This window comes from Lycorma delicatula, chromosome 4, assembly GCF_047948215.1.
Source record: "Lycorma delicatula isolate Av1 chromosome 4, ASM4794821v1, whole genome shotgun sequence".
Taxonomy (NCBI): Eukaryota; Metazoa; Arthropoda; class Insecta; order Hemiptera; family Fulgoridae; genus Lycorma; species Lycorma delicatula.
In genome coordinates, this window is record NC_134458.1 from 21,470,062 (window position 1) to 21,604,175 (window position 134,114).

The 134,114-nt window shown below is 34.8% G+C and overlaps 1 protein-coding gene across 3 annotated transcripts; it reads left to right on the forward strand.

The window, feature by feature from the left end:
• Nucleotides 1-19,538: 19,538 nt before the first annotated feature.
• Nucleotides 19,539-105,356, forward strand: LOC142323181 (FYVE, RhoGEF and PH domain-containing protein 2-like). Of its 3 annotated transcripts, none has more exons than XM_075362487.1 (14): nt 19,539-19,667; nt 28,249-28,709; nt 34,657-34,912; nt 46,196-46,364; nt 53,760-53,896; nt 61,723-61,861; nt 63,323-63,528; nt 70,477-70,661; nt 76,952-77,174; nt 81,475-81,672; nt 83,231-83,413; nt 89,282-89,391; nt 94,469-94,587; nt 105,211-105,356. In XM_075362487.1, exons 2-13 carry the CDS (start codon nt 28,270-28,272, stop codon nt 94,536-94,538), a joined length of 2,316 nt encoding a protein of 771 aa, XP_075218602.1. In that variant the 5' UTR covers nt 19,539-19,667; nt 28,249-28,269; the 3' UTR covers nt 94,539-94,587; nt 105,211-105,356. The 3 variants fall into 3 exon arrangements, with proteins under 3 accessions (XP_075218602.1, XP_075218603.1, XP_075218601.1); XM_075362488.1 differs by lacking the exon at nt 105,211-105,356 and adding an exon at nt 96,813-99,212; XM_075362486.1 differs by lacking the exon at nt 105,211-105,356 and having other exon boundaries at nt 94,469-96,668.
• The last annotated feature ends 28,758 nt before the right edge of the window (nt 105,357-134,114 follow it).

A 134,114-nucleotide genomic window follows, 5' to 3' on the forward strand; every position in this document is an offset into this window, starting at 1 on the left:
AATATGAAATTAAATAATACATTTGATGTTTATCGCTTTGATTCGGATAGTATTCGTATTAGCCGACTTTACTATGTTAGTAAACGTAACTTTCATGTTTTTCGATTACGTAGAGATTTTTATATATTACATGTAAAATTTAAATGTTACGGTTAATATATTTTTACGGCCATTTTATTCTTATGAAGTGTTTTACAAATTTGATTCTGTCGTTGAGCATACGGATTACATGTATTCTTTATTTCTGCGAATGAATCTGGATTCGAACTCACATTTTGAACAGTCACTGCAGTTTAATTTGCGTACTCGTAAGTCGTCGGGTTTATTAGTGTAAGTCTTGATAGTTTACTATATGACTGTGTATTTTTAGAGATTTTGAAACGGACACGATCACCCTCTTTCTTGGAAATATAAATAATTTTGAACGATTCATAATTAATATAAACTACTATTATGTATTTTGTGTAACGTGTAGTCTATATCTATAACCTTCGACGGGTAAGTATTAACTGCGACGGATATTTTATCGTATTAAGTTTTCCGATGTACTTTATCGGCCTAGACGTTTGTTTATCAGGTGTTATTGATATATAAGAAAGCTGGATGTTTCCTGCATAGGAGGATCAAATGTATTGCAATAAGCGTCGGTTACAATGAATTTTCTGAATATTTAAAAATATGCTCGTCGTCTATTTTCGAAAACTGAAATCAAGAAATTTAAACTACGTTCGTATTCTACAGGAAACTAACTTTGAGTTTAATTTGTTGATAACTGAAAGAAATTTACGATAGAATTTTGTTATTTTTTTACAGAAGTATGCCTGTGACAGAATGTAGTCAATATAGTACTTAAGTTTATGTGTTGCTCATTTTGGAAGCGATGTAATGATATTTCAATCTGAAGGCTGAAATTAGTGAACCGATTAGTAAATCTGGTATTTACTGCTGAAAGTGAAATAGTTATGTTTCATTACGCGTCGTTTCAAGACGATGATTTTGTTTTGCGATAAATAAAACTACCACAATATTGCAGGAATCATTACAGTAGCTAATGTAAAAATCGTTCCGCTGATCCAAGCGTAGAATCATGTTGTATACATAGTTAATCGTGTCGATAACTTGTTTTACCTTAATGTGTGATTTATTTCCAATTAGATATAACCTAAACGGTTCTGTCCATATGTCTGGCTAATTTGTTTGTTAGAGTGCGATGTGAATCTAACCGACACGTTTTATATCTAGTTTTTAATTGTTCTTTTAATCTAGATAACAGGGGATGTATTTGAGATGACACTTGTTTTGGAAATTACGGACAGGTACCTGAACCTTCGATTTTGTATTATAGCGGACTGGAAGAATGCGGTTCACAGCCGGTCGGCTACACGTCAGCGTTATGAAAAATGCACATTCATTTCGATCTTTACATCGACAAGAATCAAAACTTATCTTTTTCACGTCAAACGTTTAACTTTTTTCGTGAATTAACTTTTTAGTGACATATATTGTCCGCATTTGCTTACAGATATCCAAAAATAAGCACCGTTTTCATGCGGTCTAATTTTTCTAATTTAGGTTATATTTTTTAACGGCAAAGTTAAGACAAATTTTATATGAAAGGACAATTTTCTATTTTTCCAGAAAAGCAGTACCAGAACGGTGTTCCGACACCAGAGTACCTCTAAGGGTATGTTATATTCATTAACTACTTTATTTTTGTTTGAAAAATCGATTTTAGATCGGATTTTAGTTCAAGTATGTTATTTAAAAAAAAATATATTCTACGGTTTTGATGCATCGTGTACCGTTACGTAAAATTACTTTTGATTTTCTTTTATCGGCTTCGATATAAGTTAGATTATGAAAAACCTTTACTATAGATTAAGTTAATTTATTTTTACTAGTTAAATAGCGATTATTAATTCATAATACTAGTAACATCGCTTGTGATGTTACAATATTTTATGTTGTAGATTCATTTGCTGTCAAAACCGGCCTATGTGAAATATTCACTAGCAAACCCAGTAACGTTTTTCTTTTTTAACGGCTTTAAGGTTTCCTTATATCTTTTGTGGAGCATATCGTGCACGACTAATTCCAAAAAAAAGAAAACAATTTAAAACTCGCCACGAATAAATATTTAAGAATTTGCACTGATGAAGTAGTCGGATGATTCTAAATGCAGACTTTATCTTTTCTCGTACGGAGCGTAGCGCTACGGTCCTGCAAGTACTAGGTTCAGTGAATTCTGGTTAATAAGAACATCGGTTCGGGCAGTCGTTTAATCGGGGCGGTTTTGTAAAAACAGAAACATATTCAAATAGTTCATGAAAAAATTACGCACGTATAATTCCCAAAATGCCGCTTAAAGGCCCACTAGTTCGTATGGTTTTTTATTAGGTAGATTTCATAAGAAAGCTACCTATTGTAATGGGTACCATGATTCGACTTGCGGAAAATTCAACTTATCTTCGCGTTACACATCCCCAAGACCCCAAAACCACCGTCAGTTCAAACGTTTATATATATATATTTATGATAACTGCCGTAATTTTGCGCCAATCACCTTCAAATTTTTTCCTAAAAAAATCGACCCAAAATCTCGGTCGTTTGTTAACAGCAGAAATCGGACCATGGGGGTGGAATGAGGTGGTTTTTTTTTAGAGAAAAACAAAATATTGCTATAACGTTTTTATTAAGTAAAATATCGAATTCACTTTGGATAAAGGCCTAAAACTTATATAAGTAAAGTTTTTTGATATCACCAACCATTGGCTCAGGGGGGTGGAAAAAATGGGGTTTCAAAGACATAAAAAAATCATATCTCCCTTAATAGGAACGGTATTGTATCGATTTAAAGTGGTCGTTAGTCCTCCAAATATTACCTACAACCTTTGTCTGAAACAATTTTTGATATAACCAACCCTTACAGCAAGGGATCACCAAAATGTTGCTGGACTCGTAAGATGGGGCATGTCGTACGCTAAAGATGTGAAACTTTTTTACACGTGCAACCGTTGTCGACTTCAGTAAATTTGAAGTTTTTCTTAACGTTAAGGTGGAATTTTTTTTATCCCCTCCTTAGCACCGGCAAAATCTTTTTTTTAAATTTAATTACATTCATTTTTTATAATTATTAACCTCTGATTGTAAAAAAAGTTTTACGATAAAGAATAATTCAATAATAGCAATAAAAAAATGTATAAAAATCAGAAGTTATTAATGAAAAAAAATTTATGTACTTTTCATTTTAAAAAAAAAGGGAAATGAAGTCGGATTCGAACCGATGTACCTTCCCCTTGTAAGAACCAAATATTTCATTATTAAAAATTTTATTCGGCTATAACTCTGGAACCGATGAAAATAAGTACCGCTTATGTATATCGTTGAAAAGCTCTCCATGAGAGCTTGTTACATAGGTTAAAATAATCTCAAAAATCCAAACGTTTTGGATTTTGGGCTTTTTGGACACGTTTGGTCAAGTCGATTGCAATCAAAAGGGGAGGTGCACAATTAGATGTTACAACAGTCCTAAATCCAAAATTTCAACGTTCTACGCCTAATCGCTTTTAAGTTATGCGAGATACATACGCGCATTCGTATGTACAGACATCACACCGAAAATAGTCAAAATGGATTCAGAGATGATCAAATGGAAATTTCCGTTGATATCTGAAAACCTAAATATTTGTGATCGCAATACTTCCTTTACTTTGTACAAGGATGTAAAAATCGGGATTTACAAATAACAGTTAATTATTTTAATCGGTCGCAAAACTATTTTTATTGTAATCGGTTCCTGGTTATTGAATTTACTGCTGTAACGATTCGATTTCACAGATCTTGAAGAGTAGCAGGCTTAATTAGTAAACCCACCGGGTCGATCAAGCGGTTAACTCGTCATCGCAAATCGGCTGATTTCGAAGTCGAGAGTTCTAAAGTTCAAATCCTAGCAAAGGCAAGAATAATTTTTTTACGGATTTTAATATTAGATAGTGGATACCAGTGTTGTTTGGTGGTTGGGATTCGATTAACCACACATCTCAGGAATGGTCGACCTGAGACTGTACAAGACTACACTTCATTTACATTCATACATATCATCCTCATTCATCCTCTAGAGGTAATATCTTATTGTAGTTCCGGGGCTAAACAGAAAAAAAGATAATAACCCTTAAGTAAAATGTTACACATATATATATATATTTGTTGTTTATATTCTAATGTCAACGTATATTACAAAATAGAATTATTAATGATTGTTCCGGTCTAAGTTATTAAAAAATATTATTACATTTACTATTTAAAAATTAAATTATCTCTTTAAAAATTAGAGATAAAAAATTTCATTTAATAGAACGTAATATTTAAAAATGCCTATCTTATAAAAACAAAATTTATAAAAAAAGTACAATTAATACAAATTTAATGACACGCTTTTAATAAATAATAATATGAAAAACAAGTTTAAATTTAATATTATATTATAATTCAATACGAATAGGATAGGGCAGCTTTTTTTCTTTCTTTTTCCTGTTTAGCCTCCGGTAACTACCGTTTAGATAATACTTCAGAACCCACCGGGTTGGTCTAGTGGTGAACGCGTCTTCCCAAATCAGCTGATTTGGAAGTCGAGAGTTCCAGCGTTCAAGTCCTAGTATACATTTTACATGGATTTGAATACTAGATCGTGGATACCGATGTTCTTTGGTGGTTGGGTTTCAATTAACCACTCATCTCAGGAACGGTCAAACTGAGAATGTACAAGACTACACTTCATTTACACTCATTACATATCATCCTCATTCATCCTCTGAAGAATTATCTTAACGGTAGTTACCGGAGGCTAAACAGGAAAAGAGAGAGAGATAATACTTCAGAGGATGAATGAGGATGATATGTATGAGTGTGAATGAAGTGTAGTCTTGTACATTCTCAGTTCGACCATAGCTGAGATGTGTGGTTAATTGAAACCCAACCACCAAAGAATACTGGTAACCACGATCTAGTATTCAAGTCCGTGTAAAAATAGCTGGCTTTACTAGGACTTGAACGCTGGAACTCTCGACTTCCAAATCTGCTGATTTGGGAAGACCCGTTCACTACTAGACCAACCCGGTGGCTTTAGGATAGGGCAGCTTACACTTTAATATAAACGTATCATTCTATATTTAAATGACTTGAAAATAATAACGTGATATTTAATAATTAAAGGTCGGATGTTTAATATAAATGAGGTCATGGTTTTAAATAGACTTTTATTCAAAATCAATAAAAAGTCTTTAGTAATTAAAAATAAATTATCGTTTATATTTTTATGTAAAATATTTTTTTTTCAAACCGAATGAATTATCCGATTTTAAGGAGCTGTAAATGGGTTAAAAAAGTCCAAATTACAAAATAGTTTATTTCATTATATTTTTGGACAATCTAATTTTTAGGTAGATTTCATAAGAAAACTACCTATTGTAATGAGTACCATGAACTCACTTTCGACTTCCCGAAAATTTCTACATATCTTCGCGTTTCACAGTCCCCAGACCCCAAAACCATCGCCAGCTCAAAAGTTTATATAAATATGTTTATTTCACTTTCTTTTGAACACGATAAGTGCAGTAATTTTGCGCCAATCACTTTCAAATTTTTCCTTAAAAAAACTCGTCCGAAAATCTCGGTCGAGTTCGTCAACAGCCAAAATTGAACCATGGGAATGGAAATGGGGGGGCTTTTTCGAAAAAAACAAAATATCGCTATAACTTTCTTATTAAGTAAAGTATCGAATTCACTTAAAGTTCCTACTATTTTTTTGGATAAAAGCTTAAAACATATATAAGTAAGGTTTTTTGATATCATTAGCCATTGGCCCAGGGGGTGGGAAAAATGGGGTTTTGAAGACAAAAAATCATACCCTCCTTGATAGGCACAGTATCGAATCGGTTTAAAGTGGTCGTTAGTCCTCTAAACATTACCTAAAACCTTTGTCTGAAGCAATTTATGATATGACCAACCCTTACAGTAAGGGATGACCAAAAAGTTTCTGGAATTGTAAGAAGATGGACTTGTCGTATTCTAAATATGTGAAACTTTGTTTTCATGCAACCATTGCCGTATTGAGATTGAGTAAATTTGAAGTTTTTTCTTAATTTTAAGGTGGAAATCTTTTTTATCCCTTACTTACTTGTACTTTTTTAAATTTTTTTACTTGTAAAATAGCACAATTTTATTAATGATGTATGTCGTTTAAGCGTTGTTTAAATGCAATAGGAAGGGAGTAACTTCCCCTTAACCGCTAAGAGAAAAGTTAGGTACTTACTGGTTTGTGCAGTACGTAATTCTTTCAAGCACTGCGGGAGTGATGACGTAATAATCAAAAGGATTAGTCAAATAACTGGACGAAGTTTAAGACGATGAAAAAGAACCCGAAGTCAAACGCGTATCTACGCAAGATGTATGAAATTCATCGACGGACTTCGGCAGTACTTTATGCAATAAGGCGGTGAAGAAAGCTCGCTAGTAGAACTGAGAGTCTGTACCAAATTTGTAGAACACCAAATAATGAAAGGGAGACGACAAAGCAATTATTATTTAATACTGTAATAAGACGTTAAATTTTGTTTAATAATTAGTATGTACCATATTGCATTTGTTTGTGTATATCTCTTCATTTTTCGTTTATATCGCTTAATAGGACCAGCCGTTTAATAGGTCGCATGACCCCGGCCCTGAAGCGGTCTGATTAACCAAAATGAACTGTATAACGTTGGGAAATCACAATTATTGAATTTTTGATTAAAAATTATAAAAGGAAACATTTGGTGTCGGGACTTGATCTTATTCGATATACTTTTGATCATATTTTACACGTTTCAAAACTGTTCAGAAAAAGGTAAACTTCTTTAGTTTTATTTTTTTTATTTTTTCAAGACAAATTTAATTAATGAAGTGAAATGATATTAGAAAAGTTTTTCGGGTATAAAAAAATTAAATTTGAAAAGGTATCTTTTTTAAAAGTCTAATACATTAAAAAAATATATTAAAAAAAATACAAAAAAAATTACAAAAATATATTTGATTACATATAAAAAATTATTTTTTAAAAAGGCTTTTATTTAACTAATATTAATATTAACATTAATAAAAAAAGGAAAGAAATTAGAAAAACCCTCTAAAAAGTAAAAAATAAATTATATAAATATCTAATAAATAACCAATAAATAAATGTAATAATTATTTAATTTTAAAATTAAAAGTAATGAAAATATTTAGTTAAATAAAAGCGTGGCGTAGTTTTTATAATTTATTTAAAACAACACAACATTTATTTTTACAACAATTTTGAAACAAGAAAAAAACGATATCGTTATGGCGAAGGTTTCAGCTATGGATGTTAATATTGAGCGCATTTAAAACGGGCTCAATTACAGTTGGAGTAATTTTAGCGGTATTATTGGGCGACTTTTCACAGCAGCAACCGTGTCCGAAGATGATGCCGTTTAGATGTAGAGTTGTTTTTTCTTCGTCACCACCAGTTAAAATTCCATCAGTATGGTGTAAATCAACATCATCAGTGATGGATACGGTGACAAGTTTTTACACTTCATCCAACACTACTACACCATCTTCAATCAACACAACCGCTACCGCTGCTGTTATCAGATCACACAGTTTACTTTAAAAGGTAATGTCGTCGCGTCATCGTTGTCGACAACAACAATGAAAGTGATGCTTGCACTGAAGACAACCATCATGAATATCACGTCAACGGTGTTACCAATAATTAACACTACCACTAATTCAATCAACGTCAGAAGCACACCGTATAAAAAGCCCTCGTTACCTAACCTAACCTATGATTATGAACAAATAGAAGAGGAAAAGGTGGAGGAGGTTACCCACACCACTTTTACTTTAAAAGTATAAAAAGGCTTAATCCGATTGCGCACACAAATCAGTAGTTGTTGAGCATCCGTCATAGAAGGAGGAGGTGTTTATTCGCCAGACAACACTCAATCGTTTCTATTCATGGAAGAAACTTTACATAACATCGAAAACCAACCTGAAATTATGAAACCGACGACAACAACGACGGTGGAGAAATCAAAACCAACGAAGAACCGAAAAAAGAAACAACCACGTAATAAATTTTATGATAAACCTTCTTTAGTTGAAAATACGAACACAAAGACCAAGAGAAGAAGAAGGTGTGTGGGGGAGGAGAAGAACAAGGGGATATCCCTCACCACCAACAACATTGTGATTTCGTAGACATCGACGCGGTTATACATAGCAGACTTCATACACGGATGAGCGTTCGTCATGGAAGGAGTTATCGAGTATCACGGCTTTCTCGGCAAACGAGTTGAGTTTATAATTAAGGAACTTGAAGTTATCGGTAATGAATGCTATATGGTTCTTCATTTTCGTTCGCCGTACCCAAAGTCCGAGATGACATCTAAATACAAACGGATGGTCGGATGGTTGGAGAGGAATTTTCACAAAGTCGATTGGAATTACGGCGAAGCCGTATACAACGACGATATGATGAAGGTGTTATGTTTGCAATCGCTACGATACACACAAAGGGCTGGAGAAAGCGGAATTTTTGCATCGCTTTCATAACGATGTTCGTCAGATACCAGACGACGCACCGAAACTGAAATTAAATTATATCGTAAGTTGTCCGTACCACACGCACAAGGCTAGTGGAAAATATGCGTTACAAACCGGTAGTTTCTACATGGAGTGGTTGAAGTTGCGTAAAAAGCCGTTTGATCTGATGAGTGAAGCTGATCGATTGCGTTCGTTTGAGAACACAAACGCGGAAAACAAAGAAGAATTGGCCAAAAACGGTTATTACTATTCCTTTAACGAATTGTGTGTAAAATGTTGTCGGTGTAAGGATGGATATGCATCACCACTCAACGCGTTGTCAAAACTGCATCAAGGAAAACGTTCCACTTTCGTTTGAACGTGTTGTTCCACGTCGAGCACCGCTGTAGAGCTCAGTCTGCTGCAAGATGTTGATGAATTAACATCTTCGGTTAGAGATCTCAAATATAGTTGTAGCCTTCCATCTGGGTTTAATGCCGGGATATTATTTATGCTTGCATTGAATCACTTGCAAGGAAAAAAAAATATATAAAAAAAGATTCGAGTGTTTTACAGTAGGCCGATTGGGGAGATATTTCACTCATGTAAAAAAAATCTCAAAGCACCACGGTTGCTACCTCATGGATGCTGTGGAAACGTAGCCATTGTTCTTATTTAATTGTGTAAAAATAGCAATTGGAAAATAACAAGAAGTATAGAGTCGATATCAACCGCTTTGATACGGTATATATATATCTGTCACTCTACTCGCTACAACATTCATTTCACAACACTGCTGTAGATAAACGAACATGGGAGAGAGAGCATCATTCGAACTTGCTAAATCATGAGTGGTTACTAATATTAGGAACTTAGTGCGTTCTATCGCTAGTATGAAGGGCGTGAACACACCCTTTTTAGAATCATTTAGCGAGGTATTAAGGAATCTAAAATTCACAGTAGAACGAGGTATTATACGGGATGAAGATTTGGCCTGTACGCTGCGATATGTAATGTCTGAGCGCACGTGTAGGAGCAGCCATACTACCATGCGGTTACACTCTGTCTAGAATGTACCCGTAATTTAATTCAATCCAACCATCCATGTGGGTTGTGTAGACAAGAAGTGACTGGATATATAAAAATTTATTTCAACTAGTCACCTCTCCGTTTTTCACAAACTGTCCTTTTCAGGACAACAACACATTACACAAACAAGAAATTACGCACACACACACACACACACACACACACACACAAAAAAAAAACAAAAAAACACTTTAAACCCCTATACAATAATGTAAATAACTACTGTTTTTTAAAACTATATTTATTTACATTTATTGAATGCAGTGGTTCCAAGGCCCGTGACACGATACGATATTGGATTTATCCACTATCAATTGTGTTAAAAATGGTGAGTAGAGTGTTTTTCAGTAGACCTATTGTATTTTTTCCCCTTAAAAGACCTCCCGATATGTAATTCCATCCGCAGGTTAGCGATGGATGTTGATATAGCCGCGTCGATGTGGACGATTTGATTTTTTCCGAATCATCGCGTAAGTACGTTGCGTCATCTTATGAAACTTACAATCGCTGCGTTTCCTCACGCAACAAGTATAACCGCAGACGTACACCGTTTCAATACGGTTAGAGTGGTTTTCAATTACGACACCACTTACGCTGAACTTCACAACGGATTACAAGAATATTTAGACAGTTTAAAAATCGATACTGTAGACGGTTTGTGTAGACATTATATTCATTATAGTAGGGAGGGGTAAGGTATAATGATGATGGAGAGCACTTTTACCGATTCGGTTAACGAATTAGGGTTTATTGCGTCGTATATTTGCAAATATTGTTTTATGATGCTTGTCACTCACTCTGTTCACTGTGATGATGATGAAACACATGCTATCGATTGCGGGCAATTCGACTGTTGCGGACGTGGACTACCAGAATAGTCGTGTTCGTGCGAATTGACTATTGAAAACGTGAAAAGACTGCACGCTATGGTACGTGCAAATAAATACGAAGTGTTATGGGAAAATCCTTTCGCCTGTACAGTTATCGAAGGTAACGAACTCTACCAGTTATTTTGCAAAAATACCGAGGGAAGAGGGGTAAGGAGGCAAATCACACTCGCAATCACCATTCGAGTGTGAGCACTGCGAGCGTGAAGATGGAAACCATAGCATTTATTAATATTTTCAACGATGAACATTGTTTTCTAAAGAAGATACCGTTCAAGAGGTTGACCGATCTTGATATCGGTGTGAGCTTCATACTCTTGGAAATGAGAAAAATATTTACTGAATACGGCGAGTCCCGTATTTGCGTAATATTGTACGACAGCGATCCGGATGAACTGGGTTGCTTTCAAATCTTATTACTAAAGTTGTATACAAATAGATTTACCGACGATGAATTGACCGTTGTAAAAAATCGTTCGATGAAATTAACTTATTACCGATAGAAAAAAAAGACAACGGTGATATCGACGATTTCAATGAGGATATAAAAATAAGTTTGTAAAATCTTGCATGAGTAGGCCTATTGGGGAGAGATTTCACTCACATAAAAAATATCTCAGCGCACCGCAGTGGCACCTCCTGGGTGGTGTGGAAATGGAACACAAATGTATTTTTTTTTGTGGTGGTAAAGGTTCTTAAAAGACTTATAAAACTTCTCTCATCCTCTCACAACGCGAATGTACCTTTACCTGAGAGGCATTAAATCGATTAAATTCTTAAACGTTCATAACTATAATTGGGTGTAATGGATTTTTTCCTTATTCTTTTTTTTTAAAAAGTCTTCTGTTTATAACATTATTATTAGTATTTCTTAAAGTTTCCAAATAGTGAAAAATTTCACCAATATTTAGATCAATATTTTCTTTATTATCGCACTCTATGTCGTACAATATAAATTTCTTGTCGGTAGCGAGATCCATTGTGCATAGCGATCAGTGTACCGTTTCTCCTTTAAATACTTGCTAACAGAACCCGATAAAAAAAATAACGAGTTCGTGGTTGATTTGTGATTACTGTTTTATAACAGTAGTTATAAAACAATAACACGTGGTGATGGTAGGTGGGGGGCTTATAATTATAGTGAAACTGAGTGAAGTACTTTATTCGTTGAGAAACGTTCGAAGTGTATAGATTATGAATAAGTTTAGTGGACCGCGACCGCATGTTCACGCCGGATGAAACACAACAGATGCTAACGGTAAGTGTGGATGACTGGAAGGCTGTGGAGGATTTTGCAAGTAAGATGATGGCAAAACAACATGCAGCAGGACGTCATGCGTGTGAAGGAGACGCCAGTGGATGCCGGTTCGGACAGGCCGGCGGCTAAGTGCCTAGGAGTCTCCCGAGTATGTGGAGATCGCCTTGGTGCGATGTAGCCGTACGTACTCCATTCCCTGTATCTAATGGCATCATCTTCCTTCCTGAAGTAATGCTACATAAACAGTTCCAAGAGGGTTGGACAAACAGAGGCGGAAGTTTAGTCGATAGGGCACAGGCGCACATATGCATTTAATAACATCTTGCAGTACCTATTAGCGAGTCTGACACTTTGTATGTAAATGGTATCCCTTCTTTCTATAAAAAAAAAGTGTTGGGGAAAAGTGAGAACCAAAGTGGAAATACCTGAGTGGTTCAGTATTAAAACTGGGACTAAGACTAAGGAGTACACTGTCATCACTTCTATTTTCAATAGTCATGGATGAGGTTCACGAGAAAGTACTGAGGGAAATGGGTAAAAAGAGAAAGTGTGGTTGTTTTCAGATGATATTGTAGTGTTGGGGGAAAGGGAACAAGAAGTCCAAGAAGAAATAAATGGGTGCAACACAGAGATTGAAAAGAGGGAAATGAAGTTAAATAAGTAGAAAAGTAAGACCATGGCTATGAGCCAAGTGGAGAATGTGGGAAGAGGCATTATTGAAGTGGATGGAGAAAATTTGAAGTAGTTAAAAGTTTTGTGTATTTGGGAAGTCAGATGGAGACTGGATGACTGGAGTTGGAAGTGAGCAGGAGAATAATACAAGGTATTGGGTTTTTCTAAGCAGTAAGATGCTTGATAAGCTTGGGTAATGAGCTTGGGGACATGAAGACATCCCCAAGAAATGTAAAATAGTAATGTCAAAATATATTATGAATCAATCCTAACATATGAAGCAAACACATGGGTGTTGACAATTAGGGAGAAATCTAGAATCGAGGCTGCAGAGATGAAATTCTTGCAAATTATGATTAAAATATACAGAAGGATAGACTGAGAAATGAAGTAGTTAGGATAATTGACCAGGATGGGTAAGGTGTCTGAAAGGATTGAAAGAAATCGATTGAGTTGATTTGGACATGTAATGAGAATGGAAAATCAGAGAGTGGAAAAGAGAGAGTGCGTGGAACTGCAGCAGGGTAAAGTGGCAGAGAGGAACACTACGGAAAAGATGGATGGATAAAGGAAAGGAAGATATAAAGAAGAGAGTAGAAGAGGAAGTATCGAAGGATAGAGAAAACTGGAGGTTGTTCCTGAGAAGCCCTATTGTACTTGGAGTTGGATAAAGGGAGGAAAAAGAAAAAGAATTTACTCATATACTCACTCATTTATGTCCAAAATTTTCAGTTTACTTTTTACTTTTAAACTACTTGTAAGCTTACTTAAAAACAACTTTTTACTTTTAAACTATTTGTAAGCTTACTTAAAAACAACTTTTTTTAAACTATTTGTAAGCTTACTTAAAAACAACTTTTTACTTTTAAACTATTTGTAAGCTTAAATCTTAGCGAGGCGGATTACCGGGCGGTGCAGAGTTTTCTGCACTCGAAGGGAATCGCCTTTCACTCCTTTCAGCTCCCGAAGGACAGGGAGCTGAAGGTGGTTATACGGGGATCCCCTATGGGGCTGCCCCGGAGGAAGTAAGGGAGGAACTGACCTCCCTTGGCTATGAGGTGGTTTCGGTTAAGAAGCTCCTCACAAGGGACGGTCGGGAAACCCCGACCTGCCTAGTGGCCCTTAAGAGGACCCCTTTGGCCCGGGCCATTTATGACCTTGGCAGTATTTTTTACTGCAAGGTCGCAGTGACTGCATTTATGTCACGAGGGGGGCCACCCCAGTGCCACAGATGCCAGAAATTTGGACACTCGTCCAATTACTGCCAGAGGGCCCAGCAATGCGTAAAGTGTGGTGGAAACCACGACACTTCTGCCTGCGTCAAGCCGCGTGAGGAACCATCCTCATGCGTCTGTAAGGGGCCACATCCGGCCAATTACAGGGGCTGCCCCTATTATAAGGAGCAGACAAACAAAGTCAAGGGACTTAAAAAGCCCGCGACTTTGGACGGCCGCAGCTGGGCCCGTGTTGCCGGTGGGGGAAAAACAGTCCCCAAACCGGAGGTGCCGGCACCCGTGGCCAAAGCGGTCGTGAAAAAAGGGGAGGTACCCTCCCCAACACCCGCCAAGCCAAAACCGGCGGCAACCACCAAGAAGGTGGTGAAACAAAAGGCGGCGACAAAGCCGGCCCCGGCGAAGAAGGCCAAGCCTTCCTCGACGGGAAAGGCAAAGCCTGCTCCGGCTGGGAAGGCCAAGCAGGCTGTTAAAAACACCGCGGCCCCTGTGGCCCCGCGCCCCACCAAAAGGGCGGCCGCGCCAAAAGGCACCCCCAGCGGCAATCCGAAACCGGCTACCCCGTTGGAGACCACTGGCATGGACTTCCTGTCGCAGATGACAGTGAAGGATATCCTGCCAGATATCATGATGGTTTTGCCACGCCTGCTCCAGGCAAAATCTCTCAAGGACTGTATTCAGTCCTTAATAGAGTGCCTCATGGCTGTACTGTCCAGGTATGGTTAGGCCCACCCTCAGACTCTTGCAGTGGAACGCCAACTCAGTAGTAGGCCGGACGGAGGAACTATGCCGTCTGGCCGAGGATCTACTGATAGACGTGATACTGTTGTCTGAGACGTGCTTGAACCCAAACAAGCAACTGACCCTTCGGAACTATTTTACATATAGGACGGATAGGCCAGTTCGACCCGGATCTCGCACCTCTGGTGGAACTGCGGTTTTAGTCCACAGACGCCACATGCATACGCGCGTTGTTCTTCATACAAACGTGATGGAGCAAACGTGTGTGCATGTGGAGCATCTGGGCACGGTGTATCGGCTGGTTTCGGCTTATAGCAAGCCGAACGACGCGGTAACCGGCGCAGATCTGGATGCCGTGCTGGAAAATTGGGATGGGCCCGTGATACTCATGGGCGACCTCAATGCCAAACACGTGTCATGGAACAGCATTCTGACAAATCCGAATGGCAGATTGCTGTACGAAAGGGCGAGAGCCCGCCGCTTGGTCGTCGTAGGCCCTGAGGTGCCCACGTTCGTGCATCGCTCAGGCAGATCTAGGCCTGACGTGCTGGATATCGCAGTCATGAAGGGGGGTACCCTCCCATTCATGATTGAAACGATAGAAGACCTCAGCTCGGACCATTCCCCTGTCCTGTTGGAACTAGGTCAGGCAGGGGGTGGCCGAGATCCCCCGCCTATACCCCGAAGGTCAGTCAACTGGAAAAGGTTCTACGAGACCCTCCAGCGGGAGTACAGGCCGGTAAATCCTGAGCTCCTGAACACCCCGGAGGAAATCGACGACACTGTCGGGCGCGTCACGTCGTCAATGACCGAGGCCCTGGCAGGCAGCTCATCGGCCAAAACTCGAGCAGTTGTTCGAAACGACCTCCCTCCTCATATCTCCGAAGCCATAACGGAGAAACGACGACTGAGGAGGAGATATCGAATCACCCTGTCCCCCGCTGATAAGCGGGCCTTTTATAATCAAACGGACAGGGTAAAACAACTGCTGACAAGCCATCGAGAGGATTCGTGGAACGAATACCTCGCCTCGGTCTCTGACGACATCTCCTCGGTGTTCAGGTTGAACAGAAGACTGCGAGAAGGGAAGAAGCCTCGCCATCCGGTTGTGGGGCAGCGAGGTTTTCTTGCATACTCGGAGGCGGAGAGGGCCGAGGTATTCGCCGATACCTTGGAGGAGCAGTTCACTCCAAACCCCCCTCCCTCACCGAACGACGAGCACACAACCGAGGTGGAATCCTTTCTTGTAGATTATTTCTCACAGGTGGAGGACGCCCCTCTAGAGATTGACCAAGTCACTGAAGCGGAAGTTTCCGCAGCCATTAAGGCCACAAGCCCCGACAAGGCCCCGGGTGTCGACGGGATCAGCGCCCGTGCATTCCGGAACATACCGGCCTCCGTGATTACAGCAATTTCGGTGATATTCACGTCCATTTTGTACGTTGGATATTTCCCGAATTGTTGGAAAACGGCCAAAGTCGTATGTTTACCCAAACCGGGGAAAAGTTTACTTTTCCCACGGAATTATAGGCCAATCTCCCTGTTACCGGTATTGTCTAAGTTGTTCGAGAGGATTTTTCTCGAAAAACTGAGGCGATACATGGAGGGAGAAGTGCGGCCCGAGCAATTTGGGTTCAGGGAGGGTCACTCAACCACCCTCCAACTGGTAAAAATAATAGACGACCTTGTCGGAGGCCTGAACAGGAAACGGGTGACTGCAGCCGTTTTTCTGGATGTGGCCAAGGCCTTTGACAAAGTTTGGCATAGCGGGCTGCTTTATAAGCTAGCGCGATCGGCGATCCCGTACCGCTATGTCAGACTGATGCGGTCATATCTGCTAGACCGACATTTTGTCGTGCGCGTAGGGGAAACGATTTCCTCTACCAGAGAAATAGCCGCTGGGGTTCCCCAAGGAGCAGTTCTTTCCCCGTTCTTGTACACTTTGTACGTGAACGATATGCCGCTGTCGGAAGGGGTCAAAACGGCCCTTTACGCAGACGACACGGCATATTTCTACGAATCCGCAAATGTGGATTACGCGGTCCGGAGGCTCCAAAGGCAGCTGGACTTAGTGGAACCGTGGCTCGACATGTGGAGAATCAGGGTCAACGGTGAAAAATCGGTGGCCGTGATGTTCACATGCAAGACACGAAAACCGACCAGAGAGCTGGAAATCTCAGGGGAGAAAATCCCTTTTGAGAAAACAGTTAAGTACCTGGGGGTGGTGTTGGACAGGCGGCTTACCTTCGGCGAACATGTAAATTATGCGACCCGGAGGGCTAAGGCCGCCAGAGCCTCGCTATACCCAGTGCTGAACAGTGCCAGCCCGTACCCACTGGCAACTAAGCTCCTCATTTTTCGCCTGTACGTACTGCCGATTCTAACATATGCTTACCCGGCATGGGGGGCAGTGTTGAGCTCCTCGCTTCAAAAGAAGATCGAGGCCGTCCAAAACATCGCGTTGCGGACGATCTTTGGAGCTCCGTGGTTCGTCAGGAACGTCACTCTCCGATCTGATGCGAGATTTCAATCCGTGTCCGAGGTGGGGGTGGCGCAGGCGCGCAGACTGTTCGGGAGAGCGGCTGTGTCCGAACACAGTCATCTTCGGGACATCTGCCGAGAGGACCCAACTCCGACAGTTGTAAGGAAGCGGCCTCACGCCGTACTGGACGAACCACCGTGATGGTGCGGTGCGGTAGCCGAAAATCGACAAACCAGGCTTATGGGCCTCCATATCGCATGAGCCATAAACGGAATAGTGCGTCAGACGCGTTTCCGGGGTCGCGAGTGAAAAGTTTTCGCGAGTTATATAGTTTGAAGACGTCAAACACGGTAAGTCGCGCATAAAACAAAAACGCGGTCTAAATTTAAAAAAAACTTACAGTAAGACAAAATATCCCAGCAATTGCGACTCCTCCGGAAAAGGGGACGCATTGCTCCCTCCTTATAGCTAGTGCCCCGTTGTGGCGTATTCCTGCTAGCCTATTAAAGAGTTAGCACCGAAAGGACTTCAGTGGACGGTCTGAAGGGGAATTACGTCGGGAGGACAGGCTTTATAAGCCTAGCCTTCCGCGGTCGGCCCATGAAATGGGTTCGATAACGCTGGTTTAACAACGGATTGGAATGCAATTAAATCCGTCTTAAATTCACTAAAATAATAATAGACAAAACTTGAAAAATTAGATCCGAGATTAAAAAATAACCCTTTTAAAAACAAGCCCGATTAGAATGATCCAGCAGCAAGGGACTCTGTCCAGGTTCTGCGATAAAGTAGGGAGTAATAGACTCCTGCCAACTTTGCATTCCATTCCATTCCATAAATCTTATATTCATAGCAAAAGGATATTTGTGGCCATTAGTTGATGTACGTTAATGTTATATAATCTCTGGTGCTAGATGAGTTTCAGATTTTGTTTGTATTTTATGCATCTCACATAAGTGTGATTTGTGTGATTGGGACATCTGACATTTGCCAGATTTTTTGCTATACTTTGTTCCTCAATTTTGTTGTTAACTGACAAATAGTGCACATATTATGTAATGTAAAAATTCATAAGAAAACTGCATTTTTATGCTGTGTGAAGGGGTTAGATGTGTTGTGGATAAATGTAATGGTAGTGTGTTTTTATATTTTTTAAAACTGTATTCATTATATATTTTGGATTTGGTAGAACAAGGAAACTATGATTTGTTTAGGCCAAATTATGCAGTAAAAAATAAACTGGGATGTAATTTTTTAATTAATGTTAGGAATGTATGATTTTGCCATTTGTTTCTGTGGGATAGAAGTATGGTGACATCAAGTTAGTAATTCTAGTAAATAAGAAAATAGCTATTTATCATGATTGATATTATTATAAAATTTTGTCTACATTTCCTGTTGTGTAGTGTCTGAAACTTGTATCTTTACATGGTGTTATGTGAAATGTAACACCATTAATTTTTTTGGTAAGTTTTGTGTTCTAATAAGCTGTTTTAGAAAATTAAGTGTGATCTAATGCTACTATTCATATGTTTAGTTAGTTTATGTTCAGGATGTATACAAGACCTAATTGAACATTAATTGGTGTGTCTGGTTTGTGTCTTGAGTTATGATTATGTAGGTAATAAGGAAGGTATTTTCTTCAGAAAAAAATTGAGTTGTTAATTATGTGTTTTGTATCATTTATTGTATTTTCTTTTGTTTGAAAATTTGATATAAGATAAATTTTATACCTTGATTTTATTGAACTTTGTTTTGTCAACTGTGTGTCCTGAGCATTTGTCTCTTAATTACAATATTTCAAGTTCTGCTCAGCTTTCAGTAAATAGAATCAGCCATAGTGTTCACAATTGTAACTATACATATTACTATGCTCTCAGAAGAAGATAATGGAATCATTATATTCAATAGATATTGTTAAAAGAGTGTGGCTGTAAACATTCTAAATGCAAGTTTAGTACTTCAGTTCAAATAGATTGCAGAGTTCTTTGCAAGTCACAATGTTGTGTGCAAGAGATAAGAATAAGAGGACTAGACACTTTAAAAGGAAATGCATAAGGAGTAGGGAATCTTATATTTTTCTCAGACCAGAATGTGTATAATCTATAATGATGCTATTTCTGATTTCTAATGAGATATGAAGATTGACAGTCTAAGTTAGAGGTACCTTTTACAATCCTTTATTATAAAAATATTTAAATTATTTTAGTTTATTTCTTTCAAAGTAAAAGTTAGGATTTTGGTAAATTACTGAACAGAAATTTAAAAATTATTTTATTTTCAGTTTTGGAAATTAGAATACCATTTCATAGTAATTATTTAAGGAACTAATACAAACATAAAAATAGCTATTCTTGTTTGGTATTCTCAAATAGAAAGTCAGGTGGGTTAATTCTACATTTGTTAGAAATAATATAGTTTCCTAGCAAAGGCAGTTTTACTTTTATACGGATTTGAATCAGGAAAAAAGAAAGGAAGGAACAATATAGTTAGTTCATTGACTGAACTATGAAAGGTATCAGTGAACTATTCACTTCATAGGAAACTGCTTACTTTTTAATTTTTTTACTGGGTTTAGTCAACCTCATGCCCACAATTCGTTGTAGTTCAAGATGGCCGTATACTTATTATTGTTGTGGTCTTGTGTATGACAGTTGAACTTTTAAAGTAAATTATAAAAAATTAATGATTTCCTCATGGCTCATTCAGATCTATTTGTTGTAAGTACCAGTTTACTGTATTAGTTGTCAAGTGTGATTCATTTAGGTAAAATGCATTAGGTGGCTAAAAGAAGTACTTGAAATCGGAAATTACGTCTGTTTAAATGAATTTGTTTGTGGTGGCCCTTGTTTATTAAAATTGAATTATTTACTGAACCATTGATAAATTATGAGGACATTTTTGCTTGTTAAGATTTACAGTTTTATCTCTTGATATGAATTTTAATGATTTCGTAAGCTAAGAAAGTTAAGGCGTTGGTTTTTCGAAGTTCCATCTTCGCTGTTATTTAATTATATTTTAGATATAGCTTTTTAATTTGTGCCTTTGGTTGTAATAATAGTAGATATCAGGTTGTGTTGTTGCCTAATTAAAATCCAGTTTTTCTTTAAAAAAAAAAATTTATTCGTCTGCAGTTGAACCATTCATTATCAATCCTTATATTCTGTTCAGAGTTGAATTAATTAATATTTGTGGGTATCACATGTATTTTTATTTATTTTAGGTTACTAGCTTGGTTTATTTTACATGAAAGTTGAAGTATTTACTTTTTTTTTTTTTGATAATGAACCATTCATTATCAATCCTTATATTCTGTTCAGAGTTGAATTAATTAATATTTGTGGGTATCACATGTATTTTTATTTATTTTAGGTTACTAGCTTGGTTTATTTTACATGAAAGTTGAAGTATTTACTTTTAGAAGTTACATCAGTCATTTTACAATATTGGCCAGTGATGTACAAAATTTGTATGTTTTTTTTTTGAGAACTGACTGTTATGCCATTACAGTTAGATTATCAATCCTTTTAATGTGTTAATTTCAGTCACCATTCAATTTCAATGTAACTGTCTGAAAACATTGATCTTGCTTTTTGTTGTACTACACTTTCTTTTTATGTTCATCTAGCATGAACTCTTAGATATTTAGCTTTAACTTTTGAGATATTTAGTACTGGGTGGGCCAGAGTTGGTGTAGTAGTTTGATATTGGCTTCTTGAGCAGTTGGTTTGAGATTTGATTACTGGTAAGTGTCAAGACCTCTTACCTCCCTTACTTTTCACTTATTACTTTTTTCTTGTTAAAATATGTGTGTAGCATGTCACTCAATACTGAAAACACATAAAATGTTGGCCTGAAAGATTATAATTTATTAAATTATAATTAGATTTTCATGTCTGTTGTAGACATGAAATCTAAGTATTGCAAAAACTCACAACCCATATAGTAATAAATGGTGTATTATTGTCACACGGGTTTTTGTTTAGCCAATTCACCATGTTGGAAAATTTAATTCATAAATTTAATAATTTACTTCTATTTAGTATATGTATACTTGTTTTGTTCACAAAAATATGAAACTTCTATTATGTAAAATTAATTCATGCAATTTAGTTATATACCTTAATGTATTTCCAAAATCCTGATTCATAACATTCATTATTAGAAGTAATCTTATTAAAATAAGTACAGTGTCACGCAGGAATTGTTTTATATTTGTTAAATAAGCTATAAAAAATGACATAATTTACTAGAATGTTGCATAAATTCAAGTAAACTAAAGCAATTAGTGTGCAATTTTTATGATAGAAGCTTGTATGGATTGGATGGTTATCCCGTGTAAGAAACTGAGATTTTAATATATATTAAAATAAGAACAAATTTATGTATAACTTAATAAAATTATATTTTATATGTTTTTAAATATTTGACTGAAATGTCTACTTTTTAAAACTGTAAAACGATTAAGTAAAAATATCAAATTGAAATAAAAAATATAGTTACAAATGTACTCTCTCATTATGACTTTTTTTTTGACTAAATAAGAATGGGTATTATTTTTCAATAGAAAACATTTTCCATTTGTTCTGATTTTCTTTTTAATGCACAGTTATCAAACCCTAAGATATATATATATATTAAATTAAAATTTGAAAAAAAGACATAAGAATATAGAAATCAATATAAATCGGCCACTACTAAATTTGGGCTCATTGCAGGGATTCCTATTGCATACTGAGCATCCTTTCCTAGTAAGGGTTGTAATTTAACCTATTATATAACTGTACCTGTTATTAATAGTTTTATTTTAATATAATAAAATAATAATATGTGTGTGTGTGTATATATATATTTATATATATATATATATAGAGGGTAAGTCAATTATTATCCCCAATGTAGTTATAAATTGTATTGCAATACAAATAGGAAACTTACATGTACATCATTTTTCAACATAGTCTCCTTGCATTTCAGTGCACTTGGTCCATCGTTGCACAAGCTTCCTGATGCCCTCATAAAAGAAGGTTTTCCGTTGAACTGCGAGCCAGGAATGCACCGCTTCTTTCACTGTTTCGTCCGAGGTAAATCAACTTGCCCCTTAATGCCTCTTTGAGTGAACCAAACAAGTGGTAGTCAGAAGGGGCAAGATCAGGACTATACGGAGAATGAGCCAGTACTTCAAAGTTGAGTTTCTGGAGCGTTTTAGCAATGTGGGCAGCAGTATGTGGACGGGCATTGTCGTGTAACAACACAACACCTTTCGACAGCAGTCCTTGGCGTTTGCTTTGAATTGCAGGCTTCAATTTGGCAGTAAGCATCTCACTGTAACACGCGCTGTTTATTGTTGCGCCCCTTTCCTCATAACGTTCCAGTGCTGGGCCTTGTGAGTTCCAAAAAACTGTAAGCATCAGTTTTCCCGATGCTTACGGTTGGGTCTTGAACATTTTTTTGCAGGGCGAATTTGGATTTTTCCATTCCATACTCTGCCATTTACTCTCCGGCTTGTAATGATGGATCCAGTGATGATTGATGAGTGATGATGGATCACTGGTGATGGTCACCAGTGATGATTCTGTCTAAAAAGATGTCCCGTTTGTTACCATAGCGATCCAAATGTTTTTGGCAGATGTCCAAGCCCATTTCTTAATGCAACTGTGTGAGTTGTTTTGGGACCCATCTTGCACAGACTATGAAACTGGAGTCTTTTGTGGATTATTTATAGGCGGGACCCATCTTGCACAGACTATAAAACTGGAGTCTGTTGTGGATGATTTCATAGGCAGAACTGTGACTAATTTGCAAACGATGTGCCACTTCATCAATAGTCTAAGAAAACCGTCTGTCTAAGAAACTCGTCTGTCTAAGAAAACCATGTCATGTGCACGCTCAATGTTTTCCTCATTTGTGGCGGTAAATGGTCGTCTGGCTCCTTCATCGTGCGTAACACTTGTGCTACCATTTTTGAATTTTTCTATCCAGTCATAGACACTCTGTTGCGGCAACAGACTTTTCCCGTACTGTACCGTAAGTCTTCGATGAATTTCAACACCTGATTCACCTTCCGACCACAAAAAAGGATCACTGAACGTTGCTCATCTTTGGTGCAAACAGAAATGGAGCAGCCATGGTTAACGGCAGGACAGCGATAATGGAACTAACCTAGCAGCATCAAACCTGCAGAGACATAACAACAATTAAACCATGCATGCGTCATCTACGCAACACAACAGTACTACCAACATAAACAAAAATATAACTAAATTACAGATAATAATTGACTTACCCTTGTATATATATATCATTTTTGCCTTTGGTTGTAATAAATAAATAACAAATAATATTATAAATAACAGCTAATATCATTTGTTTATATATATAATTAATATTATTTTACTATTTCTATAATTAGCTATCTTAAAATTTACATATTGTTTTGACATCACTACTTACTCTCACCTCCTCTATGAATCATGAGACCTTGCCGTCGGTGAGGGAACTTGAGTGCTCAGGGATACAGAGTAGCTGGACCGAAGGTGCAACCATATCGGAGAGGTATCTGTTGAGAGCCAGACTAAGGAATAATTCCTGAAAGAGGGCAGCAGCTCTTTCAGTAGTTGTTAGGGGCGTGAGTCACAATGACTTAAACGGCTATATCAACATCACTCAGACCACTGAGTACTGCGCAGCTGAAAGCAATGGAAAACTACAGCTGTTTTTTTTTTTCCAAGAAACTGTGGCTCTCTGCATTTTCACATATACAATAATGGAGGCGCCTTCCTTGGTAAAATATTCTGGAGGTAAAATAGTCCCCCGTTCGGATCTCCGGGTGGGGACTACTAAGGAAGGGGTCACCAGAAAATTAAAAAATAACATTCTACGAGTCGGAGCGTGGAATGTTAGAAGCTTAAATAAGGTTGGTAGGCTAGAAAATTTAAAAAGGGAAATGGATAGGGTGAATGTGGATATAGTAGGAATTAGTGAGGTTCGGTGGGAAGAGGAAGGCGACTTTTGGTCAGGTGACTTTAGAGTAATTAATTCAGCATCAAATAATGGGCAGGCAGGAGTAGGTTTCGTGATGAACAAGAAGATAGGGAGGAGAGTGGAGTATTTCAAAACGCATAGCGATAGAATCATTGTAATAAGGATAAAATCAAAACCTAAACCAACAACGATTATTTACGTCTATATGCCTACAAACGCCCATGATGATGATGAGGTAGAGTGTGTATACGAAGAGATTGATGAAGCAATTAAACACGTAAAAGGAGATGAAAATTTAATAATAGTTGGAGGTTGGAATGCAAGCATTGGAAAAGTCAAGGAAGGAAATATAGTGGGTGAGTACGGGCTGGGCAAAAGGAATGAAAGAGGGGACCGACTTATAGAATTTTGCACGAAGTATAATTTAGTAATTTCCAACACCCAATCTAAAAATCATAATAGAAGAATATACACCTGGAAAAAGCCAGGCGATACTGCAAGGTATCAGATAGATTATATCACGGTTAAGCAAAGATTTAGAAATCAACTCGTTGACTGCAATACTTACCCTGGAGCAGACATTGATAGCGACCATAATTTGGTGATAATGAAATGTAGATTGGGGTTTAAAAACCTGAAGAAAAGGTGTCAGATGAATCGGTGGAATTTAGAGAAGCTTGAGGAAGAGGAGGTAAAGAAGATTTTTGAGGAGGACATCGCAAGAGGTCTGAGTAAAAAAGATAAAGTAGAAGATGTAGAAGAAAAATGGGAGAATGTTAAATGGAAATTCTTAAACCAGCAGAAGCGAACTTAGGCGGAATAAAGAGAACTGGTAGAAAACCTTGGATTTCAGACGATATATTGCAGCTGATGGATGTACGTAGAAAATATAAGAATGCTAGTGATGAAGAAAGTAAAAGGAACTATCGGCAATTAAGAAATGCTATAAACAGGAAGTGCAAACTGGCGAAAGAAGAGTGGATTAAAGAAAAGTGTTCAGAAGTGGAAAGTGAAATGAACATTGGTAAAATAGACGAAGCATACAGGAAAGTTAAGGAAAATTTTCTGGTACATAAATTAAAATCTAATAATGTGTTAAACAAAGATGGTACACCAATATATAATACGATAGGTAAAGTCGATAGATGGGTGGAATATATTGAAGAGTTATACGGAGGAAATTAATTAGAAAATGGTGTTATAGAGGAAGAAGAGGAATTTGAGGAGGATGAAATGGGAAAAACAATAATGAGATCTGAATTTAAGAGAGCATTAAAAGTTTTAAATGGCAGGAAGGCTCCTGGAATAGACGGAATACCTGTAGAATTACTGCGCAGTGCAGGTGAGGAAGCGATTGATAGATTATACAAACTGATGTGTAATATTTATGAAAAAGGGGAATTTCCGTCAGACTTCGAAAAAAGTGTTAGTCATGATACCAAAGAAAGCAGGGGCAGATAAATGTGAAGAATACAGAACAATTAGTTTTAACTAGTCACGCATCAAAAATCTTAACTAGAATTCTATTCAGAAGAATTGAGAGGAGAGTGGAAGAAGTGTTAGGAGAAGACCAACTTGGTTTTAAGAAAAGCATAGGGACAAGGGAAGCAATTTTAGGCCTCAGATTAATAGTAGAAGGAAGATTAAAGAAAAACAAACCAACATACTTGGCGTTTATAGACCTAGAAAAGGCATTTGATAACGTAGACTGGAATAAAATGTTCAGCATTTAAAAAAAATTAGGGTTCAAATACAGAGATCGAAGAACCATTGCTAACATCTACAGGAACCAAACAGCCACAGTAATAATTGAAGAACATAAGAAAGAAGCCGTAATAAGAAAGGGAGTCCAACAAGGATGATCCCTATATCCGTTACTTTTTAATCTTTACATGGAACTAGCAGTTAATGATGTTAAAGAACAATTTAGATTCGGAGTAACAGTACAAGGTGAAAAGATAAAGATGCTACGATTTGCTGATGATATAGTAATTCTAGCCGAGAGTAAAAAGGATTTAGAAGAAACAATGAATGGCATAGATGAAGTCCTACGCAAGAACTATGGCATGAAAATAAACAAGAACGAAACAAAAGTAATGAGATGTAGTAGAAATAACAAAGATGGACCACTGAATGTGAAAATAGGAGGAGAAAAGATTATGGAGGTAGAAGAATTTTGTTATTTGGGAAGTAGAATTACTAAAGATGGATGAAGCTGGAGCGATATAAAATGCAGAATAGCACAAGCGAAATGAGCCTTCAGTAAGAAATATAATTTGTTTACATCAAAAATTAATTTTAATGTCAGGAAAAGATATTTGAAAGTATATGTTTGGAGTGTCGCTTTATATGGAAGTGAAACTTGGACGATCGGAGTACCTGAGAAGAGAAGAGTAGAAGCTTTCGAAATGTGGTGCTATAGGAGAATGTTAAAAATCAGATGGGTGGATAAAGTGATAAATGAAGAGGTATTGTGCCAAATATATGAAGAAAGAAGCATTTGGAAAAATATAGGTTAAAAGAAGAGACAGACTTATAGGCCACATACTAAGGCATCCTGGAGTAGTCGCTTTAATATTGGAAGGACAGGTAGAAGGGAAAAATTGTGTAGGCAGGCCATGTTTGGAATATGTAAAACAAATTGTGAGGGATGTAGGATGTAGAGGGTATACTGAAATGAAACGACCAGCACTAGATAGGGATTCTTGGAGAGCTGCATCAAACCAGTCAAATGACTGAAGACAAAAAAAAAACTTACTCTCAATAAACTGCTTTTGTTAATACTGACAGTTCATTCATAATGTGGTTAGTTATGATAATTTTTCAGTTTAAGTAACAGTATAATTAAATACTAGAAAAAACCACTTCCAATACATGCTTGATGAAGTTATACAAAGATCTTTCTGATCTATGGTTACTGCAATGTGAAGACAATTCCAAATTTGTATTGTTTCCACTGCCAGCTACTGTGAATATATTGGGATCCAGTTACTGTTGAACCTACCTTAACACAAAAGAAGAAAATAGTGTGTGCTATATACCTGTCTCATTTTCACCACATGATGACAGCATTTTATTTTACTTTACTGCTTTTCTATCAGTATGGAGTGCTACCATTCTAATATATACAATGTTAAATGATTAATTAAGAAATGAAATAATGTTTATTCTAATTAAAGTGTGTCCACTATTGTTATTAGAGTTATGTAAAACTTTAATTTTATTTTTAATAAAAAATCTCAGAAGCACAAATGTACAAGTGGTTTATAATAATATATTTTTGACAAGTTTATGATTATAGTGTTAACTTCATTCAGTTTCTCTTTGTCATTCTGGGTTGTCAGATTTTGGAAGTTAATTTAGTGCCTTCTTGGTATAAATGAACTATTTTTGATCATAGGTTCAGCGTAGAATAGCCTGCTTTATGAAGACGTTTTTGTGCATTAAAATACAGAATAAAGTTTTCAACTCTATACAAATATAAGTGTTTGTGGTGTTGCAATAATGCTATTTTTTGTGATACCATTAAACTTTCTGAAAAAACTTGGCTTTACATTATATTTTCCATCTGTAGCTTAATATCAGTTATCGGGAAAGTAAAATTTGATAAAATAATAAATATGTATCTTTCATACAGTAATGATTTATTTTGACAATTTATTACAAAAATTAAAAAATCTACTTCGTTAATCGTAAGTTAAAACACCTCTCTTTGAACTGTTTATTCTATATTATGTGTTAAAATTTAATATATATTTTCAATTAATAATTTAAGTTGAGAAGACTGGTACCATAATAAAAATTTCTTAATTTGTTGGAATCAGTTAGCCATAATTATTAAAATTAAGTTTATGCTTGTATTTATTTCAGAACAGCATATGTTTTTTTATTGTGTTTTCACTATGCTGAGTTTGTCACATAAAATAAGTTTTTATTTTTCCGTTTCCATTCATATTTAATATTTTCTTTTCTTACTGAAATTCATTTCTGTTAATATAGTGTTTGAGATTTTGTAGGGTTATTACAAATAATTATTGTAGGGTTGTTAAATTTGATTGTCTGTTCTCAGCAGCACATTTTTAAGTAAAAATTTAAAATAACTGATAATTATTTGTATAAAAAGATACGGGTATTAATAATTATTATTTGTAAGTGTTGAGCAGATCTGTTATGCCCATTATATTACATTAAAGAATTATAGTAATTAATAATATATTTAATGGAATTGGTATTTATTTGTTGTAGGGAGAATTGTTGTGTGGTGCTTGCCAATGAATACTTTCTGTATATTTATATTGTTATGTTTACTGGTTTCAGATATCTAACATCATTTGAAAAATGGAAAAAAAAGAAATGACATTTGATTCTGTTCGTTTACAAATGACTACCATGTCAAATGAAGAAACTCATAAATTTTTTCAGAAATCATTTGATGACTTTAATTCAAATACACAAGATGTTAAGGGTAGGAGCAGTTTGTTGCCAGTGCAAGAAAATAACAGTGTAATGTCAGATAGCCAAGAATTTGTAAGAAGCTTCTCTTCTAGTGGTGGTTGGGAAAAGTCTCTTGGTTCACTAAATACAATCAGAAAAACCCAGAATTCGTCATTTGTTGAGTCAAGAGCTTCATTTCCTTGTTTTGCTAGTTTTGTTGGTTTTTCCGGTTTAAAGTTGCCATCTATTTCAGGTGAAATAAAGGAAAATGAAAATTGTACCATCAGACAAGTTAGCGTCACAAGAAGTGTTTTTGAATACTATTCTAGTTCTACATCATATTGGTGAGTCTTAATCTATTAAAAATATTTCTGTAGTAATAATTTTTATCAAACTATATAATTTAGAAATTGTCCGTAGTATTATGAACTTTATACCTTGTCAGATAACGAAAAAAACTTGTTTTAGAATTTTTAAGCATACCTATAAAATCTTGATGATGAAAGAATGATAATGGAAATGGTCCTTATTGTAATGCTGGTGTAAGTTTAAGATGCCTAAGTTAAATCCATATAATACACTTTCACAGTGACTATTTTCCTTTAGTTCTTAAAAAAAAAAAATTCAAGTAATCAAATGTACTTCATTTAGGTCTGATATCTATTTACATCATTTGTAGCAGCTTTAGTTTATATTTAGTTCATACAAAAAAAGGTAGAAGAAATAATTATTCTGATTATGATGACTTCACCGTTTGAAGTTTGAAACTTCTCAGATTTCTTTCATCATCCTATGGGGTTTGTTATTAGTTAGGGTTCTGATATTAGTCAGGCTTGATATTGTTTTTACAAATTTCTATACCACATTCTTAAAGAGTTTTCACATTTTTTTTGGTGAATTGTTAATTAGGTCTTTTCTGTTATGCTTCTGCATCCTGTTTTTTGTTATTTCTTGGCTATTTATATAAAATTATGATCGAACATCATTGAAATCATCCTATTAAATAATTTTGTAAAACTGTTACTTGTGTTGGCCTGTACAGCTTACATATAAGTTAGTGATCTGATATTTGTCTAAGTATACATAATATCTTGTTCTGTGCTGAAATTTTTGTTATTGTGTTTCTTTATTGACAAGATAATGATTTTCATCATTAACTTTTTGTGTGTATTGTGGGGTTAGGCCAAAAGGAGAAGTGCGGTACAAGCAGACGCTACTGTACTCCAATATGTGTGAATTTTTTATGAGACATTAGTTGTGACAAAATGATGCATTTCAGCAAATCTTTTTTACAGGATGTACCCTTTTGGCTGCCTGCACAATAATATTATCCTATTCTACGTATGTTTAAGCTAGTTAAGTATGTAGTATAGTTTTTAAAACTATTTTATAGGTTACTTTTCTTCATATGGCAAGTCTGCTTTTGGATGATCTAGTTACAAAATTGTAAGTGAAAGTTTGCATTTTGTTAATATTCTATTATTCTTTATTTCTTTATGAAGTTAAGGTGATGTTTCATTTGTTGTGTAATAGTATGCTGTAAAACCGTTGTTATGGGTGACAGGATAATATGAGCTAAAAATTCTCTTGCTTTACTGTAAACTTGCAGTGTCTGACTAAAAACATCCTAGTTTGGGTGATTGAAGGTTATAAACTCAGCAAATACTTGGAAAATACAACAATTCATGAACTGGGTAGGCGCACTCCATCAACTACTAAAAATATATATGACATCCATGAATTAAAATTTACTTTCTTTAGACAGCAATTTGCTGCAACCCCTAAATCGCTAAATGCAAGCAAATACCTGTCCACCATATTAAAGTGCTTGGACCCTTAATTGGTTAATGTTAGCCATATCTCTAGGTTAGCTTCCCACAGCAGTGCGGTAAGATTCTTTCTCTTAAGTAAACTACTGATGTCGGTTGAATAAAGCAAGAGCATCAAGGAACTCCCACATGGTCTGACAATGCGACACTTGCCACATTGATTCCCTGCTTGTGAGTGGCCAACATTCCCCTTGACCTCTAAGTTCCAGGGTGGCCCAGTCTCTGGCCTCCCTCAAGAGCAGGGCAGTCAAACATCAGGTGTCCATTTTACTGGATCTCCCTGCTCATCAGCTTTCAGGTGGAACAAAACAGATATTGGTTCAAATTAACATGGTTGGTGAGCACCTGGGTGCCCGTTGCCCTGAAAAACGAACTCGAGGCATACCATCCTCCCCAGATCCCCTATAAACTTGTACAGGTATCTTCCCTTAGTCATGGTGTCCCATTCCAGCTGCCATGCTTCCATCAAAAGGCTCTGCAGCTTCTTCTGCAGGCAGGAGATGAGCAACTGAATGAAATTTATATTCAGTGCATTGTGATCACCATTCTGTTCGGTACTGGCCCTGCTCAAAACCGAATCCCAAATATCTCAGTCTCCTGGCCTCTTTGCAATCAACACATGGTTGCCCGAACTTTCACCACTAAATCGGTTGGGAGACCCTTTCCCAATACGGTAGTAGCCTTATAGGATGTTGTTTTAAAATCACCAGTGCATAAAATTAAGGCTTTGCGCTGGATACTCCTTAAATTTTGAACAAGTGCTTTATTCAAGTCCATCCTATGCGCCCAAACAGGCGTAATAGGTGATGCTTTCGAAGACACCTCAGTACACCATGTATATTTGATGGCCAGACAACCCATAGTCCTTCTGAGCAATCCTCCTAAGTTTGTCCATTACTTTGTGGCGTCCGGCTCTACTTGCGTAATGTGGTTGCTAAACAGCAACTTCTCATCAAACAAAACACCTAGGTAGTTATGTACTCTCACTCGGCTGATTACACAGCCTTTGTACTTAATCTGGTGGTTTTGACTGAACGATAATTTTTCTGCACCCCTGAGAAGCGTAAACTTCGTCTTGGGTACAGAAATTAATAAATTTTGAATGTCCATCTAGCCCTCTGTGGTTGACAAGGTTGCTTTTGCTTGAACTTCTACCCGCGGTCGTGAATTACCACGAACTAAAAGGAGACAGTCATAGGTGAAAACCTGGGGCATGACTCCTTTTGCAAATGTCAATCCCAGAAACCCGTCCAATACCACAGCAGGGGACTGAGAACAGAACCCTGCGGGCTTCCCCTGGTGATGAATTTTCCACAGCTAGGTACGCATCTTTAAACAGAGCTGTGCGAATAGACAAATAATCATGTACTATGGCCTGCAGGGCTACGGGAACATTGCGGCAGTCCAACTCATAGAGGACAGAACCCCAACACAAGGAAGGAAATGCTCCCTCTATGTCTATAAAAATTGCAAAAACATATTTACAGTTGGCACTTTCCACTTCAGCAAGAGCATTTAAGATGCAATCCTCGGTGCCAACCCCTTTCATGAAGCCTTAGTGGCCACAATTAAGAAAACCGTTCACGTCAATGTTTTCTGAGAGTCGTTCCACAACCAGCCTTTCAAGCAACTTCCCAATTATTGGCATGAGGCTGATAGGTCGATAACTGCCGACCTCACTAGCATCTTTTTTTGGTTTTAAGAGCACTCGCCTAAGCCTCTTTCCAACAAGTCTGGAAGCAGTCCCAGTTAAGGCACCCTGTGAACAGCCTGCCAAGCGGCTCTTATGACAGGCAGCAGATGGTAGAATATATCCGGGTCAAGTTGGTCAATTCCTGGTACATTTTTCAGTGCCATTTGAGAAACCACTCGGTCTATATCTATGGGATTTACAGCCCGTATGCCAGGGAAGGGCGTAGCCTCCTCCCTAATGCCGACCTCTGCTTCACCCTCTGGCGCATCTGTAAACAAAGTATCTAGGAATGCCTGGTAAGTCACTACATATGTTAAAGTGTGGTCATGACTATCAAATTTGCATTGAACACTGGACTGCATGTTTAGTGGCTTTGGCCGGTAACATGATTTTGCAAGCTGCTAGGGACTGCGCTGCAACTCGCATATGGGATGTTACCATAACTTGAATCTGGCTTCCTTGATGGCATGAACAGACTCATTACGGGTATGCCAATAGTGCCAGTAGACGCTCAGCGAGCACGTCATCAATGATAATCCTCTTTAAGGGGTGACTCTGGTATCTTCTCCTAGCGGACCTTTTTCCTTTCTTTTTCCTGTTTAGCCTCCGGTAACTACTGTTTAGATAATTCTTCAGAGGATGAATTAGGTTGATATGTATGAGTGTAAATGAAGTGTAGTCTCGTACATTCTCAGTTCGACCATTCCTGAGATGTGTGGTTAATTGAAACCCAACCACCAAAGAACACCGGTATCCACGATCTAGTATTCAAATCCGTGTAAAAATAACTGGCTTTACTAGGACTTGAACGCTGTAACTCTCGACTTCCAAATCAGCTGATTTGGGAAGACGCGTTAACCACTAGACCAACCCGGTGGGTTCTCCTAAGTATTAAGTAATATTATCTAATGCCACAATTACAATAGGATATGGGCACAGAATTCATTCTCCAGCGAGTTGGTGCGCCACCACATTATTATCATACAGTTGTCGCATATTGCAATAGCAAAGTGCCAACTTAGATTGGACATTGTGGAACAATTTGCTTGCTACCACAATGACCTCATTTAACTCCAGTGGATTCCTCTGTATGGGGTTATGGTAAAGACAGAGTGTTTGTTCCTACACTTCCAGAAAATGTTGATGAACTGTGGCACCAAGTAACACAAACAGTTGACATTATAGATCAAGACATGCTTCATAAGATTTGGCAGGAAATTTATTGCCAATGGGACATTTGCCTTGTTACAAAAGGTAGCTGTTACCCACCAAAAGGTAGGTGTTAACCTACCTTTTAACGTTACCAAAAGGTAACATTGAGCATTATTAAATGAAACTTGAAGATATAGTGTGTTCAGTGATGTATAAAAAATTTCTGTAAGTTATTTACTTTTTTCATTATTAGAAGTTACTAGTGTGTAACTAATTTAGAAATACTCTAAATAAAAAAAACTTTTTTTCTGTACACAGACCAGCTGTAATATTTATGATACTCTGTACAAATAAGTATTTATGCCGGTCTAGTGTCCCATAACAGAGATGAGGTTTGTAATATTTATTTAGTGTCAAAAATAAGTATTACAAACCTCATCTCTGTTACGGGACACTAGACCTTGAAGAACTACAGACCTGATTGAAAACATCATATGAATAGAACAGCAAATATAAATCAATATTAATAAAAATTTATACATTTTAAATGATTAGTGTAGATTTGAAGATGACTGGAAAAATATGATTGTAGAAATAAATCCTAGTGACTTCTCAGAAGAAGAAGCAGAAACTTTGAACTATTTCATCAGATGGTAAATAAAGAAATTCCCTCCATTATCTTAAATCAAAGTTCTAAATTTTAATATAAATGAAATCACTTAACTGTAATCTAGGAAGTGATAAGACAGTTAATGTACTTTGAGAAATGAAAGTATTTTAGAAAAAAAAGTGATAACCACAAGATAAAATAAGTATTTAGACTTTTCCTCATAAATGCTGTATTATTTTAATAGACAGATGTTTAGAGTTTTTCTTTGTAATGTTTATTTTTTTAATTTATAGCATTTTATTTTCAATTTATAAAATTTTATTCTTTCACAGTATTTCATGTTGCTGGTTTTTTGGATTATTACATTATCTATCCCCAGTTAGCATATTTTTTATAATTTATCTGTACACTATGATTGCTACTTTAGTAAACCAAAATGTTTCTAGTTGTATATTTTTTCTTTTACACTCCTTAAAAACTAGGAATAATAGGTCTTTTCTAAAATCAAATGTCACTATCACCAGTAGTCATGTTCTCAAAGGCACCTCTTCAGCAGACTTAAGTCATCTGCAACTGTAATTGTAAAAATTTTAGATGATATTATTGCTAGTGGTTTTTTAATTAGACAGACATTTGTTTTGTATGAGGCTGAAAAGTGTGTTGTTGGATTTGCGTAGTGTGTTAATTTTGGTGTATTATGGGTTTGCGTATTTTATTATGTTCAAGTCTGTTAAGGTATGGTTCTTTGCTGTGTGTGTGTAGAATTTTTTGATTTTCTTTGTAGTTTGAAAGTACATTTTTGCAATGGGCATATAAGAAAATCTATTTGCTATCCTGTTCATATTTGGATGGAAAGTTAATTGTGTAATGTATTTTGTTTGTGTATGCTAATAGTTCACATTGTCTTGCATCACCTTGGTTCAGATAAGATGCTAGCATCAACTTATCTTCGCCTGGATATTATTTTGTGAACAAAAAAAATAAACTGTAATTGTTTATTTTCTTAGGTCATCAGATGAACAGACATACCAAAGCACATTTGATGTTTCTGAATCTGAAAGTGAGGATGATGATGACATACAGTCTGTGATAAAATCATTAGATACATGTAGAGTGTATAGTGAATCAGAGCCCAAACCTGTTGACTGTTCTCTTGCAATTGAAGGGCCCCCTGACCCATTTGAACAAAGATCTTATAAAATAGCTTATGAATTATTAACTACTGAAAGAAGTTATGTTACCGTTCTCAATTTAATTGATCAGGTCAGTATTATTTTTTTATTGTTTAGTATTTTGTTATGCAAAGTTTATACTTTATAGTATTAAACATTTATTTTATGACCTGATGTTTTATATTTGGTGCGTCAAAAACTATATGTAAATAATTTGGTATATTTCTGATACATGTTACAAATTAATTGCGTGTGCAAAGTCTTGATTAATAAGTACAGTAAGTTAGACTTAACTCATCGTGGCTTTAGCCCATGATATTGTCTGATGTGCCAATAACACACTAATGCTTCCTGCTCATTCAGAATTTATATTATAACAATTCTAAACTACTGAAATACAAGTTTACAGTCTTAGGATTTTGTAATTACTTCGGATCATATTTTATTATATAGTTGATGTTGTATTTATATAGTTTTTATTAACATGTCAAATTGAAGTGTTAAAATGTTTTATAATACTCATAATTAAGATTATGCATATCATCTCAGCATTTTGTTAATGTTGCCAACAGAATGTATAAAATGCATATGGATGTTACTTTATTTGTTGTTTTTCACAATGTTTCTTAAATATCATTTATTTTCACTTAAATTTCTTTGCCTATAAAAATTATCTGTTGATAATAACTGTTATTAAATTGTTAGTATCTATGCATATGATTTAAATGCAATAAGGATCTCAAAAATGTAAAAAATAAAAAAAGTGTGGTTTAAGATATGAAATTAGTATTTTGTGATATTTAACTAAAATGCCAGCAATCCAGGGATTTTTTTTTTAATGTGATAATAGAACTATATTACTGATTTGTGTATTTGTCCAATTACTGCTGTTCAGTAGTTGGCTTCTGAAGACTATCTGTAAGGAGTAAAATAAACTTCTGTGATTTAAAATTATATGTATATACAGGTGATTCAAAGAAACGGGAAATTTAAAAAATTAAATAACGTTGATGAAAAATTTTTTTTAGAAAATGAATTTTATTTCATGTAATTGTTGCCATTTTAGGATACATACATTTTAGTTTATTTTTTAAAGATGACATCTTGCAGGTGACCTCCTCTTCTACGTAAACACTCACGAAGTCTCTTCGTTAAACTGTTCATGGTTTGACGTAACATCTCAACTGGAATTTCCGCAACTGCTTCTCGGATCTTTGCCTTCTGTTCTTCCATTGTAGAAGGTCTACTGTGAAACACTTTGCTTTTAAGGTGACCCCACAAAAAGTAATCGCAAGCTGAGAGATCAGGCGATCTGGGAAGCTATCTAATGTCACCATTTTGTGAAATGACACGTTGTCCATACAATCGGCGTACAGCTGCCATCGATATTCGTGCAGTATGTGATGTTGCTCCGTCTTGTTGAAACCAGGCTGTGTTAAGAATCGGTGGAAATCTCTTTTGTTGTTCCACAATAAAGGTTTCAAGCACGGCTACGTAACGAGCCGACGTCACTGTAATCGCAAGACCGTTGTCATCCTCAAAAAAATAAGGGCCTATAACACCGTAAGATGACATAGCACACCACACGGTCACTTTCTGGCTGTGCAACGGACGCTGGTGTAGCTGCGTAGGATTTTCTTGTGCCGAGTATCTGAAATTTTGCTTGTTAACAAATCCACTGAGGTGGAAATCGTGTTTCCTCTGACATCCACAGTTCGTGAACAAACTCTTCGTTATCATTTATCTTCTGAAACATTACATTACAGAATTCCGCTCGCACAACTGCATCGTTCGGTTTCAGTTCCTGGACGATCTGCAACTTGAATGGATGGTATTGCAAGCCCTTCACTAACATTCTTCAAACACTTGAACTATGCTCTTGTAAAGATGCTGAGAGACGACGGATTGACCGATGTGGACTTCGTGTGACAGCATCTTGTAAAGCTTGAACATTCTGTGGTGTACGGACCGTTCGCTCACGGCCTGGAGGTTTCTTTTTCATTGCCGAACCAGTTTCCTCAAAATTAGATATCCATGTTTTAATTGCACGTGCTGATGGAACACGGTCGTGCCGTTCCAGATTAAAATGACAGCAAAATTCTCTACGTGCTCCCTCCACACTGTCATTGTTTTTGTAAAACGCTTTGATAGCAAATGCACGTTGCACACCACTCCAAGGATCCATGGCAGGTTAGGTTAGAGAGGCTGGCGCCACTTATGAAGTGGTACCAATCGCCCACGGCTACCAACACAACTTTCAAAATTTCCCGTTTCTTTGAATCACTCTGTATAGCACTGTATCATATGTTTAGCTTCATACATGAAGACTCGTCAACCGATTTGTGTGCAAGAAGTAAAATTCATTTGAGTGGGAGGAAGAAAAGTAAATATCCTTTATCCTTGTATGCAATAATTCCGTTCTTTATGTTTAGATTAGAATTTATTATTTCAGGATTGTTTATTATTTATAAATAAATATGGTAATCTCTGATCAATATATCATTTAATAATATGGTGATAATAATAGAATAATTTCATACAAATAATTTTACTTGAGGTGCATATATGAATTAGAGAAAATTGGAAATGACAGAATAAGGTAAATATTATAATAGTTATAACTTAAAAAAAGTATGATTTGCTCATTGTCTACAAATATCCTTCATTGTTTATACCTTAGTTGTTTATTTAGAGATTGTAAATGTATTTATGGTCACTTAACAACAAGTACAATAATTAATTCCTGGGTTAATCCTGCTCCATAATTTCTGGGTTCGAATCCTCTCTGGCATGACATTTTTTATACATTACAAATTTCATTCTACAAGTTTCTGTGATGAATTAATTCATCAGATAAAAAAAAAATCCTTAAGGTTATAGTCATAAAAAATAAAATTATTCTATGTATTTAGTTCCGTGAGGCCAAAAATAGACAGGGTTCATCTTCCTAGTGTATGCATACACCACTTTAAACAAGTTTTTTCATGATTTTTAAAACTTATGACTATAAAAAAAACACTCAAAAACTGTTTATAATGATTTTTTTTAAAATCTAATACCCATAGATATGTTGTTTAACCGTTAATATTTACCATTTAAATTATGATTAAGTTTCATTATACTTTAGTAGTGTCTTTTTTGGAACATATGTCTTACTTTATCTTTAGTACATGAGATATATGAATAGTGGTTAAATATCAAGGCAATAAATAAAGTTTTCTTTTCAGTTATAAGTGTAATTGAATTTTGTGATGAGTAATTCTTTTAAGTTACTTGAGCCATAGATTGAAAAATTTAAGAGGAGTGTTTATTTTAACAATTTATGATCAAATACATTGTTGATTTTGTTACTGTATGAGTAAACTAACAGCAGCAATTAGTATATGTTAATGGTATCTGTCTGTAGATGAATCTAGTTTCAAGAATCTTAAATAAAGTAATTTAAACTGTGAATTTGTACTACTAAATGTAAATTGCAAATTAAAACTAAAATTATGATTGTATGAGTTTTTACAATTGATGAATAAATTATTTAACTATGTTGTGTTTGTAACTGAACAAATGACAATTATAGTTTATTTTAGAAATACTTAACGTACATAAACCATATCCCTATGTATCTAAAACATTTAATCTTTTTTATTAAAAATATTATTTTTTTGTTGAATCATTTAAAAGTATAGTATGGATGAGAAAAAAGTTAAAGCAGCTGGATTAGATTACAGATAAATAATTTGTGTTAATTAACGAATTATGTATTGCCTGATGTTTTTAATCTGTGATATTACTTAAGTAAAACGCAGGGTTCTGGGTATTCATAGAAATTTTCGTCTGTACTAATTCTTTAAAACAAAAAAAAATATTTAAAAGTTTGATACATTTTGGGTTGAACCAATAGTTACTAATTATTTTTCTCCCTAACACAGCGTTTCTCAATCTGTCAGTATTTGCGACCCAAATTTTCAGTCATAAATTTCATTGGACACCCCTTCACACAATAATAATGTATTTTGAGAATTGTGATGCTAAAACTACACTACGGCCTTAATTACAAACGTTAAAAATTACCAAGAGTAAGTAAATTTATTAATATTTGGCAACACCGATCCACTGCATTGACAAAACCAGATCGATGCCTCTATTACTCTCTGTCTTACCTTCCACCATATTGGACAAGAAGTTCTAGCTTCGCAAGAGGTTCCGATTTGCCTCAAACAGACGGGAAAGTCTGCGCAAACATGTATAAATGCTGCATTTCATTCGATTCCAACCAGTCGCAGTTGAGTTGATTCTTCTATCGCTATCGAATCTATTGTAAATGTGTATGTTGCAATTCATGGTATTAGATATTCATGGCAGTAGATTGATACAGAATCATGGATAAATTTTTAAGTGGGCATAAGGGAGCATTAGACGATAGTGAAGCATAAACATGTGCATAGATGAGCATGGTTCTGAAAATAAAATCAAGAAAATATTCTCAAGATACCTAAATTTTGAGTTTACCAGTACTGAAGTAACTGAAGAAGAAAGGCCCCTGTGTGTCATTTGCTCAAAATTTTTGGCAGAATGAAATCTAATAAACTTAAACGACATTTGGAAACACTTCATAGTGAGCTTGTTAACAAACCCTGAGAATTCTTCAAATTAAAATTAAAATCATATGAAAAGCAAATATAATTTTTAAAAACTTTCTTTGTGATTCAATGGCTTTATATAAAAGCCTCTTACAAAGTTTCATATAAAATAGCCAGATGTAAAAAGCTTCACACCATTGGTGAAGATCTTATTTTGCCAAACAATTGCGGGTCCATACCTCTATCAAATTATACTGTTGCCTGTCGAATTGGTGATGTAGTTGAAAATGTACAGCATCAGCTTTTTGGGAAGTTGCATGACAAATTGCTTTCAGTTCAGCTTGATGAGGCAACAGATAGCAATAAAGATGCTCATTTCATTGCCTATGTTCAATTTTGTGATTGTACGAAGTGCGACAATAAAGTAATGAGACTGATTTTTCTTTGCAAGATGTGGCAACCCTGCAGCTTGCGTAGGCACACCATCTTTGACCTTGATCTATAAGCTACTTGTAGTCCAAGCGGCACATTGATGCAACTGCTCAGTCGTGAGTTGTGCTGTAATAAGTGAACACGTGTTTGTGTCTCTCGTCACAGAAATGAAACCGCAAAATATTGTGCAACGGTATGCCATTTCTTTTTGCGTTAAATTGGGTGAAAACGCGACGACAACTTACGGTAAGCTTCAGAAGGCTTTTGGAGAGGAGGTTATGTCAAGAGCTCGAGTTTTTCGGTGGCATAAAATTTTTAGTGAAGGCAGAACGAATGTTGAAGATGAAGACCGCAGTGGACGACCATCAACCTTACGGACAGATGTCAAGACCAGGGTGCGTGAAATCGTACGATCTGATCAAAGATTATCCGTGAAAATGATGGCAGAAGAACTCAACATCAATCGAGAAACAGTTCGTCTAATATTAACTGAAGATCTTGGTACGAGAAAGATTTGTGCAAAAATGGTCTCCAAAAATCTCACACAGCAACAGCGAGAAACACGGAAAAATGTGGCAGCCGATCTGTTAGAGCAAACGGAAATCAATCCAGATTTGTTAAGCCGTGTTATCTCTGGTGATGAAGGTTGGTTTTTTCAATACGATCCAGACAAAACACCAAAGTTCGCAAGGTGCTCAAAGGGATCACCCAGACCAAAAAAAGCTCGCATGTTAAAGTCAAAAGTGAAATGCATGCTTGTGTGCTTCTTCGATTCCAAGGGAATTGTTCATAAAGAGTGGGTGCCTCCTGGACAAACAGTTAACCAATATTTCTACAAAGAAATTTTAGAAAGACTTTTAAAATGTACAGTTGATGCTGTACATTTTCAACTACATCACCAATTCGACAGGCAACAGTATAATTTGATAGAGGTATGGACCCGCAATTGTTTGGCAAAATAAGATCTTCACCAATGGTGTGAAGCTTTTTACATCTGGCTATTTTATATGAAACTTTGTAAGAGGCTTTTATATAAAGCCATTGAATCACAAAGAAAGTTTTTAAAAATTATATTTGCTTTTCATATGATTTTAATTTTAATTTGAAGAATTCTCAGGGTTTGTTAACAAGCTCACTATGAAGTGTTTCCAAATGTCGTTTAAGTTTATTAGATTTCATTCTGCCAAAAATTTTGAGCAAATGACACACAGGGGCCTTTCTTCTTCAGTTACTTCAGTACTGGTAAACTCAAAATTTAGGTATCTTGAGAATATTTTCTTGATTTTATTTTCAGAACCATGCTCATCTATGCACTTGTTTATGCTTCACTATCGTCTAATGCTCCCTTATGCCCACTTAAAAATTTATCCATGATTCTGTATCAATCTACTGCCATGAATATCTAATACCATGAATTGCAACATACACATTTACAATAGATTCGATAGCGATAGAAGGATCAACTCAACTGAGACTGGTTGGAATCGAATGAGATGAAGCATTTATACATGTTTGCTCAGACTTTCCAGAATGTCTGAGGCAAATCGGAACTTCTTGCGAAACTGTGGGAATGTCCGTTATAATGGAAGGTAAGACAGAGACCAATAGAGAGGGATCGATTGTGGTTTTCTCAGTGCAGTAGATCAATGTTACCAAATATCAATAAATTTACTTATTCTTGGTCATTTGTGAGGTTTGTAATCAAGGTTGTAGTGTAGCTTTAGAATCAAAATACATTATTATTGTACGGGAAGGGGGGCACGATAAAAATTATGATTGAAAATTGGATCGCAAATACTGAAAGGTTGAGAAAGACTGCTTTAGTTCATTGTGCTTTCTTACTTATCATAAAGACCACACCAACTAGTCTGTCTATATATCACACTTTACATAAAAGTTAACATTATTAAAATCAGCAAGCTGCAACTGTTTTGAAAACATTTTCCCTTTGCTGTACTAGCTGAAAAAAGTTAATAGTTGAAATATTATGCAGATTAAATTAATAATAATAATAATAATTATTATTATTATTATTATTATTATTATTATTATTATTATTATTATTATTATTATTGAAACTAGAAGTTAAGTAATTTTTTAAACAGGCATTTTAATTCAAATCATATGAATTATAATGGTTTTGTCATTGTTATTAATAAGTTCCAACTTGTGCAGAAGTTGGTGATGGTCTTATAAAACTGTTTTAAATTAAAAAAATTGCTGATCGTCTTTTAATATCAATGTTTTATCTATTAGCAATAATTTAACTCTAATGTATTGTCTGTACGAAAGTTATATGATATTAACTTAATAACTACAGATTTTTACTAAAAGTAGTGAAGGCAAATCATTTTGTTGTCCATAATAATCAGCAGAACTATTAATTTTTTTACAACAAACCAAACCACATTTATTTTAAATGAGGTCTTTAACCACACTTGGACTTTGCTTACAGACAATATTAGTTTTATTATTAATGATTTTATTATATAATTTCTATTAGTTTTACACATTTGTTTCACCTGAAGTTTTTTTTTTATTAAGAATATAATTGAAAAATATGTTATATTTCAATTCTCTTTGTTCATTTAATTTGTTTTGTTATGTATTTGTACTTTCATAAAGTGCATTGAGCTGTCATTACTTTGTGTATGTATGGATGTGCATGTGTACATGCACATGGAGTATCTTAACTTAATGCTGGTGCATTTGTGATTTTTTTTATGATTGGCGAATATTGATTGTACTGGAGTGCTTTTGATTGAGTATCTTTGCTTGAAGTTGTGTCCATGCATTTTTGAGTATAGAACTTGGGTGTAGTCCACCATGCAATTGGAACAATGTGTTTTTTTTTACTGGTTGATTGAAAAGTAAATCCCTATTTTAAAATATTTATAAATTATTTATTTATTTATGATAATTTTTGAGTTTGATCTTTAATGTATGAGAACTACTGCTAATTACTCTCTGCAAGAGTGACATTCACATGGAGTTTAAGGAGAGTATGCTGTCTTGATATGAAGATTAGTCATCTCTTTAAAATATCCTCTGGCATGATAAAGTAGCATGTCAAGGTGGATTTGTGAACCATCATTACTGCCGCTATTGGGCAGGAGAAATCCTGTTGTTATCTTTGAAAAAATGCAGAATTGGCCCAAAGATGTGGTGTGGGATGACTTAGGACAGGATTGTAGATTCATTCATTCTTCGCTGTACTGTGAATGCTCTAAGGTACTGTACCATGCTGCAAGGTACAGTCTGGCCAGATATCAGTGTTTGGGAGATTGTTAAAGGTTTGATTTTCATGCAAGGTGGCACATTTGCTATCCACATTTTGGTATTGTTGTTCATGAATGGCTGAATGCCCACTTTCCCGGAAGATGGATAGGTCATTGTGATCCATATGAGTGACCAGTCAGGCCATTCATATGGATCCTAACGTAACACTCTGTGAGATTTTTCTTTGCGGTTGGTTAAAGGCTTTGGTCTTCTAAACCAGATCATAGACTTTGGAAGAACTTGAAGAACAAATACAAGAAGTTATGTCTTCCATTCCACAAGAGTTCTTGGTGAAATCAGTTGACATGATTCCTGGACGGCTTGAGAAGCTGGTAGTGAAATCTGGTGCCCATATCGAATTTTAAATAAAACCTCTAGTTAAACGCTTCCTCTTATATTTATTTCTTGAAAAAATTATAGTTAATAAATAAAGTATTAGTATTTAATATTAGTATAAATTAGTATAAATATCTTTTCCCTCAGTCTTAGTTTGCATGCGTGAACACACACACACACACACACACACACACACACACACACACACTCACAAAACAAGATTTGATCAAAAAGTAATGAAAATGTTTAATATTCCTCGAATTTATTCAATCTTCAATGTTTATACTGTCCCTTTCAAAGTAATCCCTCCGTGATATTAAATACTTATACCAACGTAGCTTCCAGTTTGAAAAACCCTGGGAAACGCTTCTCTGTGGGTGTCACTTTGAGCTTGATTTGCAGTTTTCCCTTTAACTCATCTATTGTTGAAAAGCATGTCTCTTGAGTGTCCTTTTATGTTAAGGAAATAAGGAAAAGCCACAGGGAGCCATGTCAGGAGAATAGAGTGGTTGTGGCATCACAACGGTGTTATGTTTTCCCAAGAATTGTTGGAAAGCGCCAGTGCATTGTCTTGTCATGGTCCAAAAGGGCTTGGTATTTCATACAATTCAATTATAGCCTTTTGTATTTCATAATCAGTAAGCACAATATTACTAAATAATCATTGTATTCAAATGTAACATTAGTTGAAGCAAGATCATTATTAGAATACACAATATTCACTATTTATCAGCAAATTAACAGTGTCCTGCCCATTATTAGCTTCATTATTGTTATAATGCATACTCGCAGGATAAGATTTATTATTATCTACACAATTCACATAGTTGAAAAAATTCTTTGAATTTTTATTTGCTTTTCTTTAATTCACAATGTTTTTTTTTATGTTTGTCCTCTAATCTGACATTCTTAATTTAACATACTTCCTGACATTGCCTGTTGATGAAATTTTGCACAGTTACTAAGGTCGGGTGACAATACAATATTCCACCATTACTTTTGCAAACATTCCCCTGTACGGGAGTAAATTGAGGGTACAGGTGTAATAGTTTAACTTCCTGACATTGTTGATGAAATTTTGCACAGTTACTAAGGTCGGGTGACAATACAATATTCCACCATTACTTTTACAAACATATCTCCATATGGGGGTAAATTAAGGGTGGAAATTTAGGGTGGGGTGTAAAAAATTGCAAAATCTTCAAAACAGTTATGCAGGGTTTTGGGGTCACAGAGGACAAATCCAATAGCCGTTTGACTTAAAAAAATTACAAAAACTTAGTACATGAGTTTTTATAGTTTCGAATTTGACAACTTCATCATCAATCATATATATATATATATGAGTGATGATATATATACAGATAATTTTTGGCAGGCAGTATGTTGAGACACAGCTCCTGACAATTCACTCTGCTCCATACCATTCACACAGCTCGGCAGTTCACTTGGCTCGGTATGATTTACATAGTTGCTGACAATTCACTTGACTCAGTTCACACACTTAATTTAATTAAAGTATGACTAAAAAGTATAAAGCAAGTTTTTAAAAATGTTTGTAATATTATTCTTTAATGTATTTTCAACTTTGCTAATATAGTTTACCATATAACGTCTATTAAAAATTTATATACTGAGCATTATTTTTTTAATAAATTGTAATAATAAGATTTGTAAAACCTATGATATATTTTTATGTTTATAGCTGGTTTTCTTAGTTCAGCTGAAAATGATTTTTAAAACTTATCCTCACTAATTGATATTTTTTGATCGTGTTTTTTTATCACAGAATTAAAGATGTCATAAACTAGATTAATGTATATATAAAAATCATTGTGACAAACATTTAACATCTTTAATGATAACATTGATCATCAAGAATATTTTCAAAATTTGCATTTTAACATCATATTTGATATTTACTTGAGTAAGTTTGGAGTAATTAACAAAAGGTAAGATAATGTCTAATAAATAATGAAAAGCATCACATTCAAATATTTCATCAATAGATAAATCAGTGGTCTTCTTGGCCTTCCTGAAAACATTTGTGCCACTCATAAACTGGTGGTTGTGACATAGCATTGTTGCCAAAGGCCTTCTTTATTATTTTAAATACTTCACTGCACTTAATTTTTTCTTTAATGCAAAATTTCAGACAAACTTTCTGATCCAACATTTCACCACACAAAAAATTGCAGAACACAGAAATTGCCTATTCATTCATCAAACACAAACTAATTGTTACAACTGGCTAAAAATTAATACGTATGTCCCTGACAGTTCTACCAATATGCTGAAAAAAGATCAACTCATTTAACAAGGTACAGTGAGTGCAGTTAAAACATTCTCGTTACTTTTTTCTGATCAGACCCTTGTATATTGATTATATAGTTTATAATTTTATTTCTTTTGTATAGGAATATGTTATTTTGATTTGTGCATTCTAGATATTTTGTAGCTTTAAACTCTATCTTATTTGGTGTGATAAGTGAGTTGAGTGTAGTCATTTAAAGAGAATTTAGTAATTTTGTTATTGAAAATGAATAGTTTTCTATGAAATAATAATTACACCAATGTAAAAGAAATTGTAGAAAATGAATAAAAATTAATTAATCTGTGTAATCTTTAAGTGTCATTTATTTATTTTTATGTTGACAAAAAAATGTATGTATATCTCTAATTTTTAATATAATGAATCATTAGTTATTGAAGCAGATTAAAAATATAGGATGTCAAAATATTTGTTTTAGATATTCTATTTTCGAATAGATCAGGAAAATCGTGCTCACAATATGTTTCCTCAAGAAATGGTTTCACAAATGTTTTCAAATATTAAGTCTCTATATAAATTTCATAATGAATTTCTCTTACCTCAACTTGAGCAAAGGATGCAGAATTGGGCAAACGAACAAAAGATTGGTTAGTATATTTACATATGTCTTGTTTAAAATATGTATTGAACTTGTTATGAATCTTAAAGAAAATATTACTGAATATTTCAGATGTTTTTACCTCAATTGGAATCATGTATTTGATTGAAAACATTCTGTAGTTTATTAGTTAATTATTTTAATATTATGAGCCTGTAATCAAATCAGGCTTAGTTAATTAAATTAAGTATTGTCACAGTGTCTTTTGAAAACCTTTGTGGTATACCTTGCCAATTTTTTAAAAATTTGGTACGGTGTTAAACATTAAACAGTTATATTAGTTTTATATAAATTATTTTAGGGGATGAAATTAATATCTATAAAAGGAGAATTCTGTAATATACTTTCCATATTAATTATGTTCAGTCTGAATAGTTCACTTTTGGTTTTCGTATAGAAACAGTTTCTTAAAAGTGAAACTATTAAGAGAGTTTTTTTAATTATTTTGATTAAACCCATCTTTTTTTAGTAATTATGTACATTGATAATACACATCTTTAAGTAGATAAACTGAGTTGTCCATTAAAAATTATGAACATTCTTAATGCATTCATTTTGAATTCTTACTCAGCAGGTTTGTTATATATATATTTTTTGTCCTGTTGTTTTTGTCATGTCAGCACCACTGAATATTATAAGAATTGTATGTGCTGCCCAGGTTTTTTTATTATATTGTGTAAGATGCTAATAAAATGATTTAATGTTTACATTCTTTCTTTTTTTGTATAATCTATGTAAACTAAAGGCTGACTTATTTATCAAACTAAAGCATAAAACTGCAAAAGTGTGGAATTTCCACCCTATAATGACTGAGCATTTAGTAGTTCCTTCTTGGAATTACCAAACTACTGCATCTTGTGCTTTGTGTTTTCACCGAAAATGTAATTTTAGCGCACTGTTGGTTTTTATGCCACCTTTCTTTCTACATTTTCCTCCTGTCCAAAAAAAAGTAAAAATTACACCCGTTTTATGAAACATGTGTTGTGACTTCATGCCAGTTTTATTGCAATTAGGTAGTTAAAGTTTTAAGATCCTTTTAAGTATAAACAAAATTATGCTTTTATAACAGAAAATTTGACTTGCCGTTACATTTCTACAATATTTTTTTTTTTTACCTAAAATAAAAATCAAAATCATGTAAAATGATATGTAATGCAATTCCCGGTGTAGTTTTATTTTTAAAAAAACACAATTTGTTAAGTTTGTCTAAATTTAAAAAAAGCATATTTTCTTTTGTTGAAACGCACTTTTTATTTCTTTTATAATATTGTTAAAACTTAAATTACAGCATTAAAATGCACCTTCCCATGCATGCTATATGTATTTTTTTATAAAGAATTAAAGAGAAGCTGTCTTTACTAGTGAATGAGATTGTAAATTACTACATGTGTAATAGTGTAACAGTTCCCTATAGAGTAAACATTGAGATGTATCAGAACTAATTCTTTTTAAATGTGAGACTCAAGTTTGACATTCCTATTAAATAGCTGTAATTTTGTGAATTTTATTAATTTCTGATTTTTATTAGTGAGTTTAAACTTAAAAGAATTGTAACTATATACAGTAATAAGTCGTTATAATATAATAATTGTAACTAACTACATTTATCAAGATTATGACGATATTTCAGTGACTTAATTTTGATTGTTGATATATAATTTGTGTATTAGTTTATTTTGTGAATGCTTCATTTGGGAAGATTAAGGGTATGTAAAATTATTTTTTACTGATATTTTCAACAAAATTAACATTTATTTTGTAATTGAAATAATGTGGCATTTTTTCATTTTAAGAATCTTTAAAATTTTATAATTATTGTTTTAGTAATAATTTTAATGTTTTCATATTGTAAATTTCAGTTCTTGTTTTAAATATAATGACTTTCAGTCGATATATACAGAGTGGCCAGAAAGTCACCTCTGTACCCAATAAAGTTAGAACCAAAAGTTTGTAATGAGTTATAAATGAAAAATTTGATATAATAAAGAATATTTTTATTCATTTGACATACTATTAATTTTAATATTCCAGTGGGTCTGTGTGTTCGCCCTTATGTTAAACGCACGATTCTACAAGTCACCATATCCTCTGTGACAGGCCCTTCTGGTGTTATGTTACGGAAGGCATCCCTCAACAGTGTCGCACAATTCTTCATTTGTGGTGTAGCAACTTGCAGATACGTGTGCCTTGATAATTCGTCTTAATGAAATGTCTGCAATGTGGTGAGATCAGGACTTGTGGTGGCCATGATAATGAAGCTGGTGACACTGGAGTACCGCGGCCAATCTGACGTCCTGGAAATGTTTTATTCAGAAATGCACGGACTGATAGAGCAAAATGTGCAGGTGCTCTATTCTTCTGCAACCATACTTATTCTATGAGATCCTTCTCTTGAGGCTGTGTTAACCATGCCTCCAACATCTCCAAATAAGTTTTTGCATTCATTGGCCCATCAAAAATATAAGGACCAAACAAATTAAGAGCTGTCATTCCAGTCCATATAATGGCATAAGATGGATTTCTGTACGACTCTGTCATGTAATAAGGATTTCCTTTTGCCCAAAATAACACATTTTTGGCACACAAACTGCGATAGATTGCACATTTGTCAATAAAAAGCACCTTTCCATGGAGTAATGCAGCGGGGAATTTTTCTAATGCTCAGCAGGACACAGCGCGACCTTTCGTGTCTGCATCGGACAGTTCATTGATGAACATCATTCAAAATGGCCTAACTTTCAAGTCCTTTTTCATATGGTCTTGCATTGTCATCTGCAGTATATGAAGTTCATTGTTTAAGAGTCGATTTTATCGGGGATTGTTCAATGGAAACCACAACAGCAGCGCATATTTTCCACTCTGTGGCCTATCTTTAACACTGCCTAATTCAAACGCACATTTTGTTGCTTTTCATGGTGGCGGCTTATTAAAGCATTGCTGAAACATATCACTAATTAACCTCATTGTTTGATTTGTAGGTTTTCGTTGATGAACCCATATGCTTGTCACTGACTGCTCCTTGATGCTGTAACTACTTATGTCACCCGTTTTAGCATGACTGCATTTACTCAGTGTGTGATGTAAAAAACTGTTACCAAATGATCCCAATGTAAATACTGTATGTTCTAAACACATATCCTAACTCATATTTTTTGTTAACTTTAGGGTACGATAACTTCCCGGCCACACTGTACAATTGTTGCTTGTTCATGGTTTCGATTGATTTTTTTTTATAGATATTTAGAAGATAGGTTACTTTTGGGAGCAATTTCTAATACTGTTCCAGTTCGATGTGAATATATTTAAATATTCATCAAGTGAGTTGATAGGTATGGATATGTTGTATGGGGAATACAGTTTATAAGTATTTGCTGTTATGTCAGTATCGAGTGATTCACTCGGGAATTTTTTATCTCATTATTCACCATACATGTGGTTATCGTATTATGTATGTGACTTGTATTTTGGGCAGCTCTTATTTAGTATTTCTAAGTTTTATTGGAGCAATATGTTCAAGTGAAAAGGTTGATTATTGACATGAATGTTCAATTGAAGATTTTATTATTTTGGTAACACTCATGTCGAGTAGTAGCAATACATCCGACTGAACATGTGGACAAGTGGTAAGTAGCATTTGGACAAGTAACTAATATATACATTTGTCTGAATGTTAGATTCAGTTTGCCGCCAAGACTAATTATATTACCTTATGCTAGTTAACAGACATTTTTTACTTTTTATTAAATAAAATTGAAAATTTAATTTATGGATTCCACAGAAAGAACAAACCTTTTTACCTTCAGTATTTTCTGTATTAATTGAAAATTTATAAGGAATGAAATTGTGTTTTTTCAACATTCTGAAAAATATTTTATCTGCATAATTATTCTGCTGCTACAATATAGTGCATTAATACAGTGTAATAGTTTTTTTAGGCGTTTTGTAGTCATTATGTTTACTACTGGACTAGAATAAACTAAACCCACTTATTCAATGATTTTCTGTTTGTTATATAGAAGATACGTACATTAGGTTTTAACCAATTTGAGTTTAAAATTTTCAATATTGTTTAATGCATTACCATATGAATTACTGGCTTATTATGCTTGTAGTACTTATGGGTACCGTACCTTGTTCAAATGATGCCCATGTCCCATACAAGCTTACATTTTCTCAATTCTCATAACTTTAGGAATATATATTGTTGCCTAATGGCTTCAATAGATTGTAATTGCTAACCTTATGGTAGCCCTGAGAAGGGCTGTTGTCGTTGATTGGCTTCAACGATTCATAATTCATAACCTTGTGGTGGCTCCTGAAAAGGGCTGTTTTTTTTCATTAGCTCTGAGAAGAGCTGTTGGATCCGGAAGCTGGTCTCCAGCGAAGTTGTGAAGTTGCAGCTTGTCCATTAAAGTCACCGGGCTTCCCCTCAGTGGCAGTTGGGTCCCCACTACAGCATGGCAATGGTGGCCCCCAGAGCCCCGCAGTGTCTGGTCGGCGTTGGTCATCCTTCACTGGCACAGCTGAGGTGTTTCTTTCCGAGCAATTTCACGCTGGGCCAGCTATTGCTACTGAGTCCACCGGCCAGGGCGATTGAAGCCCGGCGAGTTGGAGCAGGAAGGTAGTATTCACATCCAGCGGCTCCCTCAGCAGATCGGCCAGGCCTCTGCTCCGTTGGGGATGTTGGCATTTGTCAGAAGGTCTCACGTTGAGCCAGCTACGGAACTTGTCTTCTTCCATCTTCTTCTTGGTGTTCTCCAGGTGGTGGTCAACGAAGAGCATGCACGAGAGCGAATTTTCAATTCGCTCTCGTGCATGCTCTTTTATTGAAGCCTGAGATTGGTGGGGTTGCAGTGCCGCTATGGTGGGAGAACTACACGGTGTATCAGCACGTCTGTATACTGTGCGCCAGTTCACATCTGAGTTGCTATACGCATTCAGTTGCTGATATTAAATTAGGCATATGTGTGGTAACAATATGAAGTAATTGATTAAACTTTTTATAGTTCATATTTCACAAACACTTTTTTTTTAATATTTACTTATATAATGTAATAGAACAGGTCATTGTTTATTGCTGCCATGAATCGTGGCTTTGTGTAATTTAATAAGGGTTAATACAAGTACTATTACATTATTTATCTATTAAATTATTATATATACTGTTTTATAAACATTTTTCATTTGATTGCAGTATGTTGGTGTAAATTAATTTTGGACATTTATATTGTAATTATAAAATAAAAAATAATTATTAATTTTAGATAAATTAGAAAAGTTTTAGATTTGCTATTATTTTATCTTAAGCAGCATTATTTTAAGTTAAAGTATTTTATTATTTAGGTTAAGTGAATTGTTTTAGGGAAAAAAAATTACGTTTTTACGTGATATAAATTGTTACCACGTTAAAGATGTTTATGAATCTTTCAAAGTAAAAAAAACTCAGTATTTTGTGGGCAGACAAATAAAAATGGTTAGTATAAAAAGTGGCAATGATTTAAAGTTAATTTTTTCTGTTTATAGCTTAAAATTTTATGTAACTAGTATAACAGAAAGTGTCACCTAGCATACAGCAAGGGTTATAATAGAATAATTTGATAAATAAATATGGCATTATTAAAACATGTACCTTTTGGATTATTTTAATTTAAAAAAGTTACAGTGTGTTTATAATGAATGCTTTGTTAATAGTGTATGCAAAACATGAGAAGGAACAGTTTTTTTTTTTCAGTTGAAACAGGTTAATCAAAATTTTAGAATGAACATTTTTTTTATTAAAAATATATTCTTACTATGTATATTGTAATGAAAAGTTTTCCCTGTATACATATCCTTTCAACAGTATAATTTAATTTTTATCGTTTTGGTTGTGTTGTGTTTTTGTACATTAAATCATGAAAATAAAAATTTATTTATAACTATAGAGCTGTCAACTCACTCTGGGCAAAGAAAAAAAAATTTACTTTTTATCAAGTAACTAGCTAAAATGGCAATGCTTTGCCATTACTAGATTTGAGTATATACGTATATAGATTAAGGGAACACAAATGAAATTTTAATAAAACATTAAAAAACTTAACATTACAGAATTTCACAAAATTTAACCTTTTCCTGTTTCCCATCTCCCCTTTTTCACATCTTCCCTTTTTTCAATTTTCCCTTCTTTTCTTCCCCTTTTCACAAAAATATTACTTTTCACGTAACTAATACGTGCGTTCAAAAAGTAACAAGAATTTTTGTTTTTTTTGGAAAGAATTTTATGAGGATATGTCAATTATTATCCGCAATTTAGTTATATTTTTGTTTATGTTGGTAATTCTGTCGTGTTGCGTAGATGACGCGTGCGTGGTTTAATTGTTGTTATAAATATCTTGACCCCAGCACCTCCTCGAGAGTCCATTTTTGCAAAAATACTTCTTTTCATGTAACTAATGTGTATACTGAATATGAGCCAAATTGCACCATAAATACAATTTTTTGAAATATCTCAACCTCAGCGCCACCTAGCGGGTTCAAACTAATTCAGAAATCTTCATGGGCGTGAGAACATCTATTCACCAAAGTTTCATCGCAATCTGATGAATGGTATAGGAACGCATACAGGACAACAAACAAACATTCATTTTTATATATACATTAGATAAGATTAATAATTAAGTTACTGCTACAATTAATGAACATATAATAAAACACATGTCACTTTTAACATTTAAATACTGGAAAATTACTTTAAACCATAATATAATTTTAAAAATAGTTACTAGCCAACACACATGTGTTCCACTATATGATTTTGGCTAGTGCATCTGTGTGACAGGCAGTTTAAAAGTGTTAATTTGTAGTGAAGTAGTCTGAAAATTCAACTTTATTATTCAGGGTTAACATGTTAAGATTTATTAAATTTATTTATTTTTAAACAACTTGCTTTCAAAGTGTGTAGAATGCTAAAAAAGTTTTTTTAGAAAATATATCTAAATTATAGCTCTGAAAAGATCTGGGAAAAACAATTCCATGAATTTAGAAGTGAGTTTGTTTTTAGGCTAATCTTTAAAAAAAATTTGTTTGTATATTAGGTAAATTGTAGATGATTATTAGTTATGATGTTATTTTTAGTATGAAAATTAATGGGGCTGTATTTTTCCCCTTTTTTCTGAATTTCTGTTTTTGTATGTAATTGTAAAAAGGGCTTTAGGAACTAAAAGGACTTTGTTTTCAGAAAGGTGTAATGACTTTCCAAAAGGAAAGGTGTGAAACCATTAACATAGCAAACTGTTATTACACATTTGTTATCATATTTATGTTAATTTTTAAATATACATAATAAATATTTGTTATCAGTAAGTTAGTGTATGCAAGTTATGTTATTTCAAATCATTTGTTATAGGTGATATAATGAAGAACTTTGCACCTTTCTTAAAACTTTATACAGAATATGTAAAGAACTTTGATAATGCTATGAATATCATTAATGTACTGTATGCAAAGAATAGGAAATTTGCAGCACTGTTGGATGAATTACATGTAATTTATTTATTTTTTTATCATGATCTTAATTAACTGTTTTATTACCTTGAAAAGGTTATTGTAGTTAGATCAATACGATGGCTAGCTTATATATTTATAGTATATATCTATAGTATCTATATCTTATATAGCTATAGTATTTATAGTATATATTATAGCTTGTTTAACCATTTGGTTAAATTTCTGAAGATATTTCTGGCTGTTATTTGTTCTTTGTTATGTAACATTCAAATAAAAGGAACTAAATATTTTTGTACTTTTAAGATATTTTTTATTATTTCTTAGACGGCTTTAGTTGAACTATTATATTGCAATTAAAACAGTAAATAGTGAAACTTATTTCATTTATTATACATGATCAGTTTTCATGATAATTTTGAAAATTTCTAACATAAGGATGACTATTATTGTAAGCTGTGTTAAGGTTGTTTCAAGTATTATCGTAACATATAATAGCCATTATTATTATTATTATTATTATTATTATTATTATTATTATTATTATTATTATTATTATTGTTCCTTTTTTTCCGTTTTGAGGTTTTTAGGGGCATCTACTACTCTGGTCATTAGCCCCATCCCACTTCAAAAAAATAAATTTAAAAAATAATAAATGGTTCGTTAATTCATATTTTCATGAAAAAAATGTTCAAAATTTCACATTCTTCTAATTTCAAATCCAATAAATTACCGCCTAGGCTTTCCTTTCGGCCATCCTTTCTTGCATTTTTCCATTCTGCGAATGGCCTCAACTTCGGACAAGGCATCGTCTTCTCTTTCTGATGCCAATGACGTTCGCCGGCTTACATCAGGTGATGAAAGCTTCAATGGTGCTGTGAGCATCGTTGTAATTGAATGTAAACTCGCGAGCGATGCACTTTCGGCGGCTGATGAACTTGATTCAATGTCTAAGGCTGTGCTTGGGCCGGCTGATACAGATGCTCTCGCCACAGTTGTTCTCTGAGCTTTTGGAGCCTCTGTACGTACAGTCTTATTATCGTCTGTGTCTGGTGCTTTTTCGATAATTACTTGCACCTCCATTTTGGTTGACTCAGATTTTTCCTGTACTCTTGTCTCAGTATCTTTAGCTTTATGACTCGTCATCGGAGTGATCTTTTGGTCTTTGTCAGATAAATCAGGACTTTTCTTCATTACGTCTATTGATGATGTTATAATAGAAGGTTTTGCTGGTTTTTTAAACTGCGCTGGTACGAGTCTTATGTCAACGACGTCAGTCCAGAAATGAGCCTTCTCATGTTCACTTAGTTGTGTCTGATGAATCGACTCGATCTTGGAATCAATGATTCTTTCTATCATTGTCGCAAGACTTGGTGCCATCGTATTAAGCAACTGCTCCACATTGATTTTAGATGTGGGGGGAGCAGCAGCTGGTTCTGCGTATGTAGTCGATGGTCTAGGTATACGTACATTGACAATCTTCTTCGCTTCAGGATATTTAACTTTTTGAAGCGTTTTAACTTCCTGAATGGCTGTTTCTAATTTGTATACTGGGCAGTTTCTAGATCGACAGTTGTGCCCTTTACAATTAATGCAGACTGGAGGGTCTTTACATGGATCACCCTCATGTATCTTCATTCCGCATATGCAAATTTCCTGCGCTTCACATCTAGCTGCAGTGTGTCCGAAACATTGACACTTAAAACATCTCATCGGCTGCAGAATAAATGCCTGTACATCAAGCCGATGGATGCCAGCTCGCACCTTTTCAGGAAGATTTGGCCTATTGAATGTCAAAACATGCGAGGCCGAAGGAAGAATCTCACCATTTCGTCTTATAGTAAGTCTGCAACAATGTGTCACTCCCTGACTAGACATTTCCTGCACTATTTCTTCTTCAATACAGTTAAGAAGATCACGGCAAACAACACTCCTCTAAATGTATTAAGTGTACTGTACGGTTGGACAGTAACCGCAAATTCACCGATCTTCTTCAACACCTGGACTTTCTGGCTTTGCATGTAGTTGATAGTTTCGACATGTAATCCATTGAACGTCTTACAGATTTCCTTGACAGGACCACCAGCACAATTAGTAATCTCTCTAGCAATTAAGAATGGACTTACCTTTTGGAAGTTACCATTCTCTTTCGTAATGACCAAAAATCTTGGTTTGGGAACATTGTTTCCAAACAAAGCTCTTCTTAAATCTTTACTGATTTTATCAGCATCTTTTCCCATCTTATCACCCTCCATACTTTTTTCCTCTTCGCTTGTGGCGAATCGGCAGTTTCTAAATGAGGGTGTTTATGTGCACCCTCTGCCATGTTAGTTTGTTCAGGAATATTCATGAACATTTATCCCTTCTGTAGCAAGGCTACCCGCCGGGGTACACCCCCACTCCAGGGCTACTAACCTTGGAGGTCGGATCCGGTGGAACCGGCATATGTCCTGGCAGAGAGCGGATGCGCAGTCTCTGCACTGACTTCAGGCTCCTACTCACCGAAGCTTTCAGAGCTCCCATGCACCGACATACATGGGCACCATTGCTACATGCTTGCCATCGCAGGGGGCATGTGAACAACGGAAGGGTCTCCGTTACACCTGCAATAACATTGACCCTGGCTGCCACATCGCCAGCTCTAAGTTTGGTATGTGTCCACTTCCTAATCATTAAATTGTTGTAACCGAAAAATCCAATCCTTGTGAGGACCTGAAGGTGGAAACAGGTCAAAAAGAGTAATATATCTGAGGAATTTACTTGGAGCCCCGTTAGCCAGCTATAAGTATTGTACATAAGTACAGCTGTTACCTCCCTGGATGTGGAACATAGATGTTGTGTTCCGGATGTGGGGATTACCTACCTCAGGGCATTATTTATTTTTTTTTGTGTATTTTTACGGGCATTGACTACTAAGGTCATTAGCCCTCATCACGTTCTTAGAAAGAAGTTAGTATCACCATCAGGATCGTCATATGTAAGGGTGTAAAGGGCCCTTACATTTTATTTAAAAGCACAAACAAAACAAACAACAAAGACAAACACAAACACAACACTTACGAGGTGTAAAGGGCCCCGATATTAAAATTTGAGATAAGGTTCTCAAAAGACCATGAAATTAAAAATACAACTTATCAGTACCATTTCCTTCTACCTGTCTCATTTATAGTTTGTTTAAGCACCCTCAGGGCGACCAGAACCGCCATTGAGCAGTATATCAGTTGCGCCAGGGCCCCGTTGCAGTTGACTCCTCCTTATAAATAGGCTATAGGCATGCACCACACCCACCCACAGCCTCGCACCCTCAGTTTACCCTTGAGGATCCCCCATGCCATCATTGGAAACACCCCGACTCGCTGCTCTTAAATGCAGACGAGCCAGGATGGCCTAGGCAAGAGTGCTACCTCCTGTCACTACACGTGCCACGCTTCGAGAATTCCACATTTAAATGAAACTACCTCTTAGAGATTCTTTAACACAGCTTTGAAATTTTTTACGTTTATAGACTTCTAAGAAGTCCACTGGCGTGTAAAAATGCAACTATCTTTTCTTCATTTCTATTATCCAGATCAGCAGTAATATCATTTCTAAGACGGAACCTCTTTCTGAGGTGCTCATATATGGTACACTCTTCTATTAGATGCTTGACTGTCAGTGTTTTATTACAAACACCGCACATTGGTCTCTCTTCGCCGGTTAACAAATATGAATTTGTTAATCGCGTGTGACCAATTCTAAGTCTGGTCACAGCTACTTGTTCTCGGCGAGTCAACTTCACGTCGCTTTTCCATTTATATGAACAAGTTTTAACTGAGTTTAATTTTGTATTTAAACTCCTCAATTCAGTATTCCACTTGTTTTTAACTACATTAGTTAGACTGTTTTTAACATCTGCCACTCTTACAGGAAATGCATCCAAATCATCGCAGACTGTTGGTCTTTCTGGCAGCTTAGTCTGCGCTCTCATTACCTGTAATACCAGCATGCCCGGAGTCCATACAAATACGCATCGCTGTCTTCGTTGTTTTAGAACGTATAAAATGGACAAGATGTTTGAAATTAGGACATCCTTAATGTTTTTGTTCCGAATTGTAACAAGTGCACTTAGAGAATCGGAACAAATTAGCACTCTCTCTTCGCAATAATGTTCTATGAAGCGAAGAGCTTGCTGAATGGCAGTAAGTTCTATCGTATAAACACTGGCCATATCTGGCAGTTTCCAACAATGTGCTTCTCCATTTACATATATGGAGCATCCAACACCATGTTCGGTTTTAGAACCGTCAGTATAAATTCTAATATGTTCTTCGTAACTACTGACGGTTGCCAAAAATTCCTGTTGGATGATCACTGCTGGCTTCTTTTTTATTTCTCCCTGAGAGAGATCCAACCTTGTATTTACTGCTGGCAAAAGCCATGGCGGTATTTCTCTTGTGGAAATTGCTATTGTATCTGGAATAGCAATTTTGTATTTTCTTCTTAATTCGTGGTACCTAATTCCGGCTGGTCTGGAATAGGTAGCATGACGTTCATATACTGCAGCCATTGGATGATTCATGAAAAGTTTATTATTTATGTGGGCAGGAAAAGCCCATACGTTTGCTGCATATCTTAACAAAAGGATCTCTCTTGTATAATGTAGTGGCATTATTCCGGCTTCGGACATTAGACTTGTCGCCGGACTTGTGCGTAGAGCGCCTGTCGTATATCTAATTCCGCTATATTGAATTACGTCTAACTTTCTTAAATGCGACTTCCTAGCGGATGAATATACAATATATCCGTAATCTAGTTTCGATTGAACCAATGCCTTATACAGTCTCAATAATATCTCTTTATCTGAGCCCCAATTAATATTCTATAAAGTCCTGTATGTGTAATCCCCATGTAAGGTATTTATCCAATACTAATCCTAAAAATCTCACGTTGTCTTTATATTGTATTGGATCATTGCCGATTGTCAACGTAGGACTTTGATGAGGAATTCTCTTCCTACAGAAGTGTACACAGCACGTTTTTTCTGGTGAAAATTGGAATCCATTATTCCTCGCAACCCCTTTGGGAATGTCAATCCCAGAAATCTGTTAAATACCAGATTTTACAGAAAGGATTCGAGAACAGACCCTGCAGGATTCCCCTGGTGATGGATTTTTTCACAACTGGGTGCGCATCCTTAAACAGAGCATAGACCTTACACGCTGGTTTGCTTGGCATTTCTCCCGCCACCACCCCTTTTAGTCGCCCAAAAGCGTAAGACTAAATGTTTGTGCCACAAACATGAGCCTCGAAACAGTTTAGCACCAGTGTCCTAACTAGCTCCTAGAGCTAACCCAAAAGGGTGAGCGGAATAAGCATGGTACCATACTCCATTCACTTGTGAGTCCCATCGCCCACTCTTCATGTATCACTAAAATGGGTAGGTGCACCCCATCGACTACTAAAACATATATGACGTATCAATAATTAAATTTATCTCTTCAAAGACAGCAATTCGCTGTCACACCTAGGCCGCTGAATGCCAGCAAGTACCTGTCCACCATTAAAGCACTTGGAGCCTTAATCCAGCTGGTAGCCAGCCATATCTCTCGGTTAGCTTCCTGCAGCAGTGTGGTAGGAGTCTGTTTCCTTAGGCAGACTACTGATGTCGGTTGAACAAAGCAACCGCTTCAAGAAACTCCCACATGGTCCAATAATCCGGCTCTCGCCACACTGACTCGCCGCTTGTGAGTGGCCAGTTTTCCTCGACCTTTAAGTTCCAAGGTGGCCTGAGTTGTGGCTCCCCAAAGAGCTGGGCATTCAAACATCATGTGTTCGTTCGACTGGACCTCCCCGCAGAGACACAGCTCATCAGCTGCCAGGTGGAACCGAAACAAATATTGGTTTAAATTTACATGGTTGAAGAGCTCGGGCTCTTGTTGCCCTTAAAAACGATGGAGAGGCATTCCATCTCCCCATATCCTGTATAAATCTATACAAGGACCTTCCCTTAGTTGTGGTGTGCCAATCTTGCTCCGGGGTTAGACTTTACACATATTCAACATTTGCAGATAACCTCATAGAAACAGAACATCTATGCAAAACATTAAACACAATATTGAAATTTTAAGTACAGCATACAAAAATCACGATCTCCGCACATTTGATAACATAAATTTTACAAACCACAACATATTTAATGAACAGACACAACATCAAATGATAATATTATTTGACTATATAATAAAGGAGTTTCCTAACCTTTTCAAGAAGGAACTGTTAACAACATGCTACCAATCATTTCACTGTAGAAACAGTTACATAATTACTGGAAAATACAAATATAGGCATAGACCGATATGAAATTTGTGAATTGAATTGTTGACAAATATCATGTAGCCCTTTGTTATCCAACCACAACGAAGGGCTATTTAGTAGTTTCATTATTAATTTTAGAATAACATGAAAAGTAGAAAAATTTAACTTTTTTCTATTATGATAATTTAGGATTAAAAATAGTGACTTTAAATGCTGTAGCATATACTATTTTGCATTATTACTAGAAAACTTTTTTTTTTATATTTAGTGAAATAATTTGTTGTTAGTATAGAATTAATACCAATAGACTGCATATAAACTATCTATACAAATTATGTTAATTCATGTTTTGTTGTGTCGTGACTTATTGTTGAAAACATAAGCCCATTAAATTTTACTGGAAGTTTCTTCTCAACAAAGACTGAGAGAAATTATTCAAAATAATTGCCGTATTAATGCGTCCTCTCAATAATAAATAAAGAAAAACAAATTTGTACAGTAACATTATTAATTTTATCAACTGCTAGTAACTTTTACAAAACATTTTTCCTATCTCTGTTGTATAACTCGATTGCTTATTAGCTAGTGTACATCGGTATCTTCTGTTTTCATAATTTATTTATTTAAAAGAAGTTTTATTTCTTCCTTTATGTTATTTCTGTTTAGTTATGTTGACATTTGGTTTTAATATCATTAATGGCACAATAACAATATATTATTTTCATAACATTAGTCATAAGCAGATATAAATAAAATAGAATTACAATAATAACAGTTGACATAACAAAAATAAAATTAAACTATTAAATGTTTTCATCAATTTAATTTTATTTAAACTTTCACAAAAATAAATAAAAATTTTTAACTCTGACAACTGTTGCATACAATATTTGAACCATATAGTATTTATTGTACTGTAATAACAGATGGATTAAGAGAGGATAAATTGTTATTTGTAGTGCTTTGATAATTATAAATAAGACTGATGAGACAGTTGCATACTTATGCACATTAATTGGAAATGTCAGACTGTACTGTTTGGTGCACATTCACAACTGAGTTACTAATACGGCTCCAAAAGATTCTCTGGAAGAACTATTTTCATATAATTTGAAAATTAGTTTTTTTTTATTTTTAATTATTTTTTACTTATATATAAAGAGTATAAGGTCCTGGGTAGACGGTAATCTTATCTCCATTCAACTTGAAGGTTTGCAAACACTTGGAATATATCAAGGAGTAGCATCCTGAAGACTGAAAAGTGTAAAATGCCAGTGGCCAAGATTTATTCCTATTGATCAGCAAAATTAAAACAATAAGGAATGCATTTTCTCTGTTATTGGCATTTGTTAGTGTTAATGATCAAAGTAGTTAAACCTTTTAAAGAAAAGAAAAGAAAACATGAACACTGTTATCCTAATGGAAGATGTATCAAGTGTGTATGCATTTTCTATCTGGACACATACTCTACATACACTGTGCTGTGTGTTCCCATGTGAAAGTATATTTAGTTTATTGTGAATGCAGTTAACTTACCTTATATTTCATTATATGTTATTTAATTATTCCAGAGGCTTCCGGAATGTGGTAATCTTACATTAACGCATCATATGCTAAGTCCTGTACAAAGGTTACCCAGATATCAGCTCTTGTTGAATGATTATTTAAAAAAACTGCCTTCAGATTCATGTGATAGAACTGATTCTCAGAGTAAGTAATTATGCTATTATTTAATTATTACAGTTTTTTAAAGCTGCCTGATTTGAATACATCCAGTATGTGATCTTGCGTATGTTTTGAAGTTAAGAGATAAGTAATGAAAAACGTTTACCTGTAGCTTTTTATCTATTTTTACAAAGTTAAAAAATTGGAATAATTATAAGTAGTTGTGTATAAATTAGATAGCTGTAATAAAATTAGTCTATCTGTAAAAGTGTGTAATATATGTTTAACAATTATTTTCCCAGAAAACCTTATTATAGTAATTTTTTTGTGTGGGGGAAATGCTTTTGTGTTATCATATTTCTGTAGTGATCTAAAATTATTTATTCGTGATGGGGATGTTGATAAAAATTAAACATGTATAACATTTCTCTCCATGAATCTGTTTATATTTCTATACTGATAAAAATGAACTTCACATCATCAAAAATTCTTTTCTGGATGAGATAACATATAAAACTTAATGCCTAAAATTGACCTATCTATCCATTTACATTTTTATTTTGATTAACAGACTTGTTCTAAAATTAAATGCCATCGATACCATTATTGAAGAAATTGAAGCGGTTAAATTTCTAGTTATATTTGTTATATTAGATTTACATTTACATTTGTCTTGAATCCAACGTACTGTTCATTTCTGTAGTAAACTGTGTTTCTGATTTTTTCTTCTTAGAAGTACTATTTAACTATTTACCCACAGAAGTAGTACCACTAAGCTACCTAAATATCAGTTATTGTGACTATCGGTTATAATGACCTAAAATCAACGGTTCCTTGGAGGTCACTGTAAATAGTATTTACAGTATATATATATACATATTACAGTGTATATATATATATATATATATATATATAACTATATATATATATAACTTTTTAATTAAATTAATTACAAGGGATTTGATTCCATTTTGTGAGAAGCATCTAACTTACTGAAGTTAGTCACGAAGCATAAACCTTTATCTCATTAAACCAGGTCTGCTGGGAATGAATTTTTATTAATTTTCATACTCATCAGTTAACAAAGGTAGGCCTTATTATCATAGGCAGTTATGCTGATTAATGTACCATTGACCTGACTTTCTTACATAGTATTGATCAATACACTTCCTCTTTGCTGTCTCTATTCTCAATAATGAAAACAGATTTTACAGGAAGTAATGTTTGAAAAATTAAACGCATCTTTATAGATTGTTTTTCCTCAGCTCGTTAGTTTCAACAGTATTTATTTTTGTGGTTATGATGAGCATTACTTAAAATGAAAAAAATATATTTTCTTTTTTCTTACTTGGTAAGTTGTAATTAATTATTTACTTAGTTTTGTTATAGAATTACAAAAATCCTTTTTTTTTAAGAAAAATTGTCTTTTTTCACTTAAAATACTTATTTTTATATACACTGAACTATTTGCAGTTCAATTAATAATGCATTTTATTATTGTTGCAGAAGCCTTAGAACTTGTCACATTAGCAGCAAACCATTCTAATGAAGCCATGAGGAAAATAGATAAATTTAAAAAGTTGTTAGAAGTTGAAGAAAGCATAAGCGGTGTTGTTGATTTAGTCAGCCCTACACGTGAAGTTCTTAAGCATGGGAAAGTTTTTAAAATATCTGCAAGAACTGGTGATCACCAAGAAAGGTATTTGTTTTTGGTAAGTGTACATATATATATATATATATATATATATATATTATTTATTATTATAGTAATATGTATTTTTCTTTTTTTGTCTTATTGTTTTGATACAGCTTTCCAAAATTCCCTATGTAGTGCCAATCGTTTCATTTTGGTATAGCACTACATCCTACATCCCTAACACTTTAACATATTCCAAATGTTGCCTGCCAGCGCAACTTTTCCCATCTACCTGACTCCAGGATGCCTTAATATGTGGCCTATAAGTCTGTCTCTTCTTTTAACTATATTTTTCCAAATGCTTCTTTCTTCATCAATTTGCCGCAACACCTCTTCATTTGTCACTTTATCCATCCATCTGATTTTTAACATTCTCCTATAGCACCACATTTCAAAAGCTTCTAATCTTTTCTTCTCAGGTACTCTGATCGTCTGAGTTTCACTTCCATATAAAGCTACGCTCCAAACATATACTTTCAAAAATATTTTCATGATGTATAAGTAATTATTGATGTAAGTAAATTATATTTCTGACTGAAAGTTCGTTTTGCCTGTGCTATTCGGTATTTTATATTGCTCCTGCTTCGTTCATCTTTAGTAATTCTGCTTCCCAAATAACAAAATTCTTCTACCTCCATAGTTTTTTCTCATCCTATTTTTATATTCAGCTATTTTTATATCTACTTTATTTTTACTACATTTCATTACTTTCAGTTTGTTTTTGTTTATTTTCATGCAGTAGTTCTTGCATAGGACTACATCCATGCCATTAATTGTTTCTTCTAATTCTTTTTTACTCTTGGCTAGAATTAATATATCGTAAGCAAATTGTAGCATATCTTTATCTTTTCACATTGCACTATTACTCTGGATCTAAACTGTTCTTTAACATCATTAACTGCTGGTTCTATGTAAATATTAAAAAGTAACGGGGATAGGGAACATCCTTGTTAGATTCCCTTTTTTTATTACTGCTTCTTATGCTCTTCGATTATTACTGTTGCAGTTTGGTTTCTGTAAATATTAGTGATTGTTCTTCTATCTCTACTTGAACCCTGAATTTTTTAAAATGCTGAACATTTTTTTCCCAATCTGCATTATCAAATGGCTCTTTTAAGTCTAAATGCTGTGTATGTGGGTTTGTTTTTCTTTAATCTTCCTTCTACTATTAGTCATAACACTAAAATTGCTTCCCTTGTCCCTATACTTTTCCTGAAACCAAATTGGTTTTCTCCTAACACTTCTTTCACTCCCTTCTGAATTCTTCTGTACAGAATTCTAGTTAAAATTTCTGATGCATGATTAGTTAAGCTAATTGTTCTATATTCTTCACATTTATCTGCTCCTGTTTTCATGACAGTAACAATCTTTTTGAAGTCTGAACTTCCTCTTTTTTGTAAATATTACACATCAGTTTGTATTATCTATCTATCACTTCCTCACCTGCACTGCACAGTAATTCTGCAGGTATCCTGTCTATCCCAGGAGCCTTTCTGTTATTCAGATCCTTTAATGCTCTATTGAATTCAGATCTCAGTATTGTTATGTAATTATAATTTCTACGTTCATCCATCAGCTGCAATATATCCTCTGTTATCCAAGGTTTTCTACCAGTTCTCTTTGTTCCGCCGAAGTTCACTTCTGCTAATTTAAGAATTTCCTTTTTAACATTCTCCCATTCTTCTTCTACATTTTCTACCTTATCGTTTTTACTCAGACCTCTTGCGATGTCCTCCTCAAAAATCTGTACCTCCTCTTCATCAATCTTTTCTAAATTCCACTGATTCATCTGACACATTTTCTTCAGGTTTTTAAACCCCAATCTACATTTCATTATCACTAAATTATGGTCGCTATCAATATCTGCTCCAGGGTAAGTTTTGCAGTCGACGAGTTGATTTCTAAATCTTTGCTTAACCATGATATAATCTATCTGATACCTTGCAGTATCGCCCGGCTTTTTCCTTGTGTATATTCTTCTATTATGATTTTTAAAGTGGGTATTGGCAGTTACTAAATTATACTTCATACAAGACTCAATAAGTCGACCCCCTCTTTCATTTGTTTGCCCAGCCTTATACACCCATATTATTTCCTTCCTTGCCTTTTCTGATGCTTGCATTCCAATCTCCAACTGTTATTAAATTTTCATCCCCTTTTGCATGTTTAATTGCTTATAATCACTTTCTTTGTATACACACTGTACCTCCACATCATCATGGCCACTTGCAGGCATATATACGTTAACAGTCGTTGTCGGCTTAGGTTTTGATTTTATTCTGTTTACAATGATTCTATTTCTAAATTTTTTGAACTATTCTACTCTCTTCCCTATCTTCTTGTTCATTACGAATCCTGCTCCTGCCTGTCCTTTACTTGATGTTGAGTTAATTCTAAAATCACTTGACCAAAAGTCGTTTTCTTCTTTCCACCGAACCTTGCTTATTCCTACTACATGTACATTTAACCTACCCATTTCCCTCTTAAAATTTTCTAAACTACCAACCTTTTTCAGACTTATAACATTCCACACTTTGACTATTATTTATTTTTTAATTTTCTTGTGAACTCTTCCTTAGTAATTAGTCCCCACCTAGAGATCCGAAATATAACAACCACTTAAAGAGCTGCTACCCTCTTTCAGGAATCATTGTTTAGTCTGGCTCTCGACAGATACCACTCTGATATGGTTGCATTTTTGGTCAGCTGCTCTGTTTCGGTGAATACTCAAGCCCCTTCACCATCGGCAAGGTCTCATGATTCAGAGAGAGGGAGTATATATATTTATATATCTTGGTGTGTGTGTTTGTGCATGCACCTGTATACATGTATATCTGCCTGTCTATACGTGTATGCATATGTATGTGCGTGCATGCACACATGCACATGTTCACGCATACGTGTCAGCCTTCTGTCTGTCTGTCAGTACGCATGTGTGTGTGTTTATATGGTTGTGTGTGTATTTTATTTTTAATCAAATAATTCAGTAACATTTTGACCACTCTGCTAATAAAATGTAATATTATGTGAAATATAAACCACTAAAACACAGTAATTAAGTAAGTTAAACTTAACTTATTAATTTCTAATAACCAGTTTTTGCAGTATTTCGCACCTTCAGTTATTAAATTCTCTTTTAATTACATTAAAACTTATTCTCTTTAATGATTTGTCTTTTTTTTTATCAGAAATTATAATATTGTGTATTGTCAAATTTTAAATGATGTTTAAAAATAAAATTTCAGTTACTGTTTTCATTTCAATGTGATATGTAGTATTGTTGCTAGTGTTAATACTGTGGATAGGTAATATACACTTGTTTATAAAGTAATCTTATTAGCAGTGAACTTCAATAAACTTTAAGTTTATTTACAAGCAGCTGGAGCATTCAAAAAATTCAAAATTAATTTAGTGTTACTCATTATTTAGCTCATCATTCCAAACAATTAGTTAAAACAAATAGAATTTTTCCACAAATCAGCAAAAAGAAACCCAGTCATGTAAGTGATGAAAATGTTGTTAAATGTGTCCCAAGATTTTTACCAGAATAATGAGCACAGCTGAATGATGCCAGGCAAGAAGGATTGTGTCTGTGTAAGACAAGCTGACGGGAAGAAAATTAATATTCAAAAAATACTTATCTTATATAACTTAAAAGAATTGTATACAGCCTTCACAGAAAAACATAATTTAAAAATTGGTTTTTCAAAATTTCCTGATTTAAGACGTCAATTTTTTGTTCTGGTTGGTCAGGTATTCACTCTGTGTGTGTGTCACCCACCAGAATATAAAACTCATGTAATCTGCTCTAAAAATGAAATTTGATTATAAAATTCTCCTTTCAATCATGGTATGTGTTGTAGAAAATGAAATGTGCATGCTGTCACAGTGTCAAAAATGTTCAGGCACTAATGAAGTGCTCAGATTACTGCAAGAGAGCTGGGATGATTTTGATTATCTTCAAATACTGGGTTTCTGCTGACTGTTGTGAACTAACTACTCATATCCTGTTCCATTTCAAAAGTACTTAGATAAACTTACTGAAAATTTAAGTAATCTAAAAAGGGATCATTTTGTTGCAAAGAAACAAGCTAATTTCCTCAACATTAAAAAGGAATATTTGTTGGAGGGCGAATGTATTGTAATGGAAGACTTCTCTAAAAATTTTCTTTTTGTGGTACAGGATAAAGTCATCATATTACTGGTCAAAAACTTATGCCACATTACATCCATTTCTCATATATTTTAAAAAAGAAGAAAATTTCAAAGCCAAAGCTACTGTGTGATTAGTGAGTATTTGAAGCACAATACTTAGTTGTTCTTCTACTTTCAAAGCAGGTTATAAATAAAGTAAGAACACTGTTACCACAAGTTAAACAATTTTTTTTATTTTTCTGATGACTTCTGAGTTCAGTATAAAAAAAATTCATAAATTTGTGCTACTGTCAAGAAGATTTTCAAATCGCATCTGAATGGCATTTTTTTGCTTCATATCATGGAAAAGGACCATGTGATGGTATTGGTGGAATTGTAAAAAGGACTGTGACTAAAGCAAGCTATCAAAGAACAGTCAACAATCAAATTGTTACACCTTCTGAAATGTACAATTATTGCAGGCAGTTCAAAAATATAACATTTATTTTCTGCTCTAATAAAGAGTTCAAGAGGCATTAGAATACCTCAGTTCTCATTATCAGGTAATCACGAACAGTCTCAGAAACAAGAACCTTTCACAGTTACGTTCCAACAAGTCAGAAATGTATTCTGAAAGTCCAGGTGACCTCTGAATCAGAAATATTTACATTAGTATCAGTGCACAAGACATTAGTGTTTCTGATTGCTTTACTGGTTTACCAAAGCCAAAATGTAAAAATGATGTCTGCTCCGTATACAATGGCAAGTGGTGCTTAGGCGAAGTCATTGAAGTCAAAATACATGAAAATGAAGAGGAATATTGAAAACACTTTTTCCATCCACAGGGTCCTGGTACTCCATTCAAGAAATCATTGAGGGATTATCAAACAAGGGTTCAACTGGAAAATATTTTAAAGATCCTCACACCTTCAGAGATTTTTCTGTCGACTACTGGAAGAGGACACAACATTACACCAAAGATGAATGAGGACTTATCAGTTCTACTCTGTAAAAAAATGGCAGGAGCACTAAGTTATGTTAAGTTTATTATCAAAAAAGTGCAAGATTTATTCATAACTTCCATTAGCAGGAGTAAAATAAGGTAAAAGTGAATTGAACAACTTGTTAATGTAGTTGAATTGTTTATCAGTTTGTAATTATTATTTATCATTCTGTAATTGACTATTTATCATTTTGTAATTGAATATTTATTAATTATAAATTTATTCATTCTTATGAGTTTAATTGTAATTTTTTAAAAAAAATACATAACATCAGTATTTTTGGAAACGTTGTTTACAGTTAGAAGGAATAGTGTTTCTAGCAGTTTTGTTGGCTTCATTACAAGTCAACTCCTTTGAGTAACAAAATAAATTTTATACAGTTTTAAGGTACATAAAATGTACTTACTGCTGTAAACATTTCAGATTTTTGCCACCTGTCCCACATGTGGTTTTTGGGTCCAAAAATGAGATATTTTCAAAATCTTATGATTTGGTGACCATTTTTTTTTAATGAAGGAAACTCTGTAACAGTCCAGTTTTTATTTTATAAGTACTAATGTTACCTAAGAGAAAAGGTAAAAAACAGGACTGTTACCCTAATCCTTTTCATTTTATGTTTTTGGCCCAAAATTAGAAAAAAAAATTAATTAAATTAAACATAACTTCAGTTAGCATTACAAGATTTGGTTATGTAGCAGAATGAATTTTGAGTACACCAAGATAAAGTTCCATCTTTTGCTCTTTCCAAAAAGCCCAGTTTGATGGGCTCTGTATGATGTAAATTAAGAATGCTACAGCTCTTGGTAAAACAGATGAAAATGGCAGTTTTTACCTGCTGGCAAGTTAGAAAATACACCTCAAGAAAAAGATTTTTTTTAAATATAAAAAAATATTTTTTTGCCACTATAATGTAAATTCAAGTAATAGGACATTTAACTGGCTGTACTAAGTTAACTGTGTATTACCAGCCTTTAAGTTCTTGTAGATATCTTGTTACTGTGTGTAATTGAAAACTAATATTTTCCAGTATATAACGAACTACAAAAAATAACTACTTTTCAACATTTTCTAAACTGTTGAAATTAATCATCCTGAAAAAATTTTATCAGTAATTTATTTAATTGTTTTTATGACCTCAAAATCCCGTTGGTAAATTTGGAAAACTCATAAAGAGATTTTGACCTACTTTCTGTTGAATTCTAAGTTTGAAACCATTCTGCCTTGTAAATTTATCTCCATTCAAATGAAGTCAGTGGCATGAAGGCACAGAGTCATTCAAATTATACCAAATCTGTCCTGCATAAACCCAGATAAAAATCAGATGTAATCTACATTAAAAAAAAATCAAGTCGCTGTTTGGTGTGTTAAGTCATAGCACATGCAGGTATGTAAACAAGCTGAGTAAATGATTGATGTTGTTTAAATTTCTTAGTTGTCATCTGACAAAATGCAACGGAGGTGATGAGTTACATGGTATTAGTTAGAATGTATTTTTTATATAAATATTAGTAATTATACTTAAAGTGAGATGTACATAGTATCCTTGTTTACTGTTTGAACCTACTCTTAATTGTATTTTGCATAAAAATATTTAATTGTATTTTAATTTTATTTAAGTTTCTGTTATAGTTGCTTGAAGTAGTTTTTTTTTTTAAACTAGACTTAAGAATAAACTTTAATCCACCAACAGATTCTTTCCAAAGTAACAATGTGCAAAATTTTCAGAACTAGTGAGTTAATATAAAGTTATAACATTTTTGAAAACTTTTAATTATTAGATGTGATATTACTATAGTATTAACTTCTTTGCTGAATGTACTTTACAGTTGAGTGATATATTACTACTTTGTTCTTCCCGAGCTATCGCTAATAGAGTCATATCAGGACCTCCTTATAGATTGCGAGCTAACTTCCATGTTGATACCATGCAAGTATTAGAAGGTGATAATTTAGAAACTGCAAATACATTTTATGTTCGGGACAATAAAAAGAATGTTGAATTCTATACACAGTAAGTGATTTTTATAAAATTTTTATTATGTATAATTTATGTTTAACTTATCCTTAGAAATTATAGACAACTCTTAAAGTGATTGTTAGAAGAGCGTAGCTTGGGACGCCTGAAAACGTTTTAGTAAATTTTTACATTTCGTGCAGATTTACCAAAAATATCCCGCTCTTGAAATGATAATGTAGTGTTCTGAATTATTTGAAAAGATATATAATGATTTATATACTTATAAGAAGTATAATATAAAAATAGAAAATTTTTTATAATGTGTTTTTATATTCTTTATCAAAATCTGAGTGTCCAGAAATATCATCCTACTGCAGTCATTGTAATTTAGCTTTTGGTTTGTCTGGCATTTCTCCCACCACCACCACCCCATTCAGTCACCTTAAAGCATAAAACCGGATGTCGGTACCACAAACAGCTACTGTTCCTCAAAATGGTATAGCAACAAATATCCTAATTAGCTCCTAGAGCTCACCTAACTGTGTGAGTGGAATAAGCGTGGTGTCCTACACCACTCGCTTGCGTGTCCCCCCACTCACTTGTCATATATTTCTAAAATGGGTAGGCGCACCCCGTCTACATACTAAAATATATGACTTGTCAATAAATTAAAATTTATTTCTTCAAGGACAGCAATTTGCTGCCACACCTAGATCGCTGAATGCCAGCAAGTACCTGTCCACCATATTATACTGCTTGGACCAATATTTGACCGATGCCAGCCATTTCTTGAGGGTAGCATCCTACAGCATGTGGGGGAGTCTTATATCCCTTAAGCTACTGATGCCAGTTAAACAAAGTAACGGCATCAAAGAACTCCCACACGGTCCAACAATGCGGCACAAGCCACATTGACTTGCTGCTTATTAGTGGCCAATTTTCTCCTTGACATCTAAGTTCCAGGATGGCCTGGGTTCTACTCCCTCAAGAGATGCGCAGTCGAACATCATGTGTTCGTTTGACTAGACCTCCCTGCAGATGCACAGCTCATCAGCTGCCAGGTGGAACCGAAACAAATACTGGTTCAAATTCACATGGTTGGAGAGCACTTCGGTTCATGTTGCCCTTAAAAACAAACTTGAGGCGTACCATTCCCCCAAGTTCTGTATAAACCTATATAAGGAACTACCCTTAGTTGTGGTGTGCCATTCTTGCTGCCATGCTTCCATCACGAGGCTGTAAAGCCTTCTCTGCAGGCAGGAGACGGGCAATTGTTTGAAATTAGAACTGGTGCATTGCAATTACCATTCTGCTACGGTACAGCCCCGGCTCAATACCACATTCCAAATACCTCGGCCTCCCTACCTCTTCACTATTTCCACATGGCTGCCTGAACATTCACCACTAAATCGATTGGGAGAGCCTTTCCCAATATGGTGGTAGCCTCATAGGAGGTTGTTTTAAACACACCAGTGCATACGATTAACGCTCTGCGCTAGGCACTCTAAATTTTGAGTAAGTGCTTGATTTCTTTCTAACCTATGTGCCAAAATGGATGCAGCATAAGAGGTCGTCATACTTTTGAAGATACCTCGGTACACCATGTACATATGATGGCCTGACGGCTGTAATCTTTCTGAGCAATCATCTTAAGCTTGTGCATCACAGAGACGGCATCTGCTGCTACTTGCCTAATGTGCTTGCTAAACAGCAACATCTCATCAAACAAAACACCTAGGTACTTATGAACTCTAACTCGGCTGATTACACAGCCTTAATACTTAATATCGGGGTTACGACTGTAGGATAATTTGTCTGCACCCTTAACAAGCATACGCTTCATCTTGTTCACAGAAATGTTTAAATTTTGAATGTCCATCCAGCCCTCTGGTTGACAAAGCTGCTTGCGCCCGGTCTTCTAGCTGTAATCGTAAATTACCACGAATTAACAGGAGACAGTCATCAGCGAAAGCCTGGACCGTTCTGGGATTGACATTCCCAGAAGGGGAATGTCAATCCCAGAAATCTGTAGAAAACCAAGTTCCACAGCAAGTGACTGGGAATGGAAACCCCTAGTCACTTGTTTTGCACAAACCTTTCGCATGTCCAAATCGTCTGTCAAAATTTGATGTATGGTGGAAGTGTTTAAATTTAACTGTTCACTCATCATCCTTATTGTTAAATGACGGTCTGATCTCAAAAGAACCCCCACTTGCTCAACGTTTTCATCAGATTTTGAAGTTGAAGGTCTCTCTGAGCGAGGTTGATCCTCAACGTGTTCTCACCCTTCCAAAAATGATTTGTGCCAGCAGAAAACTTGTCTCTTGATAAGCAATGTTCCCCATAGGCCTGTTTCAACTTTTCAAAAGTCACACTCGCGGATTTCTCAAGTTTAACACAAAACTTGATTGCACAATGTTGCTGTAAATTCCGATGCTCCATTTTTGTAACACACAACTTCACTGATGGTGCTGTCAGAAATAATGTGTTGGCTGAACGGAGTTGAAACTTGTACTGAGCATGTGGAAGGGATGAGCAAACCGGTCTAGCACAGACTGGTAGACACAGCATTGCCAGATCGTTCGCAGTGTTACCAATCTCATTACTTTTCTCACATACCTCGTAGATTGAGTGGTTTTTCGAATGGCATGAAGAAAGACACCGGGGATTGACCAGCTTGACCCAGATATATTCTATCATCTGCTGCCTTTCATAAGAGAGCTGCTTGGCAGGCAGTTCTCAGGGTGCCTTCCAACTCATTGGAAGGTGGCTTTGTTGAGGGTGCTCTTAAAATCAAGAAAGGATCCAAGTGAGGACAGCAGTTATTGACCCATCAACTTCTTGCCGGTAATTGGCAAGTTACTTGAAAGGCTGCTTGTGGAACGGCTCTGGGAAAACATCGATATGAACTCATTTCTAATTCGAGGCAAGTATGGCTTCATGAAAGGGATGACACCAAGGATTGGATCTTAAATGCTCTTTCCGAGGTGGAAAGCCCCGACTGTAAATATGCTTTGGTAATTTTTATTTACATGTAGGCAGCATTTCCTTCCTTGTGTTGGAGTTCTGTCCTCTATGAGTTGGAACGCCGGAATGTTCCCGTAGCCCTGCAGGCCGTAGTGCATGCTTATTTGTCAGATCGTACAGCTCTGTTTAGGGATGTGCACCTAGTTGTAGAAAAATCTGTCAGTAGAGGAAGCTCGCAAGGCTCTGTTCTCGGTCCCTTGCTGTGGAACCTGGTATTCAATGAATTTTTCAGACTGATATTCCCAGAAGGGATGACGGCCCAGGCTTTCGCTGATGACTGTCTCCTGTTAATTCGTGGTAATTCACAACCATAACTAGAAGACCGAGCGCAGGCGGCTTTGTCAACTACAGAGGGCTGGATTGACATTCAAAATTTAAGGATTACTGTGCCCAAGATGAAGTTTATGTTTCTCAAGGGTGCAGACAAATTATCATACAGTTATAACCCCTGTATTAAGTATAAAGGAGTCGAGTTCGAGTTCATAAGTACTTATGTGTTTGTTTGATGAGAAGTTGCTGTTTAGTAACCACATTAAGGAAGTAGCGGCAGATGCCATCTCTGTGATGCACAAGCTTAGGAAGATTGTTCGAAAGGATTACGGACTGTCGGGGTGTCATTTGTACATGGTATACCAAGGTGTCTTTGAAAGTATGACCTCTTACATGGCGTCTGGGCGCATAGGTTTGATAGATCTTGAGCACTTATTCAAAATTGAAGGAGTGCCCAGCGCAGAGCCTTAATTGTATATACTGGTGCTTTTAAAACAACCTCCTACAAGGCTACTACTGTATTTGGAAAGGCTCTCTCAATTGATTTAGTGGTGAATGTTCGGGCAGCTATGTGGAGATTGCGAAGAAGCCGTGAGGCCGAGGTATTTGGGATGCGGTTTTCGAGCCGGGCCTGTACCGTAGCAGAATGGTAATTGCAATGCACTGGTTCTAATTTCAAACAATTGCCCATTCCTGCCTGCAGAGAAGGCTTTACAGCCTTGTGATGGAAGCATGGCAGCAAGAATGGCACACCACAACTAAGGGTAGTTCCTTATATAGGTTTATACAGAACTTGGGGATGATACGGTGATCTCAATGTACCAGTTCTAAATTTCGAACAGTTGCACTTCTCCCGCCTTCGGAGGAGGCTTTTCAGCCTCACAATGGAAGCATGGCAGCAAGAATGGCACGCCACGACTAAGGGAAAGTCCTTATATAGATTTATACAGGGTCTGGAGGGTATGCCTCTCTTTTGTTTCTAAGGACAACGGGAGCCCGAGTGCTCTCCAATAATGTAAATTTAAACCAATATTTGTTTCGGTTCCACCTGGCAGCTGATGAGCTGTGTGTCTGCGGGGAGGTACAGTCAAATGAGCATATGATGTTTTACTGCCCTGGAAGCTATTAGATTATTGGTCGCTAAACTGTTTATGAGGCAAAGTAACTGTTTTTGGCACAGACATTTGGTCATATGCTCCAGGGCGACCGAATGGGGTGGTGGCAGGAGAAATGCCAGTTAACCAATAACCTTCTCCTTCACCCATTTAATAGTTTTGTGAAGTTTGCCAAGAACTTCACCCTTCACTGGCTGAAACCCCTGACTCCCCCTCCACCACCCGGTCAACCTTGCTCAAGACCCTTGTCATAACTGTTTCAAGGGCCTGGTTGGTGCCCTGGAGGCTTTCACACTTTAAAGCCGGCTCAGCAACCATCAAACTACACTCAGACAGGTAAGAGTCGACTAACAGTCGAGCGTACACCAAAATCCGAGACTCCTTTGAGGAGAATTTAGTCCATGTGGACCGTATCTCCTCTATCATCCCCAAACCAGCAGCCCTATAGCCAAACCTCCCTGTAGAAGGCTTCGCTCCCAAGACCTGTGGCTTAGGGTCGACCACCACATCATTGTCCTTCACCACCCTCGACTTCGTGAGGAAACGTCCCTTGGACTGGTTTCACCCTCCACAGGCTTGCTCTCCCTGCATGGTTTCAACTACTGTTTTCCCTGCACATCTTGACGCAGAGGTTTTGGCAGGATTTTTAGTGCAATCTGCTGGTGCACAAGGATGCTCCACTACCGTCATGGAGACCTCCTTTGGAGACCGATTGGCCTTCTTAGCTGGAAGGGGTCACCGGCTACCAGGTCCTTTGCCCAACTGACCAAATCATCCAAGCAACCAACTCCAGATTTCTCCATAGCAGTTTTAAATAAAATAGCACCAACTGAGATGCCAGGCACTACATTTTCAGCCTGAATGAAACTATCACCTATCTCAAGCCCTGGTGAGCATTCACAATCTCTTTCCTGAACAAGGCCGTCCATTCTCACACAACTGCTCAAGAAGTCAAAAGCTAAAAGCTCCTAAGTCAGACCACCAGTGAGGTCGGAGTGAATCGCTTCCCAAACCTGCCAGATGATGTAGAAAATTCTTGGCCTCATGAACCTATGAAATGGGGGACACGATTTAACAAAGGAAACGTCCTTACTTAGCCGACAGTGACACTCCTGCAACACACTACACGGCTGTGTAGCCTAAACTCCACAGCAGCGCAGGTTGACTGACAGCCACTGATCGTTGTCAGCCCTGATGACATGAACATAGGCATGCTGTACTTGTAGAAAGCAATTTAACGCTACTGGTAGCAGTAAACACAAGTTTTACAGCATGGACCAGAGGCCGAGACGCAATGTAATTTAGCTTGTGCATATTGGAAATAATTACATGCATAAGCTGAAAAATTGTAAATTGTAGTGACTGCAAAATAAGGAAAGTTAGTTTTTCTGTGGCATAAAAATACAAATATTTACATGAGAAACGTGGGCTACGCAGCAACAAGTGTTTGTTCCAAAACTCATTCATTAATTCTGTGTATGTATGTCGTATGTGAATTTTCTGTTGTGTATTCATTAGTTAGTTAAACAATAATGAGGTAGCTTTGTTTAGATAGCAAGTTATATTATAGTTAGCTGTCTAACCCATTAAGTCATTACTTAAGAGATGTTATATTCTTAGCTATCATTTGGTAGGCCCACAGTCATCAGTGCGAGCAATCTAGAATGAACTTCATTCATTCTTCTAGATGCAAAGGAAGGTAAAAAGTAAATGTAAGATTACATTTTATGGTGTATTAAATCAAAAAGTAGTTAATATAATTTTACATTTTTCACATCATTTTACTGCATTTATTTTTTCTCCATTCCTGTGAAATATTACATAGTTATATTGCTGTTAGAAGTAGTTAAAGTACATAGAAATAATTATGAGTTAAAATTAGGTGATAAGTACTTATGAAAAATAACAGTTTTTTTCCATTTAAATTATTAGATCAAAAGAGGAGAAAGCAGATTGGATTGATACATTACTAAGAGCAATGGAGGAATTGTATGAACGAAAGTCATCATTGAAAACTGTTAGGGATGAAGAGGATTCTGAAATTGGTAGAAAGGCACCTAATTTTATTAAAGTTGATTCGATTTTAAAGTGTATGGATTGTGGTACCAATTTTGGTGTAATCAGGAGAAAACATCATTGTCATGCTTGTGGAGTGGTAATTTTCATTATTAAATTTTTATGTTTTACGATGTATTTTCAATTTTAGAGCAGGTCAGTTTTATTTTTGTAAAAGAGTAGTATTGAATGATCAAGTTATACGAGGTGCGACAATAAAGTAATGACACTGATTTTTTTTTGCACGATGTGGCAACCCTGCAGCTTGCGTAGGCACACCATCTTTGACCTTGGTCTATAAGCTACTTCTAGTCCAAGCGGCACATTGATGCAACTGCTCAGTCATGAGTTGTGCTGTAATAAGTGAACACATGTTTGTGTCTCTCATCACAGAAATGAAATCGCAAAATATTGCACAACGGTATGCCATTTCTTTTTGCGTTAAATTGGGTGTAAACGCGACGACAACTTATGGTAAGCTTCAGAAGGCTTTTGGAGAGGAGGTTATGTCAAGAGCTCAAGTTTTTCGGTGGCATAAAATTTTTAATGAAGGCAGAACGAATGTTGAAGATGAAGACCACAGTGGACGACCATCAACCTCATGGACAGATGTCAACTTGACCAGGGTGCGTGAAATCGTACGATCTGATCGAAGATTATCCGTGAAAATGAAGAACTCAACATCGATCGAGAAACGGTTCGTCTAATATTAACTGAAGATCTTGGTACGAGAAAGATTTGTGCAAAAATGGTCCCCAAAAATCTCACACAAAAATTGCGAGAAACACGGAAAAATGTGGCAGCCGATCTGTTAGAGCAAACTGAAATCAATCCAGATTTGTTGAGCCGTGTTATCACTGGTGATGAAGGTTGGTTTTTTCAATACGATCGAGCGGCAAAACGCCAAAGTTCGAAATGGTGCTCAAAGGGATCACCCAGACCACAAAAAGCTTGCATGTCAAAGTCAAAAGTGAACTGCATGCTTGTGTGCTTCTTCGATTCCAAGGGAATTGTTCATAAAGAGCGAGTGCCTCCTGGACAAACAGTTAACCGATATTTCTACAAAGAAATTTTAGAAAGACTTCGTAAACGAGTTCTTCGTGTCCGTGCCAACATTGCTGATAATTGGATTCTGCATCACAATAATGCACCATCCCATACTGCTCTGTCAGTACAGCAATTTTTAACCTCAAAACAAATTTCAGTACTACCACAGCCACCTTTTCACCAGATATCGCTCCGTGCGACTTTTTTCTATTTCCAAGAGTCAAAATGGCGGTCAAGGGATACCATTTTCAAACAACACAAGATGTCCAAAAAGCTGTGATGAGGGTCTTGGAGGATATTACAGAAGATGAGTTTCAGAAATGTTACCATCAATGGCAGAAGCGCTGGAATAAGTGTGTGCAATCAGAGGGGAACTACTGTGAAGGAGACAATACTAGAATGACTAAAACGGTAAGCAACATTTTTTTTCACATCAGTATCATTACTTTATTGTCGCACCTCATATATGTTTTTGAAAAAATATTTTATATTATTGTGAAAAAAAATTCCAACAAAAAATAATTTTACATAGGGTTATTTAAATAGTGAAGAATACTTATTTTCTTTTTTTTTGTTTTTAATTGAAAAATGAATTCAATACAACTATTATAAAATTGTAGTTATCTTTTTATGCAATTATGGTTGAGTTTTAAGCAGTTTTGAGAATTGTAGAGGATCCAAAAAAGACAAAGGCTTTTATTTATTAAAGTTGATGCAGTTACAAATTGTATGGATTATGGTAAAATGTATGATATTGGTGTGACCAGGAAAATAGTCTTTTTGGTTATAGGTTAACTAGGTTTGTGTAAGATATCTGCTTATCTAGATTACTTCTTCATATAGTCCCTCCCTACATTCAGCCACTTATCGTCAATGATACCAACTTTTACAGATTATTCAAAGAACTCCATCCCGAGGGTACCCAACTGGTTCATAACCTTATCCAAGATCTCCTCATCATTATTAAAACCTTGGTAAAGAGATGGTGGTCATTTGGCAAAAAGTCCATGTTGTTCAAAAATTTTCTATTTGAAATATTCAAGTAAAATCTTCTTGCAACCTGCAGAGTGAGACTGCACAGAATAACAGTATCCTTTGTGAGCATACTGTGCCATTTATTTTGGATATATCTTTGAAGCTTCTTCAATTGCACTATAAATTTCTGATATTGTGGTCCCAGGTATCATGCTATGGTTGAAAAACAGTTTACTTATTGTAGAAGGCATGTTTCTCAGTGTTCTGTTACAAAAGAGGTCACTTCAAATTGTAAAAAACTTAAAACCCATAGATTCCTGCAGACCTGAATTTAAAAAATTAAAAATGTTGACATTAACTTCAGTAAGTATCTATAAATGTGTTATAAATATTTTGAAAAATTTCTGAGAAAAAGGTGGAATGTACTGTTCTTAACACTGGCTCTGCATTTGATCGAAGTCAGCAGCCTTTATGATTAAAACTAGCTTCCACATAATGTAGGAACAGCTTTTTATTTTAAAAAAATAATAATAAATAAAAAATTTCCTTGATTATAAAAAATGAATCGGTTTTAAAGAAGTACTTTCAAGTTCTTCTATTGTAAAAGTTATCACCCTGTGGCAAAACTTTTTAAAGCTTAGCCATCAACTGAGAATATTTTTTTTATATACTTTTATAATTATTTTATGAATATATATATATATATATATATATATATACACACCCACAGTGTTTTCAACTTAAAAAAGGCCCATCACTCATTAGTTTATACTATATGCATTTTTTTTTTTAAATGCATATATTGATATGAGATATGGAAGATGTTGGTATGACCAGAGCTGGAATGGGGCACACTGTTTATTTCCTGCACATTTGATTATTGCCAATCTGTGTCGAGCATTGGCTTTTTAACTTAGGTTACATAACCATATATTGTTGTTTGTTAGAATGCAGTTAATTACTGAAGGATGTGTACTTATGATGGAAACTATACTACTAATAGTAGAACTACTGAATCTGGGGTACTAAAAACTTGCACAATTTCTTTGAATCTCCTGTACATCCAAAAACATAGGTGTATAGTGTGTGGTTTCACAACGAATAATAGGACCCTTGTTTTTTTTAAAAACTGTAGATGCTGCCGTCAACCAAGAAATTATCCAACAGTTCATAGCTTTACTACAAGAGGATGAGCGTGATTGCATTGCAGGTTGCAACAGGACATCGCCACTTGCCGTATAGCTCGCTCTGCTATGAAGATGCTACAGGATTTTATTTTTGGTGGAAAGATCATTTCTAAAGGATTGTGGCCACTAAGATCCCCTGATCTGACTAGATCATACTTTTTGGGATTACTTTAAAGAAATCATTTGTAGGAGTGATCCACACACCTTATAGGAATTGAAGACAAACATTACTGATGCCATTGAAGAAATAGACAAGTACAGCTAATAAAAGTATCCAGGAACATAGTCAAACATGTTGACAAATGTATAGAAGTGGATGGACATCATTTTCAACACATTCTGCAAATTATTATGCAAATGTTTGCCAATAAAGTATTATTTGTTGACTAAACTAAGCGGGAGCCTCTTTTGACGCTAATACCTTGTAATTGTTGTAAATAATTTTATTAATTCATTAACTTTGTAATTGACTTTACAAGCAATAAAAATTTCTTGAGTAAAATAAATAGAAGTTGATTCTATGAATTCTGTTGGGACTACATAGGAATTTTACTAATTCCTATGTAGTCCCAAAACGGTGTGGCCCTTTCCCCTTCTTGTAATGCACATTGCGAATCTCTCTGAATTTTTGACATTAATCTCATCCCTTCTACAAAACATTACTATAAATACTGCACTGTATTACTATAAATGACTATGGATCTTGGTGGCACAGTGTTGTGTCATTTTCCTGCTTCCAGTAATCTAATCACACTACATATCTCAGCTGATAAGACCAATAATAAAAGGTTCTGTGTTTCATCAATGCTGCTTTATAGGAATTACTGCAAACAGGGATCTGTAACAAGGTGTTATTTGCTGGTAGCTATTGTTACAAGCAAGGTCTATGTTACTATGACAATAATTTTTTTTATTTTCAACAATCAGTGAGAGTCAGTTTTGGAGTAGCCTTCTTAGGTAAAATTAAATTAAGTATTAATATAATTGTTATAACTTGTGTTTTGGATACTTATTAGCATTTTACCACACTTTTGTGGATTTCCATTAGAGATACCATTTTGGGTTTCTTGTATAACTAATTTTAACAGTAAAGGAAATAATAATTTTAACAGTGTTGATAGTAATATTATGTTCATTGCTTTTGTATTTTAAAAAAACTTTTAGTATAACACATGCTACTGTTATTTTCAGGTTGTTTGTAGCAAGTGTTCAAACCAGAAAATTCCTTTATTACATGAAGATAATAAGAGTTGTAGAGTGTGTCGACATTGCCATGAGATGCTTAGTAAATCTGTGCCTTCTAGTCCGGTTGACAGTGAAAAGTGCTTTAATATAGATTCACCTGCATCTGCTGGTTCACCTGGTACTAGAGGAAAGGGAGTTTTGGAGGTGAGAATTGTTTTAATTGTTATCTAATTACTTATTTTATCTTGCTCCGATTTAGATTTTTAAAAAACCAGAGGCCTTATTATACAGTTAATACAGAAAGACCCATCAGCTGCTTTGGACTTTTTTTTATATCCTGTCTCAATAGGAAACAGAGTTGCATCCTGCTAACCGCAATAAAGATGTGACTGTTATGCTGGTTGCTAATCGGTGCAGGTTGATGGATGCTATAACTCCCATGGTTTCATCGATATAAGAGATGAATGATAAGGAAAATGATATTATAAAAGGGAAATTTAGTCGACAGACTGACTGCATTTGGTTGGGTTAGATGAGGTAATTTACTATATGGATCAGGGCCTCTTCTTTTCTTAATATTATTTTCTCATACTTTTATGTGTTATTTTTTATTTTATATACTTTCCAAAAATTGTAGCTTAATGAAAACTTTCTGCATTGTCAGTTAGTTTCATATAGTATAATGTTATATTTTGAGTAAACAAAAAGAAAGCAACAGTATAATAGTAGGAATAACAAATCTGTTTTTAAAATTTCTGTAGGTAAAATAAGTCCCTAAGAATCAGTTTGCTGTAAGTTTGCGTTTCTGAGATCCCAGCTGATGGAAAGGAATATACCATGTCTGTTTTGACTTTCATTACTTTCATTATCACTAATGGGAATTCTATCAGTGCGATTAGCAATTTTGTATCTGCCTGAGCTACATTAGAAGCATGATGCAGTGGTCTTATCCATATTTAAAGTTAGATGGCCATAACCCATCCATTGAATAATTCTTTTAATTATATCTAATTTATAACTTGTATATAATAAATTAATGTAAAGCTTCACTGCATTATTAAATTGTATTGTAATATTTGTAACTAATAGTATAAAACATATATTATAGTAATAATATAGAAAGTCATTTTCTTAAAACGATAGTTAGATGTAAAAATTTTATTTAATTTATAATCTTATCAAGGCCATACTCAGTTTCACATAATGCATTCACAAGAAGCACACATAAACATCATAGCAATTGTGTTGATGTTGTAGAATTCTAGCATTGTGTTTGTATTAGAAACTTTCTTTTAAATAGAATCAGTGTACCATTAAAAATACTGCATAATTTTTTGAAGGTATTGTATTTTTCATCTTTGATCTAGTGAAAGACAGAAAATAATTATTTAATCAAAGACCACCGACAAATTAAACAGTATTCTCAAAAGACAGTTGTGTTTTGAATAGTTTATTTCTTATACCATTATCATGAGTTGACAATTGACATCACATTTTGAAAACCTACTGCTAACAAAAAGTAGTAATAAAAAAAAAATATAAATACAAGTGGAGGAAAATTTTTATTTTTTAACAATAGTTTACATTATTCAGGTAATTTTTTTCTGCTACATAACTAATAATATGTTTTGTATTCAAAATATTGGTTGGTGTTAGAAGAATTACCTTAAAATGTCACATCGTAACTAATGTTTGAACATATGTGTGTGTAACAAATCATTTTATTTTATTAAGCAGTAAAATTTGTTTGCTCTTTATTAAGGTCTCAGCAAATCAAAATTGTGTATTAAATGGCTATATGCATTTGAAAATTTCTGGCAAACACAAATCTTGGGAGAAACGGTGGTTTGCACTTCATTCCGATTTTGTCCTGTATTCATTCCGAACGTGTACAGATCAGTGTGCTATGACAGCAACTCCAGTTCCTGGTTATAAAATTGTTAAGGTGAGTATGTATTAACTGGGTAATCTTTTTTCCCCAGTTATATAAATTCACAGGTATTTTGCATAATTAATAAACTAATAAGTTTTTATTTTTGGTTCAGATAAGAACGATAATATACACACGCACATGCAAATGTGCACTTTTTTCAAAAGAAATTTATTTTGACCAAAAAAGTACATATCTGTTCCTAGTGTGGTTAACACTCATTCTAAAATTGTATCTTTAATTATACTTAAATTTCTTAAACATGGTTTCTGTTGATATATTTTAATTAAAAAATAATTAAAAAGTTTTTTTTAACCCCCTTACCAGCAAAAAAGATGTATTTTCTCAAGATCTTTCAGTTTTTTCATCAGGAGATTAAAAAAGCTTTAAAGTAATGTCAAAAATTAAAGTAATACAGTCAAGACTGTATTATCATTTTAATTTTTGATATATAATGTTTTTTCATCTCCTGATGGTGGTTTGTAAAACTGAAAGATCTTGAGAAAATCCTTTTTTTTTGCTGGTAAGGTGGTTAAAAACATTTTTTTTTATTAATTATACTTTGATGAAAAAACTAAAAAAACTTTTGCATGTTTTTTTTTTCAGAGGTTACTGTTTTTCAATATATAAACAGAAATCATGTATGTATGTGTGACCATAATACAGTGGTCTCATGAAGAGATGGAAATTATTTCAGGCTATGTCCTACAAGTGAAAATAAAGAAAAAAGTTCTTGTTAACATAGGTCTAGAGATTATTAGTTTTCAAGTTATGGCTAGAGAAAAATGTTTTCCTGATTTCTGCTCCAATAAGTTACATTGAAATTTCTGGGGCACAAACTATGGATCAAAACTGATGGTTTCTTCTTTTTTTTTGATCTGAAGAATAAAAACACAAGTTTCAAAATTGTATTTTGTGTAATTTTTAAGAAAATTGTTATAAAGCTCAAAAAATTAGAGCCTGAAAACACACAATTTTTTAGTTTTCTGACAAATTTACTTTATATTTATAAATTGCTAATCGACCATTAAAACTTTATAACAGAATTTATAGAGAATTTAATTTTTAAGAAAATTAATGCAAGTTAACTGAAAACAAATAAAAGTTAAAGAAATTTGACACCAAACATGGCAGAAATGATAAAAATTTTAAATTAAAGCAAACATAAAACATAAATACAAAAATATTGTAGAAAAGTTTAACAATTCAAACAAAACAATGAAATCAGATAAATGAGCAGTTTTACCAGCAGTCTTTAGAGTGAATTAAGTTACATTAAAAAAAAAAAAATTATAAAATTGGGTTCATTGAAAAAGGTTATAGCAATAAAAAACTATATATCATACCTACCTATGTAATTGAGATAAAGTATTAATTGGAACTGTGAAATAATTGGGATATCATCAAGTTTTTTTTAGACATAGACTTTAGCCAGTGTGCACAATGGCACAACGCCACTGTCAGTCAGTGCAATGGTGACTGTTCAGCAGAAACCACATCCCAACCCCATAGGGGAAGACACCCCTTGTGATGTTACCAGTCGCCACACCACCTCCTCCATTCTGGGCCCTGAGGGGCTTTACCGGAGGTTGTCTTAAGACCCTATAACTGATAACATATCACAGTCATCAGCCAGGCCTCGGTTAGAATACAGCAAAAACCACAATGCGTTTTGAAGTCAGCAGAGTATAAATCAGTTATAACAGTTCAACAGACTTTCCGGCATGTTTATCTGGCAATTATCACCCTTATGCAAACAGCATTGGACAGTGGTACGAGCAGTTTAAGGAATCTGGCAACATGGAAGTGAGAAAGTCCCCTAGATGGCCCAAAGTGAGTAATGAAGGAGTTGAGTGATTATGCCAAAGTTGTTTAAGAAGAAGCTTTACATTTCTGCGCTTACAAAATTCAGCTTAAACATCAAATTAAACTTATGGATTATCCTAAACATGTTTTTGCAAGTAAAATGCTTAATAACATTGACAATGACAAAACATTTTTAAAACGTGTTACATTTATATATGAAGCGACTTTCCATGTCGGTGGTTGTATACCAGCATAATTGTAGAATATGGGGATCTCAGCAACCCAATGAAATTGTTGCATATGTCAGAGACTCCCCAGAAATAAACTTGTGGTGGTTTGATATCCGATCATGTGATGGCTCATTCTTTTTTCATGATTCTACTATCACAGGGAAAGTTTATTTAGATATGTTACAACTGTATGTTTTCCTACAAGTTTACCAAATTGAACAAGAATGTAACATTGTTGGAATGTTTCAACAAGATAGTGCACCCCCACACTTTAGCCTAGGCATTTGGTGCACTCACAATGAAAGATTCTCTAATCATTGGATCGGGGCTGGTACTGTGCTTTAGCCTGAGATGCTCAGATTTGACACCTCTGGATGTTTTTCTACGGGGATACATTAAAAACACTGTCTACAGTGAAAAAATCAGGGATGTACATTTGAGATAACAGATCACTACAGTTACAGCTGCGATAATCCAGCAGACCTGGGCTCAGTGTTTTTAACAGAACCAACAGAACTCATATTGAAACATTCTAACGTATGTAAAAACACTTTGAGTTGGTGAATTTGTAATTGAAAAAAAAATACTAGTTTGATTATCTCTAGTAATTTCTGAGGTATGATTTTTTTAAATTGCTGCGACTATTTTTGATGACCTTGTACAGAAATAGATTTTTCAACATTGAAGTTTTCAGAAATCAATTGTTCAAGATTTTTATATGTTTGAAAGAAATATTTGAAAGTGTAAAATTTCTGTGGTATGTATTTTATTTACTATAATTATGCATGGAAAATTTTTTCTCTTGCTTTGAATATTTCTTACTTTATGCATAATTCTACAATTTATTATTTTTTAGTACATCATTATTTTGTTTACAGAGTTAATTTTCTCTTTCATATAGTATATTTTATTAAAGTTTTGAAAAAGCAACATACAAAAATTTTGAAATTCTAGCAGGATATCTAGGCATCCTTGAAACTTCAAACTTGATACCAGACATGTTCATAACTTTAAGAACCCTAGAACGTACAAAAATTCCCAAAAACCTACCAGGGGGATAAAAAAGGGCTCAGAAGCAACTGCAAAGAACTGATGCTGGGCACTTTCAGTTAATATTCCTGATTGAATTTTCCTGATTGATTGAGTTCTTTGATTTTAATGAAGAAAAAACCAAAATAAAATTTGGAGTTTCTCTAAATGTCATTTTTTTGCACTATATGTACCTATTGCAACGTCAACGGGATGCCCTTGGTTAACAGCATTGCAGTAGATTTTAGAGTGAAGGTGGACTGTATGTGTTCATAGGTGATGAATGAAGACAACACCTTGTTGATTACTGAAGGATTGTTTAATTATACGCCCTCTTGGCGGTTTAAAATAATTTTCTAACATAACACTTGTAACTTATAATTTAACGTTAAAAATAGCAAACAAACTAAATAAAACTTAGAGTAATGTTCATCCAAACAAGAATTGATTAAGTCCAGACGTGACCGCCTTGGGACTGGTTTGAGTGAAGACTGATAGAAGATGCTATGTACAGTGCTCGAGGGAGCAGCTTGTGACGTAGAGTGGTGTGAGATGGTCTGGCGACCATAGTTTTCCGTGGGCACCCTAGCCACCGCTAGGTTTCAGCACTTGATGGCAGGAGGGGGTGAAAAAGTAACAGTACCCATTTATAATGTACATCAAAAAAATCTGGCGCAATGCCAAAAATTTCATCTGCCAATATGTTTCATATAAAATTACAGTGTAAATAAAAAACATGATTAAATTTCAAATTATTTAAATCGAATGTAAGAAATTTAGTTTAAAATAACATAAACTTATCTCAGTTTTGAATATGTATTATTGATATTTGATTAGTTGTAATATGAACTTAAAATGAACGTATGCAAGACTTAGCTGTTGTGAGTTGGGTAAACAGATATATGACAGGAGCTGATTCTTTTCTGAGAGTACTCGCCTACTTTCGGTTTCTCCATGTATTTTTGTAACAAGAAAATTTTAATAGCTGTTTCTCTTTATTATTTATTGCTTTGTAACATTTCTAAACAGTTAGTAAATTATCTTCATATCTTGTCTACAAAATGAATTTTTGTTTGTAATCTAATTTTTGTGCATATATATATATATATATATATATATAGACCATATTTTGATAATCATTTATAAATAATTAGTGTTAAAATATTATTAGAAATATGTTTATCAAGTCACTTGTTTATGAGAAAGGATTGCAGCTATTGTAACAAGATCGGTATAGCGAACCTGAGTTACAGATTCCTGCCAATTAAGAAGAAAGTTGTAGAAAATATAATAATGTGAGAAATCCAGGAAGGGGCTAAAAGAAACCCTTTTAATAAAGGTAACAGGTCCGTTTAAAAATTGTCTTTTGTAATTCTACCCACTGACACACCTATACAGTTTTCCATGAGAAGAGTTACCAGACCGGGATAGGAGTTTCATGGGAATGTGTGGGCGGACAGTCATTTAAACACTTCAAGTTGTCTCCGGTCTGGCAGATAAAGAAGATAGGAGTGTAAATACTTCGGGGAAGACGAGTTGAAATTAGTTTTGCAAATCAGTATAAGCAAGACTTTATGATGTGAGTCTGCGAGGAGAGTTCTGCGAGATGTCAATCAGCGTAATCTGCGAGGAGAATGAGAAATTTTTATACGTTTAACTGATGTTATAATTCTGTGTTTACTGGTACATTTCTTCAATGCTGGAAAAACCTAAAACTCATATTTTTAACCAGTATGAGTGATTTCAGACCTAATGCTTTGGGTCAGTAACACTGTATTCCAACATAATCTAAAAAAACACATTTTTAATCTGAACTTCAATACCAGTGAACAAATTTTTATTTTATTTGTATGAAATTACTTGTCAATCAAAGGGCCTTCCAATGAGGTGTTGCAAGCTACATAATCTCATTAAAAAAAAAATAAGTTTTCAACCTTTGAAAATTTAGAAAACATTTAAGGACAAAATTTTGTGCTGGTAATTTAAAAAGTAATTTTCACAGTTTTAATGCACAGGTTATGATTATTTCAAATGGTTTAAGAAGTAATTTCATACAATTTTATAGCTATTTTTGTTGGACTGAAATTTAAAAAAAGTATTACCCAAATAAATGGTTTTTTGCACCTACCAAGCGAACGGGGTGGGCGGATTTTTATTTTCTTTTCACCAAAATTCATTATTCTATTCGGGTTGTCAATTAATGTAATTAAATGTTATAATTACCATTTAAGATTTTTGAATTGGCGTAGGTAAAGCGGGGTGGGTGGGTTCCACCCCTTTGAAAATAATTACAAAAAGGTTCCCCCCCAAGAATGGTATACATGTCTCCAAACAGAAATACAATGGGACTGATAGTTGTTGAACAAGAAATGTGGTGACTTTTCAAATGATCACCTATTATAAACATTTTCAATTGTCAATCTCAATATCCTTATCAAGCCATGAACACGCAACACTATTTTACGTTTTGCAGTGACATGTTTTATTTTTCAAAGAACTATATGAAATGATTTCGATTCTACAGAAGTAATTATTAAAATTAGGCCCATTGGGTCATTATAATGGATAAACATAAAATAAAATTATCCTAGATCAATAAAAAACCTGACTCTTAATAATAATTTCAGGTGGGTTATTGATTTAAACAATTTTTAATCTTCAGTGTGATTAGTGAATGTAACAACAGGCGACAGCATTCATCTCATCAATGCATCCTTTTCTCTTAATCCAGAAAAAATATAGTTATATGCTTTTTGTGTTATTGTACATTATTTTAATGAAATAAAAGGGACATGTCGTGTTTTTATTTGTTTGATAGGTATCTGAATTGAAAGGAGAACCATTCAGTGAAAAAGAGAAAATTTTTAAAATGTTCCATGCCAAGAAAGTTTATTATTTCCAGTGTTTTTCAGTTCAGGAGACTAATCAGTAAGTGGTGGTATTAATCTCTCGGTGATAGTTTTAAGATAAATAATATGTGCTTGGACAGTTTTGCTCAATTGAGATTAAAATATGTGAATCTGTTCATTTAAGAAAATTGTATGAAAGAATTTTATTTTTACTTTATTGTCATTGTTCATGTACTCACATGACAGTTTATCTCATGAAAATTGATTATAACTACTTTTTATAAAAAAAATTAATAATGGCACTTCTATTTTTGCTTGTTTTTCCAGTTAATTGGTGTAACTTGTTAATTAAATTATTGAGCTAATTTTTAATGTCAGGGCCAGTGTATTTTATTTCTGGTTTTAATAATAGTATTATTTCTATTCTATTATATAAAGAGGAAGAGGGTTTTTGTTTATTTGGAATAAACAAAAAGAAACTACTCTATCAATTGCAACCAAATTTTTACCCATGCTTCTTGGCATACCTGAGAAGGTTTTTATACATATTTTATGTCGAGAAAAAAAATATTGTTGCTGAATGGCTTTAATGACCTGTTGTAATTTAAAACCTTGTGGTAGCCTTGAAAAGGGTTGTTTGAGGTTTCTGGAGTGGTGGCCCTGAAAAGGGCCATTTTTGCGTAAAGAGTTGTTGGGTCTGGAAGTTTTTCTCCGATGAAGTCGACTCGGCTGTAGCCAGCAAGATATGGTTTGTCCATTGAAATCAGACCGGGCTTCCCCTCAGTGGCAGTTGGATCCCCACTACATCGTGGCAGTGATGGCCCCCAGAGCCTACAGTGTCTGGTCGGCATTGGTCGTCTTCCACTGGCGTGGCTAAGGTGGTTCTCCCCAAGCGATCCCACGCTGGGCCGGCTCCTGCTGCTGAGTCTGCCAGCCAGGGCGATTGAAGCCTGGCGAGCTGGAGCAGGTAGTAGCATTCGCTCCCAACAGGCCAGCCAGGGAAGTACTGTCTTCCATCATCTTGGTCTTCTCCAGGTGATGGTCAACAAATTGAAAATTTACTCTTATGTATGCTCCTTTACTGGAGCCTGCAAGTGGTGGGACTACAGCACCGCTATAGTGGGAGATCTGCATGGTGTGAGTGATGCTTGTGCAAGTGCGTACATATACTGTACTCCTGCAAAAAAGGGAAGTTTGTCATAAAATCAAAGGCTGACTTTTAGGATCATTCATTAGTAATTAATTACTGACAGGTAAGTAATGCATTCAAGAAAAAAAAAACATGAAACAGGAAACCTGCACAATCTGCACTAGAAATGAACACGTTATTTTCAACTATAAAATTTGTCAATAAAATTCCTGGATTAATGGCATTTTCAGTAATGGGACGCTACAAAAAGAAAGATGTAACTGATTTAGTAATATTCTCCATTTTTGAAATTTCTGTATGCATTTTGGAAACAAAATGTTGCTAATGCCAGATAACCATTAAGAAGTGAACAACAGAATATACATTTGTGTAACAGATTGCTGGATGATATTTTTTTAATTTTGTTTGTCTTTTCTTCAAACAGTTTACTATAAACATTACTGAAAATGCAATATCCATAAAAAGTAGAGCTAAAGATACTCCTAATTTATACAAAAATCTGTAGTAATTATGGATGATCCATAATAGCTGCCTACAATATGCGATTGCTACAGTACATAAAGTCAAATATGAAAGAGCTGTGATCTACTTTTTAATCTAGTTGATGCAAGGCCTATGATGTGTGCTGTCCAGTCTAGAAACTGTGTTAATCTGAGATAAACTGAAACTGAACGTCATATCTAATTAATTACTCTATGACTCTGAGTACATCCGGGGAATATAATTTTAGAATGTTATGAAACCAAAATATAGGCATGCATGACTCAATACAACCATACGTAAAGATCAGATGTACAACCTTTCTAAACAAAATGAAAATTATTTGTATGTAGCTTAGATCACTGATAACAAATCCTAATACCACAAGTCAAAGTAAGGAACAAGTGCCCTATAATAAACAGTTAGAATCTGTGGGTAAGTAGTTAAATAGTACTTCTAAGAAGAAAAAATCAGAAACACAGTTTACTACAGAAATGAACAGTACGTTGGATTTTAGACAAATGTAAATGTAAATCTAATATAACAAATATAACTAGAAATTTAACCGCTTCAATTTCTTCAATAATGGTATCGATGGCATTTAATTTTAGAACAAGTCTGTTAATCAAAATTAAAATGTAAATGGATAGATAGGTCAATTTTAGGCATTAAGTTTTATATGTTATCTCATCCAGAAAAGAATTTTTGATGATGTGAAGTTCATTTTTATCAGTATAGAAATATAAACAGATTCATGGAGAGAAATGTTATACATGTTTAATTTTTATCAACATCCCCATCACGAATAAATAATTTTAGATCACTACAGAAATATGATAACACAAAAGCATTTCCCCCACACAAAAAAATTACTATAATAAGGTTTTCTGGGAAAATAATTGTTAAACATATTACACACTTTTACAGATAGACTAATTTTATTACAGCTATCTAATTTATACACAACTACTTATAATTATTCCAATTTTTTAACTTTGTAAAAATAGATAAAAAGCTACAGGTAAACGTTTTTCATTACTTATCTCTTAACTTCAAAACATACGCAAGATCACATACTGGATGTATTCAAATCAGGCAGCTTTAAAAAACTGTAATAATTAAATAATAGCATAATTACTTACTCTGAGAATCAGTTCTATCACATGAATCTGAAGGCAGTTTTTTTAAATAATCATTCAACAAGACCTGATATCTGGGTAACCTTTGTACAGGACTTAGCATATGATGCGTTAATGTAAGATTACCACATTCCGGAAGCCTCTGGAATAATTAAATAACATATAATGAAATATAAGGTAAGTTAACTGCATTCACAATAAACTAAATATACTTTCACATGGGAACACACAGCAAAATGTGTCATGTTGTCAGCTGTCTGAAGGATAACGTGTGTTTTGGTTATCCTTCATTTCCTTGAAGTCCTTCACTTTTTATTTTTATAAATAATGGATCAGAGAATTTGTATTAAACTTTGCTATAAGAATGGAATAAAGTGTAGCAATGTTTTAAAAATGTTAAATATTGCTTTTGGCAAATCTGCTGCGAGTAAAGCAAGAATTTAAGTGTAGTATAAGCATTTCCAAGAAGGTCGTGAAGATGTTGAAGATGACAAGTGTCCTGGACGTCCCAGCACATCAACCAATGAAAATGTGGAAAAAGTGAAAGAAATGATTGCCGAATCACAATCAGAGAAGTCGCTGATGATGTTGGGATATCAATTGGGTCTTGCCATGAAATTTTTTCAGATGTTTTGGGTATGAAATGTGTGACAGCAAAATTTGTTCCAAAATTGTTGAATTTCAAACAAAAACAGCGGTGAATGGAAGTTGCACAGGAGTCATTAAATGAAGTCAACAACGATGCAGAACTACTGAAATGTGTCATAACAGGTGATGAAACATGGGTTTGCAGATATGATGTCAAAACTAAGGATCAATTTTGTCTCAGTGGAGGCATTCTGGATCACAAAGACTGAAAAAAGCTCGACAGGTACGGTCAGATATGAAAGGTTATGCTCACCGTGTTCTTTGATTTCAACAGCATAGTGCATCATGAGTTCTTGCCACAAGGTCAAATGATCAATAAGGAGTATTACCTACAAGTTTAATGCCATTTGCTTGAAGCAATCTGAAAAAACGCCCGGATTTGTGGCAAAACAATTATGGCTTTTGCACCATGATAATGCGCCTTCTCACACTTCATTGCTTGTTCGTCAATTTTTAGCCAAAAATAACACTGTAATGATACCCCAGCCACCATATGTTATGAGACACGGCCCCATGTGACTTTTTTTCTATTCCCAAAAATAAATAGAACCTTAAAGGGCCGTTATTTTACTAGCATAGATGAGATTAAAAGCGAATAACTGAAAGAGCTAAACACTATTCCAAAGATCGAGTTCCAGAAGTGTTTTGGTGATTGGGAAAAGGATCCGGCATAAGTGTATAATATCTAATATTGACTATTTTGAAGGGAATAACATTAATGTAGACGAATAAATAAAATCCTTTTCAAAAAACAAAAATTCTTGTTACTTATTGAACTCACCTTGTATGTTGTAACAATATGTATGTATATGTAGTAATGGAGATTTGCCAGTTGAAGCACAAACTTTAATGAATTGAATTAATGAGCTATGGTGAGTGTCTATCACTGTGTGTGAGCTTGGTTTGAACTGAATGACTTGAATCAATTGAATGAATAATATTACAAAACAGTAGAATTAAATATACATTAAATAAAATAATATTAAATGAATTTAAAAATCTCTGTTTAACAATAATGGGCTTCTTGTGGGGACTGAGTGTTGAGGTGATGCGAACACCTCATGCGAGGCTAGACCTATCATCACGATCACCTGGGGGAACGGTGTACCCCTAGGACACACTTTTGGTAAGTGCAATGGGGTGCTCTTATAATATCTCCTCAAACAATCGTCCAATTTTAAAATTTCAACAGGGTATTAGTAGGTTGAAGGCTAACTTTTGCATGCATCAGGTACACTCAATCTAAAGATCATGGTTATTCAGAAATGTATATCTTCACAACTGATCTAATTTTCAAAATTCAAATGGAAGTATTTGCAACCAACATAGCCAGTGCCATCACTGTACGTGTGACTGGTTGCACCTGCCTCTGGTTATTTGATGAAAAAATGTGGAATAAAAAAATTGACCACGACTGGATATGCAGGTAACCATATAGAGCAGACAAAGCTGCGACAGGGACCTATTAGTTGAACTTTTTTAACTTGAAACAATAAGTAATTATATGTAGAGGTGGTTATCACTTATTTTCTGTTATTTTGTGAAATTTTCATCAGATTGTTGAACAATTAGCTTTTGGACATAGACTGGTTTGAAAGAATTCAAATAAGTAATATGCCCTTATACATTTTGTAACTTACTAATGCAAAATCCTAATGGTTAGAGTGAATGTTTATTTTGTTTATATTTGCTGTTTTGATATCCCGGATGCATATTTGCTTATCTTTGTTTTGTTTTAGGTGGGTTGATGCTTTAAAGAAAGCTGCTGTAGCTGAAATTTATACCTCTGAAGATGCTGTTAAAAGATAATAATAATACAAAATGTTTAAATTAAAAGTAGTAATCTACAAGATGTGAGGTATTACATAATTTTATATTTCAAAAATTCTCTTCATGTTATTATAATATGTTCACAAATTCATATTTTATATACATGTAAATTTTGTGATTAAAATTGTTACTTAGATTTTAATTACTTAAATGTTGTTAAATATATATAGAGTTGTTAAGAGGAGAATGTACCAAAATGACAAATTTCATTAATAGCCCGCTTTATAGTTCCTCTTTTTCTTTTTTTATATAGATCATTTTCTTTAAAGTAACGGAAAATTTGACCCTCATCCCCTATAAATGAAAACAGAAAAACTTATAACAAATTAAATACTTAAATATTTTATTCAAGAAGTTCATGTTATAAAATAGGCTAAATAATTTTTTATCTATTTCATAAATTATATCATTTTTCTGTATTCTCCTCTCTTAAAATGCTATCCAGAAATTTGTTTTTTTTATTTGTGTATTCATTTGTACTGTAAACTTTTGTTACACCTAAAACCGCTTTGATGTCACTTATCTTAATATTTATATACGAGGCATATTCATAAAGTAAGTATGGTCATAAAAATAATTAACTCTTGAGAAAAGGTTTTTACTTACAGTGTTAGTTTGCTTCACTTCACTTTTTCACTCAGTCTACTTCACTTTTTCACATAATCGCCATTCAGTTCTAAGCACTTTTTGTAATGCTGCACCAGTTTTTTTAACCCCTCTGCATAGAAGTTTGCTGCCTGCGAATTGAACCAGGTGACAAAAGCAGTTTTGAGTTCCTCGTTGTTTTCAAACCATAATCCACCAAGCCACTTTTTCAAATTCAAGAAGAGGAAGTATTTGTTAGTGCAAGGTCAGAACTATATGGAGGGTGATCAAAAAGTTCCCAACAGAAATCTTGAATCTTCTTGGTTAAGGCAGCAGTGTGAAGACCCATGATGTCGTGAAGCAGGATTACACCGGATGGCATTTTCCTGCGTCGTCGATTTTGAACCACACCTCTCAGTTTGATGAGAGTTTCGCAGTACATGTCGGCTGTAATTGTTGATCCATGTTGCGTGAAATCAACCAAAATGACGCCCTTTTCATCCCAAAAAATGGTAGTCGACATTTTCCGACTTGAGTACAAAGATTGCTTAAACTTTTTCAGTTTTGGGGAACTTGAATGGTGCCACTGCATCGACTGTTGTTTCGATTCTATGTTGGTGTAGGATATTCAAGTTTAGTCATTTGTAACAAACTGAGAAAACAAATCATTTCCATCTTTTTGATAGCAGTCCAAAAATGCTCTTTGAGTTGGTTGGTGAGCATTTTCAGTACCCACCTTACACACAATTTATGATATCCAAGCTTTTCTGTGGTAATTGTGTAGATAGAGGTGTGTCCAACACGGAAATTCATCAGCCAGAGCACTAATCATCAATGGCAGATCACATAACAGTTTTCAGTTCACTTTTTCAATGATTTCATCAGTCTGAATACTGGGTCTGCCAATCTGCTCTTCATCATGCACATTGGCGGCAATTTTTAAAGTCTCGACACCATTTTCTAACCTTTCCTTCACTCATTACTGTAGGTCCATACACTAGGCACAACTGCTGATGAATTTCAGCAGCTGAAGATTCTTTTGCACACAAAAATCGAATCACAGCGCATACTTCACAACTGGCGAAAGAAACGATTGTCACAGATATTGCTCTCTACATTCACCAGCAGGCAAACAACTATTGAATCAAAACAACTGCAGTGGCTACATACATAGCCAATAGATGGCCCTGCATGCGTGAAACCGTTTTCAGACCCGCTAATATTTAAATATAAGCTGACAGCCCTTTATGAATATGCTTTGTAATATGGTACCTTAATATTTAGCCTTATTTTAAATTGTGGTTTTTCTGGTAGAGTATTATTATTATTTTTATATAATATTTTGCTTAATTATTCTTTCGTCTTAATTATTGTGATAAATATTACTGTCAGTAGCTTGATTCAATACTCATAGTAATTTTATAAAAACTTATAATCAGGTACACAAGTCGATTTTTTAAAGTTTTTTTCTTTTTCTTATATATTAATCCATTTTTTAATTAAATTTCAATTTTTGTTCATAGAGATTTTTTTCTGTGTTTTTGTTGTAAGTTTAACATACCATTCATTATTTTTACTTAGAGTTTTACCATTACTGCTGCATAATTGTCTATTAGAAGTTTAAATAATTTCTCTATTTTTTATTATATAATATACATTATTTTGTAGAATTCAGTTTTCTTCTTGAGTTGGATGTCTTATGAAGTGAAGCCTTTATATTTTATTCACTGGGATAAGTGATTGCCTACATGAAATAGCAGACTACAGCGTACACTGAAATTTAATAATAATCTTCTTTTTACAGAATATTTTTTTTTTAGTAATCTTATTAATCCAAACAACTGCTATTCCATAGTAATAACAAAATATATAAATGACAGTAAAATAGCATGGACAGAGTTTGATCAGGGACCAACATTTTGTTAACCGGGTATTACAATCGTAGTGTTTCTCAGTGAGGTTTCACCTCGTTCAGTCAGTACCTCTAAATTCTGAATATGATTAATATAGTTAATAACATTATTTAATCATTAGAAGCAGCTATGCTATTGATCTTTTTTACTGAATTCAACTAGTCATGATCGAGTTAGGAATTAATCTCATGATGGATGCGTGAGCTTGTTCTCTTACTAAAATATAAGATTTCTGTTCACGTCTTGTAATTGCAGCACAAGTTAGTTTTCGGTTATTTCCAAAATGAAGCTGTTTACAATTCTCTCGTTGTGAAGATAAAACCACACATTTTAACACTTTGCATCCTAGTTATTGGACTAGGACTGCTCATGAAAACATGAGAGGATTTTTTCAGACATTTAAAAAAGTTAGTGGCGTTCTTTCATGTTAAAGAGTTTTAAGAAGTTAACTTATACCTGACCTGAAAAACCAAAGATATATACAGTCTCTTTTAGTACACTAAGCTCATTTGGAAATTAAGTACTATGGTACTTTAAGATAATAAAAAATAATGAATTTTATTATTGCACAAAAGGCCATCCCTTCAACTATTTTTTGACATAGTTTCCATCAATATTAAGCATTTTTATGTGGGATGAGTTTCTGAATACCCTCTTCATAGAATGTTATCGCCTGTAAAGATAGGTGATGTTACACAGCTCTTTTGACATTGGCGTAACACTGGCTAGCAAGGAACTGTAAAATCGAGTGATAATCACCCGGTACTGAATCTGAGCAGTCAGTGGATGATCTGTTTGTTCCCTGCTAAATAACATGATGAACTCTTAGATTTAAGCAGCAGGTGTAGCTGAGCGTTATTGTAAATCGATGTGACAAGCTTTCTTGTCCTTTGTTACTATCTTACCTGTTTTCTCACAGATTTACTGCATTTTCACTATAAGCTTCAGTAATCTACTGTTGAATTTGTTGACGTCACATTTTTTATGCTAAAAAAAAGATAACACAACTTATTTTACAGTTCTTCAATTGTCTTAAACATTTAAAGCATACAAAACCAGCTAAACTGATCTGCTTTTTGTATAATGGAGTCAACAACAAGCTTATGTACAAAGGATTTCAGTATGCAGTACACTTACAGACAACCAAACTGCTGTAGCATTCATATTTGGAAATTATACCTATTTTCTGAATGTACCTTGTACATTTCACGTAGTAAATTGTTTTAATTGCCGGCAAAGTTATAAAGTTTCTTTACTATTATCTAATGCTGAAAACAGAATTAGAAAGTGGAAAAGAAACTGACTGCATGATAATATCATACAACTTTTATTTAAAAATATTCACCACTAAATCAAACTTTTTTTTTTCTTTTTTATAAAGTTATCATAAGACACTATGAATTATTGAAAGTTCTTTGTAGTGGTTAATTTTAAATTGTCACATTGATGGCTGATTTTGATATTTGAAACCACAAATAATGTTCAGCTTGTGCTCACTCTATACAACTCTCTGATGACTTGCATTGCATGACTGCCCTGTTATATAGCAAATAAATTGGTGATTAAAATTTAGACTCATTGGCTAGGCATCAGTTTCTAAGCATACTTAATTCTGCTGCTACTTTTGATTCAGAAGTTACAGTAGTAAAATTTTTTTTTAATAATTACTTTACACTCGGTTTCTATTCAAAATAGAGCTTGTTTTAAAGTCTGAAAAGGTTTTTTCCCCGAAAGAAAGAAAAATGCTTACTTCCACCAGAAGTCTTCTGATAAGTCATGAACTGTCTTACTGTGCATATTCAAAACATAAAATCACAAATCATAAATTTGCACTAAATAAAAAGTACAGTTCATGAAACAAGTCACTTTTTTATTTTAAGAATTTTTTCAGTTTTACTTACAGGTTATAATGTTAGGAATGAAGCAAATGTGTAAGAACTACATTTCAGCATGGGCAGTTATGAAATACATGTTTAACTTAAATTACTTTCAAGCTGTCTGTATTTCTTACTATGTTATCTTATTTATGACAATTATAAGATAAGGTTTCATAACCTAATTATCTTATTTTAAAGTTATCCTTGAAATTGTTACTAAATACTGAATATAATTCAGTAATCAAGTTATTATGCTTTGGGCTTTAGAATAATTTACAATTAATAATAGAATGGGGTTTGTTGTGGTTCTTAATTGTTTAAGTTTTAAAACAGTTTATTTTTCATTGTTTTCTATGAATATGAAAGTATTAGTTTATTTAATTGTAGTAGTTCAATTACAGACTCTTTTTTTATTTTATCCAAACTGCATTCCATGAGTGTAGATGAATATGTAAATGTATAGTCTTAATAAATGTAACTAATATTATGATATAATTTTATAGAACTAGAAAGTCTACTGTAATGAGAGATGGCAGTGGCTTAAAAATTTGTATTTAACAAGATTTTTACGGTTAACCTATTCAACAAATATAGCAATAGATATTTCATTTTCAATTCTCTCTATATATTTTCTGAAACTATCATATTTTACTGCCCCTGTTTTGAAAAACAATATATAAAACATGTAAAGGCAAGTATATATAAATCTTTGAATATCAGCTCATATCAAGATTGACTTTCTATAAATATTTAAAAAATTTAGACATTTCCAGAGTATGCATTTTATTTTTGGTATCGTAAATTTAGGAATTTACTAAAGTAACTTTAGTTATTATAAAAGAACATGATCAAGATAATCTGTTAAATAATTGAAATGTCCTTAGGTACATAGAATTGATTTTGCAAAAGCTCAGATGGTTCTAAGTTTCTGTTTTTGCTTTGTAATATTTGTAACATTTTTTTTACATGAAAAGATGTAAAAAAGTTTTTATCATCCTAAAAAAAAAATAATATGTATGTGATATATTTTATCACCCGTACATATTAATTGTAATAATTTTTATTATTATTTAGTATAATTTTTAAACATAACTCTAGTATTCATTCTAGACATCTCTGCAAATGACCTGATAATGAAAAGTATGAGAAAGTTGTAGCATTTGTGTTTAGTTGAAGGTACTTGAAGGTCTTGAAGGTACTTTCTGTTCAGAAAATTATGGAAAAACTCTTAAGATCATTTGCTCAGAAACAAGGAGAATTTGTATTATTTGGTTATATCAATGTATTTAGATAACGTTATCTTCTTTCAATATCACAGGTTGTTAATTGATAACTTATAGCCTGTTTGTGTGTTTATGGGTTAGTGAAAAGGATTTCATTTATATAGTTAAGCTTTGATGCACACACGTGCTGTCCAACTCTCTCGTTATAGTAGTTGTTGGTGTCTAATCTCTCTTCTATTAACCGAAAATATCTCAGTTTAAAAATGATGAAAATTGATGGTGCATGAAAAAATGTCATTGTAGTGAACTTCTAAGACCTACTTGTTATATCACATTTTTATTGTAATTTTGATCATTGTAGTATAACAAATTTATGGTATAGTTCACCCCTGTATCCGTAGCTGATGCTTTCCAAGACCTGGAGATAATAGTAAAGCCTATTTAGCTGCATGTAATTGTTAATTTTCATTTATGTACATACCTAAGGTAAAGTTTAGTACTTTTATATTATATACCCACCAACACTTTACTACTTCAAGATTTTATTCAAAGAAATTTATGCACAGATTCATTTTCCTGAAAATATTGATATTCAATGAAGTGACTGACATTGAAGGCTAAAAAGTGTTAATATCATGTAGTATCATTTAGAAGGGTTGGTATTGTTTTCATGCCGCCACCAGCAATTTTATACTGATAGCTAACATTCTGGTCACTTCCACAATTCCTATTGTATTGTTCTTTCATGAATCCTATTTTGATAGTTTGGATGTGTTTTCCAAAAACAGGGCCAATGAAATTTTCATCATGATTTATGTAATGTTCTGATCGGTGGTAGTTGTGGATGATGTATATGCTAACCATTTATCAGATATTATTCTTCTTTCTGAAGTAATATGTTCATCAGTGATCAGCAGTAATGTTTTTTGTGTTCAGTCAGGAGCAGCAAAGAGAAACAAACATGTTTGTTTTCTGACATATGACCTAATACCCACTGCTTTTGTGACCTCTATTGACATTAAATTGCTGCTTCATAAATAGAGGCTTATCAGTTTCCACCATTTGGCTGACACCACAATATCTATAGGATTTTTCAACAGTATGCACAGAAAAATTACTCCAATTGAAAACGATATTACGGTTTAGTTCGAATTCACATTTGCAGTGCTTTATGTGATGATTTTGATCACATTATGTTACTTCATGTGCGATCATGATGAATGACCTTGCATTATGTACTTAAACACTATCGTGTTTAGTAGACACAATCCTTGCAGTCATGATTCTGTTTTAAACCACACATCTACACAGCATTTGTGTTTGTTTCATTTTCATCATTCACTGTTTTCTAAAATTACTGGAATTATGTCATGTCAAAGTTCACATTTCATAAGAATAGCAATTTTCTATATCGCTAGAGAAGGCAAATCATACTTATAAGAATAATCATATTTTCACCTTATAAGAATGCAATTCAAGGCGCGTTACATTGTAATAAACAAAATTTGTGAAAATCTAGATGGTAGATGTTTGTCATTAAAGTACTTGAAGTTTAATTTATAAATTACATAAGTATGTATATGACATTACCATCATTAAAAATATAGTGTAACAACCAATAATTTCTGCACTAATTTAGCATATGACCAAAACTCAAAAAATGATCTAAAAAAGTAGGTTTCAAATTTTCAAATTCAATAGGATGTATTGTTTAAGATTTTATTGAATAAAATTAGTTGTGTGATAAAGTAGAAATAAATGACTTATTAAAGAAACTTGTAATTGTTTTATAAAACAAAACACCTGTTAAAAGTGTTTTTAAAAGAAAAAAATATTATCTTTTTCTAACACATAGCATACAAAAATTAATAAAAATTAAGTTACTCTAATGAATCTAGTAATTTCTTTCTACCAGTATTTTACCTTAATTTTTTTTTTTAATTTTTATTGTGAAGGTAAATTGTAAAATTTCAACTTCATACATTAGTGTAATTTTGGCTTAACTTATTATATACTGACTGCTATAAACATGGAATTGTTTTTTTTTTTTTGTTTTTCTGGAGGTAATAGGAACAATTTGTTTCAACTGTACCAATTAACTGTCACTTTACTAATCGCTTAAATTCCTAGTTTCTCAATAATTTAATAAAACTCCTCATTTCACCACAACCACCTGCATGAATATTAATCATGACATGAATATTAAATGGTTTGTATCACCATCTAATTCTGTCACTCAAATAAATATCTGATGCTGGATGTATGCTTCTGGCTAAATTATCATTAAATAAGTAACTGCATTTTGATTTTGTGAAGAGGATTCATCTTCATTAAGAAAACAAAGCAAAAGAAAAATAAGTATAATTAAACTTTCTTTATTACCTCACAAGATGTGGTTGACAGTTCAGTTCCAAAGAATCACATTAGTAATTCTTTTCTTTGGGATTGTACATCACTATATCAACTGAGTCTTTAAAGAGCACACATAATGCACACTTTTAGCAAGTAGGTCTGACCATCAACATAGTTTATAGTACTGCTTTATTCAGGAAGCAGTTGAAATTATAAAAGACTGGATTATAGTTATTTTCTAAAAGAATTGTTAGCCAATCCAGACTCCAAAAAACATCAATGGAAGAGCCATTACAATTTTTACAGCAGCTGATGGCAATCTAGTCATCTATTTTTTTAACCAAACTGTTAGTATCCAATTAAGAATTTAATTTGACTTTTATCTTTCTTCTGTTTCAATGATGTATATTATGTATATTAGTCATATTAAATGATATGATATTAATGACCTTGATGATTACTGTGCTCAGAGATTGGTGGATTGTAATAGTAAAGTATGTAAAATTAAAATAAATGCTAAAAATGAACTCGAATAAATGTATAGGCAGGATCTGAGATTGATGAGGTAAATGAGAATAGTTGTTTGTTTGATTATCATGATGAAATTTAATAACAGGTTTTAATATATTTTTAATTTTCTATAACTTTAGTTACTTTTTGTTTAAAATGCATGTAAGTTTGTTTACAAAAAATCTTTTCAGAGTTGACTATTTGGCTCTTAATCAGTATCCCATAGGTAATGGCACCTTACTATTATTAACAATAATGCTTCCAGTAAGTTTAAAGAAAACTGTCACAATTTTCCCCTGCCACTAAACTGTTTGACACTGAATTATATTACTCTAAACTAAGAATGAGCAATTAAAAATCATTTATTTTAACTCGTAAACTAAGAACATGCATAATTAATCTTAAAAATCATCTTCAGAAAATTCAGAATCGTCTTTTGGGGAATGTGTCTGGCTACTGCTGGTGCTCGGAACCATTGTAAAGCTGTCCTATAGCATTTAACAAGGTGTGGATTTGTGATTTGTAGTCTGGATTGAGTAGTTGAAAAAACGTGAATTCATCCCAGTTGGCTGACTAAATTGTGCTTTCGGTTAACCAAAGAACATTTGCTCGAATTTCATACCATGTTCTTTCTATCACTTGTGTACGAGTCTCAGTGTCTAGAACGACAAAGTTTACAGAGCTATTAACTGTCAGGTGGTTGGTAATTTTCAAACTGCAGACAATTATAAGACTTCCAACAGTCACTAACGATAGTAGTGACAGGCAATATGTACTGTTCGATTATTTTTACTTCTGTGAGTATGAACTGGAACAAAGAAACACATTTTACTGCTATGCTCAATACCTCTGAAAATCCAGTTACCATCAATCAGCCTACCTCTGCTGTATTTTCTATGATCTGTATTTTCTTTGTCTACTATAATTCTGTACCACCGACCACTGAAGACTCCTGTAATACAGTGTACACACCGAACTTCACAAAGGTATAAACTCCAGTCTACACTTGTACAGGAAGATTTCCATTTGCCTATATCTCCCAATCTCATTACATAATAAATCTAGACACAGTGGTTTTTTTTTGTAATCCAAAACACAGAAAATCAACAGACCTGTGTTTTAGTTAAATTATGATGGGAACACAATGTTGTTTTATTTTGTGAGATCGTTTTATAGCTTTTTCCCCTTGAGAATCGACTATTAATTCTTTTGTGGTGATGAAACATTTTCCTTCTTTCATTTAATGTCACTTGATTTCTGCTGCGGACATTTCTTAGATTTTGATAAAACACAGTGCTCATACAAAAATCTGCACAAGGATTCACTATCTTCTGATAAAACAATTAACTGTGATAATGTAAACTCACATCCATTGCATGAAAAAGCCTAATCATTTGAACATGAAACCATAAACACAGTTGAATTACACAATCTTTGAGTGTTGTCCTTCAGACTTGCAATAAGTAGGTTATCAGCTGTTAGCGATAATCTTTTCAATCCAATTCCTTTCCAAATCTCAAGAACTCTTTCCTTATATTCAAACCATTCCATAGAATATATCTCAATATCAAAGAGGGGGATCGTAACAGTTATCCTATTAATAAAAGAGCCACTAATTAAACTCATAAAATCTTCAGAAAGCAAAATTTTCATATACTTTTCTCCGAGTCATTAAAATATATTTTTTTAATTTTATATGTTTTAGAAAAAAATCAGTTAAACTTTAAAAAATAATTTTCAAAAAAATTTTTTTTGTATAATAATGCATAAATAATGAGTTTTTTAAAAGAATTTTTTGTAACGTTCAAATTGTAATAAAAACATATTTATATTGTCAACACGACTGTACAACTCTGATTACATCACCTTCACACTTATTCATATCTGCATGATTATCAGTACCAGTGCCCAAAACACCCACAAATGTTCATTAATTTCTTATTTTGGCATTTCCATACATTAAGAATTTCCTTTCCCTTTATTTTAAAATGCTCTTTAAACAGCACAATAATATTTAGAGCTGTTGTGAATATTGCATGTATTCTTCAATGTAGAAATTAATCTTTAAAAAGAAATCCCTTGAGTTAGCTGCAAAATGAGTTATCTAATCCCACATAATTCTTATTTGGTTTATATTATGCTAACAAAAATTTAAACTTTGATCATTGAAACTTTTATTTAACATTTTCAGACCATTGTCATGGATGCAGGGGTTCTATAGTACGTGTATATTTATAAAATACTGCAAGTACTATTTATCACATATTTAATTTAGTTTATTAATCATTATAATTAATATTATTACTAATATTTTATTTTTTTTGTTATTAATTATATTGTAAATAATCCTGAACAATATAATATGCTATGAATTATAAAGTATTGTTTAGTTAATATAAAAATCTTTATACCAAAGATTTATTATTAATATTTGTTGCGTTACCAATATAATAATATTGGCTGTAATTTTTTTGTTAAAAATGTTAATTAAATATAATCATGTATAATTAGTAGCACATAATTGTTTGATTGTAAAATATGTGTATGTATGCATGAATTATGTAATTATTAGAAGTGTGTCTTATCAGTAAATGTAATAAGCTTTATTTTGGTATAAAATTACTAATTACAAAATATTTAAATGTTAACACATTCATTGCTAATGATTTGAAATTTCAGTACTCTATATAAATTTTCATTTCTTTTTTTGTTTAATTTTTTGTATTAAATATATACATGCCCCTTCTTTCTGTTTCTAAGAAATTGCCTTTAACTCTAACATATACATACGAGTATATTTTATATTTTTAATTTTCATCTAATGGAAATTCTGTTAATCAGAGTAATGGTGGGTTAGGAAAGGCGATAGCTCAGATACCGGAAACCTTGAATGCTAGAGATCTTGACCGTATATCTGAATAAAATCTTACATAAACAGAAAAATATCAGATTTTACGGCTATAACAGAAGAAAAAGTCAATTCTGGGTTGATTTTGATAAAACTATAACCATTTACCACCCCTGTTGATAGCAATGGAACAGGTGGTAGAATACTCCCTTGGTGTTTCTCCTGCCAGTTGAAAAAGGTAACCAAAAGGAAAGTAGTAGGCAGTTGAAAATGTTTTATGGATATGTTTATCCAGAAGCGGTAATTGATGTTTCAGTAATTAGTACTATCTATGTAAATCTGCGGACTTTCAGTCATATATGTGTTAGTTATATAAGAAATGTGGCTAATGGGTTTAGTAGCTGGTACCATTACATAAAAAAAAAAACATTTTACTTAGATTTATATAATTTAAGGGTTAAATAATTATGAAAATACTCATTACATCACCTAATATATTTAGTTTTCTTTTACTTGTTAAAGATCACCAGTCATTTATCTTCTTCACATCCTATTTTGTAATGTTTTTATATTGCCATAGTAATGTAAATTTATCATTTGAGAATCACTTTCTTCTCCTACTTCTATTCAACTGCCTTCTTAATTTTAATAACACATCAGCAAGAAAACTCTTCATTCCTCAACAACAGAGATTTTTATACCAACTGCTAAACAGTGTAAGTCAGCTGAAATCAAATAACAGTTAAAAATCATCAGTTTTAACTAACAAACTAGTCACCTGCAGTTTCTTATAGACTTGATCGTTCACAATTTTACAAACTTAGTAAAAATTATGCAATGAATTTCAATTTAATAACTAAAGGAATAAAATTGTAATGCAGTCTGTACAAGTTATCTTCTATCCATTATACACATCATCTACCAATAAAGTACATAAAAAGCAACAGTTTTTGAAAAAATCAAATATCAATGCAAACCAGCATTAAATGAATTCATTTAACGTACAATGACAATTTATTTACATTGCCTTGTTATTCATTTTGCTTAAAGCACAATACATTATATACAGTATGTAGCAGTATTGTAACTATGTAGCATTCACCAACTCAACCTTCATTAGAGACTAAAATTTAAACAGTATTGTAAAATTTAACACAACTAGAACATATATACACATAAAACACAAAAAAATCATGACTTAACAATATTATCTTAGTTTCAACTTTGGAAGCCTTTGTTATTCCATCATTAATCAGCATTAATCAAGTGTGTGACCTTTTTATACATTTAGAATAGCTAAAATGAAAAACGCTCATGAATGATAAAAATACATCATTCACCCTAATTTGTAATTTCCTTATTAAAGATAAGAAATATATACGAGGCATGTTTTTAAAGTAAGTATCATTTTGAAATTAAAAAAACCATATACACTATTCTTAACAATTTAATTTTTACGTGAAAGCCTGTAATTTAATCTACTTTTCTACATAATTGTCACCAATATTAAGGTACTTGTCATATCGTGCAACCAGATTTTGAACACCATCATCATAGAAGTCTGCCGCCTGACTTGATAACCACTGGAAAATGGTCGCAGTTTTCAATAATTTAAGTGTTTGGTCATAATTTCATAGACAAAACTTGAGGAAACTCTTCAGATAGCAAAGAAATTGTAAAGCTTCTGTTCTCTTTCACTTTTTTGTCAACTTTCTGCACCAGATCTTCAGTAATGACAGAAGGTTATCCATTCTGTTCCTCATTATGAACATTTTGGTGGCCATTTTTAAAAGCTCTAACCTATTTTGCCACCATTCCATTGCTCATAATGTTTTCTCCATACACTTCACTAATCTGACAATAAATTTCAGCTGCTTTCATGCCTTTAGCACTAAGAAAATGAATCACACCACATATTTCACAGTCTGCGGGATTCTTGATCAGTGGAGGCATTTTAAATACAAACGAACGTAAACACAATTGAATATTTCCGTAATCGCATCTCTGGCTTGTCAACAGATGTGGGTACACAGTGAGCATGTATGGAATGCCAACTGCAGTATAGCAGCGGCAGAATTTCAAAACTGTACTTACTTTAAAAACATGCCTTGTGTGTGTGTGTGTGTGTGTGTATTTGTGTATAAATATATTATACAGATACTTTATATATATATACGAGGTGCGACAATAAAGTAATGAGACTGATGTGAAATAAAAAGTTGCTTACCGTTTTAGTCATGTTTAGTGTTGTCTCCTTCAAAGTAGTTCCCCTCTGATTGCACACACTTATTCCAGCGCTTCTGCCATTGATGGTAACATTTGTGTTGTATGAAAATGGTGTCCCTTGACCGCCATTTTGACTCTTGGAAATAGAAAAAAGTCACACGGAGCGATATCTGGTGAATAGAGCTGTGAATAGGCTGTGGTAGTACTGAAATTTGTTTTGAGGTTAAAAATTGCTGTACTGACAGAGCAGTATGGGATGGTGCATTATCGTGATGCAGAATCCAATTATCAGCAATGTTGGCACAGACACGAAGAACTCGTTTACGAATTCTTTATAAAATTTCTTTGTAGAAATATTGGTTAACTGTTTGTCCAGGAGGTACCCATTCTTTATGAGCAATTCCCTTGGAATCGAAGAAGCACACAAGCATGCATTTCACTTTTGACTTTGACATGCAAGCTTTTTTTGGTCTGGGTGATCCCTTTGAGCACCATTGCGAACTTTGGCGTTTTGTCTCTGCATCGTATTGAAAAAACCAACCTTCATCACCAGTGATAACACGGCTCAACAAATCTGGATTGATTTCCGTTTGCTCAAACAGATCGGCTGCCACATTTTTCCGTGTTTCTCGCTGTTGTGTGAGATTTTTGGGGACCATTTTTGCACAAATCTTTCTCATACCAAGATCTTCAGTTAATATTAGACGAACCATTTCAAGATTGATGTTGAGTTCTTCTGCAATCATTTTCACGGATAATCTTTGATCAGATCGTACGATTTCACGCACCCTGGTCAAGTTGACATCTGTCCGTGAGGTTGATGGTCGTCCACTGCAGTCTTCATCTTCAACATTCGTTCTGCCTTCACTAAAAATTTTATGCCACCGAAAAACTTGAGCTCTTGACATAACCTCCTCTCCAAAAGCCTTCTGAAGCTTACCATAAGTTGTCGCATTTTCACCCGATTTAACACAAAAAGAAATGGCATACCGTTGAGCAATATTTTGTGATTTCAATCTGTGACGAGAGACACAAACACGTGTTCACTTATTACAGCACAACTCACAACTGAGCAGTTCCATCAATGTGCCGCTTCGACTAGAAGTAGCTTATAGACCAAGGTCAAAGATGGTGTGCCTATGCAAGCTGCAGGGTTGCCACATCGTGCAAAGAAAAATCAGTCTCATTAATTTATTGTCGCACCTCGTATATATATAAAATATCTTCTAGTTACTTAATATAAAAAAATTTTACTTATGACTTAAATTGTTTTTTTACACAATTCCTTAACTTAGTCTCAAGTCATATATAAAAATATATTGTGAGTATGGAGAGATGTGGCAGTCATAATTCAAGTAGCATTGCTGCCACCACAGCCGATATAGCAGGCCTGGTTCTTACTTGATCACCAAACTAAAAATGTATCCAACATTACTGATTAAAATTAAAGCAGATATCTAACCTCTATTATTAAAAAAAAAATTCCAGCATAAATACTTGGGAATACTGAACTTTTAATTGATACCTTGAGGCAAGTTTCTCTGCTAAGCAGAGTTCTATCGAACTAGATATTAAAACATTTTGCATTTTACAGTCAAGAAGCAAGATCCAGACTTACATAAACTCACATCAACTTCTTAGTGATTGCTCTTGATGGAATTGCAAGTATTTCTAGCATTCAACCATTCTGTTGTGAATATGCCTAATCACCATGTAATGCTAAGATGTAATTATCACCAGAAATCTTATTAGAATATTCACTTTTGACATGTCTGTCTGACATATGTGTGACAAAAGTACTTACAGAATAGTCGTAACAATTTGGATTATTTGATAACATACCTTTGACACCCATCCTAAAACAATAAACATTCAGTGATGGAATACATTAGCTTCAGAGTCCTACTAGCTAAATGCATCATACTACTTATGTTTCCGTAGGATTCTCATACAGTTCACAAAATGACAACCTGATTCAGTCACAGTCTCACTAATAGAATGTCTGGGTTGCATGGAGGGATGGCCCCTTTCCTATGCTTGACGACCACATCTCAAGATGGTCATGCAATACTGGTTCCTACATTCAGCCAACTCTCACTTTTGACTCCAAGAAGGCTAAAGGATTGTAGCCAGCCACACTCTGGTAAACCATGTTGGTCCATGGGTTAAACATAGTGAGGGCTCCAGTGATTGCTATTTGCTCACTGGCAAGGCAGCATCTGTTCTTCAGGTTAGGGGCGGCTGCGAAAGGTGTCTGTTCCCCATGTTAGGGGCGGCCTATTAATATGGTTGGGCAACCATATGCCTAGGTGGAAAGCAATGGGAAACTACCACCTTATACTATTCCCCAGGAACACACATGATGGTCCTCACTGTTAAAGAATCCAGAGTTAAAGCTTCCCCTCAGTCAGTTCTCCAGGAGGGAGAAACATCAGGGTCATGTGCAGATAAAATTAGAATTAGAACTAGGAATGTTTTTGACGTTACTTAAAGCAGGAAAGCTAGAGAATGCAAAAAGAGAAATGGAAAAGAATAGGTTGGATGTGCTGGGTTTGAGTGAGGTGAGGTGGAAATGAAGGGGAGAGTTACAGAGAGGAGGGTACAAAATCTTTTATTCAGTCAGAGAATGGAGTGGGAATTTTACTGGGCCCACAGATGAGAGACAGTGTATAAAGAGTAACATATGTCAATGAAAGATTATTGTTGTTGAGATTGAAGGGCAAAGGAAAAGATCTAGTGATAATACAAGTGTATATGCCAACATCAAGATGAGGAGATTGAAGAATGCTATAACAAGAGTCAGGAACTGATAGATAGGGAAAGGAATGGAGCTTGCATTATAGTGATGGGAGATTGGAATGCGATGGTAGGGGGAGGATCAGAGGGAAATGTTGTGGGAGACTTTGGGTTAGGTATAAAAAATGCAAGAGGGGCAAGATTGGTGGATTTCTGTTAGGAGAACTCTTTGGTAATTGGTAATACACTATTCCAAGCCCCCAAGAGACACTGATACTCATGGACATCAAGAACAAATGGAGAGAGGTACCAGCTAGATTACTTTATGATAGAAAACAGGTATAGAAATTGTTTAAAAATTCATAAGCGTATCCAGGTGCAAATATAGAGTCAGACCATAATCTTGTGGTAGGAGAGTTATGGATGAAGATGAAAAGAGTGAACAAAGGAAAAAGAGTAGAGAGGTTAAATAGGGAGGTGCTGAAAGATGGAGACAAAAGGGAAAGGCTAAAGGAGAATTATTTGGTAAATAGATAGAGAAGGGAAAAGGAGACAGACCCAAACACGAGATGGATATATATGAAGGAGGATCTAATAAATGCCATCAAAGATGCTGGGGGTAAAAAGCAGACTAAGAGGATAAAGAAAGAATGTCAGAACAGAAGAAGGTAAGAAGATGTACAGGAAACTAAATAATGAATTAAGAAGAGAGACAGAAAAGGTACGACAAACATGTTTGATGGAGAGGAGTGAAGATATTCAGAAATTGGAGAGGGTAAGGAAGTTTGAAGAGATGTATAGAGTAGTTATGGTACGGATAAGGGAAAAGATAAAACTAGAATGGATATAGCGACAGAAGATGGGGAGGTGGTTGATGGGAAGAACGAGGTTCTAGGTAGATGGAAATGATGTGGAAGGACTTTATGAAGTAGATTTTTTTTTGTCTTCAGTCATTTGACTGGTTTGATGCAGCTCTCCAAGATTCCCTATCTGGTGCTAGTCGTTTCATTTCGGTATATCCTTACATCCTACATCCCTAATAATTTGTTTTACATGTTCCAAACGTTGCCTGTCTGCACGATTTTTTCCTTCTACCTGTCCCTCCAATATTAAAGTGACTATTCCAGGACGATTGAACGACCAACATTTACATGAAGATAATACATAAGTATCAAAATAAAAGAAGTTGAACACAGAATTTAATAGCAGTATTAAATGTTGATGTTTATTGGGACAAATATGTATAATCTATAATTATTTTAATCTAAATCCATGTTTTAATTGCTATAATTATGGAAATAGTGCTAAAAAATCTACAGATAGAACCGCTTATACGACTTGTGCCGGTAATGATGATTACCGGCACATGATATAGAATACGATAATAAGGATATTAAAAAATGTATTAATCGTAACTGTTTCAATAACAAATATCATGACAACAAACAGATCGATCGCCCGACTGATGATAAAGTCAATCGGGAGACTTATCGAGGCTTCTGCATAAAAGACTACAAAAACTAAGTATCCATTTAACCCAAACTAATATTCTCAGTCTACGTTCAACAATCCAGATTACAGTATTTAAGTTAGCAATGAAGAAGCAAATGAATCGATTTCAACCGACGAGTATACTATAGAAGAAGAAATTTTTGAAAAGTATCCGACAAGCGATAACAGTATCTTATTACAGTTTGCTAACATAACAAGTTTGAAACAGAATATTGTTAAAAGCGCTTTTAGTTCAACTTATATTAAAACTAAACATTATTATTTGTACCGTAGTTTGGTTAAGCGAAAAAAATAATCTCACTGACATCAGCGGTACACTTTACATATGAACAAAAACAGATTAAACAAAGGAAACAAGGCAGTGATTTTTATCGACTGAACATAAAATAACCGATCTAGGATCGAAAGATTTACTTACTATTATTACCTTTAAAAAATATAAATATATTCACCACAAGAGCTTTCTACAAAGTCATTATTATAAAAAAAAGATTTTTATTAAGGATATGTATAACTATTCGATAGGTAATAAACATAAAAAGAATCGCATAATGTTAGGCGATTTCAATATTAATATAAACAAAAATGATTTTGAGGATGTTAAATTTCTTAATAAATTTTACGAATTAAGATTTGAACTTTATTTTAATAAAAGTACGTCAATCAGAAGTAAAGAAAAAAAAAATCAACGAAGTGTAGATAACCTTTTTGTTAAAATTTCTTTTAATATAAAAATCTATGACTCAATTAAGCGATCTATATTCTTCACATTTATCTGCTCCTGTTTTCTTTTGTATCATGACAGAAACAATCTTTTTGAAGTCTGAACTTCCCTTTTTTCGTAAATATTACACATCAGTTTGTATAATCTATCTATCGCTTCCTCACCTGCACTGCGCAGTAATTCTGCAGGTATCCTGTCTATCCCAGGAGCCTTTCTGTTATTCAGATCCTTTAATGCTCTATTGAATTCACATCTCAGTATTGTTATATAATTATAATTTCAACGTTCATCCATCCGCTGCAATATATCCTCTGTTATCCAAGGTTTTCTTCCAGTTCTCGTTGTTCCGCCTAAGTTCGCTTCTGCTGATTTAAGAATTTCCTTTTTAACATTCTCCCATTCTTCTTCTACATTTTCTACCTTATCTTTTTTACTCAGACCTCTTGCAATGTCCTCAAAAATTTTCTTTACCTCCTCTTCCCCTAAATTCCACCGATTCATCTGACACCTTTTCTTCAGGTTTTTAAACCTCATCTATATTTCATTATCACTAACTTATGGTCACTATCAATGTCTACTCCAGGGTAAGTTTTGCAGTCTACGAGTTTATTTCTAAATCTTTGCTTAACCATGATATAATCTATCTGATACCTTGCAGTATCCCCTGGCTTTTTCCATGTGTATAGCCTTCTATTATGATTTTTAAACTGGGTATTGGCATTTACTAAATTATACTTCATGCAGAACTCTATAAGTCGGCTCCCTCTTTCAATCCTTTTGCCCAGCCAGTATTCACCCACTATATTTCCTTTCTTGCCTTTTCCAATGTTTGCATTTCAATCTCCAACTATTATTAAATTTTCATCTCCTTTTATGTGTTTAATATCTTCATCAATTTCTTCATACACACATTTACTTCATCATCATCATGGGCGCTTGTAGGCATATAAACATTAACAATCGTTGTCGGTTTAGGTTTCGATTTTATCCTTATTACAATGATTCTATCACTATGCATTTTGAAATAATCTACTCCTCCCTATCTTCTTGTTCATTACGAAACCTACTCCTGCCTGCCCATTATTTGAAGCTGAGTTAATTATTCTAAAATCACCTGACCAAAAGTCATTTTCTTCTTCTTGCCAAACCTCGCTAATTCCTACTACATCTACATTTATCCTATCCATTTCCCTCTTTAAATTTTCTAACCTATCAACCTTTTTTAGACTTCTAACATTCCGCGCTCTGACTCATAGAATGTTATTTTTTAATTTTCTGGTGACCCCTTCCTTAGTAGTTCCACCTGAAGATCCGAACGGGGGATTAGTTTACCTCTGGAATATTTTACCAAGAAAGGCGCCTGTTCATTGCTATATGAAAATGCAGAGACATGGACTATTAGTAACGGAGAAGAGAGCAGATTGGAGGCCTTTGAAATGCGGGATTGGAGGAGGATGGAAAAAATAAGCTGGACAGAGAAAGTTCGGAATGAGGAGGTAGGAGGTGCTTTGTAGAATAGGAGAAGAGAGGGCGATTATTAAAATAATAAAAAGAAGAAAATGCAGTTGGTTGGGACACTGGCTGAGACGTGACTGCCTGTTAGTGATGGCATTGAAAGGATTTGTAACGAGGTGGAAAGCAAGAGGTCGGAGACGAATGAAAATGATAGACAATATATGTAACAGGAAGGAAGTTACTATGAAACGGATGGTGCAGAATAGAGGGCGGCCATGTGAAAACCTGCCTTTGGGCAGAACACTTATTATTATTAGTCACAGTCTCACTAATAGAACTCATGAAAATAATCATTTTTCAAGATGACTTACATAACAGAATTAGTTTCAGACACCTCAGTAAGACGAGCAGTAACCCACCGGGTTGGTCTAGTGGTTAACGCATCTTCCCAAATCAGCTGATTTGGAAGTCGAGAGTTACAGCGTTCAAGTCCTAGTAAAAGCCAGTTATTTTTACATGGATTTGAATACTAGATCATGGATACCGGTGTTCTTTGGCGGTTTGGTTTCAATTAACCACACATCTCAGGAATGGTCGAACTGAGAATGTACAAGACTACACTTCATTTACACTCATACATATCATCCTCATTCATCCTCTGAAGAATTATATAAACGTTAGTTACCGGAGGCTAAACAGGAAAAAAAAAAGAAAGTAAGACGAGCAGTACCCACCAGGTTGGTCTAGTGGTAAACGCGTCTTCGCAAATCAACTGATTTCGAAGTCGAGAGTTTCAGCGTTCAAATCCTAGTAAAGGCAGTTACTTTTATATTGGTTTAAATACTAGATCGTGGATACCAGTGTTCTTTGGTGGTTGTGTTACAATTAACTACACATCTCAGAAATGGTCAACCTGAGACTGTACAAGACTACACTTCACTTATACTCATACATGTCATCCTCTGAAGTAATACCTGATGGTGATTCCTGGAGGCTAAACAGAAAAAAAGTAAGACAAGCATTGGCTATGATATTTTTCATAATATATAAAGCATACTATTTTACTTAGAACATGTTTATTTGTATATTTTGTTAGTGACTCAACAATCATACTGTGAATCAGAACTGTGTATGCTATAAATTGTAGTCGTGCTGAGCCAACTTACTGACCATATTCAGCCCCTGGGGCTAGCAACAAATGGAGGGTACTGTAATAAATCAAAGTTGCTGAAATTTGTTACTCACTACAACGCTCTATCAGAATAGTCATTTTAAAACTTGTTCAGGAGTTCAAAAATATTCAAGATATAGGATAGAAAGATTTGTAAGCCAGTTGGGGAGTCAATAACAATCAGGAATGCCATACATTCAAAACATATTAATCAAATTGAATATTTGACCACCTGTTTCTATGAGTCATGGTAAAATATATTTAGATAAATACCGTTAAAGGCCTACATACAAACATTGTGCAAGTATATATCTAGTACATCATTTTAATAATAAAATATAGCACACCTTTCATAATGCAACAGGATTTTTTTCTTGAACAATAAGGTGACTAGACCATATTGCCTTGCCTTATATTATTTATATTTTACTTTAATAAATTGAATACAAAATAAGCCTGTGTATTGTACAACAGATGTTAACCTTCTTGAACCACTTTTTGCAAAAAAAATGATTTGTTATTGAAGTTTACTTTTTTATTTCTATAGCTACACAATAATTTTGTAAAAAAATGTTAATGTATCTATTCTTAGTAGAATTTTAAACAGCATAAACTGAAGTTCTTTGCTGTATGGATCAGTGAATCAATGTGCAATTCTAATTAGAGAGAGTTAGATTTGTGAAATTGTACATAAAATTACACACACACACACAAAGTGTATATTCAACCGTACAATTATGCATAGAAAAAAGAGCTGTTAACAACTTTCCTGGTTTAGCAGAAAGACCTGAAAATTAGCAGATAAATTGAAAGAAAGATTTTACCATCCACATAAAATCTTTCCTGAGATGTACTGGGAGAAGGAATAATTTTTATTTTTTGTTTAAATCCATTATAACCGTGTGCAATATCCACATTTTTTTTAAAATGCAAACATGCATAATGCAACTTCAGCTCAATCATATTGTAATTGATATTACATTTAGCTGATTTCAATTATTAAAATAATAAACAACTAATTAAAAAGCGATTCAATTTAAATAATAATTCAGTAAAAGTCAATTATTACATAACTTCATTATTCAAATATAGAAAATGTTTATAAAAAACAAAAGTTACTAGAAACACAAAATTTTGAAATCAAAGTAGCTCTTTCCCATGCAGTGAAGCATGAATTCAATGAAAATATGTGTATTAAACACATTCTATGAGTAAGAGAAATAGATTTAACTAAACAGATTTTTGGAAATGTGTTAAATTATGAATGGCTGAGTTTCAGTTTTATATACTATGAAAGTTTGGTAAGATTTAACACTTCAGTTTTTGCATACTTATTACTCCAAATGACTTCTTTTTATTTATTCCCTTAATACATTTATGATTGATTGTAACCTAGAATTTTATAGCAGATATGTTGGTTTGTTACATAGAAGGTGGGTTTATGTAACACATCAGCTCGGTAATAAAATTTTGATATATATTAGCAATGAAACCACTGATTAGCATATTAACGTAAAACTAAAATATGTAGAACCCATGTCTAATATAGCATAGTCATATGCACTGATATAAATATAGTGTCAATTCAGTTATCAGTACATTGCAAAGGAGAGGAAAATTGTAATTTTTATCTGTGTAATAGTTTTGTAAAACTATTACAGTTATTGGTTTTCTTCTAAAGGTGCTCTTGTCGCTTTTCAAAGGTTGATGGGTTTCATTGCAGTTTGTATAAGGTGGCTGGATGACTAGTTGAGCCACTGTAGAATGTTTCAAAGCGAAGACATTGTCTTCCTATTTCCTATTATTGTCTACTAAAATAAAGAATTGAAAAGTGGCATCTTTGGTTAATGTTATGAGAAAAGAGCTGTTATAAATAATCATGCTTACATTTTAAGACAATGTATGCATGTATGCTCATTCATTTAAAATTTATTTTTAATCATCCATGTTTTGTTTTGCATCACTATTTATAACAGTTCCTCTCTCATAATGAGATCCAAAGATGCCAGTTTTCAGATTTTTATTTTAGTAAATTATTCCATTTCCTTTCAAATCCCTTCTTGTTGGCGATAAAAATATAAGTTATTGTAAGCATTCTCCTATCTGATCTTTTCTCCAGTGCGTCTAGTCTTTTCACCATCACTCTAAGTCATCACACCACCATAAAAAAAAGTAACACCTTAGTATATGTTATTTAAAAAAGGTATGTGAAATATGTGAACAATATCTATCCTTGCTTTTAATTCTTGTGAGAATTTGTAATTAAGATATTTACGCCCACTCTGTGATTGAGAAAGTATAGTTTTGACTAGTAAAACTATACTTTTAGTTTGGTATGTTGGTAAAAATAAGAAATTTTGTTTTATCTTTAGTTTGTAATCTTAAACTAATTTAATACACCATTTGAATAATTCATTGGAAGTCACAGTGTTTTGTGATAGTAACATTTGCATTAGATGTACGTCTTCTATTGTTAATGGTACCCTAAACTTATTGTTAGTAGTTTTATTAAATTTAAAAAAAATATATCCTTATAATTTTTAACAAAAATCATCTAAATAGCAAGCAAGTGTAACAGAATAATCAACATTATGAATTTATCATAACTTGCTTACCTGACAGTGTTTTATAGCTGATAGATTCATGGATTCAAAAGGCTTTTCATATGAATTTGTAAGTTTATATATAAACTTTCTATTTTGGTGTGTTGATATATGATTTTTGTTAATTATTATTAAATGCAATACACATGTAAACTTAAAGACAAGTTTAATGAACATGCAAAAGACATGTTTAATAAAATTATATGTATATAAAATAAATATTAATAAACTGCATATTTAATAAGTATATTTTAAGATTTTCAAAATATTATTACTATTCAAAATATTACTTAGATAAATAATTTCTTCTTCTTAGCATCGTAGTGTGCATTATTATCAAGCGTTTATCACTTTTTATCAAATAAGGTTTATTTTTGTCATATTAAATGTAGAAAATCATATTGAATTTTATTTTTAAAAGTTTGCTAGTATTACTTATGATTTTTTTTAAATATACTGTTTCTCATTATTTAAGTTTGATGATAATAAATAAAATGAGCTTAATGTGAACAACCTTTTCTGAATTAATACTTGATATAGTTGTAAAATACTTGATTTTATCTCAAAAAATTCATTTTTTTATTTATTTTGGTTTTTTGTTGCTGAACTTAAAAATTGTTACCTGTGAAATCTTTTCAAATTGACACTGTATGTGTCCTTTATTTCATAAATAAAAAATATCAATTTTAGTTTAAGCATTGGAGTGTGATTACTTAAGTATAAAGAGCATAGTAACAAATCATAAGTGAATGTTATTTTTGAGTTTCATTATTTGCTTTAAATCTTTTTTTTTTAGATATTAAGTATTAAGAATAATTTTATTGCTGATCAAACGACATTATAATTACTGCATAATGTATTTTTAGTACTGTGTCTACAATAGTAGCGCAAGATTATGTTTAATAATTTTTAAATCACTTTTATTTATGTTCTGTATTATATATTGAAAATTATTTTAATATCATTAATTAGTTTTGTTTTTAAACAAAAACCATTAAATGTAATTAAACATACCTTTTGTATGTGTAAACACAATTGCATTTGCTTTTTATTAAAGACTGTGTAAATATTATATTTATATTTTATAACTAATATTATCTAAAATATAAAAAGTTGTTAAGGTTTCTGTTTTATTATTTCTGACTCTTTGTCACCTTTGCTAATTACATTTATTTATTATTTTTTAATCATCAATCCAAAGCTCTCTTGTTCTTGTGTTATCTGTCTTGTCACATGATACCAAAAATATAATGTATAAAAAATAGAATTATAATTTCTCCTTTGAATAAAATTATAACCTGCTGATGTACAGTACAAACAATTTACTTCGGCTAGTGGATGACATATGAAAATTAAATTTATTAGTTTCAGAAAACTTTTACTTAGCACAGAGATGGTCTGGACGGTCTCCCGGGCACCGGAGTGCTAGTTGCTCTGGACGCCAACGCCAAGTCTTCCGCCTGGGGTTCACTTACTGACCCCAGAGGCGCTGGTCTCGAACAGTCGTTGAAGCCAGGAACCTCTACTTGATTAACGACGCAGAACAACCGCCAACTTTCGCTTGCGAACTGGGTTAAAGTCACATCGATGTCACTTTGACAGTCCAACAAGTAGTTGGACTGTCTGGCCCAAGGACAGTGTGAGCAATCATAGGCTTATAACCCATGAGATCGTTTACAGAGTTAGTCTAAGAGCATCAGATTCGGGTCGCTATAACCTAAGGGGCCTAGTTCAGCACAGGCTGCGGCGCGTGTGTGCGGGTGCCTTACAGGGGTTGGAATGGCGCATGGAGCATAAGGAGGAGGTGGAATTGATGGCTGAACAATTCAGCCGGGCCATCACAGACTCTGTTCGACTCTATCGCCGACTGGCTGGGATAGGGTCCTACGGCCAATGGACAGACCCTTAGGTAGTGGCTAGTCCGCTGGTTGGAGAATGCCTGGAATCGTCATAACTGCTGCTTCCGGGGAGCCGTCTGCAGACGGAAACCCGGGAAAAAGTGGTGGTCCTCTCACCTTAGCGTACTGCGCTAGAGTTAAGTCCGCTTGGAGAAGATAAATCGTCGCCCCCTGACGGGGATTATCGTTGATTACGTGTGCGCTGAGGGTCTGTGGATCTACCGGCGCGCTTCTAATTAGTCACGTTCATGCCATCAAGGAAGCCAAACTCAAGTTTTGGAAAGACACCATGCGTGAGTTACAGTGTAATCCGTAGCAGCTCGCAAAGTCATGTTACCGGCCAAAGCCATTGCACGTGCTGACAAGTGTTTGATGCGGGTTTGGTGGTCGTGAGCACACTTTAACATCTGTGGCGACTTACCGGGCGTTCCTGGATACTCTATTTCCAGATGCTTTGAAGGGTGAAGCAAAGTCGGCGTTAGGGCGGGTGAGACACTACACTATGGCGTACGGGCTGTGGAACCCGTAGATATAGACCGAGTGGTTTCTCGAAAGGCACCGGGGATTGATCAACTTGACCTGGATATCATCAGCTGCCTGTCATAAGAGGGCCACTTGGCAGGCTGTTCTTGGGATGCCTAAGCTGGGTTTCCTTTCCGACTTGGAAGGTGGCTGTGGTAAGAGTGCTGTTAATATCAAGAAAGGACCGAGTGAGTATCGGCCCATCAGCCTCTTGTCTGTAATCGGCAAGTTGCTTGAAAGGTTGTGGAACGGTGCCCTGGAAAACATCGATATGAACCCTCTTCTAAATCGAGGCCAGTATGGCTTCATGAAAGGGGTTGACCGAGAATTGCATCTTAAACGCTCTTGCCGAGGTGGAAAGCGCCGATTGTAAATATGTTTTGGCAATTTTTATAGACGTAGAGACAGCATTTCCTTCCTTGTGTTGGAGTTCTGTCCTCTGTGAGTTGGAACGCCGCATTGTTCCCGTAGCCCTACAGGCCGTAGTGCGTGACTGTTTAATCGTACGGCTCTGTTTAAAGATATACACCTAGTTGTGGAAATATCTGTCACCAGGGGAAGCCCGCAGGGTTCCGTTCTCGGTCCCCTGCTGTAGAACCGGGTATGCGACGGATTCCTAGGATTGGCATTTCCAGAAGAAGTCACGGCCCATGCTTTTGCCGATGACTGTTTCCTGTTAATTCGTGGTAATTCACGGCCCTAGCTAAAAGACCGGGCGCAGGCGGCTTTATCAACCGCAGAGGGCTGGGATAGACATGCAAAATTTAAAACTTTCTGTGCCCAAGACGAAGTCCGTATATGCTTCTCAAGGGTGCAGACAAATTATCATACATTCATAACCCCCGTGTTAAGTATAAAGGCTGTGTAATCAACTGAGTTCGAGTTCATAAGTACCTAGGTGTTTTGTTTGATGAGAAGTTGCTGATTAGCAACCACATTAGGCAAGTAGCGGCGGACGCCGTCTCTATGATGCACATGCGTAGGAGGATTGCGGGCTGTCGGACCATCATTTGTACATGGTGTACCGTGGTGTCTTCGAAAGTATCACCTCTTACGCGGCGTCCGTATGGGCGCATAAGTTTGAAAGAAATCGAGCACTTAGTCAAAGAGTCAGATTTAAGGAGTGCCCAGCCAGAGCCTTAATCATATTTTACTGGTGTGTTTAAAACTACCTCCTACTAGGCTACCCACCTTATTGGGAAAGGCTCTCCCAATCGATTTAGTGGTGAAAGTTCGGGCGGCCATTTGAAAATTGGAAGAGGCAGGGAGGTCGAAGTATTTGGGATGCGGTACCGAGCCGGGCCTGTACCGGATCTCAATGCCACGGTTCTAAATTTCCAACAGTTGCCCTTCTCTCGCCTGCGGAGGAGACTACAGCCTCGCGATGGCGGCAAAAATGGCACGCCACAACTAAGGGAAGGTCCTTGTATTAATTTCTAAAGGATCTGGGGAGATGGTATGCCTCTCCTTCGTTTTTAAAGCCAAGGGGAACCCGTGTGCTCTCCAACCATGTAAATTTAAACTAATTTGTTTCAGTTCCACCTGGCGGCTGATGAGCTGTGCATCTGCGGGAAGGTCCAGTCGATCAAACACATGATGTTCGACTGCCCAGCTCTTGGGGGATGCCACCCTGGAACTTAGAGGTCAAGGGAAAAATTGGCCACTCACAAGCGGCGAGAGCCGCATTGTCGGACCGTGTGGGAGTTCCTTGATGCGGTTGTTTCGTTCAACGGACATCAGTAGTTTACCTAAGGGAAAAGACCTCCGCTGCTGTAGGAAGCTAACCGAAAGATATGGCTGGCTACCGGCCAGATTAAGGCTCCAAGCGCTTTAATAGTGGATAGGTACTTGCTGGCATTTAGAGGCCTAGGCTTGGCAACGGTTGGTCTAGGCTTGGCTTGGTCTTTGACGAGATAAATTTAATTATTGACAATCATATTTGTTTTATTAGTTGACGGGGTGTGCCTACCCATTTTAGTGATATATGAAAAGTGGGTGGTGGAACACGCAAACGAGTGGTGTATGGTACCACGCTTTTAGGTTAGCTGTAGGAGCTAGTTAGGACACTGGTCGCTAAACTGTTTCGAGACTCAGTAGCCGTTTGTGGCACAGACATTCGGTCATAACCTTTAGGGCAAGCGTAGGATGGTGGCGGGAGAAATGCCATGCAAATCAATAATGCATTGACCTCTGTTACAAGCAAACTAAAAACATTGTCATTTTCTATATGTCTTTTGTGGTATGGTAACATTTAAAAAACAGGTTTCATAAAATTGCTGAAGCGTGTGTAATTGCTGAGTTTTATTCTAAATTATATATTGATGTGATCTAGGCCTAATTCCTGTTGTATAGCAACTAATAATAATAGAATCTCATACATGACTAAAGTGCTATTTATGAATTGTAAACACAACTTGCAATTCTAAGAATTTCATTACTAATTTTTAATCTACTCTAACCATTGCGCTGTGAAAAATCATGTCGCACATTGCTTGTAATTACGTTCTAGAAGTGGTTATTATAGAAACATTTATTGCGGTGTATATTTTATTTAATGATGTGGATAGCTGTTAGTGATTTATTTTTACTATTTGCTGTGTTGTTTTTGTTAAGGCTTTGTCATAAATTCAGTTGTGGATTTTTAACATTTCAACACAGTTATTTTCTTTTAAAATTCCTTAGGAGGAAAAGGTACAGTAGTTCATAGTCAGGCGAGGGAAATTGTATTCAATGTTTAAGGTTTCCTTTTTCGAAACAATGCCAGAACCGGAATAGTGAGGAAAACTGAAGGGCTGAATACGGTTGTTCAAGCGACAGAAGTATCAAAACGAACGGTCTAAACAATTATAGTAGGAGGGAAATGAAATGAAACTGAGAAGCCATCCGTGTTCGTTTCGCCGAGAAAACTTGTGAATTTCCCCAGTGCTGTGTGCAATTTAGATTCGTTTGACACTGATGCTTTGAGGCGTTTAATAAATACATTTTATGTAACCGAAAAATGCGTTTCTACTGTAAGGAGAATTATGATAAAAGACTGCGAAATTGAAACTAATTTCAAAGGGAGTGAAAGATCTTCAAGAGAATATAACTTAAAGTGGGATTTAGATGGAAAAAACAGAAGACAACCGGAAAATACTGATAGAACGCCATGAAATTAAAATACAAAGAATGAAATTTCTACGATAAATTTCCGTGTTTCGCGAAGAACGAAGACCGATTGTATACACAGATGAAATCTACGTTCACAGTAGTGATGCAACATCTTTAATGTTGCAAAGAGGTTCCCACCATGGACTTCTCCGATAGTCCTCCACCCCTACTGCTTCTAAGCTATTGGCGTTTGTCAGTAGTTTTCTATAAGCCCTCATACCTGTTTAGAACAACTCTGCACTTGGCACTGGACAAAGATGTCCCCCCTCATCCTTTATCAACCAGCCTGTGATATACAAAATATCAGCTGCGTTTCTGAGGCCTCGTCGGGTATATTTACGCCGTTTCTGACGCTCGATTTCGCCTTCTGATAGGACTTTTGTTCGCCTAACATCTTGGCCGCATCTGCTTTCTTCTTACCTCTTCCAGTCATCTTTCGCCGCTGTGTTATCCCGTTTACATTTTTTTAGGGCCTATTCTAACAATTACCTAGAAATTGCTCATTTTTAGTTATTCTATAATCCACCGCACTATTATAAGTCTTGTTTTTGTTCTAAGAAACTAACTAACCTTACCATCTTTCAAATTCAGTTTACCCTAACCGATCTCCGTCTTACTCTTCCCTCAACAATAAACTCTATCTTTCAGCTAAATAATTTTTTTCTTCTCAGATCTGAATCATACCATCCTAACAGTAACTTAACCTGCAACAAAACCGGACAAATTTGGACATCAGCTCGCGCCCCACGAACACCTACAGCTATTATCCATTCTCTTTCTTTATTAAATTTTCTTAACAAACCTAGCAAAATGACCAAACGTGACCTTTACTATAAATATCTCTAAGTCTAATCTAACACACGCAGATGCCGCATGAACTGCCGCCTCTCTTCTTCATATTCCTTGCATACAATAAGCATATGTTCCGCAGATTCAACCATCCCACACCGCACACAATTGGGACTCGGTACCAACCCGAAACCATGGAGCTTCTCAATAAAATTACCATGGCCGGTCAATGCCTGCGTCACATAATGATCTGTGACGAGCCATCGCCGATCACATCTCTGATGAACATCCGGGAGCTATGATGCCTAATCTAATCCGGGAGCTAATGATCCCTGCATATATCGTGTCGCAGGGCAGCGGGTGCCCAAGTGCTCACCAACCATGTGGATTTGAAGCAATATCTGTTTCGGTTTCGCCTAGCGGCTGATGAATTGTGTGTCTGCGGGGAGGTCCATTCGAACGAGCATATGATGTTTGACTGCCCTGCTCTTGTGGGGGGGGCAGAGACCGGGCCATCCAGGAACTTAGAAGTCGGGGGGGAAAACTGGCCGCTCATAAACGGCGAGTCAGTGTGGCGAGAGCCGCATTGTCGGACCGTGTGGGAGTTCCTCGATGAGGTTGCGAAGTTCAACCGTCATCGCTAGACTTCTTTTTTATTAATCTAGGTTATACTGATTCCTATAGCGCCGCTGTGGGAAGTTTTTCCTGAGATAATGGCTGGCCACCAGCCAGATACAAGCTCCAAGCGCTTTAATTGGTGGACAGTCACTCTAGCTGGGATACAGCGACCGAGGCGTGACAGCCTAAATTGCTGTCTTCTATTTTATTAACTTTAATGACTTTTAGTAATTAGTAACAAGGGGTGCGCCTCCCCGATCTAGATTTAGTTTGACAAGTGAGCGGTTGGGACACATAAGCGGATGGTGAATAGCACCCTGCTTAATCCGCTCACGCTGATAGGTAGCTCACTAGGAGCTTTAAGGTAACGAGGTCGCTAAACTGTTTTAGAGGAACAGTAGCCGTATCTTGGCACTGACATTTGCTCTATGCTCTAGGGCGACCGAATGGGGTGGTGGGGCGGGAGAAATGCCAGTTAACCCGTCACCGGGCAGGCGACCAAGATAGCATGTTTTTCAACTCTCGCTGGCAGGTAACTTTTCCAGAGGTGAAAAGCCAAAACTATTGCAGTGGTAGAAAGTAGGATGTTTCCCAGCTACCAAAGTTACCTTGCGTTTCTAAGCAGGGCTGCAGTCCAGCGAGTTCCTGCAACCCCAACGTTCACCGCTTCCCTACTGTCCCATCTTCAGGCGGTATTAGCGAGTTGTGCCCCTGCTGCGACACACTACACACAGCGTGCAGGCCGACTTACCGATACAACCCGGGCCCCCGAGCCTACGGCCAAGGTCCGTCAGGACGGATGCTACCCCAGCAATTTTCGCGTGTGTTCGGCCACCGTAGAGCACTACCTCCCCGCAATGTAAGACCGCATCCGCCCCCTAGGGCGGCCTCTGGAGTCAATGAGTGGTGAACCCCAGGCGGAAGACTTGACGATAGCGTCCAGAGCAACCAGCACTCTGATTCCCGGGAGATCGTTCAGAATCCACGCCAACAAGTCATCGATACTCCATCCAAGCTGGAAGTAGCCCGACACCAGTACAACATCGAGCGTGCCCCTCACGACTCGCACGACGGTGAATTGCTCCTCAAAAAACTGAGGCATCCAGAAGACACCACGATTGCAGAGAGCGGCCGTTCCTCACGAGAGTGAATAACATCAACCCCGTAGAAGCCGACCACCCTACATCCCCGACCATGTACGGCTCCTGGACCAAGAGGACTTCTAGGTCGTACTCCTCAAGAATTCTCATGGCTTCATTGGTGGCCGCCCGGGAATGGTGCAGATTTAACTGCCTCAGGCGCATACGTTCAGTATGGTGACGACCGTCCTCGAAAGCTTCCTCCAATTCAGGCGTCGCCATACACCGTATTACGCACGATCTTCGCCCGGATTATGTCGTGCGACCTGTATTGTTTGGCTCCGACCCGGTGTTCCGGCCTTGATGCCGACCCGGCATCAAAGCCTTTCACCAAGGCACAAGGAGCGCACTTTGCAGGCGCGGTCTTACTAGGGCAATTAACTGCCCTATGCTCTGCAAAGGTGCAATGACCAGACATCTCCGACTATGCTCTACAACGGAGAGAGGTGTGACCAAAGCTTTGATGTTTGAAGCACCGGGGTACCTCTGTATCGTCTCTGTATCGTCGTCTGCAGGGTCAACGACCCTGCAAGAGGTCCACCCAAGGAACAGCCGACCACCGGCCACCAAGACCTGCTGAATCTTTGGCAAGGTCTCGATTATCCAGTGGCTCTTCGGGGCCTCTTTCCGCCCCGATTGCCAAACCACCCTGGTCCCCATGAGGAAGTCCTCAACAGCCATATCCAACGCAGGATTTTTTCTGTGTTTGCCTTGAGGATTTCGGGCTCCTCTGCCCTCGTTGCCCCCCCTTTTTTTTTTGGTTTGCTTGGAATTTTTCTCGCCGCCACCACATTCGGTCGCCCTAAAGCATAAGACCAAATGTCTGTGCCACAAACGGCTACTGAGCCACGAAACAGTTTAACGACCAGTGTCCTAAATAGCTCTTAGAACTAACCTAAAAGCGTGAGCGGAATAAGCATGGTACAGTACACCATTTCCTTGCGTGTCCCACTGCCCAGTTGTCATACATCACTAAAATGGGTAGTTACACCCAGTTAACAACAAAAACATATATGACAATCAATAATTAAATTTATCTCGTCAAAGACAGCAATTCACTGCTATGCCTAGGTTGCTGAATGCCAGCAAGTACCTGTCCACCATTAAAGCACTTGGACCCTTAATCTGGCCGGTAGCCAGCCATATCTCTCAGTTAGCTTCCTAAAGCATTGCGGTAGGAGTCTTTTCCCTTAGGTAAATTAGATGTCAGTTGAACAAAGCAACCGCATCAAGGAATTCCCACACGGTCTGATAATGCGGCTCTAGCCACATTGACTCACCGCTTGTGAGTGGCCAATTTTCCCCTTGACCTCTAAGTTCCAGGGTGGCCTGAGTTCTGGGCCCTCCAAGAGCTGGGAAGTCAAACATCATGTGTTCGTTCGACTGGACCTATCACAGACGCACAGCTCATTAGCTTCCAGGTGGAACCGAAACAAATATTGGTTTAAATTTACTTGGTTGGAGAGCACTCAGGCTCCCGTTGCCCTTAAAAATGAAGAAGAGACATACCATTCCCCCAGATTCTCTATAAATCTATACAATCTATACCTTCCCTTGTATAGAAAAAAGAGGATTAGAATAAAAAAAGGGGAGACAAAAGAAATGATTCTCAACCCACATAGGTGATCATGGTTTGATCACTTGTCAACATCAAAGTAAACTACTGACCAACCAGTTTATGTACGAGTGATAGGAGCTCTCTACCATGCGACATCCACAAGTTAGGGACATAACTAAGCATGCAAAATTAGCAAAATAAGGTGAGAGTTTAACCAATTTTGAAGTAATGAACAAATGTATACTTTTACTGTATAACATAGTAGGTTATACAGTAAAAGTATACAGTAGTCCTCTACGCTAGTTTTAATTATCACTTTGTGATTAGTGCCTGGGGGTTCATTGCAGTTTTCTCAAATGTAGTCATATTGTAATTTTTGTATTGGATTCCATTAGGACAAATGAATATTTAACTTTTTGCAAGAATTAGATAAAGTAAATAAATAATTACAAAATGTCCTGGTACTGAAATATATTAGTGGATTTAAAAATGTAATTTTTTAAATATTTTTCTATAATGTAAACATACCAACATCTTAAGAATATATTATATAGATTAAATCAAATGTTTTTCAGGTATATAAATGTAACAGCTTTGCATGTGGACACAAACACTACATAAATTTTTTTTTTAAATTGCAAAATATTTCTGCAACTCAACTGTCAGGTCATCCTGCGCCCAAGATCAGATTAATATAGTGCATCAGACAACAGTAATACTGTAGCATGAAAACAAAAATAATTTTTAGGAATAATAGCTAATAATCATTTTCCTCATCATTCCAACTGTTATAACCTGCCTAATGGGAGAATATGTACAGAAACACACTTTTTGTTGTAGAACTTTATCTTTAAATATTCTCGCACAGGATCGAATGAAAAAACTGATATATAAGGGTAAACATCAAAGACATAATCTGATAACTGATTTTTCTATCCTGAAAACACAATCTAAACTTTTATGGACCCGTAAGATATAATACAATAAATATAATATTTCATATCGGAATGTACTCATATGCAGGCATACATATTTTGTTTTATAAACAATTATAAAAATCGTACTGTTTTATTGTAATGCTTTAAAACAAAACAGTATTATTTGATTTTGTAGAATATGAAATTAATGTGATCTTCTCATAATAATTTATACCATTAAAGAAGACCACTGAAAATTTTACACTATGAGCAAGAGAAATACTATTGTTATTGTTGGAACTACCAAGGCAATTATTTAAAAATGTAATTAGTAATATACAAAGTGACTACTTACAGTTAAAGATTTAAGTGTAATATCCTAATCCTGTTAGGATTTCTAATCCTGTTAGTAAATGTGTTCTGATACAGACATTTTCACAGTAAATTGTATGTGAAGAGGTTAAGTTATGAATGGTCTGATATTTTTATTAGATCTTTCTAAATAATTAGAAGAATGAGGGAATGAGGAAACTTCACTGTGGCATCGCTTGATGCTGATCTTCACACCAAATGCAGAATGTGTATTCTGCATCTTGGTGTGAAGATTTAAATTTGTATGGGTGTCCTTGTTGAAAAATGGAATTTCAGTCATTTCTTTACAATTGATAAGATATGATTTTAATTGCCTGTATGATAGCTCAACTGGTAGGATAGTAAATAAGGTTATTTTCACAAGTAAGAAATGTGAAACTAAATCAGTTGCTTGAAATCACCTACTGAATGTTTATCAATATTGAATTTTATGAAATATTTCAGTACATTTAGGATATCTTTTCAAACAATCTATAAAATATGGATAACACTAAAAATGGTTGGTACACAGACCAACAAAAAAAAACTTTTTTAAACCTTTTTAATGTTAATAGCTGATTCTTATGCGGTTTTTGGTGCTGAATTCATATCTGACCTCAGTTTTTTCTGTCAACCACACTTTCATCATAATGTAGTGTTCTATCATATTGGTATTCCAATGGTCTTGATACCACTTTCCATCACTTTGATATCTCAATGAAAACACTCACTTACATCACCCAAATTGCCTGGAAAAAAATCATGGTGACTGTTTAAAAAGTTAATCTTCAGGCTCATGAAACGTCCTAACTTTTTGAACTTTTCCAGCATGTTGGCTATGATAGAAATATAATGTGGGTCCTTTTATTGCTCAAGAACTTGGCAATAACCTGCTTGAATGATACTCAAGCCTCCCTCTCATTTAAAGTCATTTTTGATTCAAAGGTGGAAATGAACATAATTTTTTGGATGTTAAGCCCACCAACAAACACAACTTCTTTAAATTTTGCTTCTGATAGATGAGAAAACCTCTCATATTTGAAACATTATCCATCTTTGGGTAAGGCTTTTACAGAATGTTTCATTAGGCCTAATTTTATGCGTAGAAGTGGCAGCAGAATGTTTTCCAGATCCACAAAGTTCTTGCTCAGAATGTCTTTAAGGCCTTAAAAATTTTCTTGTAGGCCAGCTTTTTCTGGTTCAATTTTAATCCCTTGCCCTGCTATTCCATTCACATAAGAAACATGGGAATTTGTTAGAGCCACTTTGCTGTCCAAGGAGCTTGCATGAGACTTTCAAATCACCACATATCCTCCAACCATGAATGGAAGAGTTTATTTTGTTTAAAACTATATCAAGGTTTTCATGGCACATATGCCATATGCACATATGCATATGAAGGAAAGCAACAGCATAGGAAAAGGAAAAGCTTCCTTCCTGTGCATATGAAGGAAGAGCTTCTTTCATATAATATGAGCAACAGGTAATGATGCATAATTGTTAATGATGACTTGTGTAATAGAACAGCCTATAAATCAGTCTTAGAAGAATCTATAAATAGCCTCCATTTCTCCTTTTTATGTTCGATTCCTAATTCACTCCTCAAACTGGCAATATCTCAGCAGTATAATAAATCACCTTCTTGTTTGAAAAGTTGAGAAAAAATCTGCTCTCTTCTACTGTATACATAAGTGTTTGTTCCTGCTGCCCACAAGTTCTTTTCCCTGAGTTTGGAGTTGAGCAGTTCAGCTTTCTCCTTTGTTCAGCTCAAATTCCTAACCAAATCATTTAGCTCAGTTTGAGTAAACAATTTAGTTTTTTATCTTTCTGTAGTACATTGAAACTCATAATCAGCTTCTTCATCTGCATCAGACTGGGCATCACTATGCATATCAAAGATAACAACATCAAGAACCTCTGGTGATTTTGTGTGATGAAGATCTGGTCTAAGGCCTACTGGCCAGATAGCAGGGAGAAGTTTGGGATACCTTATTAATTTTTTGAGTTGTAATGAGTAACATCAGTGCTACAAAGGTAAAAATCATTAGAATGTTTTTTTGGCTTCCTCCATATCATTGGAACAGCAAATCTAAAGGCTTGTTTCTCCTTTTTTACCATTTCTGAGATATTCTACATAGAGATTTCTGAGATTTTCTACACATAGCTTACTCAGCACTCACAACTTCTCCTGATCACCAAGTTTATTTCCAAAGTATGAGAAGTCAATTTTGTTATATATTGTAATGTTCTTTTGATGTTTTTTAATTACAAACTCACCACAAATATAACAAAAACTGTCATGAAAGTTTTTACAACGACGACTAGCTACTATACTAAACACATCCACTAAAAGGTAGAAAAGTGAGGTTAGGTTGACTGTAACAAAACAAACAGGTGTTTGTTTCATTTTATATATTTCTTTAAATTTCAAATAAATTTTTATTTCAATATTCAAATATTTCTTTAAATATTAGCTGTTGATGTATGAAAAAGTGGTTGGTGATATGGCTTTTTTATTGTCATATTCAGATTCAGCACAGTAAAATCCACAATAAAAGGTAAATTCATTCAAATGGTTTTTTCATTGTTGATTTGTCATAATTTTTATTTATTACAAGGGTAAAACCTTTCTTACAGACAGGAATAACAATGAGAATCTTAAAGGAACTTGAAAATACCACATTTATGACAGATTCATAAATAAAATTTGCCGGAGGGCAATTACAGCAAAATTGCAAGAACAAGTGGTATAAGTATACTTGTATTTGTAATGCATTTGAAACTTTGAAAAAACTAGTTAGTGCTATAAAGATAAATATTTGTCCCACAGACTGTATTTTAAACATAATCTAACACTACTTTGAGTGTTTAGTGTATTTAACTTTGAATGGTATGATGAAAAATGATAAACACAGTGATTCAAAGAAACGGGAAATTTTGAAAGTTGTGTTGGTAGCTGTGGGCGATTGGTACCACTTGATAAGTGGCGCCAGCCTCTCTAACCTAACCTGCCATTTAGTTGTCATGGATCCTTGGAGTGGTGCGCAACATGTATTTGCTATCAAAGCGTTTTACAAAAACAATGACAGTGTGGAGGGAGCGCGTACAGAATTTCGCCGTCATTTTAATCTGGGACGGCACGACCGTGTTCCATCAGCACATGCAATTAAAACATGGATATCTAATTTTGAGGAAACTGGTTCGGCAATGAAAAAGAAACCTCCAGGCCGTGAGCGAACCGTCCGTACACCACAGAATGTTCAATCTTTACAAGATGCTGTCACACGAAGTCCACATCGGTCAATCCGTCGTCTCTCAGCATCTTGAACTAAGTGCATAGTTCAAGTGTTCGAAGAATGTTTAGTGAAGGACTTGCAATACCATCCATACAAGTTGCAGATCGTCCAGGAACTGAAACCGAACGATGCAGTTGTGCGAGCACAATTCTGTATTGTAATGCTTCAGAAGATAAATGATAACGAAGAGTTTGTTCACGAACTGTGGATGTCAGACGAAGCGCATTTCCACCTCAGTGGATTTGTTAACAAGCAAAATTTCAGATACCGGGCACAAGAAAATCCTACGCAGCTACACCAGCGTCCGTTGCACAGCCAGAAAGTGACCGAGTGGTGTGCTATGTCATCTTACGGTGTTATAGGCCCTTATTTTTTTGAGGATGACATCGGTCTTGCGATTACAGTGACGTCGGCTCGTTACGTAGCCGTGCTTGAAACCTTTGTTGTGGAACAACAAAAGAGATTTCCACCGATTCTTAACACATCCTGGTTTCAACAAGACGGAGCAACGTCACATACTGCACGAATATTGATGGCAGCTGAACGCCGATTGTTTGGACAACGTGTCCAATCACGAAATGGTGACATTAGATGGCCTCCCAGATCGCCTGATCTCTCAGCTTGCGATTACTTTTTGTGGGGTCACCTTAAAAGCAAAGTGTTCCACAGTAGACCTGCTACAACGGAAGAACTGAAGGCAAAGATCCGAGAAGCAATTGCGGAAATTCCAGTTGAGATGTTACGTCAAACCATGAACAATTTAACGAAGAGACTTCGTGAGTGTTTACGTAGAAGAGGAGGTCACCTGGAAGATGTCATCTTTAAAAAATAAACTAAAATGTATGTATCCTAAAATGGCAACATTTGTACAATTACATGAAATAAAATTCATTTTCTAAAAAAAATTGTCATTAACGTTATTTAATTTTTTTAATTTCCCGTTTCTTTGAATCACTCTGTACTTTAAAACGGTTTAAATGATTCAATTTCAAATTAATGGAATTTTTTCCAAATGTTTTTTGAAGCTGCTTATCTTGGTTATACCCTATTGAACTACCAAAAGGTAAAATCAAAGATTCAAAATTCAAAAGAACTGAAAGTTAGCTTTGATAGTCTTTAAAATAAAAAGTTTAATTTCACAAAATGAATAAATTAATAATTTTATCTAGTGAAGTAGTAATGCTATTGTATTTAATGTTTCTTCAGTTTGAGCAAGTTTTCTCTGAATGTTGGTGGTATTTGAAATGTTTTCAATCACTCTTCATCACATTCTCTCACTAGTGACATTGTCATGCAATGATCATACTTTTTCTAAAATACTTAGTCATTCAAAAAGGGCTTTCTAAAATACAAACTGAAAAGTCTTAAGAAAAACAGGAAAGGAAAGAAGTTTATGGCAGGATCCATCTTCTTCTTCTTGTGAAGTAATCTAGGTTGGTATTTTATATACTGAGACATCCAGGTCTGTTTAATTTGGCCATAGAAGATTGTATAGATGGTAAAATTGTAAAGGAAAGCAAAAATTAGAGTCTATAAAATAAATCTTAAACTTAGTGTAGATGTGCTAAAAGACTAGAATAGA

Coding starts and splice junctions, on each gene's coding strand:
- LOC142323181 (XM_075362487.1), top strand. CDS start 28,270: ATGGAAAAAAAAGAAATGACATTTGATTCTGTTCGTTTACAAATGACT. Junction 28,710..34,656: donor TCTAGTTCTACATCATATTG/GTGAGTCTTAAT, acceptor TTATTTTCTTAG/GTCATCAGATGAACAGACAT. Junction 61,862..63,322: donor TGATAGAACTGATTCTCAGA/GTAAGTAATTAT, acceptor TTATTGTTGCAG/AAGCCTTAGAACTTGTCACA.